Below are 104,924 nucleotides of genomic sequence, written 5' to 3' on the forward strand. Positions count from 1 at the left end.
AAAGATCGCAATTTAGAAGGTGGACCATAAAGACAAACTTTGTAATGAAAAGAGAACGGATAAAGTACAATTTTCCACTCATGCACGTACTTTTTTTTACTTTATTCATTTTTGTTTTCCTTACACCCACCTTTTTACACACTTCTCTTACTTTATTCATTTTTTTCTTCTTAAACCCACATTTTTATACATTTTTCTTAAGTTATCTATATTTTATTATGAAATAAAGTCTGTAATTTTTATTCAATCCACCTTCACGTACATATTATACTCGTTAACACTTTTACTTGCGTAGAATAGTATGACTAGCTAACCTGTTATTTACTTACGATGATGTAGGGAATTTCGATAAATTGATATGAATGAACAAAGGGGAAGACTACTTCGGTACAACAGAAACACGAAACACACAACTTCGTCCTTGTTGCAGAAACAACATTCTATCGAATTCAGAAGTACTGGCTTACGGGTCCTAAAGCCGGAACCATCAAACTATTTATCCAACTTGCTGGACGGACGGGCAATATTAACCGGAATTCAAACGGAGAGTTTTGGATATCGCAGAATCCGGCAAAGCCTATTAGAGTTAGCGAAGACGGAGTTATTCTATAAATATTAGATGCTAATTCTATTGTTTTTTTTTGACAATAGCCCAGTTCTATTGTTGATGCTAGTGATGTTACCGAACACTAGTGGAAAATGACTCATTTGCATCGCACATTTAAGGTCATTTGCGTCGCACATTGCGCGACGCAAAAGGTCGCGACGCAAATGACTCTCATTTGCCACGCACATTAGCTTAATGTGCGTGGCAAATGACATTTTGGCGCCAAAAAAAATAAGCCATTTGCGTCGCACATTAAGCTAATGTGCGACGCAAATGACTTTGAATTTTGTAAAAAAAATAGGTTTCATTATATATATATATATATATATATATATATATATATATATATATATATATATATATATATATATATATATATATATATATATATATATATATATATATATATATTAAAATGAAACCTATTATATAGTAAAATGGACAACTCATATTATTAAATAGAACCACATCGAATCAGTAAGACTTACAATACAAAAGCTTGAAATATCTACAACAATATATTCCATCTAACGGTATCTCTTGACACCCAACAAAAAAAATAAAAAAAAAAATTAGCTGCTGACATTTTTGCTCAATAAGGCCTCAGTTGACAACAACCTGCAAATAGCAAATAGCAAAATGCTGAACAGGCTTGGATATTTACAATTTTACATGTCTTCTCCTTCAACAAGGCATCAAGTATAAGAAGTCCGATGCAAATTATTGAGTAAGGAGTTTAAGATGTTCCTAAATAAACATGAATATTTGTTTCGGGACATCCAAAAGCAAATACTGCAAATATGAAGCAGGACACGTTGTATAGCAGAGACACCCAGGCTACAGAGGCTACGAGATTAACAACAAGATGTATCCGACAAAAGTTAATTAACCACATTTTCAGCAAGGCAACGAGCAACAGAGCAAAAATGTGAGTTCTGAATACGACACACCAGTACGTTTTAGAGATGGAAAAGGCTTCCAAGTAGTTGAAAGTAGCACCAAACACTTGTAACAGACACAATATATTCTTTTGGGGAACAGGCAAACCGCCACATATGGCTGTCTTAACTCATTCGATACAAGAATAACTGTATAATCACCTTGACTCATACTCTAGTGTTAAGTGTTAACAGAATAACTGATCTATGCAAGAACCTAGAATCAAAATTAATAACTTCAACAAGAAAGCAATCATGTAACCATATGGGCAAACTGAAAATAAAAGACAAAAAGAAAAGTAGATTGTCAATTCAACCTTAGTCCTCCGACTTCCTCAGAAAGATAATGTCAAAAATCACAAAGTCCTGGAATAATCAGCTGCAGCTCCTAGAATGGAAAGAAGAGCAGCCATCCCAGCAATCTCCTTCTTGCTACGAGTCCCAACAGCAATAGCAGCTCCAACTATAGCACCTGCACCTGCAGCATTAACCTGCACAAGAAGACCTACTCAATTCGTATTGGATCAAGGGTCTCCAACTATAGTTACTAATCACAAGATAGCAATGGCTAATTACATGATTCAGTACATGTTTATGGGTTTCATACTCAGCTGCAACAAATGCAAACACCTGCAGCAAAAATTACAGAAGCGCTCAGTCAATAGCCATGCTTTTGTGCGGAAAATTAAATACTTCTTATTTACTGACAGAAATATCAACCAGCATCAATTGTAGTACCACTAAACAAAATGATATAAAACCATAATGTGAAAGAAAGGGCTTCAAACACTTGGACAATTAAAATGCAGCCCTAAGCAAGAGGTCACGCTACAGTAACTTTCCCAACAGGATCATACGCATTAAAGGAGAACTGAGAATAATCTGTAGGGAACAAAAATACCTAATCCGATTTCAAAGACCAGTATATAAGCACACATTACTTAAAATGTAATCTAGTAACTTCACATAATCGGCATTCCTCTCCATATTCAACATTTCTAGCACCTTGAGCTTACTTAATAAGCACACCGGTATTGGATTTTTGACATTGGTTCTATTGTCATTGCAGTCATCCATGATTAGATGGGTCAGGTTACGGAAGATTGAACCAACATCAACATCCAAGCAATTAAGTGCTTTGAAGAAACTAAGAGCATTCGACAATTGAAGAGACTCAACACTAGAAATCCCTTGAAGAAGTGGTGGTATTTCTCTAACTAAGCCAATCTGAGAGTAGATAAAATCCCAAATGGAAAGATCAGCCTTAACCAATCTACTTGGACACTTGACAAAGCAATAATCTCCGAGGAAACCATCTAGCGTAATGTGTTCTAGCATAGGTGCATCAATTAGCAATTGAATTAAGAGGAATTTCTCAACCCAATAATTTCTCTCTTAATTCTTATTTAATTCTCTAAATATTAACCCTAAATTACATATTACCAACAAATTAACTACCCTTTATCAATCCAAACCCCCCTTTTCTCCTTTGAATCCAATTGCACAAAAATCAGCAGTTCAGAGGAACCAAATTACGAAAATACATGAGTAATTACATGAAATAAATCAATCAGGTTAATCTAATTAAAAGATGAAGAAATTACCTTGTGCCCATCTTCTAAGAGGATGCGAGGGAGGGCGAGAGGTTATGGGTTGTCGAGCAAGGCTGCACAAGCCAGGAAAGCGCGCGGGATCGCGCAAGTGTTGCGGGGGATGCTTCGTGGTTACCCTGCTTCGTGCTGGTGGCTGGCTGGGGTGCTGGGGCCGCTGACGAACAGAGATGAAAGAGCAGGCCGGTGGTCGACGGTGAGGGTATAAGCGATTACGCCGGCGCTGCAAGGGTTGATTGGCTGGGTTTTGCGTCACCGCCCAATTGATTTGGGGGTTTTCTGGTGCTGGATTTTGTTTTTTCAATCCCGCACTATCCCTTTTGGGGTTTTTTGGTTTTATATTTCGAGATCGAGATGAAGATAGGTTGGTTAGAGGAGATTTCAGATGAAGTCGCCGTCGAAAATGGAGTTTCTAAGAAGAGGATGAGAGAGAAAGTGAGGAGCTGAGCGGCGAATTAATGTAGGGTTCTATCATATCTGAAATAATGTTGGAGGAATATGGCAGGCCCTGCGTCGCACATTTGTTAATCTGCGAGGCAAATGACTTTGGGATGCTCCCAGAGTCATTTGCCTCGCAGATTAACAAATGTGCGACGCACTTGATTGAGTCATTTGCCTCGCAGCTTTGTTAATCTGCGACGCAAATGACTTTGGGGGCATCCTAGAGTCATTTGCCTCGCAGTTTAACAAAGTTGCGATGTAAATGACTAAATTTTATTCTAAAATTTGTCATTTGCGTCACATGTTCAGAATGGCGTGGCAAATGCGGGGATGCAAATAAGCGTTTTTCTACTAGTGGAATTCCATTATAATTTTTGTGTAGGTTCGGTTATTCAAGCTTGGGTGATGATAAAGGTAGCAAGTTGCCACAACATTTAGTTGTCGCAATCTTACATGTTAAAGTTTAATCGGTACATATAGGCGTCACCTAAGCTTTGTATCATCAGAATATTTTTACTATCAATGCAATATTTTTACTATGAAAATATGTAAATAAGGTAGTCGATATAAAGAAGGAAACAAATTAGAATATTAAGATTTTCCTACCTTTTTTAGAAACATGTATAATAGATTATATAAGTTAAATATTTTAATTTTCTGATTTAAATCATGACATATAAGCATGTCATATCATCATTGTGATACGAATTAAAAGTCGCATGTTGCGACCTTTATCATTTTCGTTCAAGGTTATATGATCCACACTAGTTAATTTTATTATTTGGTAAGTTGAATTCTGGTGAAGTATTTGTAATAAGTTGAAAATTTTCTTATTCAAAGTCATGTTACTTCTAAAATTGTAAATTTTGAGTAAGTGGACCATTTAGATATTTATATGGGTATAAACTATAAAGGGGATAAATATTAGACAAATGAAGAAAGATTTCTTAAGGGGCTAATAAAAAATAACAACTCAATAACATCAAGAACCGAGGGAGTACTAAATTTCTTTCAAAATTTTGAAAATTATCTAATGCTCTAGAGAAAAATGGATTTTGTTTTATTCGTTTTCTTTGAAATTTTTTTATTTTTAATTATTTATCTTATGTACAAAAATACGTATAAAATCTGTTATTTGCACACACAAAATCAGTAAAATCTGCTAATGTACATTTTGCACCAAAAATATGACTTATGTTTTAGTTTTTCGAACCCTTAACACATATTTCCTGGCAACGCCACTGATAATACTTCTCAGTTTTAAGTATTGAAATGCATTATATTAAAATAGTAGAAACCACAAAATATTTGTTTAACGTTGCAAATTGCAACAATATTCATTTGGATTATCATTGTAATGTAGGTTAAAAAATATTTTCATACATTTCAATATTATAGGAGTATCTATCGCATACACCATATTCAGTTGCGCGTGACAAAGACGTCATACGGAGTTTGGCGGATGTACTATGTACCCTCTCACATTTTTCCTTTACATATGATCAGGAGAAAATGTGATGGAGATCACTAATGGGCGTAAAAATACTCTTGGATGCAAGGTATATCCACTCAGGCCTGTGTACCTAATAATTTTCAATTATATATTCACTTATTTAGGGAGGATATAGTACGTAACAGTTTTCAAGAGTATCTCGTCTTAGTTTTCAATGAAGCAACAAATTAAGGTAGAAGTCTCCATGTGAATATGGTATATCCGTATATATTCTTAACCTTATAGTCTACGTGCACTTTTATGAGATCACCATGGTCTTCAAGAGCAGTTTTCTGAATAACAGAAATGTATTCAAACCAAGAAACAAAGATTAGGAACACATGCACCTTTGTTAAGGACTATTATACACTGGTGTTCCGGTGTTGTAAAGATGGAAACAATGGGCTTCTAATGAAGGCCCTTTCGTGTGTGTTGAAGATCTTGCTTGATTGAATGAGTTGAGTCCGAATTCACCTGCACAAGAGCAAAGTCACTAGCCTCGGGGGTGTTTCCGAGGAAAGCCCCTCCGATGCCTAAGTAAGAACGATGCTCGGATTCTAGAGAGAAGTTCTCTAGAAGAGTAGTCTTAAGGCGATAAATTGGACGTACCTTGAGATGTGAGCCTTGGCGGCCTATTTATAGTGTTTGCATAATAAATGCCCATAGGTCATTTATTGCTATTGGGCCTTGGGCCTTAATGGATGGCTAACTAGCCATTGGTAGGTTTGATGCTGTTGTTTAGAGCCATTGGGCTTTGGACTTAGTGGCCCAATTGAGAATCAATTGGGAGCCCAAACAACATGCCCCCCAGACCCGGTCCATTTAGAATTAAATGGGTGGGTTTCCAGTTGTCAGAAGTCCAAAAGTTCCCTCTCTTTTTTGAAAAGGGATGATTTGCATTGATGACAAGTGTTGGGATTTGCATTGTGTCGTGGAGATCGTGGGTTGAAAAGAAGTTGATACGCTTCCCTTTTCTATAAATACTGGGCGCTAAATTTCCTTCAAACTTTACTTTCTCTCTCTTTTCGACAAACTTCCTCTCTTTTTCCGGCGATCGCGGTTTTCGAGTTTCTTCAGATCTACGAAATTCAGCCAGCTTTAGACTTCGGGAACTTGTGTCGTTCGTTTTTTCGGCGAATTCCGCTTCGGAAAAAGGTAATTTGTTTCTGAATTCTCCTTACTTCTTCGTTCTTTCTTCTACTCCTCAATCTAAACCCTATACCGAGAATTCGCGACCATGGCAAAGAATAAGGGCAAAAGTAAGTTCGTCGTTGGCTCCTCTAGTGAGAGGGAGGATGTGCCTTCGGGAAGGGTACAGAAAACTTCAAGGGGTTGGCCTTCGGAGAGGCCGGTGGAGAAACATTCGACTGGTTGGGACGCTTCCAAAGATGGTGCTGTTGGCGGGTCTGGCGTGTCTGAACGCGCTACTTCTGGTAAGAAAGCTGGTTCTTCGGGTGTACGCCGTCCTTACCCTGAGTTTCCAGTTCATTGGACTGAAGCTGATCCGAAGGGCAAGTATGCCCCGATCTTGCATGAGACCACCAAGATCGATGGTCCGTTGGAGAAATCGGTCAGTGGTGACTGGTTAGTGGAGGCGAAGCTGGGGAACTACCATCGGAGGGCCGAGGAGCTATACGGAATCCAGCACGCCTTGGGGTACTGGTGTGAACTTCCCGATCAGGAGCGTCCTCGGGTGACTCATCCGCCGAGGGGGTTCATCTCTGTGTACACTCATCACTTGGAGAACGGTCTCCGCTTTCCCTTGGATCCGTTCATTTCCGAGCTCCTGGTGTCGTACAACATCAGTTTGGCCCAACTTACACCCAAGTCTATGAGGCACATCATCGGATTTAGATGGGTGTGCGACTTCGTTAACTTTCCCTGCTCTGTCTCCGTTTTTCGGGATCTCCACGATCTGTCTTTCAACCATGCTTCCAAGGGTGATGGGTATGGTTGGTGGACCATCATCAACAAAAAGTCCCGAAGGAGAGGGGAGCCGAACTATATTACGGCATACCCTTACCTTAGCTCTGACCATAAATGGAAGACGGAGTGGTTGCTTGTTCGCGTGCCGACGGATCCGAAGCACCCCAATTTTTATCTCCCTCCAAAGTGGTTTGTGACTCTTGATCCTGACATGGGGGGCGTGGCTGCTCCGGATCGGAACCATCAACACTACGTGGATCTCCTCCAGTGGTTCTTGGCTCGGGAGGATAATTATAAACTGCTGTCTAGCTGGCTCCCGAACCTTAACTACATCTTGCGGGAGGACATTCTTGCTGTCGCCGGTCTCAGCAGGATTTTTGACAGGGGTAAGTGTCTTTCGGCTGGGACCGTGTTTCAGTGAGTTTGTCCTCCTCTTTTTCCCTTCGTTTTACTGATTCGTTTTGTACTTTGTTTTTGCAGAGTACGGCTTTAGCTGCCTTAATCCTGAAATTTTGGGCATTTCTCTGGATCTGAAAACTATTCACGACTCGGCTCCTGATTACAAGTTCGGGAAAGAGAATCCTCGTAATCCTCGCCTGAAGGATTACGTGTTGTCTCCTTCGGGTGTTGCTCGGATATCCGAAGTTCGAGCTGATCCGTGGGATTCTGCCTCCTCTCCCGAAGCTGTTCCAGTGAAGGTCGTGCTTCCTGTTTTGAGGACAACTTCGGATCCGGTGAGTGTTTCTATCGGCTCGGTTTTTGTTTGTCTTTTCTTTCTCTTTGGTTGTCCGTCGGCTAACGTCTTGGTCCTGGACCATCTTTCTAGGGTCCTGGGACTGACGCTGTGCCGCGTGCCGTTCCTTCGGTTTCATCCCCGGCTCGGATAGATATCTCTTTATCTAGGAACCGGGTACTTCGCCTTTTTCCTTTATTTTCCTTTATCTTCTTCTGAATTTACTGATCCTTTGTCTCCTTTTCTTAGGATCAAAGAAAAAGGAAGGGTAGCACTCTTCTGAAGTCTTCTGCGCATCTGAAGAAGGCGAAGGTTTCTCAGTCCTCGGAGAAGGTATTTGCTCTGACTTAGGACCTTTCTTGTAGTCCGAAAGGATTTTCTTTTCCGAAGCTGATCTTTGAACGCTTGTTTGGTAGGAAACGGCTTCGGAAGACATGCCTCCTCCTAAGAACCTTCTTCACTTCATGCCCTTGCCAGGGCAGAAGTTAAAGAGCGTGGTGGTTGCGGAACTACCACCCGTGGATCAACCGCTGGCCGAGGAAGATACCATCCCTTCTCCGCTGAAGCCGTCTACTGCTTTAGGGATCGAGGTCCAGGATATCACCAAGGTGGTGGAGGCGATTGAAAACGACTCTGTTCCTGGCTCGGATGTCCCTATCGTGGCCGAGGAGAAGAAGGAATCTGCTGGCGTTCCTCTCGAAAGAGAAAGAAGTCCAGATAAGGAGATGGTGGATCTCACAGGCCCCGATGTTGAGATTCCCGAGGCTGAGAAGGATGTTCTCTCTTCTGAAGAGGAGCAGCCCGAACAGGGTCTGACGAGAAAAAGGCGTCATTCAACTTTGGGGTCTACTTCGACTTCGGCCCTGGACAGGTTGATCCATGCTGACCCTTGCTCGGATGTTCCGCTGAAACGGATCCCCAAGGAAGTAAGGGAGGCGATGGCTCGGTTTGCTAGGGCTCCGGTTTTGGGAGAGAATCCCCTGGCTCATGTGGGATCTTTAGTGGGTCCCGAAGCTGCTCGGGAGAATCTTCTTTGGGCCAATCCGCAGTGGAGGGTGTTAGGTTATGATACATATGACATTACATAGATCATGCGGAAACAACCATTAACCCAGGACAACATATTATTTACACATAATCATATAGCATAATTTAGATGCATACTCTTTGTTGCGTGCCCTCCCTAGCTGCGCCCGAACCGAACAAGAACAAGTCTTTAGGACTCCAAGTGTCGTCCCTCCGTAGATAGTCCACAGCACGTCCGGATCCGCCTTAAGATTGACCAACTAGAATCGCCCTTAAGGTACTAGAAAATTTCGGCACTTTTATGAGCAAGATGTGTGTTTTAATTTTCTCTCAAAAAACTCACTTTTGAATACTTTGAAACTTGTTATAAATTGTGAGCCCTAGCCTCATATTTATAGGGGTATGGAAAGGGAATCGAAATCCTATTCAGATACAAATTAATTAAACCTAGAATCCTACAAGAACTCTAATTTAATTAATTTATCAAATAGAATTAGGAATTTAATCATTAACCGAACTCTGCATGTTTTAGAAAACGTGCACGAACACAAACACTTGCACACACACGCACGGCAGCCACGATGGGCCCCCATGCGTGCGCGCGAGCAGCAGCCCACGCAGCGCCCGCGCGCGCTGCGCGCTGCGCGTGCTGTGCGCGCTGTGCGCGCTGCGCGTGCTGTGCGCGCTGCGCAGCCTACTGGGCCTGGCCTTGCGCTGGGCCTGGCGTGGCTGTTTGTGCGGCGCGCTTGGCTTGCTGGGCGATGGCCTGGCTTCGTGCTGGGCCTCGTCCGGCAGGCCTCGTCCGATGCTTATTCGTACGATGCGCTTCCGATTAAATTTTCCGATTCCGGAATTCATTTCCGATACGAACAATATTTAATATTTCCGATTCCGGAATTAATTTCCGTTTCGAACAAATATTTAATATTTCCGTTTCCGGAATTATTTTCCGATTCCGGTAATATTTCCGATTCTGACAATATTTCCGTTTCCGGCAATATTTCCGATTCTGGCAATATTTCCATTTCCGATAATATTTTCCGATACGTACCATGTTTCCGTTTCTGGCAACATCTACGACTTGGATAATATTTATATTTCCGATACGATCCATATTTCCGTTTCCGGCAATATCATCGTTTCCGGAGTATTCATTTCTTGCCTGTGACGATCTTAGCTCCCACTGAAACCAAGATCCGTCGGTTCCGAATATTCATAGATGGAGTATTTAATGCCATTAAATACTTGATCCGTTTACGTACTATTTGTGTGACCCTACGGGTTCAGTCAAGAGTAAGCTGTGGATTAATATCATTAATTCCACTTGAACTGAAGCGGCCTCTAGCTAGGCATTCAGCTCACTTGATCTCACTGAATTATTAACTTGTTAATTAATACTGAACCGCATTTATTAGACTTAACATAGAATGCATACTTGGACCAAGGGCATTATTTCCTTCAGTCTCCCACTTGTCCTTAGGGACAAGTGTGCATTTCCTAATTCCTTTGTCGCTCGATGCTTGCTCTTGAACATAAGGTAAGAGTTGTCATCCTTATTACGTCCAGAGGTGTTCCTCGGTTTCAGAGTTCAACTGATCAAATAAACAGATAATCATAGCCTATGATTCATCCGAGCACGGCCATGCATTTCACAGTTTCTAGCTCTCCGAGTGGCCTTGTTCAACTTTTAAGCATCTCATCCCGATTTATGGGAGGACAATCCTAATCTTGCGATCTTGAGATTAGACTTCGTTTGATAGGTGATTACCTGAGCGTTGCCTTTATAGCCTCCTTTTACGGTGCGACGGTTGGTCAACGTCAAAGCAACCAGTTCTCAAACAAGTAATCTCAAATCACTCAGGTATTGAGGATTTAGTGTCTAATAATTTAATGAAATTTACTTATGACAGACTTTCATCTCTTACAGTAAAGTTTCATAGGTCTTGTCCGATACTAGTCTTCCCAAAGTAAGTATCTATGCAAATGATTATGACATTGCCATGTCCACATAGTTCAAGAAACAGAACTACTAGTCATCTTGCATTCTAATCGTCTAACGTTTTCTATGCGTCCAATTTTATAGAAAACTCCGATTAGGGACCATTTTCAACCTTTGACATTCAAGTTCACTTGATAGACATTTCTTAGTCACAGGACTGGTCCTGACAGTCTATCTTGAATATATCGTCAAATTGAAGGGACTCATCATTTAATAAACCATAAATTAAATGGAAAAATGAATTCATTTCATTTATTGTGAATGATTAACCAATAATGTTTTACAAAGATTTAAACTCTAAAACTTTAAAACATTAAACAGAGACATCAAAGCCATTCTCCAATATGCTTGATTCCCATAGCTGCAGTGTGCGAGTTGTGCTTCGCCTGCGGCAGAGGTTTAGTTAATGGATCTGATATGTTGTCATCAGTTCCAATTTTGCTTATCTCGACTTCTTTTCTTTCAACGAACTCTCGTAGAAGGTGAAATCTACGAAGTACATGCTTGACTCTCTGGTGGTGTCTAGGCTCTTTTGCCTGTGCAATAGCTCCGTTATTATCACAATACAGGGCTATTGGTCCTTTAATGGAGGGGACTACACCAAGTTCTCCTGTGAACTTCCTTAGCCATATAGCTTCCTTTGCTGCTTCATGTGCAGCAATGTACTCCGCTTCAGTTGTAGAATCCGCAATGGTGCTTTGCTTAGCACTTTTCCAGCTTACTGCTCCTCCGTTGAGGCAGAAGACAAACCCAGACTGTGATCTAAAATCATCTTTGTCGGTTTGGAAACTTGCGTCCGTATAGCCTTTAACAATTAATTCATCATCTCCACCATAGACCAGGAAGTCATCTTTGTGCCTTTTCAGGTACTTCAGAATATTCTTGGCAGCAGTCCAATGCGCCTCTCCTGGGTCTGACTGGTATCTGCTCGTAGCACTGAGTGCGTACGCAACATCCGGGCGTGTACATATCATAGCATACATTATTGAACCAATCAATGATGCATATGGAATCCCATTCATTCGTCTACGCTCATCAAGTGTTTTTGGGCACTGAGTCTTGCTTAGAGTCATTCCATGAGACATGGGTAGGTAGCCTCGCTTGGAGTCCGCCATCTTGAACCTATCAAGCACCTTATTGATATAAGTGCTTTGACTAAGTCCAATCATCTTTTTAGATCTATCTCTGTAAATCTTGATGCCCAATATGTACTGTGCTTCTCCTAGATCCTTCATCGAAAAATATTTCCCAAGCCAAATCTTGACAGAGTTTAACATAGGAATGTCATTTCCGATAAGCAATATGTCGTCGACATATAATACTAGGAAAGCAATTTTGATCCCACTTACCTTCTTGTATACACAAGATTCGTCTGCGTTCTTGATGAAACCAAAGTCACTGACTGCTTCATCAAAACGTATATTCCAGCTCCTGGATGCCTGCTTCAATCCGTAGATTGACTTCTTTAGCTTGCATACCTTTTTAGCATTCTTTGGATCCTCAAAACCTTCAGGCTGTGTCATAAACACAGTTTCTGTTAAAACGCCGTTTAAGAAAGCAGTTTTGACATCCATCTGCCATATTTCGTAATCGTAATATGCAGCGATTGCTAACATTATTCGAATAGACTTTAGCATTGCAACTGGTGAAAAGGTTTCATCGTAATCCACACCGTGGACTTGCCTGTTAACCTTTTGCGACCAATCTAGCTTTGAAAACTTCAAGTTTCCCATCCTTGTCCTTTTTCAGTTTGAAAACCCATTTGCTTCCAATGGCTTGGTAGCCATCTGGCAAATCGACCAAATCCCATACTTGGTTTTCAGACATGGAGTCTAATTCAGATTGCATGGCTTCTTGCCACTGCTTGGAGCTAGGGCTCGTCATAGCTTGCTTGTAAGTCGCAGGTTCATCACTTTCAAGTAATAGAACGTCATAGCTCTCGTTCGTCAAAATACCTAAGTATCTTTCCGGTTGAGATCTATATCTTTGCGATCTACGCGGGGTAACATTTCTAGATTGACCATGATTCTCACCAGATTCTTCTAAAGATCTCTGAGTTTCATCCTGAATGTCATCTTGAGCATTCTCTAGAGTTTGTTGTTCGACTCGAATTTCTTCGAGGTCTACTTTTCTCCCACTTGTCATTTTGGAAATGTGATCCTTCTCCAAAAAGACACCATCTCGAGCAACAAACACTTTGTTCTCAGATGTATTGTAGAAGTAATACCCCTTTGTTTCCTTTGGATAGCCCACAAGGATACATTTGTCAGATTTTGGATGAAGTTTGTCTGAAATTAATCGTTTGACGTATACTTCACATCCCCAAATCTTAAGAAAAGACACATTTGGAGGCTTTCCAAACCATAATTCGTATGGAGTCTTTTCGACAGCTTTAGACGGAGCTCTATTTATAGTGAGTGCAGCTGTATTTAGTGCATGTCCCCAAAATTCTAATGGAAGTTCGGCCTGACCCATCATTGACCTGACCATGTCTAGCAAGGTTCTGTTCCTCCGTTCTGACACACCGTTCCATTGTGGTGTTCCAGGAGGAGTCAATTCTGATAGAATTCCACATTCTTTCAGATGGTCATCAAATTCATAGCTCAGATATTCACCGCCTCTATCAGACCGCAGTGCCTTAATCTTCTTGCCTAATTGATTCTCTACTTCACTCTGAAATTCCTTGAATTTGTCAAAGGATTCAGACTTATGCTTCATTAGGTAGACATAACCATACCTATTGAAGTCATCAGTGAAAGTGATAAAGTAGCTGAAACCACCTCTAGCATTTGTACTCATTGGTCCACATACATCTGTATGGATTAAACCCAATAGTTCATTTGCTCTTTCTCCAACTTTAGAGAAAGGTTGCTTTGTCATTTTGCCAAGTAAACATGATTCGCATTTACCATAATCCTCTAAGTCAAATGGTTCTAGAATTCCTTCCCTTTGAAGTCTTTCTAAGCGTTTCAAGTTTATATGGCCTAATCGACAATGCCACAGATAGGTGAGATCTGAATCATCCTTTTTTGGCCTTTTTGGTATTTATGTTATATACTTGTTTGTCGTGATCTAATAAATAAAGTCCATTGACTAATCTAGCAGATCCATAAAACATCTCTTTAAAATAAAACGAACAACTATTGTCTTTTATTAAAAAGGAAAATCCCTTAGCATCTAAGCAAGAAACTGAAATGATGTTTTTAGTAAGACTTGGAACATGGAAACATTCTTCCAGTTCCAAAACTAGCCCGGAGGGCAACGACAAATAGTAAGTTCCTACAGCTAATGCAGCAATCCGTGCTCCATTTCCCACTCGTAGGTCGACTTCACCCTTGCTTAACTTTCTACTTCTTCTTAGTCCCTGTGGATTGGAACATAAGTGTGAGCCACAACCTGTATCTAATACCCAAGAAGTTGAATTAGCAAGTATACAGTCTATAACGAAAATACCTGAAGATGGAACGACTGTTCCGTTCTTCTGATCTTCCTTTAGCTTCAAGCAATCTCTCTTCCAATGCCCCTTCTTCTTGCAGTAGAAGCATTCGGATTCAGAAGTGGGTTGACTGACCTTCCTCTTTGCAGATTTTGCGCCAGTTTGCTTAGTTGGGCTGGCCTTGTTGCCACCTTTCTTAGCATTCCTCTTCTTTCCAGATTTCTTGAACTTGCCCCCACGCACCATAAGCACATCCTGCTTATCACTTTTGAGCGTCTTTTCAGCGGTCTTCAGCATACCGTGAAGCTCAGTGAGCGTTTTGTCCAGACTATTCATACTGTAGTTCAGTTTGAACTGATCATACCCGCTATGAAGAGAATGTAGGATGGTGTCTATAGCCATTTCCTGAGAAAATTGATGATCCAGCCGACTCATATTCTCAATGAGTCCAATCATTTTGAGAACATGTGGACTTACGGGCTCGCCTTTCTTAAGCTTGGTCTCAAGAATTTGCCTATGAGTCTCGAATCTTTCGACTCGAGCCAGATCTTGGAACATGTTCTTCAACTCACTGATGATTGTGAAAGCATCTGAGTTGATGAACGTTTTCTGCAGATCCGCACTCATGGTGGCGAGCATTAGACATTTCACATCCTTGTTGGCATCAATCCAACGATTGAGGGCTGCCTGAGTGACCCCGTCGCCTGCAGCTTCGGGCATCGCCTCATCCAGGACATACTCCTTTTCTTCCTGCATAAGAACTATTTGCAAGTTCCTTTGCCAGTCAAGGAAGTTTTTCCCGTTCAACTTCTCCTTTTCGAGAATTGATCGAATGTTGAATGAATTGTTGTTTGCCATATTAAAAACTACAATTGAAAAGAATAAACAAATAAATAACCATTCACAGTTTCTCTTAATAAACTTAAATTCTAGCATACATGCATAATTCAATGTTTATTAAGCATTTTATTCAAGTTATGTGTTCCGGCAGGTGTGAATAAAATGATTCCAAGATCCTAAAATCATTGAAGAACTAAGCACAGTTTGTCGACTTAATCCTAGAACATCTTAGGTAAGCAAAAGCCTTTTGCTAATAGTCTAGAAACTATTCTTGGTTGATAGGCACGTCTAAGAACTTATTAGGTAAACCTATCGAATTTGCCACGACATAAAAGGACTCCTTACTTATATCGTTGAGTTTCACCAAAACTAACATGTACTCACAATTATTTCTGTACCTTGCCCCTTTAGGACCAATAAGTAACACCTCGCTGAGCGAAAACTATTACTAGATTGATGTAAAGGATATCCAAGCAAGTGTATATTTTGGCATGGCACCTTTTAACTCAATTTTTAAGTTTGGAACTTAAGGCTCTTACTATGTTGGTTAGATTTTAAGTGAACTAAAATCCTTAATCATGCAACATAATCAAGCTTTTGATCTCATGCATTTTAAGACATATTTAAAACAATAAATAACTTAAAACATGCATAAGATAAATGTGATCTAGTATGGCCCGACTTCATCTTGAAGCTTTGACTTCAAAGTCCGTCTTGAAAATCTCCGTGGGAGGCACCATTTTCTTCAAATAGGATAAGCTATAACTAATTACAACTATTTGATGGTTCGCAGACCATATTTGAATTGAAAAATAACTTTGGTACTTTAGACCAATTACATTCAAATTAATGGTACGCAGACCATATTTTCTATCCTATTTGGGCCATACTAGTCACTTCATAACCTGCAAAACAGTACATATACAATATATACCATTCACCCATTCATTATCATGAATGGCCCACATAGCTGGTTAGTAAAACACATTATGCATCACGTAAACATTTGCAGCAATTAATCAAGGGAACCAATAATCTACCAATTATTCAGTCCTTATTAATTCTAATCAAGTTGTTTTAACCTTAAGGATTTGTAGACCTAATCAAGAGTTTATGACTAAAAAGCGCTCCCACTTAAACCAATAAATTCATATGCTTTACTAATTTTAAACATAAAAATGTATTTCTAGTCTAACCGGAAACATACAAATTTAATTAAAATTTAAAGCTCATATAAATTTATAATTGAATCCAAAAAGTTTAATTTAATTTCAGTCGTATTTAAATTAATTCATGATTTTAATTTTAGTAAAATAATTAGAATAAATAACATTTATTATAATTACAATATTCAAAATTAAAATCCAAGAAAATAATTTAAATTATTAATTTTAAAATTAATTAAAATTACGTGAACTGGAATTTTCAAATTAAACATTCAAAACGATCTTTAATCGTAACGCAAACACCCTATGCGTTGCACGCCCATGGGCCGCACGCACACAGCCATTGCTGGCCATGTGCGCGCAGCCCATGCGCTCGTCGCATAGCTGCTGCATCCCCATCGCAAGCCTCCGCACGCATTGGTGCTCGCTGCGCGCGCGACATCGCTCGCTGGGCGCGCGACATCGCTCGCTGGGCGCGCGAGCCATCGCTCGCTGGGCGCGCGACATCGCTCGCTGGGCGCGCGACATCGCTCGCTGGGCGCGCGAGCAATGCTGGCTGTGCGCGCGAGTCCTCGCTCGTTGTGCGCGCGAGCAATGCTGGGCGCAGCGCTCGTGGCACGCGAGCTTGCGCTCGCTGCGCGCGAGGCTGCGCGCTCTTGTGCGAGGCAGCGCGCGTTGTGGCGCAGCTCGCTTGCTGCCCACACGCGACTGCCTTGGCTCGCCCTTCGCCCATGCCCATTCGTCCATTGCTCGTGGCACACGACACAAGGCAGGGCTGCTGCCTTGTGCTCGTGCACTACGCCCTTGCTCATTGCATTCGTGCCGCACGGGCGACGAGCTCCCTTGCTCGTCGTCGCATGCCCGCATTATACAACACCCCTTAAGGGTAACACGAAGCGTCCATTGCTTCGTGCGTGCAAGTTTTATGAACGAATCGCATAAAAAATTTAAAATTTATATTTAAAATTAATGACAAATTAATAAATAATATTAATTTCATAATTTAGGGCGAAAAATCGAAAATTTATTATCCAATTGATTTCCGATTGTTATGGATTCAAGTCTAGGTCATAAAAATTTAAAATTTATCATAAATTTACAATTTTTATGGTGGTTTTTAATCATAGGTTTCTAATTAAATTACAATTAATTATGAAAATCAAATTAATTCTAAATTATTCTAATTTTCAACAAATTAATCATAATTACAAATTAGATTGCATAATTAACAAGACTAGGCATTCAAACTTGTTAAACATATGCAGTAGGTCAATCAAAAATTCAAGATTTATCAACAAGAATCGCAAATATTTAATTTAACATCTTAAATTTACGAAATTTTGCATTCGAAAAACTAAAACCTTCGAAAAGTCATAGTTAGGCTTCGAATTTGAGAATTCTGGGTTCGGCAGGAAAATACCTTTTTTGTCAAAATTTTAGAATGCCTTTTACATGCGGAATTGACACAAAAATCACTCAATTCGGATGAGTAACGAAGAAACTGCCGAAAAACTGCGTACGTATAATTAAATAAACGCAATTTGCAATTAATTAACAATTACGAAAATTAATCACCCCTTTTAATTCTTGCAAATTTGTAATATTTAACCATGTTCATGCAATTTAGATTATGAAAATAATAAGGGGCTCGTGATACCACTGTTAGGTTATGATACATATGACATTACATAGATCATGCGGAAACAACCATTAACCCAGGACAACATATTATTTACACATAATCATATAGCATAATTTAGATGCATACTCTTTGTTGCGTGCCCTCCCTAGCTGCGCCCGAACCGAACAAGAACAAGTCTTTAGGACTCCAAGTGTCGTCCCTCCGTAGATAGTCCACAGCACGTCCGGATCCGCCTTAAGATTGACCAACTAGAATCGCCCTTAAGGTACTAGAAAATTTCGGCACTTTTATGAGCAAGATGTGTGTTTTAATTTTCTCTCAAAAAACTCACTTTTGAATACTTTGAAACTTGTTATAAATTGTGAGCCCTAGCCTCATATTTATAGGGGTATGGAAAGGGAATCGAAATCCTATTCAGATACAAATTAATTAAACCTAGAATCCTACAAGAACTCTAATTTAATTAATTTATCAAATAGAATTAGGAATTTAATCATTAACCGAACTCTGCATGTTTTAGGAAACGTGCACGAACACAAACACTTGCACACACACGCACGGCAGCCACGATGGGCCCCCATGCGTGCGCGCGAGCAGCAGCCCACGCAGCGCCCGCGCGCGCTGCGCGTGCTGTGCGCGCTGTGCGCGCTGCGCGTGCTGTGCGCGCTGTGCGCGCTGCGCAGCCTACTGGGCCTGGCCTTGCGCTGGGCCTGGCGTGGCTGTTTGTGCGGCGCGCTTGGCTTGCTGGGCGATGGCCTGGCTTCGTGCTGGGCCTCGTCCGGCAGGCCTCGTCCGATGCTTATTCGTACGATGCGCTTCCGATTAAATTTTCCGATTCCGGAATTCATTTCCGATACGAACAATATTTAATATTTCCGATTCCGGAATTAATTTCCGTTTCGAACAAATATTTAATATTTCCGTTTCCGGAATTATTTTCCGATTCCGGTAATATTTCCGATTCTGACAATATTTCCGTTTCCGGCAATATTTCCGATTCTGGCAATATTTCCATTTCCGATAATATTTTCCGATACGTACCATGTTTCCGTTTCTGGCAACATCTACGACTTGGATAATATTTATATTTCCGATACGATCCATATTTCCGTTTCCGGCAATATCATCGTTTCCGGAGTATTCATTTCTTGCCTGTGACGATCTTAGCTCCCACTGAAACCAAGATCCGTCGGTTCCGAATATTCATAGATGGAGTATTTAATGCCATTAAATACTTGATCCGTTTACGTACTATTTGTGTGACCCTACGGGTTCAGTCAAGAGTAAGCTGTGGATTAATATCATTAATTCCACTTGAACTGAAGCGGCCTCTAGCTAGGCATTCAGCTCACTTGATCTCACTGAATTATTAACTTGTTAATTAATACTGAACCGCATTTATTAGACTTAACATAGAATGCATACTTGGACCAAGGGCATTATTTCCTTCAGAGGGTTCCTGGAGCTGAAGAGAGGAATCCGGCTATGATGGCCCAGTACTACCTGAATGAGGTAAGTGTTGGATTGCTCTTTGATTTGTGTCTTTGTCTTATGTTTTTCCTACTCTTTCTCATCTTTCTTTCGCTCCCAGGCTGTTTTCTGGTCCTCGTTCGCTTCCGAGTGTAGCTCGGTTGAGGAGAGACAATTGAGGAGATATCAGGAGGCTTATGCTCGTGATATTCCTATCTTGGACCAGAAGGCTGGGCAGCTCCTCTCAGAGCTTGTGGAAGTCAAGCAGTTGTACCTTAAGTACAGTCGCGAGGCTAGAGCTACCGCTGAGCAGATCGGGGCCGAGGTTGGTAAGCTTACCTTCCGAGTCGAAGAGGATGCTGAAAAAATAGCTTCCTTCGACAAGCTGAAGCCGAACGCCAAGCTGCTCTTGCAGTGGCTCTGGCCCAGAAGGCGGATTCCGAAGGTGACACTACTGCCGGGGGTTCTTCGAAGGATGCTCCCCTAGGGGCTGCTCCTGAGACTCCCAAGAGTTAGGGATTAGGGCAGTCGTCTTCTTCAGAGTCGGTCGGTTCCAGTTGAGGACTTCCGAATGTGTGCTTGCCTTTCCCCCTTTTGCCTCGGCGCTGCGTTGTACTTGTTTCTTTTTGCTTTTTAGTACTTCGGTAGGCCGTTATTATCTGTTGATGGCTGCCGATTTTAACTGTTTCATTTTCTTTTCAATTTTTGAGGGTCCTCGGGTGTGTCCCGAGTTGGTTTGATGTATTTGTACTTCCCCCGAATATTGAATAAAAAATGAATGTTCGTTACTTGGCTGTCTCTTTTCAAAAAAAAAATTTGTGCTTTCCGAAGTTTTAAGTCTGCCTTTGAACTTGTAACTCTCGAGCTTTTCTTTGTGGACTTGCTGAGGGATCCTTTGACCTGTAGATCTACTAAGAGACTTTTCAGTTTTGCGAGTTCTTCAAATCCGTAGATCTGCTAAGAGACTCTTTAATTTTGCGAGTTCTTCAAATCCGTAGATCTGCTAAGAGACTCTTTAATTTTGCGAGTTCTTCAAATCCGTAGATCTGCTAAGAGACTCTTTAATCTTGCGAGTTCTTCAAATCTGTAGATCTGCTAAGAGACTCTTTAGTCTTGCGAGTTCTTCAAATCCGTAGATCTGCTAAGAGACTCTTTAATTTCCAGACTCTTCAAATCCGTCGATCTGCTCAAAGGTCTGAATTGTTCTTCCGATCTCTTATGGTTCGGAAACCTGGGCAAGAGATCGCTAGTCTGCCTCTTAGTTATGACTTTGGCGATCCGTGGATCTGAGCCGAAGTTTTATAACTTGATTCGAGCGACTGTTTGTTGCGAACAAGGTTTATCTGGGTATCGCGAATCCGAGGATTCTGGACGATTTCCCGAAGTGTATAATTTGGTCATTTCTTGCATTTTATCAAGGAATGGGCAAAGTCAACCTGCTTTTAGTCTCGGATTGATCAGATCCGAGGCTGCATGTATATATAAAAGGACAATGAATTTGAAATATAGAGATAGGTTTAATGAAACACATGGCGCCAAACGGCTTTCCTCTTCTCATTAAACAACTTACTTGGTTTACAGACAGAGATCATACAAAATACTTCTTGAGAACATCGGTATTCCAATGGTTCTTCAAGATTGTTCCATCTAACTGTTTCAGCATAAACGTGCCTGGCCTTTTTTCGGAATGGATGATGTATGGTCCTTCCCAGGTGGCTGAGAGTTTGCCATGGATCCGTCCTTTCTGAACCGAGGCGGTGTTTCTGAGTACTAGATCGCCGACTTTTAGGGGTCTGGCGTTGACTCTTCGATTGTAATGCTTGTTGACCCTCTGCAAATAAGCTGCGTTGAGTGTCCTTGCATCGTTCCGAGCTTCATCTAGTAGGTCGAGAGCTTCAGACAGAAGTTGGTTGTTGCTTTCTCCTTGGAGTCCATCATACCTGTTGTATGCCTGGATCCTCAAGCTTTCTGTTCCGATTTCCACAAGGATGACAGCCTCGGATCCGTATACAAGGTGGAACGGTGTTTGCCCAGTAGCTTCTTTCTCGGTGGTCCGAAGGGACCATAACGTTCCGGGTAGCTCTTCCAGCCACTTGTTTTTGTCATCCTCGACTCTTTTCTTGAGTGCGTTGAGGATGAGTTTGTTTGCAGCTTCAGCTTGCCCGTTGCTTTGTGGGTGGCAAACTACCGAGTAAGCTAGGTGTATGCCGAACTGTTTGCACCATTTTTGCAGCGGGGTGTTGTCGAACTGTTTCCCGTGGTCGAAGACCATCAGTCTTGGTATGCCGAACCTTGTGATGATGTTCTGCCATATGAACTTGCGGACCTGAGGTTCGGTGATGGAGGAGACAGCTTCGGCTTCGATCCATTTGCTAAAATAGTCTACTCCTACAACCAACCACTTTTTCTGGTTCGTAGCTGAGGGGAAGGGACCAATGATGTTTAACCCCCACTGTGCGAATGGTAAGGGATATAGTGTTGATTGTAAGGTTTGAGCTGGTTGATGGATAGCTGGTGCGAACTTTTGGCATTTCTCGCATTTCCTTGCCATCTTCTTTGCCTCGGAAACCATAGTGGACCACCAGTATCCGGCCCGAAGGGCTTTGTGTGCCAATGTCCTGCCTCCGATGTGGTTTCCGCATATTCCGAGGTGGATTTCTCTTAGGATATAGTCAGCGTCTGCTGGACTCACACATTTTAGCAGTGGAGTGGAGAATGATTTCCTCATGAGCTCTCCTTCGGCGTCGATGATGAACCACTTGTTGAATCTTTTCAGCTTTCTCGCCTGTAGCTTATCTTCGGGAAGTTCTCCCCTTTCTTTGTATGCAATTACTGCGTCCATCCAGCTGGGTTCGGTACGTAAACTGCATACTGTGGGGAGTGGCAAGTCAATGCTTCTCTCTTTGTGAACTTCCACGTGGACCGACCTGTTTAGGTCGATGAGTGTTGAGCTTGCGAGCTTTGACAATGCGTCTGCTTGCGTGTTTTGTCCTCGGGGGATGAGAATGACTTCAAAGGATCTTAACTTTGACGTTAAGGATTTAATTTTCGCTAAGTAAGCTGTCATGCTGGGCCACTTGGCCTCATATTCCCCTCGGATCTGGTTGGCTACAAGCTGGGAATCAGTTTTGAGGCAAACATGCTCGGCCTCCAGGGATAAGCAAAGCTCTATCCCTGCGATTGCGGCCTCATATTCGGCCTCTTTGTTAGTTGCTTTGAATCCGAACTTCAATGCATACTCTATGCTTTTCCCCGTTGGGGGGATTAATACAACTCCTGCTCCTGAGCCGTTTACTGTGGAAGATCCGTCAGTGAAGACCTCCCAAGTGCTTTTCGTATCATCCAACATTTCTTGGTATGAGCACTCGGCCAAGAAGTCTGCCAACGCCTGTGCCTTGATGGCGGTCCTCGGCTGATATTTGATGCCGAACTCTGATAGTTCGAAGGCCCAGGCGGCCAATCTTCCTGACCTCTCTATTTTGTCGAGTACTTTCTCGAGTGGTTGGTCGGTCAGTACTGTGATCTGATGGGAGTCGAAGTATGGCCTCAGTTTTCGTGCAGCTACCACCACTGCATATGCAACTTTCTCGATGAGCGGGTACCGAGTTTCGGCGCCTGTGAGTGTTCGGCTGGTGAAGTAGATTGGCTGTTGCTTCTTCTCTTCTTCCCGAAGAAGCACTGCGCTGACGGTTCCAGGGCTGACTGCGACATATAGATACAGGGTTTCCCCCTCCTTTGGTCTGGCCAGTGTCGGCAGTTGAGCTAGGTGGGCTCTGAGTTGCTGAAAAGCCTCTTTTTGCTCCTGCTCCCATATCAGCTCGGGGTCCACCTTCCTCGGGACCCCCTTTTTCTTGACTGGTTCTGCTTCTCCCCCGAGGAGGCTCTTTGGTTTTAGTGCTTTGAAGAAAGGGGCTCCCTTGTCCGAGGCTTTTGATATGAACCTTGTTAGCGCGGCTAACCTGCCGGTTAGCCTCTGCACGTCTCTCTTGGTCCTCGGCTCGGGTAGATCCAACGCTGCTTGGACTTTGTCCGGGTTCGCATCGATTCCTCTTTCGCTCACCATGAATCCGAGGAACTTCCCTGACTTCACCCCGAAGACACATTTTTTTGGGTTCAGCTTCATGCTGTATTTCCTCAGATTTCCGAAGGTCTCTGCCAAGTCTTTGACATGGTCTTCCTCCTTAATGCTTTTTACGATGGAGTCATCCACATAGACCTCGACGTTCCTCCCTTTCTGGTCGGTGAAGACGTGATCAACTAGCCTCTGGTAGGTAGCGCCGGCATTTTTCAAGCCGAAGGGCATCATTTTGTAGTTGAACACTCCTGCGCTCGTGATGAATGCTGTCTTCGCCCTGTCGTCGGGGTGCATGAACACTTGATGGTAACCTGAAAAGGCATCCATGAAGCTGAGCAGTGCATGGCCGCTGGTGGAGTCAACCAATTGATCTATCCTCGGCGGGGGATAGCAGTCTTTGGGGCAGGCTCGGTACAGATCTGTGAAATCCACGCACATTCGCCAAGAGCCGTTTGCTTTCTTGACCATCACCACATTGGCCAACCATTTTGGGTAGATGCATGGCTCGATGAATCCGGCTTCCTGCAACTTTTTTACCTCTTCGGCGATGGCTCTGTTTTTCTCCGAGGAGTAATTCCTCTTCTTTTGTTTGATTGGCCGAGCTTCAGCGTTGACGTCCAGCTTGTGACAAATCAGCTTCGGATTTATCCCTGGCATATCTGCTGCTGACCATGCGAAAATGTCTTTGTGATCCCTGAGCAGTTGGATCAAATCAATTCGGAGCCCCGAGCTTAGGCTCTTGCCTATTCGGACGCTCCTGTCTGAACCATTCTAGAGGAAGATATCCTCCATTTCTTGATCTGGTTCGGGAGATAGAGTTTCGGGACGGGCATCGACCTCTGCGGGAGATAAGCTGCTCGTGCCTGCCTTTCTCCTTTTTGCCTCGTTCTCCTCTCCTGGAGCATCTTTCTCCGCCTCGGAACCGTCTCCTAATTTGGGCTTTCGGACGGCGGTGTGGCAGGTTCTTCTTGCAACCTCTTGATCACCTCTAATTCGTTCGGCGAATCCTGCGTCCGAGACGTATATCATCAGCTGATGGTATGTGGAGGGGACTGCTTGCATCTTGTGAATCATGGTTCTTCCCATGATTACGTTGTATACGGAGTCGCAGTCCATCACCAAAAATTCGTCCCGAAGGGTTTTTGCTGCTTGGCCTTCGCCCACTGTGACTGGTAGGGTGATCTTTCCTCGAGGGATAGCTGCGGATCCGTTGAATCCGATCAGGGGGTAACTGACTTTCGTCAATGCTTCCTCTGACTCCTCGAGGATCAGTTGCTCGAAGCAGTTTCTGAAGATGATATTGACGGCACTTCCTCCGTCGACCAACACTCGGTGTACGTTGTGGTTATTGAGGTCCATGGAAATGACTAAATTTGTTGACCCACAGGGTTTTGATGATGACAGGCAAACTTAACTAATAAATTTTTAAGTTTCTATGCTAAGAAAACCAGGAGTTCCAGAGCAGGAACAAGAGAAGGCCAAAGCATGTAGACTTGGACAATCAGAGAAACTGATCAAGCAGGCATAAATAAGTTCCTGATGGGAACATGGTTCGAGAAGTTCCAGAGGTGGAACAACCAACATGCGGAGCAGCATGGAACATGAAGACAGGAAATAAGAGTTTATTTTCTAGGATTCATGTAAGTATGTAGTAGCGTGAAAGGTAATGGAACAAGGTGTCAAAAGGAACTCGTGGAACTTAGAGTCAAAAGCATCTAAGAGTCAGTGAATATGTTGCATATTATTATCGTAATCTGTAGGGATTTATTTAGAGTTTTGTTTCTTAATAAATCTCTACTTGGTTAAGAGTTTTAGATAATATGCACTAGTTATTTTAGGATAAGATTTAGTTTTAAATAAAAGATAAGTTTTAAATTAAATCAACTTTAATTAGGATTCTGATTTTAATTTCATCTTTTATTTATTTTTATCTTACCTGCTTTTGGAAAATAAAGAGTCAAAATTTAAAATACGTATAATGAGTTTGTGAGTGTTGGAACTTGTAATGCAAGTTCCTGCACGAACGAAATCTCATGTATTTATTTCACGTTTATGAAAAGGTTTTCAGTAAAATATTTTTGCATAAGAAAATAAATAAAAAGTGAGTTTTGGAAAAATATCTCCTGGATTATGTTTTGATAAAACGTTGCTTTTTCTCCAAGTATTTATTTTCTTTTTATTTCCTATTTTTACTCTAACTGTTTTACTGTAAACGTGGTATAAGTTGTGCCCAAGACTTTGACTGCTTTCTCCCCAAGTTTCTCCCCAACTAACTGATCATGGGTAAGTGCCTAGAAGTTAGGAAACTTACTGTTAGTGGAGGAATTAGTGGGATTATGGTTAAGTCTTGTACACGCTATAAATAGAGGCTTATATCTTCATTCCAAAGTGTCTGACTTGTGTCATTCCATAAGGGTTGGCTGTGGAATAATGTTATAGAAGAATATGTTTTTCATTCCACATTTTTGAGTCAGTTCCTACGAGTTCCAAGTTCTTACGAGTGACATGTTCCCCATTGGTTTTTCACGTGCTACATTCTAGAGGGATACTAATCAATTATCAATCATCAATATTTTGAGAGTTGGTCAAGGGTTGAGTGAACTCTTGTAATGGGGAATTGGTCAAGGGTTTGAGTGAATTCTTGTATCAAGTTTTGGGCTGGAACTTGAGTGAGTTCCTGATGTGTATGGGGCAGGAACGTGAGTGAGTTCCTGATATGTATTTGGGTAGGCTTTGAGTGAAGTCTATGAGAGAGAAGCAGAGAGGCTTTGAGTGAAGTCTAAGAGTCAAGAGAGACTTTTAGGGAAGTCAGTGAGAGCGTAGTTGTTTGAGGGAACAACTATTGGGAACTTGAGTTCGTAGAGGAACTCAAGTAATGGCCAAGTTTCTTATAGGATTGTAACTGAGTTGTTGCCCTATAGTGAAAAGAGTTTGAGTTGAAATCCCTAGTGGGTCGAGGTTTTCTTTCCAGTTGGGCCCTGGAAAGTTTCCTCGTAAAATCTCTCTTGCATTGTTTCTCTACTTGCTTATGTTCTTTATAATTCCGCAAAAATTGGCTAGCAAGTTCCATATTACAATTCACCCCCCCTCTTGTAGTGTTCCATCCAAATAACGATTGGTATCAGAGCCGGAACTCGCTGATAAGCAGGCAACCCTACTGAGTTAAGTTCCTGGAAGGAGGAACAATTACAAGAAACTTGACGAAAGGAACTCGATCCTACACATTCAAAGGAACAAGGCAGATCTGACTTTTATTGTTGAATAGAAGTCAGTCAAGGTGTAACAGGCGATCTTCTAAGGTAAATATCTATTCCTAGAGACCTTCTTTGTGTGCATACATTAATTTATTGCGTGTTCTTTGCATTGTTTCTAATGGAACTTCTGTTTTGTTTTGATTTAAAATTAAATTTGAAAAATCTAAAATCTATATTTAATAAATGATTTTTCAATTTTTTTTTTAAACTTCAGTACATTAAAATTATGTCAAGGAAACGTATTTTGAAAAATGCATATTTGTGGAACTCGGAGTTTTTAATTTTTAGGCAACAAAATATGCTACTTATTTTTTTTCTGCCTAAGAACTATTATTTTATATGCTTCATGAATATATTGAATATCATTTATATGAAGGCTTATTGTATCTTGGTAGTAGTTGTTGTGTTGATTATTTTCTTAACAGTTACTACTAACAAGAAGGGACCCAAATCTGTTGGGTTCCCTTGACAAAGAAATTGGTACAGGAACAAACAAAGATGCACATTAATATGTCAGAGTTCCTATGAATATAAGTTCCACATTGAGGAACTCACTGGATCACTGTTGACCCACGAGTTACACTTAGTAACTCATGAGGGTGTGACATTATTAAAGATACATTACATCAGCACCCCACTTCGGAACAAGGATCAAAATCCGAAGAGGAACTTCTAGATAAAGGAACTCATTCCAGCACCATTCCAAGGAACAGATAAAGGCTGCAACTAAAAGATCCTTAATGATATATTTAAGGTAAACATCTAATTTTTGAGATCTTTATATGCATACGCTATTTATTTAACTCAAGTTCCTGACAACGTTTTATGAAAATTATTCAAATGTATTTTGAATTTGTTTAATCGATTTTGGATCTTCTCAAATATGTTTTTGTGAGACAAATTTCAGATTCTAAAATTGATTTTACATTTATGCATTATTTGTTTAATAAGAATGGTTCAAGGAACAAGACAAAGGAACAATGCATATAGCCACTCTTGGAACTTGGTTTCCCTGCGAAGGGAACTTTATTCTTTGGGCTACATAATCTAATGTGATATCATTTATTGTCCAAAGAACGATTTTTCCATGTATTATGAGTATATTGAATATTTATTACATGTATGCATGTTGAATCTTAGATCCAGCAGTTTAAGATAATCATTTTCTAAGATGCTAATGCTAAAAAGAAAGGAACTGAAACCATGTCAGGTTACCAAGACCATTAACTGTTTACAGGTCTGTTAGTTTACAATTTTTGTATACTTTAATCTTCTAAATTATGCTACTTAAATATATTTACTACTAATGCATGATTATGGAACGTAGTAGAAGAGAAATGATTTTTACAGGTTTATAACTCATGATTGAGTGTGTGTATGAAGTAAAGGAACAACATCAGAATTACACCAAGGAAAAATGAGTTGGAAATCCATTAGATTCGTTGGAATAGTGAAGAGGAACTCAGGCTCGGAACTTGGAACTTCAGATGTAAACTAGTTCCAGTTCCACCAGCATGTAAGTTCCTTCCAAATATGATGGGTCATATCAACGAATCAACTCACATGCACTATATAATGGGAAGTCACTTTGAACATCTCAAAGGAACTCAATCATGTGAAATGCTAGTAAGGTTGTTCCCTCATTTTACTTGTGTTAATTAATGTTGATTTTTTTTTTATAAACCTGTTTCTCTTAAATTATTGTGCAAACTAACCTTATTTGTGTTATAGGTTTTGTTTTGGAATTTAATATGTATAAAATGCATAATAATAAGTTTCATTGATCAAAGGAACTCTTCCTAAGTTCTGGTGAAACAATCAGCAAACTCAAGGTTACAGTAACTTGATAAATGGTGCATAAACTATTTGATAGCAAATTTTTGGTGTCAAAGTTTTTCATGTACAAGTTCTTGGTTCTTGTTAACCTAAGTTCCATGGAACAAAATATATGTTTCATGTTTCTTTCGTGAAGTAACTTTTTCAGGAACATCATATTTTGTTATTATGTTTGAGTATATATATATTTATTTTAGACCAACCTGCTAATCATAACTTTGCACAAAAGTACTACACTTGAGTGTTATTTTTTCCCAGATTACTCATATTAAAATAACTCAAGATGGAGAATGGTCATGAAGACCATAGGAACATGTTCTAGCTTACTTGTAACATGAAAAATGAGGTGGCTACAACTAAGGGGGAACAACTCGTTATATCTCGACAATGATTGTTCTATGAAAGAAAATTCACTATTATCGTTTGGTTGCTACCTACAGTGGAAACTTATGACTTTTGACAGTTAAGGTAAGATTGGTTCCAAATGAAAAGTTGGTAAGTCAAGTTCCTGTTCCATTGTGAATTTTTATTGTCGAGTAATTAATGCACATTTGTTTAGAGTTTCCAAAATTATGTTTTCTCTGGTAATTTTAAAAATAAATTACATCATCAGTAATAAATGTCATAGTTGAAGGGAATCAAAGAGGGAACACATACTTTGTGGATCACAATTTGGTTCCTAACAATAATTTGATATTTCTAGGGGTTATTGAAGATGATCCAGAGTTTACAACAAATATAAAAATGTGCGTTGAAATAAGTGAATATATTACTTGCGATTGAAACTAACATGACTATTCCCAGCAACAGGTTAAAGTTTATTTCAATATTGAACTCGCAAGTTCCTGTAGAACTAATCGAGTTTCTAATGATAAAATATGTCACTATTAAAAGCAACAATAGCCAGCTACATAAGCTCATGTCGAGGAACTTCAAACTAAGGTTCAAGTTCCAGTTCATGAAGCTGAAGATCAACTCGATCAATCAATATCATGCAACAAGTTCCATGACTGCTCTAGTAGTAGAGAAATTGCCAGATTCATTTATCGAGTTCCTGTGTGCACTACAACATTCATTCAATCAATTTATCAATGACATCGACAAAGGAACTCAGAGAAGGTTGGTTCTTGAAAGGAACAACCAGTCAGAAAGGTATTGATTTTTAGGAGACTCTTTCTCCAGTAGCTTGTTTATAAGGTAATTATATATAATCCTATGTTGTTGCACATATGGGACGTAGGTTGTTCCAAACAGAAGATGACTTCTTTTTTTCTTATAAAGAACAATGTCAAGTTCCTTCTTGAAAACTGATTTTAAAATTAACATATTTTGTTTTCAAGAGAAACTGATTTATTAGTGATATATATACATAAATGTTGAACCTAACGAATTGTTTTATAAGGTTTCATTATCATAAGTGTTTATATGAACATGATGAAAGAACATAACAACCACTCTCTTAATTTCTATAAAAATTAAATAGAGAGTGATATTTGAGATGATCAAATGACAAAAGCATGTCAAGGAACTTCTGAAGAATGATTGACAATATTCGATTACACATGAATGTTTCCATAAGATGTGAGGGCATCAAGATGGTGGAACTAGCACTCTAGGAACTCGAACATAAAGTCATCAAAATCAGTCCAGCACTTCAAAGAAATCATATACATGGTGAAAATTTATATAAGGTAAATTTTTCTTATTCATATCATAGCATGTTTTAATGCGTTATATTGTTAACTTATTAATACAAGTGTACAAGTTTTGCAATGCATTATGTGAATATGCTTTCTTTATGATTTCATCTACTCATGGACTGTTTGGAGGATCAAGACTTAGTGAAGCATGACATGAGCATAACATAGTCTTTAACAAGAGTTTTGTTGATTTGGAACGCATACACATATTTAAATAAGGTACTTATGTATGCTTAAAGTAAATGTGTCACACTTATATTTTGTGCTGTAAAAGGAAAACGCATTATAGCTTATTTTTCCAAAGAATTATTCTTCATGCATCATGAATTTTCTTTAAAAATCCTTCATATGAATGCATGTTATAATTTGGTTGTTGTACGTATTTATCACTGATTATATATTCTTTGGTACAACTAACAAATCTTTGTGTAAGTACTTTACTAAACTCATAAAGTAATATGAGCGCAAGAATGCAGAGACGCATCACACTCCCATAGGAACACGAGCAAGACTAGATGAAGGTTCCTAAGGGATGATTGTGAGCCATACACAAAGCTTCAGAGGTATGATTGTTAAATTGTCCAATATTTAACCGCTAATAGACCAAATATTGCCATATCCATAGGTCTAAGCGAGAGGTTCCAATCAAATCTCCGAAAGTCGCATTTTACCATCCTATAACTCTTGATCAGAAGCACGAGAAAATGTGGCTGGAACTCAGTATATTCAAGCTGGATATATTTTCCTTGAAGTTCCCCAAATATGGCAAAACTGTAAGTATTTAGCTTTTGGTAAAATTAATCCCACGCAATTCTTGTGTGTGAACATAGATTAGAATTGTACATTGTGAAGGACTCTCCTAATTTCTCGTATTTTGGTTCATAATTACTTGTGCTAACTGATGAAAATGTAAAAAGAAGAGTCATAAGCCATGTTGTTTTGTGTGTTCCTATTACTAGTACGACAAGCAATTTTTTATATTTTTTCTTTTGATTCAATCTTCGTTTATTCTTTTTCCTTTACAATTTTTCGTATTTGCTTAATGAAAGGACTCCTTGCCGATCTCAATTTTCCTCAAGGATGTTCCATCTTTTGTTAAGTTACACCCAATAAAATAAAATTTTATCTTTTAAATGTTTCAATCTATCATAAACACCTAAAACACTTAAAATCTCTTTCACCTATATCCTAAAAGACTTATGCACCAATTAAGTTTTGTTCCTCACAAAAATGTTTCCCAATATTCTCTTACCATATCAACCTATTAGAAACCACAAAAGCCAAATCAATACCACACGTTGATTTATTTTTTCTCTTCAAAAACATTCTCAAAAATTCATCACTATACAAAAACCCTCTACAAAATATTCCTCCTTTGTCACTAAATCGATGCAGCAACAACTGAGGGGGAACTAATGAGGAAGGTGATTAATAGAGCGTTAATGTACATTTTGAAAAAAAAAAAAAAAAAGGGAGATGAAAAAAAAAAAAAAAAAAAAAAAAGGAGACAAAAGAAATCGAAAAAAAAAGAGGGGAATAAAAGGAGAGATATGTGAAAATAGAAAGAGAAGGGATCATAAGTTCCTACAAGCATTTCAAGTTTTCAAGTTGAAATGCAAATGAAGCTGTCTATACCTTAAAGAATTATCTCAAAAATTATGTAGTTCCTTCAAGATTCACATGGGAACTTACACCATAAATGTAAGTTCCTACAAAAATTGAATCAAGGAACTATCAAAAAGCTTCAAAGAATTTATACGTACTGCTAAAGAAGAATAGAAGAAAGAAAGGAACAACGGTGTATTTTATGGCGAGGATCTTCAGTTGAAAGTCCGTAAAGAAGGAGACATGCAGATAAACAAGTGACAAAGGAATACATTCATTAAAATCATGAGCCATGCCTAACCTTTACCTCATAAATTGCCTATCCCTGCAAAATACAAATTGATGGTGTTTATGTATTTTGAAATAATTTTTCATTATTTTTATTTTGCTTTTCTGTTTTTTTTGGGTGAACTTATTTCTTTCTTTTCTGCTTGTTGCTAAGGAACATTGGCTTATGATAATTTCTTTTCACTTTGAATTCTATTCGCTTGAGTATGATTGTCTAAACAGTACAACATTGAGGGAGATATTTTGCTTTGTCTCTGATTCTGACTAACCATTCTCGTTAGTATGGTGCTGTGATGGGATTAAATTAATACTATTAGCTAAACCTTTTTGATGATGCCAAAAGGGGGAAAAGAAAGGCAAACATTGAAGGCGAAATATTTTGAGTTCCTAGTCTCAAATATCTGCTTTTCTCAAGTATGTTACAACTATGTATATTCTTTTAACTCTTGTAAATATTTTGTTTTAAGATTTCTATGCATGTTGGATTTATTTTCTCTATTAAGTTTGCTTGGTTTGTCATCACCAAAAAGGGGGAATTTGTTGACTGTTGACCCACAGGGTTTTGATGATGACAGGCAAACTTAACTAATAAATGTTTAAGTTTCTATGCTAAGAAAATCAGGAGTTCCAGAGCAGGAACAAGAGAAGGCAAAAGCATGTAGACTCGGACAATCAGAGAAACTGATCAAGCAGGCATAAATAAGTTCCTGATGGGAACATGGTTCGAGAAGTTCCAGAGGTGGAACAACCAACATGCGGAGCAGCATGGAACATGAAGACAGGAAATAAGAGTTTATTTTCTAGGATTCATGTAAGTATGTAGTAGCGTGAAAGGTAATGGAACAAGGTGTCAAAAGGAACTCGTGGAACTTAGAGTCAAAAGCATCTAAGAGTCAGTGAATATGTTGCATATTATTATCGTAATCTGTAGGGATTTATTTAGAGTTTTGTTTCTTAATAAATCTCTACTTGGTTAAGAGTTTTAGATAATATGCACTAGTTATTTTAGGATAAGATTTAGTTTTAAATAAAAGATAAGTTTTAAATTAAATCAACTTTAATTAGGATTCTGATTTTAATTTCATCTTTTATTTATTTTTATCTTACCTGCTTTTGGAAAATAAAGAGTCAAAATTTAAAATACGTATAATGAGTTTGTGAGTGTTGGAACTTGTAATGCAAGTTCCTGCACGAACGAAATCTCATGTATTTATTTCACGTTTATGAAAAGGTTTTCAGTAAAATATTTTTGCATAAGAAAATAAATAAAAAGTGAGTTTTGGAAAAATATCTCCTGGATTATGTTTTGATAAAACGTTGCTTTTTCTCCAAGTATTTATTTTCTTTTTATTTCCTATTTTTACTCTAACTGTTTTACTGTAAACGTGGTATAAGTTGTGCCCAAGACTTTGACTGCTTTCTCCCCAAGTTTCTCCCCAACTAACTGATCATGGGTAAGTGCCTAGAAGTTAGGAAACTTACTGTTAGTGGAGGAATTAGTGGGATTATGGTTAAGTCTTGTACACGCTATAAATAGAGGCTTATATCTTCATTCCAAAGTGTCTGACTTGTGTCATTCCATAAGGGTTGGCTGTGGAATAATGTTATAGAAGAATATGTTTTTCATTCCACATTTTTGAGTCAGTTCCTACGAGTTCCAAGTTCCTACGAGTGACATGTTCCCCATTGGTTTTTCACGTGCTACATTCTAGAGGGATACTAATCAATTATCAATCATCAATATTTTGAGAGTTGGTCAAGGGTTGAGTGAACTCTTGTAATGGGGAATTGGTCAAGGGTTTGAGTGAATTCTTGTATCAAGTTTTGGGCTGGAACTTGAGTGAGTTCCTGATGTGTATGGGGCAGGAACGTGAGTGAGTTCCTGATATGTATTTGGGTAGGCTTTGAGTGAAGTCTATGAGAGAGAAGCAGAGAGGCTTTGAGTGAAGTCTAAGAGTCAAGAGAGACTTCTAGGGAAGTCAGTGAGAGCGTAGTTGTTTGAGGGAACAACTATTGGGAACTTGAGTTCGTAGAGGAACTCAAGTAATGGCCAAGTTTCTTATAGGATTGTAACTGAGTTGTTGCCCTATAGTGAAAAGAGTTTGAGTTGAAATCCCTAGTGGGTCGAGGTTTTCTTTCCAGTTGGGCCCTGGAAAGTTTCCTCGTAAAATTTCTCTTGCATTGTTTCTCTACTTGCTTATGTTCTTTATAATTCCGCAAAAATTGGCTAGCAAGTTCCATATTACAATTCACCCCCCCTCTTGTAGTGTTCCATCCAAATAACAATCGTCATGTTTGTACTGGACTCCGAAGTAATCATCGGCAGTGAAGGTCATGTTCGGGGGGCGTGGTTGGTTGTCTCCCACTGCGCTGAAGTTGACTCGATAGGTGAGAGCTCTTAGGTGTTTCTTGCTGGCCTGGCCAGACTTCTGTCCCCCGAACACCACTAGGATGTCATTCTTCTTGTGCCCTGTTGCTTCGTAGACCCTTTTCTGGGGTTGCTCGTGTTGTTTGCCACTTGCGGCTTTTTCCTTTTCTTCCCTTCGGTCTAACAAGTATTGCTTCAGATAACCTCGGCGAACGAGGTCCTCAATGTTGTCTTTCAGCGAGTTGCATTCTTCGGTGTGGTGACCGAAGTCATCATGAAACTCGCACCATTTGTTCTTGTTTCTCCGAGCTGGGTTGGACTTGAGCTTCCCAGGTAGTTTCCACTTTTCATCGTTTCTGTTGAGGCTAAAGATTTCCTTTCAGGGCAGAGTTAGTGGAGCGTAGTTAGCGTACTTGGGTTGAAGTTCACCCCTTCTCCCGTCTTTCTTCGGGCTCATTTCTCTAACTCCTACTTTCTCCTTCCCTTTCCTCGAGCTGCCCTCGGGCTTGCTCTGGACATTTTTCGTGTCTCTCGGATCCGACGATCCTTTCAACCTTGCAGCAGCTTTGTTGAACTCTTCGGTTCTGATGAATGCATCAGCCATTTGGAGCACGTCGGCTATTTTGGAGGGGTTTTTCATCGAGAGCTTGTCACGGAATTTCCCTTCCTGGAGCGCGTGCTTCAAGGCAAAGATGGCCACGTCTGGCTGCAAGTTTGATATGTTTGTTGATTCCTTCATGAATCTGGCCATGAATTCTCTTAGACTTTCGTCTCTTTCTTGTTGGATTGAGGTCGGTTCTGCTGTGGTTCGCTCGGGGCGATTGTTGCTCACGAACTGTGTGCAGAATCTCTTTTTCAGCTTCTTCCAGCTTTTGATCGATCCCTTCGGCAGCGATCTAAACCACTCTCCCCCCACTCCGGTTAGCGTGGTTGGGAAATATTTACACCAACATGCTTCGGAGTAGGGGCTCAAGAACATTTGATGTTCGTAGGAGATGACATGATCCCTCGGATCTGTGATTCCGCTATATGTCAGGTGTGCTGGCAGCCTCACCTTCGGAATTTCTTCCATGAGCAGCTCGTCCGAGAAAGGGGATGACGTGGGAGTCATGATTCTTTTCCCGAGTCTAGCCCTGATGCCTTCGTTCGCCGAGGTTCTGTGATTAGAACGTTCGGGCGTACGATGGGGGCTAGGGGTTCGATCATGCCTCCTGTCTCTTCTTCTTTCTCGGCTACTGACCTCGGGTCGTTCGCCAGATCTGCTTGATTCGCCTACCCCGAGTCTCGTATGGATCGAAGGTCTTAACCTTGAGTGGACCGAGGGCCTCAACCTGCTGAGCACCGAGCTTCGGATCCGAGTGTTATGAGTAGTCGATTCGCTTTGGAGAGCTGTTGGAGTAGGCGATGGTCTTGCAAACCAGTCTGGTTGTTGTTGTGCCCTTTTTTGGGTGTCCCACGTGTGTTCCTGTCAAGGGAGGGAGCTCTCGTTCGGGTCTGGACACCTCTACACTGGGCGGCTCGTTCAGCCTTCGCCTGGTCCTCCTCTCCTCTCTGCGGTCTTTTGCCAATCCTTGCTGCTTCTCGTTGAAGAGGAAGTTTTGCATGATGGTCATGGCCGCAGTGAGCTCTTCCCTAGTTGGAATCGGAGGTCCTGCGTTTGTGGCGGTCGTAGCTCTGCTTGGCTGTGACCTCGCCACCGATTGAGGGTGCTCCTCCTCGTCAGATTCCGAATCTGACCGCACTATCATATCGTCATCATTGTTGTTGACAACATCATTAACCATTTTGCAGAAAGAGGTGGTTAATGTCTTTCAAAGGCTTTGAAGTGTTCTTCCCCACAGACGGCGCCAAATTGTTCCGGTGTTGTAAAGATGGAAACAATGGGCTTCTAATGAAGGCCCTTTCGTGTGTGTTGAAGATCTTGCTTGATTGAATGAGTTGAGTCCGAATTCACCTGCACAAGAGCAAAGTCACTAGCCTCGGGGGTGTTTCCGAGGAAAGCCCCTCCGATGCCTAAGTAAGAACGATGCTCGGATTCTAGAGAGAAGTTCTCTAGAAGAGTAGTCTTAAGGCGATAAATTGGACGTACCTTGAGGTGTGAGCCTTGACGGCCTATTTATAGTGTTTGCGTAATAAATGCCCATAGGTCATTTATTGCTATTGGGCCTTGGGCCTTAATGGATGGCTGACTAGCCATTGGTAGGTTTGATGCTGTTGTTTAGAGCCATTGGGCTTTGGACTTAGTGGCCCAATTGAGAATCAATTGGGAGCCCAAACAACTGGTTTAATAGATATTTGTTTTAATTTGTGGGATGATTTACTAGCTCTGTACCTGATTAATTCTATACTAAATTCAATAATGAGAAAGCTAATTAAGTTAGTTGATTACAGAGTTTAGCTACGTGGGAATAATATACATAGTATATGATTTCAGATTCCTCACTCGATATTCTCAAAGTCTAGATGAAGTCTATTGATGGAGGGAGGTTGAAGATAGGTTAATGTTTATGTTTTCTAGTTTAGTTAAGTTGTAATAAGGAAACTTGTAATGTTTTTGGCATGTAGCAATCTCTATAATTGCAGACTTAGAAAATAAAGTATAATTCTAATAGAGGAGAAAAATTGCAATTGAACATTTAGAAAATCTAGATGATTATGAAAGTTTTAAAGAGGTTTGTTCTAATTGGAGATCTGCAACAAAGGACACCCAACTCCCTTGGTTGATGTTAGCCGACTCTCCAACCACTTCTTACCGCAGATTTCACAGCCTTACTAAGCGCATGTGCCGGAAATTCGATCTACCGGAACGAGATAAAGATGACGAAGACGATCACCGGCGTTATTTCTCATCAATGGGGTGTGTGATTTCTGCAAGTAGACGAAACCGAAACATCAATCTATTCGATCCTTTTTCCGGTAGATCTATCAAGTTACCAAGTGTAAAACTCGATTCGCTGAATGATATCGATGAGTTTAATCCGTGGGATGACGATACGTATCGTGTGAGCTTTATCAGATTCATATTGTCGGCAAGGCCATCGGAATCGGCATCGTGCGACGACGAGTTTGAAATAGCGATGGTGTACGACAAAACCCAAAGATTGGCCTTCTGGAGAAGTGGCCAACTAAATTGGATGAAACCCGATGTAGACTTACCTTGGGTGTTCGACCTCTGTTTTTTCAAAGGACAATTCTATTCAATTGATCATCAAGCAAAAGTCATGGCATTCGGGAGTGACGTCACATTAGTTGCTGACTTGATGGATCAAGGTCTTATACTGACGCATTCTAGGAATAGGTATATAGTCCCCATAGACAACAAACTAGTGTTCATTGACAGAATTTTCAAACATCTTGATGAAGATCCAGGGTTTGATGAAAATTCAGTGTATACATATGCGACTCATAGGTTTGATGTGTATGAATTAAATGTTGATGATGGAAAAGCCAAACGGATCGAGAGTATAGGAAATCGGGCTATATTCGTTGGTCATGGATCTACTTTCGTTGTTGAAGCTGATGACGATGTGGTACAATTACAAACATCTTCTTCATCATCAAATAAACGTGGTTGCAAGTCTAATTGTATTTATTTTACGGATGACTTGTACGAGACTTATTATTGTCACAAAAAGGAGGAGGAGGTGATATGGGAATTTATAGTTTGACACAAAGAAACGTCATTGATACATTTTATCAAGGTCCATCACAATTTGATATTGTAAATCCACCCATATGGGTGGAACTCCCTCGTCGTTAGAGATTTGTTTTATCATTGATACTCCATCCGTCACAGATTAGTTGTTACACTTTTCTTTTTCATCCGTTCCATATTAGTTGTTACACTTCTAAATAAGGAATGACCCCATAATTATTATATTGTCTCTCTTCCCACTAATTTTGTTTTTGTCCCCACTCTCTCATTCAATTAAAAAAAATACCCCACTAACTCTTATCACATCTACTTTTTCAATAAAATAACAATTGATAAACAAATAACTATTTATCAGCTAAAACTTTGTGCAAAGGTAAGTGTAACGACTATTCTGGGACGGGGGGAGTAATAATAGTTTGATCAAACATAAGAGAAAAATAAGTTGGAACTTGACAATTCAGGAATAATAATCTAGTCAGAGTACAGATTTAAATTGACATAATTGGTTATCTGGATTTCAAATTCAATTCTGTTAAAACAGAAAAAATCAGACAATTTGAGGAAACAAATTCAGTGACAAATCAGACAATTGAATGAGCCTAGAGTACAACCTTTATATCATCCTATTTGATGGAAGCAGGAAATCACATTCTATTGATCTGTCTTTAGAACATTGTTCCAACAGAAACAGTTAATCTAGTTGCCTGTTACCTTCCTTAGATTGACACCCCTACAATCAAAGCTTAATATACTAGATTTTGTATCACTTCTTTTTCATGAATCTTCACCATTGTCCAAGTTCAATCACACATGAATGAAGCTTAGATTGTCTGCAAAATCATACTGTAACACCGAACAGTTCTACTGCTTGAGAATATTAATTATACCAGCAAATAATTCTGTCAAAATTACTGAAAGATGGAAAAACATAATGATGAAAAAACCTCAGAATGAATAATTTTTATTCCTTGTGATCCTGAATAACAAATGAATAGACATATTTCCTGAATAAACGACTACAAAGAATATCATCATATTACACAAAAGAATCGAAGAATAAACATGTGTTTCATACAGTCTAAGCTAGAACCAATATGTATGTCCTATAACACGAAATCTGTATCCAAAAAATTGCTAAACTGAAGAACTAAATCTTGGCTGAATCCCAAAAAAAAAAAAGAATTTTATCTGCATCAAAGAATCAAAGAATTCCTCTACTTCACCTACAAAGAATTCGATTTCCTATACTCTTTGCAAAATCCATCATCAATCAAATTGGCTGAGAAAAACTGGAAGAACTCCCTGCAGCATCAACAGAACCCCATAATGAAACAGTATACAAAGGCTGATCCATCCATCTCAAAGTAATACCTTCATCCCCTTGTTCTTCCACATTATACCCTTCATTTGAGTACATCTTCAACAACATCCGACTCTGAAACACCTCACTCTCATCATCCCTTCTCATAATACCCCGAAACCCTTCTTGTTCCATTTTCCTTTTCCAATTCCCAAACTTCTCATGCCTTTCAATCCTGTCACTCCCTTCACAAGCAACAATGTTCCTAATCTCGCGCCCAAACATCTCCTCGATCTTCACCCTTGCTGGAATGTCGAAAGGAAGGGTTGAATCAATGGAATCAAATACAGCTGAATAGTATCTTAGTGAGTTACAAACCCTCATCTCCAAGTTGGGTTCATTGTGTTCAGCTTCTTGTTCAGCCATAACCAAAGCTGTTGGGTTAGTACTTCGGATTAAACCCATGAAATCTCTAAATGCACCATTATTAGCATCATATAAAGTCTTATGTAGCTGAAATATGCAGTTTACAGCTACACTTTCACCTTCCTTTACATGTAACATCCATAGCCTAACATCCTCCAAACGATCAACAACAGGGTGGAATTCAAATGGCAGATTGAATGCTTCAGCAAAGTTAGCCAACCTATCACCTGTCTCAACCAACTCTTGCTTTGACTCCCCTATCCCGGTTAGCCTAACATGACTAGGAGGGTTAGCCCTGGTGGCTAAGCTTTGGAAAAAGCTAGCCCATTGTAACCCTTGCTTGATGTCAAAATCAATGATATGAACTTTATCTTTCCCTTCAAAGGCTCTTAAAAGCATCTCATTTGCAGTAAAATGGATGAACTTTGGGATTGGACTAATCTGGTTTAATAGCCTGAATGCAGCTGCACCGGATTCATCATCGAAACGATCGAGTTCCCTTGGAACACTTATGTGGAATATCCGAGGCCATAGCCTTGTCACTCTTAAGGCTAAAGCTTCAGTGAAGTAAGCTGTTAGACGGCTAATAGTGGATGGGCTTCTTGGTGAAGCTTGCTCACCTAACTTGGCTATGAAATGGTTAATTGCAGGAATGTTTCTGGTTTGAATAGCTTCCACACAACTCATAAGAAAGCTCACTAGCTCGAACCCTTGCTGCTCGGTTTGATCATTGGTGTTGTGGGTTCGAACCAACCTTGAACCATCACCAGGGTTAGGGTTAGGGTTCATAGACCCATTTCCAAATTGACCATACTCAGGAACGTTCAAGCTATGACTGTCAGAAGAAGAACTTGACCCTGATGTTGTTGTTGTTGTTGTTGTAACAGCTCCATGATGACTAGGTTCACCTTCAATTTCACCACCATATTCTGTAATCCAAGGATTGTGCGACAACGGCGGCAATGGCGGCGGAGAAACCACATCAGTTGGACCACCAAAGCAAACCCTTTCTTCTTCCCCAGAACAGGAGATTGAAAATGGAAGTTGAGGGAAATTAACAATCCCAAACCCTGGTTGCTGCATCCAGAAACCTTCAGATTCACCGAAATCAAACCTGCTTCTCTTCCTTTTAGACCCTTCTTCATCTTCATCCTCGTCATCACCATCATCATCATCGTCCCTGAAAGACCTTCTCTTCAAGCTCTTACCTTTCTCCCGCCAAAACTCAGCCTTGATCTCCCTCCTCCCCTCCGGCGACGGCGGCGGCAACTTGATAGTCTGCTTCAATGTCGGCTTCTCCAAAGAAAGTCCCACCACAGGTGCTCGAATCGACTGCGGCCGAGTGACTGATACTTCTTTTCTTGGAAAGTTGCAGGGTAAATCCAATCTCTGTGTGCTCATTGAAGGTAATGGATAATGACAAGCTTGAAACTGTGCTGATGCTTCACTCCTCAATCTATGCCTTGGTGACAACAATGATGATGAACACCCAGCCAACATTCTTCTCAACTAATAACCCCCCACACTTCTTCTTCTTCTTCTTCCCAGATCTTTGTCTTTTTTATACTCTGTTTTTCTCTCACACACTCTGTTTTCTGGTCTGATGATAATCCTCTGTTCTAAAATCTCAAAGAATGCACACAAACAAACACTATGCAGTGTAATAATAACAATAATATACTTATTTGTGCACTATGTGATTTTTGTAGGTGAGTGTGTGCGATTTCGATTAAAAAAAACAATTAAACCGGAATCCGATGAGAAAAATCGAGTGAATTGTGAATTGTGGTGTGTGTCTCTACAAAATATAATAATAATTAAATGTAGTTTATGTTCAATTATGAATGAATCAATGAATTTTGACTAACTACAAATAATAATAAAGAATCAATCTAGAGCTATAACATATGAACACACAAAAATAATCAATCTAATTTAGGAAAAAATCAAAGAAATCATCGGATTCCAAGAATATCAACAGTGTGAAAAACTCATTTGAAAAATCTTTGAATTGCGAATTGAATTGAAGAAAGAATGGGAGTAAAGAAACATACTTGATCATCAAAATCGAAGCGGAATTCCCGAAGAACAGAGGAAGAAGAAGAAGCGAATTCCATAGCAGCAGCAACAACAAAATCAACCCCACAAAATTTTCAACAAAGAAACAACATTCCCAACCTAAGATAAACAAAAACAACCTCAATTAACCCAAAAAAAAACCATGAAACATAGCAACCCCCTGTTTTTATATACTGAAATTAGGGAAAACCAAGAATAAAGATAGAAACTTTATCACACTTACTCACTCTGTTTTCTACACTGAACCTCCTACTTCCATAGCTGTCCCTATCAAAAGCTACTTTGTTGACCGTAATTTGGGGTTGCTTTTAAGTGGGAATAGGGAGTGTTTATGGACGTATGATTAAAATCAGACGGTTGAAATGGGGTTGGGATGTTACCGTTGAAAGATGTCGATGAAATATGACCGTTGAGAAGGAAGAAGGGAAGTAGAGTGTGTAACCGTACAGTTGGAGGTTGGTTCTACTTTTATGGGAGTTTGTTGTTAAACATATATGTTTTCACGAGGATCGCACGTGCTTGTCTCACTATGATTACCCGCCCGTGTGTAATGTGACCGTTGGATTATCCTTTGGTTTCTTACGTCTTTTCTTTTTTGCCTAGGTAATTGTTTATTTTTTAATTTTATTTTAACTTTTGACCTTTTGAGGGTTATTATTCTTAATTGATTGTGGAGAATTTTCTTTTTGCGGAAAAAATTTGGTGTGTAGTGTATCTCTATATTGTGTTTAATCGAGATGAGTGACACTTAAGGTATAAAAAAATTGTTTCCCAATCATAGATTAATAGTTGTGTTTTTTAAGGTACAAGTGGCAAAAAATTAAAAAAATGGATCAATCTATTATATACTTGTATGAGTTGTGATCACACGGGAATAAAAAAATTAGATGTAATTGTTGTAATGAAAAATTTCATTATGAATAAGCAATGAATTTTGAATTTGTTTCTTTCAAGTTATTTTATAACTTATTTCATACAAAATAAGTTCATTTTCAGATAATTTCATACAAAGATATTTTTTCAAATTTAATACATTTTGTTGCAGACAAAATAAATTTAGATAAAATGATAAAATAAAAAATAATTCTAGTCATAAGAAATTGATTAAACAAAGTTGCTTTGACAGACGATGAAATACAAAATAATACTCTATACTTTTCTCATGAAAATACTTCATTTTTCTTATAGTGGCAAACATTTCATATTTTTGTTATACTTCCTCTATTCCTTAAATATTACACCGTAGTTACTTTACGCTTTTCAACACCTACTTTGACTCTTGATATCTTATATTATGTATAAGTAAAAATCATAAAATTTAATACTCCGTATTTAGTAAATATACGATACGAATATAACAAGATCTCACATAGCTGCAATTTCTTTTAGTTATGAATCACAAAAGACTATCAAAGGTCTAGTGTGAATAGTATAAAAAACAACATGGTGCGATATTTATAGAACGAATGAATTATGTTAGTTGATATAGGTTGTTTTTGTTGTAGTTAGTGGAATTCCGATATTGTCTATTCAAAAATGTAAATAGAAATTCCCATTTTATGACTTTAAAATGTATATGATACTCCCTCTGTCTCTTATGATTGTTTCACACCTTAACTTTCACTTAATTAAGGCTTGAAGAGAATTGTGCTCAAATTAGGCATTTTGTGGGGACCACTATTCATGAGAGGTGGGAAAGAGAGCAAGTGAAAACACATGGATTTGCAAGTAGGAAAACATGGATCTGCAAGGGGGGTAAACATGTAAACTCAAAGGGTCAAAAGGCATACAAGTAAATTTATTTCAAAGGAAGTGAGAAAATTAATACTTCATTGAAAATTTTAAAATGACAAATGGTTCTGCTTAAAAGCGTTTCATGTAATGTGGGACAAGACTATAATAAAAGTGTTGTCAATAACTCAGGAGAAAGGGTGAAATTTTAAAATGTTGTCAAGTTGAAAATTTGCGTTATATTAACATTAAAAGCTTTTTAAAATTTAAGAGAGTACGTAAAAGAATATTGGGTATTTTTAGGTACATATCAAACACCTTAGGATTTAGCTTTGTACGAAATACATGTAAAGAGATGAGTCAAATTCAACCGGATATTACCAAACCACAACTCCAATTTAGGTTACCCGATGGGCCGGCCCTTTACGGAGAACAGGCTGAAAAGAACGAAGCGATTATCATCTCGCTCATGGACATGTTGTAACTTGTAAGGCCATAATTTCATAAACCCAAGCAATTAAAAACACGAACCTAATGCCCATGAACATGATTTTCCATTTCCAACTCCTTCGAACACACGGGAGTTATCGTACTAGAAAAGCTAGTCGGAAAACCCAAAATACAAACTTAAATGTCCATGTAGTTTATATATATTTCTAATAAATACTGGATGGGATTGGTTGGATGTGTGAATTTCTACAAGTTTAGAGTGCAATTTCTACAAGTTTTGAGTGTTTCAAATTAACTCCATAAACAACGCTTCTTGCTTGCTTGTCAGGCCAAGCTCGTTTAAGCTCAAGTTGCACTCTCCGTTGCTGAATGCTTTGCGAGGGTATGGCCTTACCTGTCAATGCCATACAGCATAGTTGAAATGAGATTCATGAATAGATCAAATTTGCTACAGAATAAAGCAAGAACTCAAGAAAAGTTGACAAGGCCAACATTGTTACAACTTGCATATTTTAGAAGTTTCCCAATTGTAATTACCAGAAAAGATATACTTGTACTAATTGAAGAGAAAAATTGAATAAATCGAGCTCCCACCTCTCAAAATATTGATTGAGCTTCGATTTGGGGAAAAAAAGAAGAAGAATAGAAACAGTGTGAATGATACAAGTACTGAAGTAGAGAATTACCAATCTATAGGTGCCAGGTCTGACTGCTTTCCCAATATCAATGAAGTCGAAGAGAGACTGCAGGATCAACGATCAGTTAGCTATCACTAGATTATAAGTGGTCAATCATATCCTAACAGAAGCAACTATTTACAGGATATACCTGCAATTTATCAGACTTAAGAAACCGGCGGCCACGTCGACTGCCATCAGGCATTCTAACAAGAAGAGTTACAGTATTCTCATTATCCAAAGGTGGTTCTTCGGGAAGGGAAGCTTCTTTGGCAGCCAGTTGCCTCTCAAGTTCCTAGAACAAGAAAAACTTCTCAATGGTCGGGAAATTATGATATTCCAGGAGTAAAACTGACAAGTGATATACATAATTTGCAATATGCTAATCTCCAACATAAATCAATTATATCAAACTACTTTTCACCATCGTCCAGAATTGTTAAGAAAAAACATGGATGGAAAGAAATATTAAAAAAAGAACTACAACCATAAAAGAAAATCAATTGCATTACGTACTCTTTTTCTTTAAACATAGTAAAGAAGTATAAGATGAAAAACAAAAGGGAAACTGGACAGTAGAAAAAGAGTACAAGTGAGAAAACTAGAACCACACACAAAAGCACATAAGTTCTTTAAAATGACACCCATGGAGTTGTATACACACAACGGCAACCAATGAAACTACCCTTAGCCATACAGGCTGGATAGCGTAGTAAGATTTTTGGCTAACAAAGAGCATTAGGAATTAATTAACCATTAGGAATTAAATGGAGAAAAGTAAGTTCAATATTGTGCTCTGAATTAATAGCTTAAACAAAGACCATTATTATTAAGTTGTTAGTTGCTTGAACAAGAAGATAGTTAGTTACTTAGGAAAGAATCTCTACAAATAAAGCAAATCAGAGAGAGGGAATGTATGTATGAATGTTGAAATTGTGGAAAGTAATTGGAGGTTGTAGCTGGGGCTCTCAAAATATTGGTAATTGGTGACTATTCACCTTGAACCTTGATTAGCATTAATACAGTTATGTCTTGCTTGTTCTTCCCTAATCCTTTTCTTCCTCCTTTAATCTCTCTTTATGCTTTACTAGGTTCACTATTAGTAAAGGAAAGGAAGGGGGAAAAAAGGAAGAGAAGGAAAGGGAAAAGGATTTTATTTCCAATTTGGTTTAACAGAAGACAATGAAGGGAGAAAGGAAACGTAATTGACACCTTTTTAATTTTCTCTTTCCTCTCAAATTCCTCCAATTTCGTGAGGAGAGGAAAGTGAACATTTTGTAAAGGAGCTTTCCTCTCATTTTTATTCCTTTCCTGTCAAATTCCATGTCATTTATCAAACCAAACATGGGAACATACTAAAACCACCCCTTTCTTTTCTTTTCCTCTCAAATCCCTTCAACAAAACAAACCGTTAATTCTCTGTTTTGTCACTAATCTGTAACCAGAGCTGGTTCATAGCACATAGGCCCTTTTCTTCCTAATACAACCTTGCCGTAAAGGAACACATGAAACAACAAATTTCTAGTGGTTGTTTGGTTGAATTAATATTTCCTTAAAAAGTGTCATTCCCGTGTAATTTCATTTCCTAGTAAGTGCAAAATGTTGTTTGGTTCAACAAGAGGAGTACACCTTCTGACAGGAAGTTCCACATACATGGTAGGGGGGTGGGCGGGGGTTGTCTAGGCAAACAACTTCATCCATTCTGTGGGAAGTAGAGCATTCTAGGAAGTATCAACCAACACAATATTTCACTTCAAAAAAAAATTCTACCTTTCCATATTTTAGATGTCAAACACTCAAACCAAACAAGGGCACCTAGTATATCTTGTTGCTGTCAATAGTCTAAATACTAGGAAGGTATGGAAGCACAAGACCAAATCTTACAGACAATAATAGGTTGCTTGTAAAAACAGAAGAAAAATAGAATAACAAAAGGCCAAAAACACCTTTCTTCAAAAGAAGAAAAAAAGGGAACAATCATGACATGCGGATTACCTGGAGAAGATTAAAGAGAAGTCATGCTATGTACAAACTGGTTTACTACAGAACAATAAAGTTCTATTAACATTCCCACTAAAACCGACCCGACCTAACCAGGACGAAATCAAAAACAATTGAAATGGATTAGTTTCCTACAACAAGTTAATTATCGATAGACCTTAAATTGTCCCGAGCCGACCCATGAACCCAAATTCTTCTTGCCTGAATATGACCAGCACCTGAATGAACTCAACCTAAAAGTCTCATCACCCAAATTTGACCCGACCCTGAATGGACCAGACCATACCCAGCCCAAATGGACCTGTTTTCCACCTCTATGCATAGGTTCAGTCAAACAGTAAATGTGTTTTTGAATTGTCACCTCTCGGCGAATGTATACAGGAAGCCTTTTTAAAAATAAAATAAAAACTCACCATTTTTCAGCACCCAAAATAAATTTATGATGGTTTACAAACTAATACGAAGCTACAATATTGTATCCTCTAATCCGTAAGTTCTATAATTAATTACACTATTGTATGAACCCGACCCGCCAACCCCAACATAAAACACAAGTATCTGTATCTTGCACAAACTTGTTTGTTAGTGACTTAATGTAATGATCAAACTTGCGTACAACAGACCTTGAAGAGAAAAACAGATAGGAGCTCAACATCAAATAGAGAATCATTTACCATAAAGTAGGGACATGAATGGTCTAAAAGGGTTAGTACAAAACAGAAGAATAACACCACTTGTTGAGAGAATAACACGATTTTTTAAGACGAAGAATTTGCAAATTTACCTGTTCCTCCTCTAATTTCCTCCGCGATTCTTCCTCCTTTTGCCTCTGCTCTTCCAGTGCCGCTTCCCTAGCTGCTTTTTCTTCCTCCACTGCCCTCATTTCCCTTTCCCTATCAGCTTCTAATGCAGCATGGTACTCATCATCCTGCATGCACCAAGGGAAAGTAGTATGAAATTACAAAAAAAGAAAAAAAAGAAAAATAAAAAGCCAACATCATTAAATTTGAAGACTCAAATCCCATACCTGCTGTTCCCGAATTGCACGCTGGGCAACAAGGCCAGGTGAAGGAGAACGAGGCATTCTCCATTGTGTATCAAATCCAGCGTGCATCATCTGATGTGGAGCATATGGGACACGAAATCCACTCTCGGGGATTCCACCGAACATAGCAGCCTCGAGCATAACTGCTTCGTCATGTTCCACAGAGGAGATACCGCCCCACTACAAGAAAGGGTTCAATAATTCATGAGGGGGAAAACAGCTTTGAACTTCCACAAATTTCATATGAAAAAAAAAGGTCAAGTCGATATCTCCTATTTCCAATTTTCTAGAATAATTGTATTCATGAAATACACATTGTAATGTGTGAAGGGACAGTATTACCTCGTCAGAAGGAAAAGCATTTCCATTGGGATGTGTCTCACTAGCAACAGTTGGTTGTGGAGGATTCAGAGTAGGATTAACTTCTGATTCTTCTACTTCTGTGTGAGTCGCTGAAGCAGAAGACCTACGCCTTGACCTATTCCGGACCAGCGGTTGTTCATCCATATCATCTGCTTCATCTTGGAAGGATGAACTCCCTGCTTCTTTCTTATGGTGAGTTGAAGAGGGCTTATCAGAAGAACCAACATCTTGCCTTCAAGGTCAAGAAAGAAATGGACAAAGATCGGATTACAATTTATAAAGAGAAAATTATTCTTTTCTAGTCCACTTCGGAAGAGGGGTAAATCATAAATATTGAGCGGTGAGGACACTAACTCAGCTCTAAATAACACTGAAGAGATGTACTAAAGTATGTAAAGACAAAATATTAGCCACAGAAAGAGCTACGATAGGCTGTAGTCAAAGACAAGGTATACTGAATCATGACCTGGCTTCATTGCATATGACAGCCTAGTCCAAAAGGTTCATGTAAATTAATGAATTGGTATAAAATATACCAAACTAGTGAGAATTATTTATCCTTTCTATATGTGCAAGAAAGGTCACCCAACCCAAAACCTACTCCACTTAGCGTAGGAGGAGTGCAATGGAAAAGGATGTAAAGGGAAAAAAAAAACTACTACCAAAGCCCACAAGATCCGGGAAAGGATGGGAAAATAAACCCCAGTAACATATAGCCATTGACCTACCTTAATTCTCAACAAATAGTAGCACACAGAATACCACTATAAAATACTTCGTATTACATGTACAACCCAAGTGTCACCACTTTTCTATCAAACAAGTAAACAACTATATCTTTTAAGTTAAAAACTACTTGATGCCTTGATTGACTGAAAGGTGATAATGATCTGAGCCACGAGCTACTTGAATTCGGCTCATCCAAGGGTTGGTCAAAACTCGACCAGAAGATTTTATGATTAGAGCACCAGGCTGATAGCATTTGGAATATTTACTTTAATTTATGGATGGAAGAACCATAAAATTACCACGGTGTTAATTTTTTTAATTTTAGCATCAAGTTACAGTGCAAAAGATTTCAATAATAGATTAAAAAAAAAAGTTAAAAGTCAAACCTATTCGAAATTGAAGACGAGTTCAAGTCAAACCATTACCCGAGTCGCTCAATTATCACTCTATATATACCCCAGTCATAGCAATAGTGAAAGTAAAACTTATCAAGGGATTTAGTTATCTCAAGGTGAGACTTAGGTTCAGGCGTTCAGCTCCATTTCAGGGTTACAGTCGGAGCTAATGCCGAGTAGCTTATTACACTATAAAACTATCAGTCGTTAACTTGCGTATCCCTTTTATTAGAAAAAGGTCAATTCCATTTTCCTGGGACAAAATTAAGTTGTTTAGCATCAGATCAGATTTTGTTGAAGTACCGATTATTCAGATCAGATAATCAGGTATACATTAGTTTTTCCAGATGTATTTATCAATAGTCACCAAGAAAACCATAACTAACTGCACCTACTAATATATATACCTTCTATTTGGTTCGCCTACTATCCCTAGCTCTTCCACCTCGAGAGGCCCGTTAGCAACTGAACCAGAAGCTCCAGCATTGAGACTTACCTGTCTTTGTAGAATTTCCTGTTCTGCTGTCTACATTGAGATTTACAAGATAGTATCACCAAATGTCAACAGCTGTAAACAAATTTACAAGAACAACAAAGGCAAAAATCATAGATCATTAACCTTCAAAGATAAGGAAACCGCGTGTTCAAGCTCGGCCTCATCTCGCTGAGGTGGCCCCTGGTGCAGGCCAACATCATCCAACCCCTATAAAATAAATAATTGTTATCCCGATACTGAAATTACGTAAGACTAGTAAACAGCATAAATTAACAGAAAAGTCCAAAGTTGAAAAGGATTACAGGGCCAACTTGATTCGTCTGGAGTTCAGCATCTTTCTTGGAAGCCTCGATGGCAGCTCGAATCATTTCTTCCTCTATGTCATTTGACGCATCATCCGGCAAATCATCAAATTGAGGTGCACTAGGTCTGGAGTTATTCCTACTACCTCCAAAGTTCCCTGGGATTATGTCATCATCATCATCAACAATGACAGTTCCACGTATTTGAGGTCCCTCTGCATCAATAGAGTCTGTGACATCCTCAATCCTGGGACCATGACCAGAAGGAGCAGCTAAACTGTCACCCCCGCCTATGACTTCTATGGGAATTTCCCTAACTTCTCTTGGCTGTGTCACAATTGGGGCACGTCCCATGAGCTCAGAGCTGGTATCGAATAAATTCCTAGTATCAAATAGGCTCCTCCCAAAGGCTGGATCAAGGACAGAGAAAGGATTCCCCCCTCTGGTAGCAGATAATAGTGATGTAGGACCACGAGGCTCTATTACTGGCGGTTCATCTATATCCATGAGATCATTTGGTGTGGCAGTACCAGTAATAGGGGCATCCTGCAATCTAGATGTTTGAAGAGGAAATGCAATTACACTTTCAATCATTAGTTAGAAACGAAAGCCAAAGGTGCTATTAGTAACCTATATTTAAATATAACGGGAAGCTCTACAAGAGGACAACCCATAGTAGATACTAGACAACGATTAGGAAAGATGGTCATGGAAAGAGCAAGGGGTAGCAAGAACTTACACATTTCTATCTCCCTCACTAAAATGTGCATTAACAGCTTCATTGAGATTTCCACCGAATTCCTGCGCAAATACAGAAATATGCTATAAAATCTAACGAAGAAAAGCACACAGCTGCACAAACATCCGAAGTTATACAAGCAAAAAAGACTGCAACTACATATTAAAATATTGAACCTACCTTTAAAGCACAAGATAAGTAGCACAGAGCAACTCAAACATTAACAAGAACGAAGAGAACTGTGCATAACAGGTTTAACACTTACATAAAAGACTTGATAATTCATAAAGCAACATAATCCTGATGATACATTTATATCTGAGGGATTAACATGGATGTCCTTGGTAAACAGGGAGAGATGGAAGAAGACAGTCTATTTCAAACGTCCAAAGCAACAAACAAATGGCCTTGAGATTAGGAGCAAATAAAATAGCCTCTCTGTGAAGAACCTAAAATACTCCCTCGGTCCTTCATTTCATCAGGTAAGGGCGTATGGCATATTCTCCTTAACTTTTACTCTTGACAATTTATCACAAACTTTCAACTTTTCCAGTAACATCTAAATAAGATAAAATCCTTCCAGCTGATCCTCTTCCGGCACAAGTACATTACCACACACATGATCTCAACATATAATAACCATAGCTGGTCCAGGGCCAAGAACTGAAAGCCTAAACTAAATGGCACTGCATTCTTTAGTGCACTGCATTCTTTAGTGTTAAACAGGAAACTTTCAACTTATCAAGAACTTGATTGAGCTTAGTCTTCAAGGACTACACTCAATTCAAGTAAAAGCTTGTGGTGCATTTCTCTGTAGCGCATTTTCTTAACACGGAATAAAATCCATCATATTTGGAGAGGATAAACTGCAACTAATAGAATTGTCTTCTCAGTTACTCTTAACATCCTTAAATTTGAGGAACCACCAAACAACAATCAACACAAAACACAACCTCACAAAAAATCCACTCCTTGAGACCATGCAAAAGACGAGCTCAAATGATGAATTTAATAACAGATGCATAGAAGCACGGTATAAACTCGCTAGCTATATAATTACTATGCTAACTGAAGTACTGAACTACACAAATGGAAAGACGAGGCAAAAAAAATGCCAACAGGCGTACAAAAGAAACCGCCCATTGGTAAAATCACCTTCATTTCCACTTGATCAATAGCACTAAACAAAATTATCATCAATTAATCAAACAAAACAAACCCCACAAGGATTGAATCAAGTCAATTGCAAACAATTGTCAATGCCATCCGAATTTAGCTGAAACATATAAACTTCCCATAAATGAATCGGACTAACAGCACATTAGCAAAATACAAATAATACCCATCAAACTAATCACAATAATTGATCAGAAAATACCCTTCTCTTCGATTGTTCAATCCATATAACAAATACCCAGAATTTAACAAAGAAAACAAAGAAAATAAGAAAGAAAGTAAACCCTAATTAACCCAACTCAAAAGGCGAAACAAAAATAAAACCCAAATTCGATTACGTAAAGTAAATTAATACCTTAAGCCTTTGCGTAGCCACAGGCTCAGGTGCGCCGGTGATGCTCATAAAAGTCTCAATTGCTTCCCGATTGACAGTCGCCATTGTGAGTTTTCAGGAATAATTTCAACTTGTTAGAAGGGGATTCAGAGATTTTTGTATAATTTGGTAAATATTTTGAGTCTAGAATTATTGTGGGCTAATATATATTGGGGTTATAGAACTATGGTTAGCGGTGGAGATGAAAATGGAGTATTGTTTGACACAGAATTCTCTCAAATCTTCTACACTTGGGAGATTGGGAATGGACAAAGAATGCCTTGCAATACAAGTAGACTATTTTTGTTGTAAACTATGACAAGCAAAGGACCCAAAAGGAAAAACCACTTTGGCCTTTGTGTTTGCTTGTGTGTGAAAAATACAACCATGTTGATTTTGGTGGTGTAAAGCATCATAAGCATGTTAGTAATTGTTTACCATTAGACCTTAGTAAAATCATCACATTCACAGTATAAACGTACGTGAGAGTGGATGGCTTGAAAGTTAAAACTAACTTGAACAGAAATAGACTCGATCTAAAGTTGACTCGTACCCGAAACTAAATGACCTGAAACAGATCTGAACTGAATTGACTAGACATAATCAAATTTAGTATTCTCATGGATTAGTTCGCACAATAAGTTAATTTTAATTAACTTGTACCTGAAGGAAAACTCTTGTTACCCGAACTTGTCCTAAATCGTATAGACCCGACTCGTACTTGGTATGTAGTTCATTTGCTAGCTCTATTTACAACAATGCACTAAAATAGTTTTACTATTACTATGTATTAAAGGGCTAGAAAGTAGTTCTAACTTTCAAATCAATCATTTGAACAAAATGAAAGGTAAACCACAACTAAAATAGAGATTAAAAAAACATAAAAGATTTTGAGAACTGAAGTCTTAACATTGGAACTGAAATCATAACCGTTAATGAAAAAGTTTAGTATTGTATAAGTTTATTGATACTAGGGGTGAGCAAGACCGAGTACCTGAACAAAATTCAAAAAACCATATCTGGAACGAAAATCGATTGAAAGATAACCCTTACCAATTTGAAACGGAGGCGATGGGCATACGTACCGAGTACCGGTCATTTCACTTAATTATGGAATTTATGTATTTTTTTATAGAGTATTAATATTTGGGCCAATTTGTAGTTTTTACATCTAATTCAAACTTTGCTCGAATATTGTTTTTATTGAGCTAAATAAACACTTTTTTGGTAAAAAAATACAAATAACTAATCATATTTACATAACCGAGCACTTAACCGGACCCGGTTCCAAAAAGTGGGGAATCAGAAGCTCGTCAAAAAAATGGGAACTGGAAAACGTTACAAAAAGTTGGGGATCGGAATAGGCTTAACCCGATTCCTAGTTATTATTATTATTATTTATTATTATTATTATTATTGTTGTTGTTATTTTCTTTTTATTAATTTATACTCTTTTGTGTTATTGGAAAAAGCTTTGATAATTTTACAAGATTGACCACCAAATCTAAAGAGAAAAACCTAATCAAAACTCGAAACACGAAAATTTTGATCCAACCCAAAAAATCCGATATAACCGGAAAATCTGATTCGTATGAACAGATCACATACGGGCCGATCTGATATTGATCCAAAATCCTGACCCGAATCAAACCCGACCCAATTATAAAAATACGAAGTAACCCAAAATCCAAATGAACCCAACACATACACAAAGCCGATCCGAAAGGAAAATAACCCAAATGATCCGATCCTACCCGAGTGGACTTAATCAGACTACAATCCAAACGACCCGTTTACCCAGTCTAAATTTACCGAGTAACACAAGTACGGAACGGTACAACACTGACGGTCATAAGGTAAGATTTTGTAATCGGAGTCAGGGACATTAAAAAGAAAAAAGAAAAACTGTGTATCCCTTCTCGCCGGAGACGAACTGATCGCTGCTCCACGACATAAAAAACACCGTGCAATTCCAGATCCATTTCAACTCGTCGACGACTCGACGGAAGAGAGAGAGATGGGAGAAGAAGACAGCACAAAATCATCGACAAAGACGAAGGAGGTAACGAGATTCTGGGAATGGGCAATTGCAGCAATCATCTTCAGACTTGTACTCATCTACTTCTTCCCAGATATCCTCTCTCAGTTAGCCTCCCGACCCGAAGTCTCCACCCCTGTCACTTCCCTCCGCCGCCGTAATTCTCACTCTTCTCTACCTATAGTTGAAATCCCACTTAGTTTGCAAGTTTAATTGCTAACCCTTTTTTATTCTATGATTGAATTTTTGGCAGTTGCTGAGGGCTACTGGTTGAAGAAGCAGGCATCAATTTCCCCTTATGCTGGTTTGTTTCGAGAAAATTCATATTTTCAAATTTGTTTTTGTGGGTGTCATTGGTTTTGAACTTGGGTTTGCTTATTTTGTAAAAAAATTCTTCATTTTGGGGATTTTTGCAGGATCTATGTACCACGGGTCTCCTTTGCTGCTCTCAGTGCTTGGTCCTTTAACTGTTAGAAAGTAATAACTGATGAATTTATGTTGTGTTGGTGATTGTGAGTACTATTTTAATTGAATTGTTGCTAAACCTATGTTTTGTTGCAATTTTTGTAGCATTGATGGTCAGCCAAGCCACATTTTGTGCAGGTAAATCTTCCCTTCAACGCGTTCTGTGTTAGTGGAGTTCCATTTTTTATTGTTAGGCTAGTAGTGGATTTCATGATATCGATTGGAAGATTTTAGAGTTAGCTCTTTGTTTGTTGGTACTGCTAAGTGCTTGTTGGCAACACTTTTTTTTATGAGTTAGGTGTGGCATTTGTCTAAACCATCGTATCTAATGTCTAAAACTATGTATGAATTTACTAGGACGACTTTGTGCGGGTTGTGTACTTGTATCCCATCATCTCGTCCCCCACATTACTCCGTTCCTTCCAAATGGCTGGCTATCATGTGAAATTATACTGTGATTTATTATTTAATTAGTAAATGGAGACATAGTTTTGTAGGTACCCAAGATGTTTATTTTCCAATGAAGGGATTATTAGTTAATGCACATTGTGGAGATTTACATTATGTTTGGATTGGAAAATTTGGAGAGAAAGTGAGGGATGCATTTCCCCTTATTTCGATAAGACATAGGCAAAGGGGAGAGAATTGGATGGATTCATTTTCTTTCCCCTTTTAATTAATCAAACCCCTATATTGTTGGAAGTATCTGGAAAGAAAATGGAAGCTCAGTCTTCCCCTCCCTTTCTCTTCCCTTCTTTCCCGTCTCTTTACTTACCCCCCGCAAATGCCAACCAAACAAAGTGTTATTCTGAATACCGGTTGGGACTATAAAATTACATAGGATTCTGCAAAGTTTTGCTCAACCTAATTTTTGAGGCCTACTGTCTGTTGATTCACTGTTTCGTCTTTTGCCACTTTCTTCTCCATTATTTCCTTGAATTTTGGTTTTGAAGTTTTTGTCAAGGGTTTGTTTGCTTTCTACTTTGGTGAAGCACTGGGATCAATGTGTTCTTGTATGTTGAATTCATGCTTTTGAATTGCGTAGATATCTTTTACATTTTTTTATCAGCCAAATATTCAACCGAAATATAGAAAAAAGAATCTTCATGGTCAATATCAACGCTTGGATATAGTCTGCTTTTTGTGATTGCAGATTTGATTGCTGCATTGCTTCTCCGAGCAACTGGTCAGAAGCTTCAATCAGCATATTGCCAGAGTTTGAAAGCACTAGGCGTTGAAAAAATATTGGGAGGCTCAGGTAATTTGCAATGTCAAAGAATTTCATCTTTTTTAAATAATCTAGAAAACATAAAAGACTAAAATTGTCCATTATATATATAAGTTTTTGGAAATTGACCCCTTAAAGAATAATCATGAGAAATAGCATATGTATAATTCAACTATGCCAATAATATATGTGTATGTATCTTAAAGTAAAAGTGAAACTTCTTTATTAGAAGAGTTATGCATATGCTTGAAAATATGGTTTTGTAGGGAAATGCACTAGGTCTTTTAATTATGGATATATTTAATCAAGTTCAAGGTATTTGATTGGTTTAGATCTTGTTGTATCAATTAAATCATGTTAGGGCCCTAATCCTTTTAGATTTTATAATGCGTGGGTTATTCATCACAATTAAGGATCGGGTTTCGGAAGTATGGAAATAAATCTTGTTTTGGAGAGGTATAGGGGTTTTAAAGATGCGAAAGTTTAAAATTGTTTATGATCGCTTATGTTAGGACTTTAGAGGTGTTTGGTGATAATATGGTGAGGATAAGAGATCTTATTCAAGGTATTGTTGACACTGATAAGGCAAGAGAGTGATGGTCTTCTAACCAGCGAGTTGGAACTCCAAAGAGAATCTAAAAAATGAGATAGAAATGTGTTGCTTAAAGAAAATAGAAGTCGATGTCAGAAATGAAACAGTAGCTGGAAAAAAAGGGGGTTAGTTGGTCGAATTTGTTTTGAAGGTTGTTTATGGGAGGAGAAGTTTTATTTTGAAAAGGTTGAAGTTGAGAGCATGGAACTCATCAGGGGTCAAGATGTTTGTGGTGAGGAGATTTCTTCTTTTATTAATCACCTTTTCTAGGAAGAGGAGGTTGATGGTCTTTCTACTAATGGGTTGAATTGGATTTTATGAGCATGACTGTTTGGCTGTAGAGGGAGTTTGAAGTTGATGAGCTCAAGAGGGATCCTTTAATATGAAGCCCGATGACTGATGAGTTGGGTTGCTGTTAACAATGACTTGTTTGAGGTGTTTTATGAGTATTTTTTATTTTTATACTTTATGATTGGAGTGGTTTAGGGTTTAGGGACTAAGGCTTTGTTGTTGTTGTATGATTGGAGTGGTTTGTAAGAGTATGAACTCTTGTTTCTAAGAAGGAAAGGTTTATTTAGGTACGTTAAAGGTTTTGAGTCTACTCACTTGTGTTTATGAAAGATTTTGGATAAGGTTGTCGCAACCAGTTGTCTTACTTAGCCCATTTTTTTTTTGTAACAAAAGGCTCTTTGTGGGAGACAGACAAAGTTTGGATGCAGCTTTGATGGCTGGTGAGATGGTGGACGAATTGTCGTAGACGTGGGCAATTTTTAGGCTCGTGGTAGGATTTCTTGGAAGTTTTAGGATATGGTGATGTTGAATAAAGGTTTTGATCTCAGGCGGAGGGGATTGATTTGTGGGTATGTATTTTATTTTCAGTGAATGGGAGACCCAAGAGGTAGTGGCATGTGATCCTCTTTCACCTTTCTGTTTCCTTTGGTGGTAGATGTCTTGAGTAGGGTGCTTTTTAGGGAGGGAGGGAGAGGTGGGGGTGGAGGAGTTGGGCTTCTTAGTTTGTTATCTTACAGGCTGGTAAGAGGTGGTGGTGTCTCAGATGGCAGTTTGTTGATATTGTTGTCCTTTTCTTTTCTGATACTGGTTTTAAAATATTCTGACCCTCCAAGTTTTCGTGCTATGCTGCGGTCTTAAGGTTAGCTTGTCCTACTATAGCCTAGTGTTTTGGATAGGTACTCCTCACTGGCTGGTTGTATCAAGGGGGGTGGTGGTGGAGGGTTGACTCTCAGAGTAGTAGCAGAGATATAAATTAGAAAGTTGGACAGGTGGAAGACAGTCAGAGTGCTTATTTTTCTTTTCGGAGTTGTAATTCTCTCATTCAAACTTTTCTTTTTAATCCTCACCCTTTTTAAGATTCAGGTGGGTGTTGCTAGAAGACTGCAAAGGCTTATGAGGGATTTTTTGTGTGCTAAGGGGTAGGTGAGGACTGAGGAGAGGGCTTACTTCTCTTTAGGAGTAGTAATACTCTTGCTCTCGTGAGATGGAAGTGTGTTGACCTAAGGAGGAGGGTGGACTGGTGTTTGGTTATTTGGTACCGAGAAGGCGAGAAGGATCTCTTTAGTGGGTGGTTTTTGGTTATTTGGCACCGAGACGGATCTCTTTAGTGGGTGGTTTTTGGTTATTTGGTACCGAGAAGGATCTCTTTAGTGGGGAACTGATTGTGGCGTTTCCTGATGGAGCCTGGTTCTCTTCTGCACATAATGATACCGGGGTGACAAAATGATTGCGATGTATTAACAGGGTCTTGATTCCTGAGTCCTGACACTTGCTCTAGGAGGATCATTTCACAGTTCTCTTCTCTTTGTTTCCCTTGGTCAGTTATATGGTGGATATGGAGAGCACAGTGCTTTTGGGAATATTTATGGGAAGGGGAGCAGCCATTTAGTATCACTTTTCCCTCTTAGCTTAGATTGTCCCTGCATCTTACTCTTATTTCTTTCTTTTGGGTGAGGAATTGTGACAAATTTTCTTATTTTTTTTTTTTATTAGAGGGAGCCTCATTTTGACAGTTGAGAGAGCTAACTAACTTGTTGGGTATCCTAGATTCTTCCTCCTCTGATTCCAGGATAGGAGAGTGTAAAATTGTGGCTGGCATATTTTCAGGATCTTTTTCCTGTCTCTCTTTTTATAAACATCTTCTGGATACACTTACTCATCATTTTCCGCACTCAGTACTTTCATTTAGATGGCTAAGGTTCCGAAGCCGGTAAAAAGATTCTACTGTGGAGAACTCAATACGCGTGATAATCTACAGAGATCTTACAAGGCTATCACCTACAAAAAGTCAAAAAGCATCCTGCCATAGAATCTTATGCCCTTTCCTCCAACCAAACTTCCAGGTTGGTAGAGGTTGTTTAGTATTGTTGGGAGTCATAGGATGGTTCATTCTACTTTCTAGCGCATTTGCACATTCATTATATGAAGTTTGGTTGGAGGAAAGGGCATAAGATTCTATGGCAGGATGCTTTTTGTAGGTGATTTGTGTGCAGAGGAATGACAGGAGATTTTGCGGTTGGAGTTTTCATTGAATACTTTATGGGTGCGACTTCCAAAGGTTTTTTTTTTTTTTGGCTTCTTTTAGGGCTCACGCTCATAGAATCTCCACGACGTGTCCCTTTGAGATGTTTTGTGTGATTCTGGTTTTTCTTGTCTGTGCCTTGATTTGTGGTGGACTGCTAGAGTTCTGGTCCTCCTCTTTTGTATCTTCACATTCCCTATTGAATGAATATTGTTTTTCTACATATACTCACAATAAGAAAATTTACTCTCGTCTCTTGTCAGTATCTTTCTCTGAATTAAACTTCACTGCTCCTAGTAATGGTTTTAAATTCCATATGTGTTATTCTTATTTTCATATCTGATGTTTGTCATTGGGTATTCTGATATAGATTTTCCATGTAGGCATGTGACCGATATCATCGTCTGAAGCTCTTAATATATACTGTACACATTGACACAAAAGTACGTAGTACAATTTTAATCGGCGCTATCAGCGACTCAGCGTTAAACACGAACACATAATGTGCCCACGCACAAACACATAACGCGCCCACGCACAAACACACACACACAATAACACAAGTTGTCCCATTCAGTTTGTGTTATGGAGAGGGATGAGTGATACAATTTTTATACTTTATATTATGGTGAAGCCATGTTGATTTTTTAGGGGCGGGAACAGCCATCGCAATAATTATATCTGGGCTGCATTTAGTTTTCTCAGCAAAAATTTATTCTGAGTTCAAAAGAGTGTATCAGGAGAGTAGAATTCTGTGTAGCAGTCTAGAGCAATCGGAAAAGCAAGTGGATCTAGCACTTCATTGCCGTACCCCATGGGGTAAAGAAGGGCTTCAAGGACAGAACAAGAGAGTATATGAGCTAGTTGCCACCACGAGGAGTTCAGAGATGAGAAACACCTTGAAAACAGTGCAAATATGATCTTCCAAAATTTATTGTGGACTTTGGCTAGCTATGAACATTTAATCTTCTTTAAATTCTTTGGGGCAAAGCACTTGTTGAGCTGTCATGCAATAACTTGCTATTTAGCTTTAAGAGATAGACAAGAAAGAGAGGATTTGATTCTGGTGATGGCTAAAACATCTGGTGGTTATATTATTACAGGTGGTGACAAACCTTGTTGTGGAGTCAGTCATGGAGGAAAATAATAGGGCAAGATAGTAGAAGTGGAGGCTTGGGTTGCAAACGGGCAAATGAAATGCTGAAAGCATTTGGATCTATGTATAAAAAGTTCTTATGAATTTATGTATTCGGACAACCTAGTTTGATATGATCTTGATTGAGCCTGGACACGACATGTAATGCCTTTAAACTTAGTTAGGGTATTAAGCTTCTCTTGTCTTTCCTTAGTTACAATCCTTTGCACAAGTACACAAAGTGATGCCGTGACGTAACTGACGTTTCTGAAATTTAGGTAAGCTTGTGAGTAAGATAAATGTAGTTCAGTCAATGTAACTTTTGATCTAGTTAGAGGATGTGGATAAAGAGTATGCAAGTAATTTGCAACCATGTTAGTCCGTATCCCAAGTGTTGTGCTGAAAACAATTGAGCAGCTTGTCTACATTGCATGTGATCTCCTATGTTGATGAGTTGTTTTGTTTCCTGAATAGATTGATACTGTACAGTGAAGAAAGGGGCAAACGGTAGGGGGGGGGAGTTGGGGTGGATTCCATTTCAACGCTAGTATAGTTGTAGAAAGTAGAGATTATAATCTGAGTTATAGTGACTGTGGTTGACCGTACTTTTCTTTTTTCCCTATGTGATGAATCCATTGGATCGTTTGAAAAGGGGAATGTTGTTAGTTTGTTACATTGGTTTTATATTAATTAGACAGGAATCAAGGATGGACTGCATGACCTTACTAAGTTATTGTTTGTCTTGTGATGACTGGCCATCGGTGAAAAAATATGTATTCTTTTCTTTGTCTAATTATGACAAGCCCGTAGGATATAACTTGCTGGTCAGGCAAAATTCACCATGCAGAAATTAGGTCTGCCTCATCCCTATTAAGTACATTAGGCTTACCTGATTCAAAATATGGGGTTGTCACTTGTTTGGTCCTTTCCCCTAGGAGTCAGTTGTAGCCGAGGAGGAATAAAACCCCAAAGGCACAAACCATACTTATTTTCGTTTGCTTGCGTGTAAAGTTCTCTTTATCTTTATCTGCCCTCACATTGATTTACCCTTGTAAGCAGTGGACTAATAAAATGTAAACTTGTTTTTGTTTCAGAATTTTACGCCTCTGGGGACATTTCAGCTCTATTTTACCTGTGGAATCCTTTGACGATCCTTACATGCATGGGATCATCGACATCTCCCATTGAAAACTTTCTTGTGATTTTGTCTATTTATGGAGCATGTAAACGTAAGACGCCAACCATTTTTTCCTATATAAATTGCTCCTCTCTTGGTTCTTTCTTGTCCATAGTTTGTTATATTCGTCCTGAAGCCAAGGACCTCGAATGTTTTCTGATAAATACATGATTTGACAGAGTTGCCATTTCTGAAAACTTATCCACATGTGAGTTGCTGTAAGCTTGTGCTTCTAAATCCTCCTTGCGGCTTCATAAATACACAAGTCTGTGTTCAGGTGTTAGATTCATCCATTTATGCAAATTTGCATGCTTTTTGTTCAAAATGAAATGTCGAGTGTTCACACAGATGTAGGACTGGTCAAGTATCTAAATGGGTACCCAGAGTAAAAGGAAGAATTTTAACATAGTTGGCCATTGACTAAACTTTTGTTTGCCTTTTGCTAGGCTCTGTGCTACACCTCTTTCCTCTTTTCCGTATTATCTTTATTACTTATGTCAATTATAGGATCTCTACTAGACAGCTAATTTTGTCAAAATCTTCAAATTTTGGTTTTCATCTATGCATAGTATTTTTTTGCATCAATTTCTCGACGTCTCCATTAGTGTTTAACATCTTGAAATAAACCGATGCAGGTTTGATACCTCTGGCAGCTGTTGGATGGGTATTGGCTACTCATATATCACTTTATCCAGCAGTTCTGCTTATACCGGTATTATCTGTTTCTTTGACATTGGCTAGTCTGCTATCATCATATGAAAAGCAATCGTCTTTCTCTTCTATTGGGATTTCTATTCAAACTTTCAAATGAATGGGCAATTGGGCATATATGTGTTCTAGGTGATCCTCTTGCTCGGCTATGGTCCAGATGCACCTCCAAAGAAATTGTTTTTGCAAAAGATTTCCAGAGAGACTGCAAAGGATTCTAGTGATAGTAGTTTGCAGCATGTGAAACCAATCACTGGTTCGGCATTACCTTCTTTTTCATGGCGACCAGTTATCTTATTCCTATTATGGGCGTCAGCTTGGTCAATTTATATTCTGGTTCTGTGTGGAATCTCTGTCAGACAGAATGGTGGTTTACAAGAGATGTTTAAGAGGTAGCTAGAAGCAAATGTTTTTCCTTTCATTAAGAGTAAATAAATACTCTCTTTTCCATTACTAGGATGTGGCCAAAAGAATCCTCTTCATATTTTTATGGAAAAGCCTGTATACATGTGTCTCCCATCTTACGATTGTTTCCTAATTAAATTGACAATAATGTTGTTTGTCAAGAAAAAAGGCCCTAGAATATTTTTGGGTCCTAATTTGTCCGAACTGAAAGTGAAATGCGTAGATTTGATGCAAAAAGACCAAGTAGGTTGAGCATGCTGCTTGAGATCAATATTAATAATTTGACTTGTCCAAGTATCTGCATTGCAGTGGTGACTCTCTTTGATATGGGGAAGAAGTATGTAATGATTGCCATCCTTACCGATTTCATATATTCACATTTGATGTCCCAACTCCGAAGTGTCTATTATCTTACTATGTGTTTAAAGCTATTCCTATTTCCCCCCTCTAATCTTGGTCTTCTTGCAAAGTTGACTTGGGCGAACTCTGCCGAACAATGGGAATAATGTTGAACTTTTCATTTATCTTCAACTGTATCTTGATGCAATGTGTTGGGTAGCCACATTATGGTTTAACTTGTTTGAGTGTTTTCTGCAGGACCTATGGATTTATTTTGACAGTGGAGGATTTGTCTCCAAATATAGGTGTTTTATGGTGAGTGACGAACAATAAACTCGGGAGAAACGGGGCACTTTTCAGCTGACTTCTTAGTCTTCGTGTGACTAATCTGTTTGTTGTGCTAACTATAGGTACTTCTTCGCAGAAGTTTTTGATTTTTTCAGAAACTTTTTCCTGATAGTGATCCACATGAACATTCTCTTCATGATATTGCCATTGGCCATACGGATGAAACATCGGCCTTGTTTCTTGGCTTTTGTCTATGTTGCCATCTGTTCAATGCTGAAGACTTACCCGTCAGTAAGTACCCCTATCTTTAAATACTTTTATTTTTAAGCATTGCAGTTAATTAGGCTGAATGGTAAACCAAAATAATGAGTTTTTCTGGCTGAAGTGCTGAACGGAAAACAGTAAATTCTTATTAACCAATACTCTGGAATGAAGTTGGTCTTTTGAAACTGAAGGTTCGACCTGTCTAAAATGGATCATACTATATTTGTTCACCTATCCTTGAAAAAGGAGAATATGGTGGAGAAAAAGAGGTAAAGACAAGCTTGGAATGTCTAACCTTACCGGGGAATAACAAAGAATGACTCCAGAATTATTATATTTCTGTTGATCAGATATTTGTTCAGACATGTTATTTCCCTATATTGTGCTGTGTACCTAATGTATCCTTGTCTGGTTCCTTTGTTGTTTGATATTGTTCAGGTTGCAGATTCTGCTTTGTACCTTGGTTTGTTTGGCTTGTTTATCAATCAGTTAGCAGGCAAGTCCGTAGAGTTGTTCATTATTCTTTTATAATTATAACTTCATATAAGTGGACATGGAACGATAATTTTGTTGCTGTTTTGCAGATATGCATTTCTCTTTTGTCCTCTTCTGTGGGTATATTGGTGTTAATCTCCTGAGTCCTGTTATGCACAATCTTTGGATATGGAGGGTATGCTGTTATTTACCTCATTTTCTTGGCTACCTTAGTGAGTGTGTAGTTTTGTTCTCACTGGATTGTTCTTCCTACAGGGAACTGGGAATGCCAATTTCTACTATGCAACTGCTATAGCTTATGCTGCCCTCCAGGTTTGATTTCTTTGATTAGGACACTTCTGATATTCAATTTAAGGATTGTCGACGTGTGTGACATTTTTCTTTAATGTAAATTCGATTTTGTGCCCAAGGCTTTTGACAACTGGTGGGATACCCCTGTGGTTTACGTCTATTTTACAACGTTGCATAGAATTAGTTTTTGTCAAACGATGAGATTTCAATCATATCTTGAATTTCCGAATGAAATTCAATTGCTGAAGCTAAAATACCCTTCTTGTGCCAAATCCCTCCAAAAGGAATATTCTTTAACCATCAGCTGGTTCCCATTTTAGGGTGAATTCAATGCAGTTAATAAGCCGAACTTAACTGCAACTGCAAGCTCTTGTTATAATTGGATCAAGATGACCGGGATATATGTACATTTGTCAAAAACCTTGTTACCAGATAGAACTTTGGGACACCACATGGAAGATCCCATCAAGTTTTTTTTATCCTTGCCCGATTTAATATGTATTTGAGGTTTCTGTTAAAAAAAATGTGTTTGAAAGAGTCGCAGATGTGAATTAGACTCTATTGAACATGGTGAACCAGACAGAATATTTTGAGTCGGGACACTGTAGAAAGCCCATCAATCTTGTCTAATTCAGTTGAAAACTTATTTATACTCGAGAAAGTTACTATGTAAAACATATTAGATTCAATTTTTCAGCCCTAATTTTTTTTTGTCTGGTTGATGTTTTAAACTTGGTTTTAAAAACACGCCGCAAGACACATATACGTGCTAGCCTCAGCTCCTCGAGCAACCCTTGTTGCACCCAAGAAAATCAGGCGCACGAGGCACATGCCTTTGGAGGCTCATTTCTTCATTCTTCTTTTGTGTTTGCTTCTTCCTCCCATCCCCCCTCCCTCTAATTTTCTTACTCCTTGAATAAACATCCTCTTTTAAATATAACGTGATAAATAATACATTTCCCAAAAATTAAAGTCAAAATTATCTCGAACGTTTTTCGGCTTTTCGCAAGATAGTGGATCCTTGTGCACGATTTATGTACCTTCGCCTTGTGCCTCATGCATCAGCACTTAGTTTTTAATTGTAAGGTGTTAGGCTGTGTTCTATTCGGCTGATTTTGTATGAACTTATCTTAACTTATCTTAGCCTATTTTTTCTGAACATCTGGAAAAAAAAACCTAATTTGTCCAAAATAGACTTATTTGTGAGTGAGATTGTCTGAACCTGTTCTATTTTAACTTATTATTTTGTCAGAAATAAATCAAGCAAACAAGGCCTAAGGAAAGATATGTGGTTGTATTTGATCGTGTTTAAATGTCGCAACTTTATCATACAGCTACTAATGTGTTTACCCTAACGTTCTACTCCTAGTTCTTGAATCTTTTGAACTGCTTGCTTATTAAGTTTAGTTTTGTTTGACTTGCATGATTAGTTGCTTAAACTGGTTTGGCAATGACTTATGTAGGCAGGGCCTTGTCTTTGGGTTTAGTTTCGAAAGGAATAATAGGAAATGAGTTGGAAGAGCTTGCAACCTAGAGCTGTTCTTATACAGTTATTCACCTACCTTTTTCACGTGATTTGAATTTCTTATCGCTAGTTAAGTTAGTCTCTTTGGGATACTAGCTTACACGATTACTCATGAGAAATAGTTCTCTTGTCACTTTACTACCTTCGTTTTCCTATCTTAACAGTCTACTCATGTTATTGGTAATGCATTAATACTTGCATCTTGATGTTATGTTACGGAAACAATCACTTTCCATTCGAGCCAACCCCCACTGTGAAATGTCCTTGTTCCTTTATGTCTACATGATAGTACCTAGCTATCCTGAATATTCTAGAAGGATTCTAAACGTCTTGTCTGATCGTTGTTTCAGATCATTTTGGTGGTGGATAGTGCAAGTGCAATGCTTAACCATGACAGACGGTTAAGGAAGTTGACTACTGCATAGACTTGAGTTTCAAAGTCATTCGGCTGTGTCTTTCCAACTTCACCGAATGGTATTCCTCAAAGGTAGCTGCTGTACAGAGCTCAAAAGTAATGTTCACCGTCTTTCATCATCAGGCGAAGGTTCCAAAAGAAAAGCACGCCTTTGAAAAATTTCGGAAACAGCCCATCTTGGTAGTTTGCATAGCTAGCCATTTACGCGGAGGGATCTTTGTTGTAACGTTGTGAATTTAAGTAAGTTACAATAGTTTCCACAGATTTGTATTTTACGGCCTTCACTGTCAAGATCCAATATCAGTTAGTAAAGAAAATGATTGTTATTTTATTCAAATAATCAATATGTAATGTTTTGATTTGATGAACAAAACTTATGAACACTCATCACAAATTTAAATCTACTATTGCTTTAAAATTTGTGGATCCTGGAAACGGGTTCGACTGTAGACAGCTTGCCAATAAGCTTAATCTTGTGCAGCTGATACATAACAAAAGCAGCAAACACATGAAGGCACACATCTTGATCAGCTCGACCTGACTGAACCAAGCTCAAATAGCATGCGAACATTTTGATGCACAATACTAACCATCTTATGTGTTAAGTGGTGTCTTGGTATTTTCAAGACTCAATTTCACGCTTTTCTATTACCGGATTTTCACAAGATAGTCTAACCTAGACCTGGTTATTGGACAATGTTATAAATGAAGGACCTTTTAGGCTTGTATGTTGATTTTTATGACAATTTGATGTTTGAATAATGAGAAGAAATAATTAAAGAAATTAAAAACACACACAAAGATTTAAGGTGGTTCACTCTTCAATGAGCTACATCCACCATAGGGGAGGGTTTGGAGCTTGTATTACTCTTCAATGGAGAAAGGATTACAAAGAGGAATTCTCAAAGGTGAAGAAGAGAGAATTCTATGTATGCTTAGATCTAGGGTTTCAACCTCACTTGTGTTTCTCTCTCTTAATTATGAAAATCTCATTACATTTGATATTTATAGTGTTAGACATCAAACCAATCTAAGGGACAAGAAAAGGCCACGTCGATTGTACCTTGCGGAGAAGAAAACAGATTACCCGCAGAGTTCGGTCGAACCTTTAAAGGGTTCGGCCGAACCAAGGTCAGGTTCGCCGAACTTACCAAAAAAGTTCGGGCGAACCTCCAAAATCATAGCTACTGATCTCTTCAGGTTCGGCCGAACATTCTAAGAGTTCGGCCGAACTTCCAGCAGGTTCGGCCGAACCTCCAGCAGGTTCGGCCGAACTTCCCCTGCTGCATGACAGCTTCTCGTAAAATGGTCATAACTCCCTCATTTCTCATCCAAAATGAGCTTATGACCAGAAGTTGGAAAGCTATTGAGCCAAGCTTTCACCTCCAACTTGAATCAACTCAATCTAATGAGTAGATCATGAGATATGTCCATTTGAAGTCAGACCTTCCACTATAACACCTTAACATCCTTCAAGGAAGATTCGAGGCACACATAACAGACAAGATAGCCTAATATCGTCAAGGTTAGGGTCAAGTTAATAGGGTTTTTATTGGACAAGGTTTTTATTGGTCAGGGTTCATATATCGTCAAATTTATAAAAACAATTTTTAAAACTAAAAAGTTAATGACATACTCCCCAAAAAATTATGTGTATAACTTCGTTTCACTTTTATTCACATACGTGATACGACTCATTTTTTCATTTTTTCTATTTTGTTTATTGACCCAACTACTATCGGCCAATTATTGACCCGCCCATTATTAACCCGCTGAAAATGACCCTTCATTACCCAACCAACTTTTGGCCCGCACCGACCCGCACAACAACCAGCTCTAGTCTATCCTTATGTCCATTAATGGTTTTCTAATTACATTTTCTCCTCACATGATGTGCACAATGAGAAAATATAAGAGGGTTTAAAGTGCACCCGGATGCACCTTAGACTCTTAGAGGGGTGGTTCTACTTCTCCTATCATATAGTTTCCCTCTTGACTAGAGCTGTCAAAAACTGACCCGACCTGAAAACCCGACCTGAACCGACCGAACCCGTAACCGACCATGACCCGAAATTACGGTTAAACAGGTAACCCGAAACCCGACCCGAAAAAACCGATAACCGATTTTAACCCGATGTTGTAACACCCGAACCCGAACCCGACACCCGACCCGAAAATGACCGGTAACCGAACTGACCCGACCGAACAATGACCCGAACCCGATTCGATACCAGACCCGATGTCAACCCGAAACCGATTGTAACTCGATGAAACCTGCTATTGACTCTAAAATAAGTTTTAAAAAAAAAATTAGAGTATAAAATAATTAAAATGTATAGGTTAATTATCAGACCCGAGTTTGACCCGTCCCTGAGAGTGACCCGACCTGAATTCCATTTGATCTGATTATTATCCGATCCAAACTAAGACTCGAACCCGAAAATAACTATGTTGCAAACCGACTTAAACTCGACTCGATAAGACCCGAACCCGAAATTATCTGCTACAAACCGACTTAAACCCGACCCGATAAGACCCGATATCAAACCTGACCGAAATGTGACCCGACCCGAACCCGGGATAGGAAAAAACCCGATATGACCCGACCTGAAGTCGACCCGACCGAACCTGAACTCAACCCAAATGGAATATTGACCCGACACGACCCGACCTGATCATGACCCGAGACCCGAGATGACCCGACCCAAACCCGACCCGATGACCTGTTTTGACATCTCTACTCTTGACTTAGCAAGAAAGTGTCTTTAACCGCTCTCCATAGTTCCATGTCATGTGTCTTCAATGTAGGAAACATGCATTACATTGTTAATTAGCTACCATAATTAGTACACCAATGGTAATTAACTGGGCTGCATTACGCTTACAGTCAGCAATTATTAAATTGATAATCCAGCTGTAACGTTTTAAGTGGTCGGCTAAGTAGCTAATTAATCGTTGTTAATAGTATGTTTTAGGCTTTAAGCACAAGCTAACAGATCGAGGTGCATGTTTCCTAGGCGTCGTGATTCATCACATAATGATATATTACTATAATTTAGGTCATGCATGACCTAATACTTTCAACAAGTTTCAGCTTAAGTTACTTATTGCTTTGTGTAGGGGTTTTTATTAAAAAAAATTATCGACTTGAATAGTTAAAATTTTACACTACTTGGTCGGTAGATTATTCAAACGATATAACGACCATTAATAAGAACAATACATATACCTGATGTCTTGGCCTAATAATTAACGTTGAATATATGTGTATGAATGTATGAGAGGTTGTAGATTCGAATCCCTTTAGTAAGAACTAAGAACAGTAAGTAGTGTTCACAGTTTTTACAGTCAAGTTTCAAAACGGGACTAAAACCAAAAACGATCCATGTGAACTTATTGTGAAGTGCGAACTTGCAAAGCAACTTATTGATGCATACGAGTATATATATTTTTATAATACTAGTTAAAAGCACGTGCGCTGCACGTGTGGCTCGACGTATATTTATAATTTTACTACCATTTTTTAATGTTAGTCGTTTTTTTATTATTATTATTGAGTTATTCATTTTTATTAGTCCCTTTTGGAATCTTTCATTATTTATCTAGCATTTATTCCCTTTATACCCTTATAAATATCCAAAGACACACTTGTTTACTCTGAAGTAAGCTTTTATCTTAAACCCCACAATTATTTCTCTATTCTAAACACATGGCCACATGAGTCATATATTAGGAAAAATTGATTCCAAAAATACAACCTTTAAGCGATCTGCTTAAAAAGGGTCGACCTTATGTTTATCTAAGAATAACACAACCTTTTGGACCTATCTTCCTTCAAAAGGCTCCCTTCTAAAATAACTTGCTAAAATAGGAAATATTCTATAATATTTTTTTTTAATCCTCTTGTTAATTATATAAAGAAAAAATGTTTAATTTGTGAGGTTGATTTTCATATTACCTATTGTAGCAAATCATTTACGAGGGAACCCTTTAAAAGAAGACAGGTCTAAAAGGTTGTGTTATTCTTAGTTAAACATAAAGTCGGACCTTTTTAAGAAGATCGCTTAAAGGTTGTATTTTTAGAATCAATTTTTCCTATATTCTATTGAAATTCATGTGATAATTGTACTTTTGTTGGATTGTTTTGGATTCCAAAAGGACTAACATTCAAGAATGGAAGGAGTATTCATATTAATTAAGTACTCCATATAACATAAAAGACATTATTTCTTAATTGTTTTCATCAAACAAAAATTTATCATTCTTATTTGCAAGTTTATAAGTGTATATCTCTATCTCTATAAAAAGCAGCGTGAAGATGTTTAGCTTTACAAAAAATAATAATTATATACTTCGTTTCTTATTAAATGTATAGACAACTTTACAGGGTTAATTGGTGGTCAGCGTGTGCAGTCCAATTGAGACAAGTAATTTGGGACAAAGAGAGTACATTACACTTTCTACTGTACTCCTCGGCCACATGGATATATGCAACGACACTAAGTGTCTAGAAGCATTAAGGTCTAGCAAACCTATAATACAAAATATTATTAAAAAAAAAAAGAAAAAAAAAAGAAAAAAAAAGAGTTGTAGTTAATATGCTAAGAAAGGGCAAATTTGGAAAGAAAAATTACGACAAAGCAACCCTCTTTGGGCTTTTTAATATAGAATAGATTCTTAAGATGGAGTCCCATAATTTACTCATTTTGTTGAAAAACATATACCCATGGTCTAAAATTGACCAACATTAACTGGAGTATTATTTAATGGGATTAATTACTGGATTACCCATCAAGTGAACAGTCGTGATATATATTTCAATCACAAATCCTATCAATTTTAAACAACCCAAAATTTCAAAATATAATGTTCTGATAATGGAATTAGAACTTTATTGGGGCCGATTCGATCTTCTCTGCTTTATGTGCAAATTATAGCATGCACAATAAAGGAGTTGACTAGCATGAGTAGCATTGGGGTGATTTGAAGACCCCTCCGTTGCTTAGGTCAGTTAATGTTGGTTGTTCTATAACATATGTTTATTATAATGAAAATTGGATCACGTACCTTTGGCAATAAATAAGAATCACGTGACTTATCGTCTTAATTAGAGCGACTGACAATATACTGATTAGGCCAGATTAACTGAGGATGCTTAATTTTAAATAGCCTTTTAAGATAGATTCCAGGAAGGGTGTTCTACCAATATGCCGATAGTGCATCCGTTACAAATGCTACTCCTTATAAAACACTAAAAACATTAGGCAAATTTGTCAAAAAACTACCTTCTAAAATTGAGCTTTTGTCAAAAACTACCTTATAAAAAAAAACATTGTAATTAACTACGAGTATCTTATAAAAGTTTTTGTGTTACCTTTTTCCGAACTATGATTGATCTCAAACTTCCGGGATTGATTTTGCCATGTGCATCTTACGTGTCATTTATTTTCCCCTTTTCCCGTTAGATACCACGTGCAATTAGACCTGATCAAACGCCGGGTCGGGCCGGGCCTGGGCATAAAAACCAGCCAGGTATGTCGAGCCGGGCCAAGATTCGGGCCAAAAAATTGTGCCCAAATCCGCTATTTGGGTATAAAATACCGGGCTTTTCGGGCCATTCTCGGACCAGGTCGGGCCGGGTCTGAAAACTGGGCCGGAAAATTCTGCCCAAACCCGCAAAAATTCGGAGCCGAGCTCGTCTTGATCAGGTCTACGTGCAATACATCTAATAAAGTCAATCCCAGAATCTAGAATCAACAAAATTCTACAATAGGTAGTATTTTACAACATTTTTTTTATAAGGTAATTTTTTCACAAAAACTCAATTTCATAAGGTAGTTTTTGACAAATTTACTAAAACATTAATCCAAACTACTATTCCGTACGTAATTTGTTAGCTTAGTTAGTTACAGTTTCATTGTGCCGTTAAGTATAAAGTCAAATTCCTCTATCTATGCCAATGTGACTCAACTGTTTAATTATACTCCGTAATTCCTTGTACACCAATAAAATATGCTCTTAGAGTTTCTAAATCCAGATGGATTGACCAAAGTGATATTGCCAAAAAAAAGTTTCTATAAGGTAAGAGAGTCAGGTTAGTCCACCGGGAAGCTGCAAACTTAACTCATCCTTACGGAATAATAAGGGAAAGGGAGGCGTCAAAAGACGAAAATGAAACCGGCATAGAAATACAAGAACTTATCTTTGCTGTTAAGAAGTCCGCCGCTTAATTAACCTCTTGAAAATAATACGTCAATACTAAGTACTCCGTATTAAACATTTGTTTTTTCACTCGATGCTTCTGAACACTATGTTCTCCGTTTTTTTTTGAAGTTGTAAATGTAATTGTGAGGACTTGGAACAGTGTTAGGGTTGGATTTCCTTCGCGATAAGATGTTGACTGTATCCTGCACAATGAAATAGTTAACTAGCCTCGGGGATGATCCGAGAATTCCCCATCCGATGCTTAAATCAGATTATGCCGACTGCTCTGTAATAAATGCTTATCAGAATGACTGGGTGAGATTACGTACCTTTCACATTAAATAAGGGTCCATATATATAGACGGGCGACCCGTACGAATTGTATGGATCTTTACCCATCAGTCCTTGAACCATCTAATTTGGATATGTCTCATTTCTGCCGGCAAGGTTATGCCGACTGTAGATAACTTGGCCGAAATACCGACTAAAACGTTGTTCCTCTGTATTTGGTTATCATTGTTTGATGAGTCACATTAGCTCTATTGACCTACAGGTAGCCGGTAGGACTTCCCGTACATTAATGTTTTTTTTTTTTGCCCAATTACCGTTGTAACTCTTGTGACTACGGGAAGTATAAAGGTAGTTAACTAGAAGCACAATTGTACGTCCAACCGCACAGGTCATATTTATTGATAATTTGTCATTATGTCCAAATTTTAAGCCTTCAAAATTTCAGCTTTGACCTTTTTTAATATTTGCATTGCACGTATGTCCCCTTAATTAACTCAAGCTAACCACGGTTGTCTCTGTAAACTACTAATTAATCTTTACGCTCTTTTTCATATAATTGAAAATTATTAAGAAACAACTTTGTGGACAAAGCTTAGAATTGAAACCCCCTTAATTGATTAATCTTAAGGTGTATTTGTTGCCACGTTCATGCATCTCTAACCTCTTCTTCTTCTAATGACCGCCTTATTTTTAAAATCGAAAAGTGATTACTTTCTCTAAGAAATTAATCCTAAATTAGTTTTCACATTATTCAATTTCTCACTAAACAATTAGACTATTACATTGTTAAATAGGAGTAGAAAGAAAAATAAAAACATTTCTTATTTAAACCTATTTTATTGTTTTCATAAACCTATACCCCGTACTAATGGCGTTTTAGTCTAGTAGTTAAGACTGAAAGTCTTGTGTACAATAAATCTCACGTCTGAATTACCCCACCCCCATTTATAATTTATAGTGTCCTTTTAACTCATTCACAAAAAAAAAAAAAAAAAAACTCATACCCCGTACTTCTTTACTCAATATTGTCTTTCATGAAAATACGATTTTTTTTAAAAATTTTGAATTACATCTACATGGTATATATATTTAATTTACAGCATTAAATAACAATCGGTTCTTTCCCGAGCACGATGATCATGATGATCTCAACTTGTACAGGATCTAATTAGTGGTTTTTTGTTTAATTTTATACTTATTAGTTATTACATCACAGTCGAAGAACTTACTTTAATTTAGAACCCTATTTTTTGTTCCTAAATATTGACAATGATAGAACCAAACCCTAATCCTTGAGTTTACTTACTAGCATCAAACTAAAATTAAAGAATTGAAAAACTTGTAATACTCTATTTTAAGTATCCACTTAAATTAAACTTGCACTCCTTTTATGGGTCTAAAATCTAATGTTTCCTCTAATCTTAAATAATTATCGCTTTAATCAACTTCCTCTGTTACTAGATAATTACCTTGATGAAACTAAATAAACCTTCAAATTGTTCATACTTGTATGTACTTTAGTACTTCCATTCATGAATGTGAATCTTAAAAACTGATAATACCCAATGTGGTGGCAAACACATGGTACACTTGCACCAAAATTGTACTCTTAGTTTCATCATAATTATTGGTGTACTGCATTTCAATCATGCACATATTGAAATTCTCTTCCTTTTTAAATTTTGGGGTTTTATTGGGAATGAACAAACATCATACTCTAACTCTCACAATATAAATAATGGAGACATTATGCATGTTCACTTGAATTTTACTTATTGAAGTTTATTTTTCTTGAATGTAAACTAGCGGCTAGCCCTAATTTTTCACAAACTGCATTAACGTATGTTCTAAACATACTTTTCCTGATATTGGCGAAAAAATAGGGTGAGAAGAATAAAATTAAGTCATCATACAAGTATTTGCTAACATAATTTGAGACATTAGCACATTACTGTGTTATCCAAGTGGATTCGGATCATTTCATATGTTCAAGCCCTCTCAATTTGATTAATTTTAAGAGGAGATATAGTGGCTAGATTTGGGAGCCAGTATAATTTAATTATAAACTTGGTGGCTATCAAATTAGAGATGTTGTGATTATAGTAGTCTTAATTACATGCTTGAAGAATCTGTGAGAGGCCATAATTTTCAACTCTTGCAAGATTCCATGCATTTTGATTATCCAAGTTGGTGCGTGTGTAAACCATAATTAACTATAAGTTTATGAGCTATGCAATGACCTAATATCTAATGGACATACTTCGTATATATTAATATAATTGAAAGTGTTAAAAACATTTTCAGATTGAATGTGAATATCCTAGCTAGTGCCTATTTCAGATATTAGGTATTCGATCTAAAATTGTTAAGAGTATAATTTACATGTGAGCATTAGATCGATTAGGTATCTTATATTGAAGAAATATAGAGAGATTGACTAACATATAAGATTGACGTGCTACTCCATCTAATACCAATTGGTTTACCAAAATTGCATTTCCGGTCGGATATCTGATATGTGCTCAACTCTACTTTTTTTCCCCCAGATTTACTATTTCTTAAACGATTCCGGCAAAAGTGCTACTCCTGAAACACGCCCCTATTTATCAAAATTCACAATCTACCGTAAACGTCACGAATCATTATTTCTTTTATTCCGAATCATCAATAAATAGTCAACTGAATTGGCAATTTTGTTGTTCATGACTAATCGCTAATTAAATTGGTTCATTGGTTTGCAGTGTGATCTCAAGTTTCAACACCAGAAACACAACCGTTAAGGTATGTCATATTACATATTTTCCTTTTGCAAAAAAAGTTTATACTAATAACAATATAATAAGATCCATGTAGTAACTCAGAACCATTAACCAAACCCTTGCTTAATTTACAAAACATTGAGAACTTGAGAAGTCAAACGTAGAATAATGTTCTCTTAGTTATCTCATCATTAGTACCAAAAATCATTGTTTTTTTTTTATTGTAATCTTCTACTCCGAATATAGAAAGTAGTAAGGGAACTAACACATACTCCGTATCATCTACTCATCTAGTTACCGATGAGGTTTTGGCCTAGTATAGTAGTGTTCAAGGCTGAGGATTTGTGTACGATAGATCTCAGGCAGGGGTGTCAATTCTCAATCCGACCCAGTAAAATCGATGGATTTGTCCGACCTTTTAGAATCCGAATCGTTTAGAACCCGCGAGCTAAGATCCAAAATCCGATTCGGTCCAATTATATTTAACCCGAATCCGACCCAACCCGTTAATATTAATCCGATTAAGATCCGAATCCTATATAACATACCGATCCGTGACAAATCGAATCCGTTTAATCCGAACCGAAGCGATCCGAAACCTGTTTATGATCCGATCCGTTTGAACCCAAATCCGTTCCAACCCGAGAAAAATCCGTATAAACCAATCCGTTTGTAATCCGTGACCCGTTTCAACCCATGACCCGTTTCATCCGAACCGTTTCAACCCATGACCCGTTTAATCCAAACCAATTTCAATCAGAATCCATTTATCCCAAACCGTTCACGACCCATAAGAGAACATTAATTATATTGCACTATCAATTAGGCGGATGTAGTATTAAACTAAGTTATGTACTACGTAGTATATACTCAATAACTTATATTACTGATCTTAAATTCTTATTACTTTTAAAAGTTAGTTATCGCTTTCGTCCCCTAATTAAGTCATCGACATTATAATTATATAATTCGGAACCAAATGGACCCGACTCGGATTCCAACCCGCTACCGAATAACCCGATCCGATAATAATCCGAACCGATATGAAATTGAATCTTATGTTACCCAACTAATTCCGTTTCAATCCGGCCCGTGTTAGTCCGTTACCCGATTAATCCGATCCGATATGAATTCGAACTCGTTATAGTCCGTCTAAACCCGTTAACAATCCTTGATGTTCCAATCCGATCCGATCTGATCCGACCCAACTACAATCCGACCCGTTTACAACCCGATCCGATATGAACCTGTGCATAAAAAATCCGACCCGACCCGATCCGTTAAGTTTTCAATCCGATCGACCCGTTAACCAAATTAATCTGTTCCAATCCGATCCATTTCAACCCGAATCCGATGAGACCCAAACCAGATCCGTTGATCCGATTTGACACCCCTAATCTCAGGTTCTAATCCCCATTATTCCCCTTGTGGCTTATTTGCTCCCAAAAAAAAATCTAGTTGGCTTTGAAATTGCATCAAAAATTTAGTTGGCTTCGAGAGTATAGGTCTATTGCTTTACTCTCACATCCAATAGGGAAAACAAAGGAGGACGTGCTAATGCAGCTGGGTAATGGTCCATGCCTCTACGGGAATCAATTTTGGCACTTCAAAACTTGACTTTGGGACTTTCGAGTACATAAACTATATGCTACTCAAAAGAGGAGCGTCAAAATCAATTTCCGCCTCCACAGTGTATCCTTATAAACAAATTGCTATTACAAAATATAGTTAAATACTCTATACAAGTAAAGTGACATTTTATAGAGAGATACCATACCACACACGGTAACATAGGTAACATGGGTCATATTTAATGTGATTGAATGATGAAAGATGCCAACAAAAACTAACTTTACAAGTTCATACTTAGCATTTAAGTACAATTTAGTAATGGTTTTGACTAAAAAACCTGTCAGTGAGTCAGTCAGTCAGCATACCTTGCATTCTAAGAATCACAGAAACCCACATACTGGTTAGCACATGTTAATGAGTTGTAGGCCTAACTTGGATTTTATTCTAATAGGTATATATGTATCAAGCTACTATATATATATGTCTAACATATAGTACCCCAGTCTTAAGCAAGATGCACGAGAACAACAATGATAACGCGTCTTTTAAAACCAAAAAAACAAAAAACAAAAACATATAAGAATCGACAAGATAACCAACACTGCTAATCCACTCAGCTGCTCGATCAAATTCAAATTCAAAAGCTATGACAGCAGCAAATGCCTAATATCTCAAACAAAGGTATCAATCTAGTTTTCCTTAGCAGCGAAATCTGAGGAATATCAGAATTCAGAAAGGCCTTTGCCTTACAAATAAATTTTCAAGAGATTGATGAAGATGAGACCTTTGCACCTCATTATCAACCATTACAATGAAATATATTGTATCCCTCGATGCCTTATGCTCTTACCTATCACCTAAGAGATGAAACATAAGGAATTACGTTGTAAACAAGATGACGATAAAATGTAATGATGATTAAGAAGGGCTAAACCATGGTCAGGGAGTAAATTACCATCCTTTTGTTTTTCCATAAATGTCCCCCTATTTGGTTAGGTTACACCTATTTTGACCTCATATTATCTCATAAACATTTTTAAATCCCCCTCCAGATGTATTACAGTTCACCTTATGTATGATATACTAACAGTAATGAAAGCATAAAGCATTTAGTCCAAGTGTCCAACCTTATATGCAGGCTCTTCCTTGTATCGTTGTTGATGTGATCGACATAATACCAAACTGCATAAATTAAATCTCATTATCTATTACGATTCTTATCTAGAACGGGGTAAATCAAATTTTTCAAGCAGTAGGTAATGAAGATGCATGCTCCTGGTGACAAATTAAACTAAACCCGGCTACCAATATAGCCTAACTACTATATGAAAATGTAGACTATGAGCAACTAGGTTTAAAATAAAACAAGAACTAAAACAACAGGATCTAATGGTAGTTGCTTCCATATCTTAAAGATGCATATCAGATCATAACATTGACATTCTACAAACATATTTGCAGACTTTAAAAAAATCCAAGATAAGATCTCATTCTTATGGAAACTATCATAGATAATTCGGGCAGTTAGCAATGAGGATGGGAATAAATCATATCAAATACAGAAACAAGTTCAGGAATTAATATAACAGATAATCTTTGGCAAGATCCAGTTGCATAACATATCTCTTTTTACACTTTTAACATTGTCAACCCGAAGAAAAAGTCCTCGACTTGTGATTCGGCTAAAACTCGTAAAGAAAGGTCATAATTCAGCCTCGTGCTTCTTATCATGTTTTATGCCGTCATAAATGTTATGCACACACATATACAATCATAAGGACATTAGCACGTAGCGCGAGTAGATTCAAAAGAGAGGAAGAGGAAGCATCCAGTAGGCTTCATCATCATGCTAGGCTTTAAAGAGAGTATTATAAGAAGCCGTTGACAGCGGAATGAAGAGTGGAAGCAATATCCTTTTTAAAACCCAAGTTATTCTTCTCTTCTTTATTTTAAACAATCTCCAACTACTTCTTACAAGTAACAACTGTTACTAACATACAGCTTTTCAGCAAATTCCGCAATACCATAGAAAAATGATTACTACTAATTATCTTACTATTATTTTCCTCCAACTAGTTTGCAAGTCATCCTCTCTCTACAAACTATTTAAGTAACTTCAGTTAGTAATGTTAAGATGCATGTATACCACTTTCTGCTCCTATTTGTCTTCCAATAACGCCTTCAATTAACATCTGATTAACTTTGTCATCCCAAATTGTATCTCATATAATCCCCAATTCCACATTAACTATCCAATCATCATCCTTTAATCAACAATCAAATGTTTCCGCTTGTTGTTAGCCTCATAGCGGTAGTCATCATATGCATCACACATTGGCTATACAGATGGTGGAACCCAAAATGCAATGGGGAACTTCCACCAGGTTCAATGGGTTGGCCACTCCTCGGTGAAACTCTTCAATTCTTTGCCCCAAATACTACATTCGACATTTCTCCCTTTGTCAAACAGCGGATGAAAAGGTAAACCATTATTCTTATTTAAATTTATCAACCATACATGCTACACCCATCTATATTATAATCTTAACATCCATGTCAAAACATGTTGTAATCAAAATAAGGGACGGTGGGAGTAACAACCTTCAAAGTGTAACCATGTCAGTTTTTCAGTTCTATGAATCTCTAATTCAACAATGCACATACTTTGGATATTTTCAGATTTGGGCCAGTATTTAAAACCAGTCTAGTGGGAAGACCAATTATAGTCTCAGCTGATCCAGAGCTTAATTATATAATCTTTCAACAAGAAGGAAAAACATTTCAAAGCTGGTATCCAGACACATTTACAGAAATTTTTGGGAAGGAAAATGTTGGGTCCTTACACGGATTCATGTACAAGTACCTTAAAACCATGGTGTTGAGTCTTTTTGGTACAGAAAGCCTAAAGAAGATGCTACCTGAAGTTGAAGATACAGTGCTTAAACGGCTGAATCAGTGGTCTAAACAGGATACAGTGGAGATAAAAGATGCAACAGCTAGTGTAAGCAGTCTGAATTTCAGCTATCAATGTTCAAGATATGATCCAATGCAAGTATCCAAGTCCAAACTACTTACGTGTTAGTTTTCATAACAATTTCTGTGCAGATGATTTTCAATCTGACAGCCAAAAAGCTAATTAGTCATGATGCTGAAACCTCTTCAGAAAATCTAAGGGAGAATTTTGTTGCTTTCATTAAGGGATTAATCTCCTTCCCTTTGGACATTCCTGGTACAGCATACCACGAATGTTTACAGGTAAATTATAAATGATCCCTTATCCAAACATGTCTTAGTTTTTTCATACATGAATGTATAGTGACAAAATGCAAAATTTGTGGCCACAGGGAAGAAAGAAGGCAATGAAGATGCTGAAAAATATGCTACAAGAGAGAAGAATGATGCCCAGAAAACAGAACACCGACTTTTATGATTATGTCTTAGTGGAACTGGCAAAGGAGGAAACACTACTAACAGAGGGAATTGCTTTGGACTTGATGTTTGTGCTTCTCTTTGCTAGCTTTGAGACAACCTCCTTGGCTTTAACCGTAGCCTTAAAATATCTCTCAGATTATCCTCTGGTGCTACAAAAACTAACGGTAAATAACCTTGAGGCAAAAAAAATGTCTAAATTATCCATATTCACTATTGCATGTTCTATTTGATCGAAATCATACTGACACCGTACCAAATTGACAGGAAGAGCATGAGGCGATTTTAAAGAAGCGTGAAAATCCTGATTCTCACCTTACATGGAGTGAATACAAATCAATGACATTCACTTTTCAGGTTCGTTAAGAATGCCTCCACACAAAACAAATTCATTGATGATCCTTCTTAAAATAGTGTTGATTAACTAACCAGTTTGAATTGCAGTTTATCAATGAAACAGTTAGGCTGGCAAATATAGTTCCAGGAATATTTAGAAAAGCATTGAAAGATGTCAGCTACAAGGGTATGCATCTGCCATCATTACAAAACTTATGGACTTAAAGTGTTTTATGTCAATGTTATGTTTATACTCAAATGCATACCTTAACATAGAATTTTGATTGATGTAGGTTACACCATTCCAGCTGGTTGGGGTGTCATGGTCTGTCCTCCAGCTGTACACTTAAACCCTGCTAAATATGAAAATCCCCTTGACTTTAATCCATCGAGATGGGAGGTATGTATCAAACTTTCTTATTTCTGTCATTCACGAGAGGAAAAAAGATGGGAGGAAAAAACTTTGGTTAGATTACTTTATTAAAATACAAAAAAATAAACATGAAATTTATTTGTGTATAGGGAGGAGAAATAAATGGTGCATCCAAACATTTCATGGCTTTCGGTGGAGGCATGAGATTTTGTGTTGGGACAGATTTTACCAAGGTGCAAATGGCTGTATTTCTACACTGCTTGGTTACAAAATACAGGTAGAAGCTCACTTTCAAAAATTAACATGCATATTAAATAAAAAGGGAAGATTTAACTTATTTTCTTCAACCTCAGGTGGAATCCAGTAAAAGGAGGGAACATAGTTCGGACCCCTGGCTTACAGTTTCCAGATGGATTTCATGTTCAGTTGTCTGAGAAAAGGTCAACAGAAACATAAACTATCAATTGATTCTGCTCCAGAAATATAGTGTTACAAGTGACTTGAGCCGCAATAAGGAAACACATCAATACAAACATAACAGGAGAGGAGAACAAATATTTACAGTTTCTCCACCAAACAAGAGCAAACCGTGAATAGCTTTCTTGTAATCGTCATAGCTTTTGTATACATTGTCTATTTTTTACCCCTCATCTTCTCGTCAATATGTGAAAGCACATATGATTTGGGGAAAATCGGGTTAGATGTCTTACAGCATGTAAAATCATTATTGAATTCATGTCACCTCTCATGTTGCAAATGTATAAAACATCAATACCAAAATACAAATATCCCTAGCATTATACTATAGTCTCTGCCAATTATTATGATCGAGCTACTAGATTAACTCAATGAAAGAACTGGAAACCGTACAGAACTACAGATAGTATACAACTGAACATAAAGCACCATAGTAATATGATTATATTTAAACCCCTTCCTTTATGTTCAGTTATACATTGAAGCAAACCACAAATTAGAAGCAAAGCTATACATTGACAAGCCTTCATTAAAATAAATAAGGCATTTTCTGTATAGAAATTGAAGAAAAAAATGTACTTTTGTGTTGAACTTGACCCATATAATTCCTGTTATTCATAGAACTATAAGGAACACGTATATCCATCATTCTATCAGTACATCAATTTTTCAGGTTGGATAGTACTTCAATTGTGAGTTGACTAAAATCAGATTCAAGAGTCACCAAATCACGATATAGAGACTTGTTGATTATTCAAATACCAAATTGTGGTTGTCACTTGTCATCCCCTAGACTACATTCAACCCATGTCCTTCTAAGAATGGTTATCTTCAAATAAGCTAGCCATTTGCCGGTATACCTACCTAAAAGAAGTTTTTGTCATAGTTGATTCTCGGGGTAAACCAGACAAATGTTAGACGTTAATCCTTCCAGATTTTTCATAAAGATTAAATAAATACTCCGTGTCCCTAACGAATTTACGACTTCTCCTAACTTTTCTTAACATTTACAAAATACCAGCATAGAGTAAAGCCATCTCTAAGTTCCAAAATACCTATCTCCTATACTTTATTTTGGAACTTAGAGATAGGAAATAAATGTTCTAACCATATTATTGAATGTCTATTATACACATGACTACATGAGTGTATGTAAAGAGACTAAATCTGCTTATTTTATCATTAGAGCTCTCCAAATAAGCAAGTGAGCAAACAATATTAGCCTTGGGTATACCTAGAGTTGTGTATGCCCAAGTGTCTGATACGAATTGCACATAGCATATAATGGGGGTGTTTGGTTGAGAGATGATTGGAAGAGAGGTTCGAACCCAAAAGACTAATTTGGAAAAGGCTATTTGTGGGAGCTTTGTAAAAGAGAGATTTGTAAATTTAGTGATGAAATGACTATTCTATCCTAATGTTAGGTAAATTCCTTTTCCTAGATTCTAAATTAGTACTCTCACTTTGTCCCATCTTGTTGCCCCATAGTCAAAATTCATTTTATTAAGAATTGGTTTTAAAATGTGCATATGAGTCGATAAAGTGGTCCCATGAGGGGAGAGATAGAGAGTGAGCAAGTGAGAAAACTTTTCATTTAAAGTATGGAGCAATTTCAAATGAACACCTCAAAGAGGAATATGGGAAAAACAAAAAGGGACGCATGGAGTAATACCATATCCTATTGGTTATTCTAACTAATAAAGTGTCATTCAGCTAAAAACTACTCGCATTTACCAAACATTTTTACACAAACAATTACTAAAACAAGATGGTACAACCAACTAAAAGCAATGGAGTACTTTGTAACAACTAAAGGCTAAACTCAAATGAGGAAATCTATGTCAAAAGCGGTTAACGTCCAAAATGGACGCAAGTGACTCTAATTTGGTACCGATTAATTTAGTATTGGTACTTATTATTGTGTTATTTGTCTACCAATACTAATTAGAGACTAATACACTACTAATTAGTACCAATAAGAGTCACTTGTGTACTTGTGTTATTGGCACTGAAATATCCTTTGTTGATACTAAAATAGCCATATTGGGTAACTTGTATCCAATTTGGGCACAAGCGACAGACATTTAGAAACCCTCAACCTCAAATTGCTAAACAGAGCCAAAGTCTCTCCAACTCCAATAATCAGTCAAAATCGACTTTCGAAGTTAGAATGTGCTAATTGGACAATGTCTCTAATGCAGGCATGCAGCTTATTATAAATTTATTAAACATTAGTTTATAAATTAAAAATTAAACAACAAAAAATAGCTTAACATGCATAATTACATACAAAATTACAAATATACAATTCAATTCCAATTCCATGCCAAATCGAAAAAAATCACATTCTCGGCATGTGGAAAAAATAGTTTATTAGGTTTGAAATTGCGCGGAGTTCAGAATTAGAAAATTCCAAAGAGCAGAAAAATGTATTGAGGTAAAATCAAATGGTGTCAGATTCTTTTTTATTAATTTTCTAATTCTGGAGAAGTAATTTGAGCGAGTACCTGAGATTTGATAGAGAAACCGTTGATATGATGAAGCTCTATTCGTCGGATTTGCTCATTTGCCCTCTCTCTCATGGAGTGATACCAATGTGCTCTTGTTTTAACCGCCGCCAAAATTTTCAACTCCAGTGCAAGAAAAACACAAACATGGGTCCTCCAAAGTCCGATTCCAGAAACCGATTTATGATTTTGTTCTTTTTGTTGTACAGATTCACAATAAACGGAAGGCAAATGATACACGGAGTATTCCTTTGTGTGGATGTCAAATAGTACATTTTGTTACTCCTTATTTTGAAAAACTGGAAATAAAAAATTGATAATGAACGTGGGAGAAATAATATGATGCAAGTTTATACTTAATGTGTCAATTCCACAAACTTTTCACCCTTAAGGCCTAAATGTTTTTTTTGGTGCGAATGGCCACAGGGCCAGGGATGAAATAGATCTCAGAATCACCTTGAACCAAGATAAAAACTCTAACTAACTGAGCTATTCATCACTCTCCTTAAAGGTCCAAATGTAGTCCTACACATTCCACACATCTTATAAACCTCTATCCAATTAGAGATTTTGTAATATAAACCCCATATAAATTGGAGGTTTTATCGTATAAACCGGCCTCCATTTAACTTGGAGGTTTTATCATCGGTTAAACGGTCATTTCAGTTAGTGATTTATATTTGAAACGGAAAAAGAAAAAAAAAATTGCACATATTTGCTACAAGGACTATAGACTGAGAATTAAAATAAAATGGAGAGTATTTCGGAAATTTTAACATCTTCTAACATTTTAACCGGGAATCGCTCAAAAATTCCCTAATTTTTTATTTACTAAATATTGATACTCCGTACTTAAAAAGCTTATTACCAATTATCGGCGTAAATTTGATCTTGTATTAATCGTTATCATAATGTCGTTAACATTCTAGTAATTGTATATATATTTATTAAAGAAAATATTTTAACAAAAATAGAATTAGTAGTGTTGCAGTTCATCCTAGATGGTAATAATCCGGGCGTTGTTATAATACGGAGTAGATATTTCCGGACAATGGTACAATAGATTTTTCTCACAAATTTCAATACAAATACTTCGTACATACAAAATATTTTCTAATTGTATCCGGTGGAAATGTGGAATGCACTATTTTTTTTTATTAGCATGGACATTGATGTACGATATTTCTAACTTTATTTGTATCTTTTCTAATTCTGCGTATCGCCTACCATAATTTTAGACCGCACATAACGGCATGACGCTATCATCTTTTGATGTTACTTTTGAATTTTTTCCATCCATATATTAATAACAAACTCACTATTTCAGTCATGATTTTCGATTATTCGATGAACGTACAATGATAGTACCACTTCTTAATGTGCTACACTACAAAAATCCTTCCCTACTTCCTCCTACTCCTTCGCAATTGTTGCTACGTATGTGCTGGAGTGTATATTTTGTCTTCCCATAGTTTTCAAATTAAATGCATTTCTAATTTTCTATCTGCCTACGGCTACATCTACCAAAATAGATTCATGATTTATGTGATTTCCCCACCAACCTTGGCTTATTGTGTAAAATTCTGTCAAAGCCGTATGTACAATAATTCTCTAAAACTTAAATCAATATGAGACCGAGTATGATAATATTGTTAACCGTGTAAGGGCATCATCAAGATCCAAATACTAATAAGAAAGAGGTCGATCGATCGGTTCGAGTACACGGCTGAACCAACAATAAATAAACTGTTAGTTCGAGTCCATTTCAATTATTATTATTTTGGTAAAAGTCGATTTCAATTATTATTATTGTTTTGCTGATAGTTGATTTCAATTAATACATTGTAGTATGCTATTATGGAAATATTTACATAATTCAATTAGTTAGGCTCTATTTGGTTCAACTGCATTTGCACTTATTTTTGTTGAAAAACTTATTTGTATGCGTAAATTATTTGACAAAACTTATTTTTGTTGAATTAAACTCATTTAAACTTATACTAACATATTTCCCTCAAAAAAAGAAACTTATACTAACATATCTAAAGATTTATATTTGTTGAACTATTAAAGTAAGTCAAAATAAGATGAAACTCTGATAAGGTAGGTGCGTTCTATTCACCTAATTTTCACTTATTTTATCTGAACTTAACTGAACTTATCAAAACTTATTTTAGTTAGAAATTGTACTTAATTGGTCAACCTTTATTTTTCCTGATCTTATCTTATCTGAACTTATCTTAACTTAACTGAAATTATCTAAACTTATTTTTTCTGAAATAAGTGGAAATAAGGTGAACAGAACATGGCCTAAATTTGAACGTTACCTTAAAGAAGGGTAGATTTGAATGTTTATTTAGGGAGGGAATGCAAAAGGAAAGTAATAAAACCAAAAAGTAAAGCAACCAAATATACAAGTCACAAAATCTTGTTTTAATTTTGGGTAAGTTATGAAATCTTAAAATTTCGCCCACAATTTGTTGATGAATAACACACACGTCATTTGCAAAGTTTCCCTCCCATGCCGGTCTTTGACAGGTGGTAAACTAATGCCACCTCAAACCGTCATACGTCCTCCAATCACTATAAACTGTTACGAACCCAACTGCAAAAAATTCAACACTCATTTCATTTCTACTTGAAATAAATAAATAATCAACAAAATACTGTATATTATAATCAATCCCAATTCCAAATCCAAATCCAAATCCCAATCCCAATCCCAAGGCAAGCGATGTGGATTCGATCAGTTTAAATAAGCAACAACGCCATCAAGTTTGAATTTCATTAGTAGCGTGCGTAGCAATAATGAAAACCTGGGAGAGCAGGAAAGCGAAAGAGAAGAAGAGGTCCGATTCAGACGAGTCGGAAATGCCGAGTTGGGGGCGAGTTGTAATAAAAAGGTTGATGAAATTGGAAGCAAATCAAGCGAGTTTGAAAGAGAAATTGGACGAGTTGGCGGAGGAAGTGAGAGGATCAAACAACAAATATTCAAGTAGGAGTAGTAGTAGTAGTGAGGAGAAAGCAGAGTGGGTATGGGGTCCTACTTTTACAGGCAATTTCGATAATGCTTATGGTCGTGTTTTGCAGTTGCTGGGCCATGCTGTCCATGTTACTTCACTTTCTTCTGGGGATATCATTTTCTGGTTAGTACTCTTTTTAACATCTCTATTTACCAACATGGTCCAATCTTGATACTTCTTCCTTCCCTAATATTAGACAATAGTGCATAGTTAAAAGTTGTTCTATTAAAAATTGAGTATTACTCCTCCCGTACCATAATACTCGCACCGTTTTTTTTTCTTTTTTTGGTCGTCCCATAATACCTGCAAGTTACATTGCTTCTATATAAATGAATTTTTTTACCAATATTATATTATTTCTCATATTTACCTACTAGCCCTCATACCATGTATAAAAAATCATTTAAAAATTCACACCCTCACCCCCATCCCTTACCCATTTCCCACTAACTATATAAAAAAATATCTCACTATCAACTAACACACATTAAATTAATAAGTCAATTCAAGTATCTTAAATTTCGCACCCTCAAACACGCACAAAAGTTATGAATATGGATATACGTTTTCGTGTTAATGTCCGATTCAACCCGGCCCGAATTTTGACCACCACTCGAATACGCCATTTACAAATGTTGCCGCCTTTGGTAGTTTCATTTTCCATCCTTAAAAGCATCACGTTTGATTGCTTCATTGCTTGCTTGCTTTTGAGGTAGCGCGTGCCAAATGGCGATCCCTCATTGGCTCCCTGTTCCAAACAATTTATTTAGTACAACTTGATGTACTTCTCAAATAAAATAACATTAATTTCGTACGCCTCTCTATTTTCTTTTCTCAACTCATCCAACAAGCAACTTGCAATTTTTTTTTATTAAAAATAAAAATAAAAAGTCGCAATTTTCCAAATTGCAAAATTAAGAAAATACCTCATTATGCGCAGAAATTCCACAGAAATTACAAAACCACCGCCACCACCGGCTAAAAATCTCCGGCGAGTTCAGTTAATAAAATGGGTGCCGATGAGTCTAACCCGGTTCTACTCAGAATCCTTGTTAACCGATGCGCCGAGTTGGAGGCGGGTCAAACGAGTCTCAGATCAAAGCTACACGAAGTCACTCAGGAAAATGAAAACCACCCTAGTAATAATAATACTCCGGTTAATATGACGTCATTCCCCGGCGGGATAACGTTTTCTGGAAACTTTAGTAGTGGCACTCCGTTCAGTCGCGTGCTTCAGTCGATTCACCATGCTGTTCACGTGACTTCTCCTTCCTCCGGGGAGATCATTTACTGGTATTTGGATTGATTTTCCATTTTTCAAATTTTATGGGGTTTTCCTAATATTTATTTTTAGTTTTGTCAGATAAATTTTGGTTTGGATAATGGTTATAGAACAGTAAAATATGTTTTATGTGGGTATTGGAATTTACTTGTATTTCTAAATTTGGGTATTTTGTTCATTTAGGTAATTTCCATTTATAGAGTGATTAGATGATGCAGAAATTGTTGGTTTGAAATTTCTTGATTTGACAAACATGGGAGCTTTTGTAATTGTGTTGTATCTTTATGTGCGTTGTTCATTGTTTATTGGATAAGGTTTATGATCTTTAATTCATTAATTGGTGTGTCGAAAATGGAAAACCGTATAAAGAAGGATTAATACAAGGGTGAGAATTCTGAGAAGCAATAGTCTTGTAGTCAACGACTTGGATTTGAGTTAGAAGTTGGCTTTCAGCTAAGCTTCAACTATTTGTATCTTTGTGGAAACTGATGAATGTCATACTCAGTCGAAAGCTAATTGGGATCGCTTTCTCCACTTTCGATTGTACTTTATCACCAAAAAAAATTAGCATAAATTCGCGAGAGGCTGTGTGTTATGACATGATTTAGAACATAAGGTTTTGGACAATTTTGAGGGATGCTAGTTATACTACCCGAAAATAGAATTAAATTGACATATTGCATTTGTAGTCTTTGGCATTGCATATGCCTATGTCCTGTGAAAAAGGTATGGTGTTGTGCTACTTGATGTTTTTGGAATAGGGGCACAAACTCAAGTTATGCAATCAAAGGTGTTTACATATATGTAAATTGTTTAGACAAACACTTCAAGTCTTTGAAAGTTTTGATGCTTTGATAAATTCTTGTCATATAGATCTGCAATTAATAATGTGTTTCAGGAACCGTGCTGCAGAGAAACTTTATGGATGGAAGGACTCTGAAGCAACAGGGAGACCTTTTTGGGAGCTAATTATTGAAGATGAATATGTTCCATACATGGAGAAAATCAGGGAGAAGTTGCGCTTTGGCCAATCATGGTCAGGTCAGTTCCCTTTTAAGAAGAGGTTCGGTGAAACTTTTATGGCGTTAGTGACTGAGAACCCGTTATATGAGGATGGTGAGCTAATTGGTGTTGTCACTGTTTCAAGTGATGCGGCTGTTTTTAATAGTATAAGAAATCAACCTAGGGCACCACGGGATAATATGAAAAGGATTCAGTGGCAACAAAGGCCACAGATTGCATCAGTGCCACAGATGGCTTCTTCTATTTCTGATCTGGTGCTTATATGTTACCGCAACATATCCCTTTTCTTCATTCCTTGTTTCTTCCTGTTCCAGTTGCTGAAAAAGTGATGATGTGACTGATCAGGCCTCGAAGGTCCTTGGACGAATGCGTGGAGATGACACCTTCAAGGACGGAGAAGGATTTGTTTCGGACGCTGAAGTTGTGAATCGACATAAGCAGGAAGCTAATGTGTGCTTACTTAACTTGTCAATATCCTATGACTGGAAGATATTTATGATTTTGTGCTAAGCTTTTAGGGGTGATTCTTGCTTGCAGATAGCTAATAATATAGGTGAAGGCAAGAGTTCTCATACAGAGGAATCCGTGATGGCTCAACCTGCAAAAATGGTACATTCCCACCCCGCCCCACCTTTTTTTATTATTATTTTATTATTGTTATTATTCTTGGTGCATGTCTCAGAAATTTTCAGTGTTTCTGAAGACAACTACGACAACTTCTTTTCTACTGATACACTGAACAATATAAACATAGCAAATATCTAGGGGGTGCACAACATGCACTTTTCATAAATGATTGTGCCTCGGTCACTTGGCCGTTGTTCTTTGCTAAAATCATACTTATGCTTTGAGTATAACTTCCTTTATGCTTGCTTTGATGAATAAGTTAGCTGAGGATTTCCTGTGTGGTATCGAAATATATGTTGCTCTCTATTATTTCTCAAAGCTCCTTTAGTGATGAATGATTTTATAGGGAAGTTGTTGAGGGGTACAATTATAGTCTTACTGGACTGTGCTTCAATTTGGACTTTGTAGAGGAATAATCTCCATGTATCATTAAAAAATACTTCGTATTTGAATAGTTCAATGAATTTCTGTTTGTAATGATTTAGTGGACTATAATTCGAATACTAATCTTTATGAGTACAACTGTACAAGCTAGTATTTCACCTAGGTACTATGAGTTTTCTTATTAGTAGCCTATGCTGCAGGCAGCAAAGTTTTTGGCGAGATTCCGAAAGAAGAGTAGTGGTGACAGTGCCCAAACAAGTGATGAAATCCCTGTACAAAGTGGCCTATGGAAAAAACCCAATGATGAACTATGCTCTACTAGAGGTTGGAATGATACATCAGATAATCCTGCTTGTGATGTCAGACATTTCCTGTTACCTGGTAATGCACACATGAATGGAAACTTGAAGTTCTAAGTTTTGAGAAAGGCTACTTCACTTGGAGTGTGCCATGAATATTCTAAGGAGCCTAATCAACCAAATTTGTTGTGCCAGCATTAGGCTTGCATGTGAATGATAAAGTTGCCGACCTGGAAAAACTTAAAGCCGCAGAAGTAGAAGATGCTGCTGAACGACAAGTAGGAGAAAAAGCTTCTTCGTGCTCAGGGGATAACTTATCGGGAATTCCTGGTAACTCTTCAAGCAAAGGTGCCAGTGAGTCAAGTTCAATGGTTGATTCTGATATTCTATGGGAGGAACTACTGTTGGGTGAGGAAGTTGGTCAAGGTAACTGGATGACTTCAATATTTCAACATAATTTATCTTTTTACATCTCATCTATGTCCTTTATGGTGGTATAATAGTTCAGATTTGTGCTGAATTGTTATTGTTAATAGACCTGTGCGTCATTTTTACATTAGTATTCACTTGCAGTTCCTTTGTTCAGGTTCTTATGCTGCTGTATATCATGGACTTTGGAATGGATCGGTAAGTTCTTATTCAATTCTAAGAATGTGAATCTCAAACTAGTGGGCTGATAGAAGAAACAAGGGCTCTTCCATGAATAAGAACTGATTTCTTACGCATGTTACACAGGATGTTGCTATCAAAGTTTTCTTTGGGAAAGATTACAATGAGGGGACTCTACTGGATTACAAAAAGGAGGTGAGCTGAGTTTGGATTTTAACCTTTCCTTAATCATTAGTGGAAACAAGTTCTCAATTTTATAATATAAACTGCAGATTGGTATAATGAGGAAATTGAGGCATCCAAATGTCTTGCTCTTCATGGGAGCATGTTATTCCCGGGAACGGCTTGCTATTGTCACGGAGTTTCTTCCAAGGTAATATTGAAATGTTAAATTATGCAGCTACTTTTTTGTCCCCTGTCCGTCCCCCTTTTAACTGCCTTTTGTCATGAATCTTACGAAGTATTTAAAATAAAGCTTGGTGCTTTGGGAAAATGTGATTTTACTTGGATGAAAGCAATGTTGAAATGTGTAAATCGTTACTACAGGATTACAGCTTTAACCTTTAAGTTGCCACTCCCTTGATATTACATTCATATTTCTTGTGCTGTAAAATATTCAAGAGACATTCTACTTACATTCAAATTTGTTAATAGGGGAAGTCTTTTCAAGATTCTGCACAGAAGCAATCAAATTTTGGATCTCAAACGGCGTTTAAGGATGGCCCTTGATGTTGTATGATTTTTCCCAGATTACACATTAGATTTATGTTGCTCATTCAGCTTGAGAGGTGTGTCTCACACATTTTGCGTGGCTGCAGGCAAGGGGCATGAATTATTTGCATCGCAGAAATCCTCCTATTGTTCATCGGGACTTAAAATCTTCGAACTTGCTGGTTGATAAGAACTGGGGCGTGAAGGTATCCATTGCTAGTTGATTTTTTTTTCTTCCTTCTATTCTAGTGAAATTTAAACGTTGAAGAGTGGCCCATACTAAAGCTCCTTTTTTTAGGTCGGCGACTTTGGATTATCAAAGTTGAAGCATGCAACTTTCTTGACAGCAAAGTCTGGAGGAGGAACCGTGAGATTTTTAATCAAGTGAACATTTAGCTCCATGTCAAGTTGTCCGCTATGAACATTTGCTGTATAATAGGATTGGGTGGTTATATTTAGTGCAATTATTTTTATATGTTGCTGTAGCTCACTATCTTATTTTGTTGTTACTAATTCCTCTATAATCATCGTGCAGCCTCAATGGATGGCACCAGAAATCCTGCGGAATGACCCCTCCAATGAAAAGTAACTTCTTGATTCCTGGAAATTTCTGTTTTTATTTATTAGGGTATATGCTTGTTGGAAAGGACTACCTTAACACCTATACATGTTTGATTCATTATATTCCGTATCTTCAAAACAGTCAACAACTCAATGGAAATAAATTTCTTTTTAACATCTGAGACATAGTTGTTTTACATGATTAGCTAACCTTGTTTCAAACGATTTCTCACTTTAATTACAAGAGCAGTCATCTTTCTTTTCTCAGCATGCTACAACACCACTACACAAGCATGCTATAGCGAGTCTCTGCATCCTTAACCTCGTGATTCCTCTCCGGTTGTTTGGGTGTTGATTTAAAATGTTGATCTCATTTTGGAACTGGAAAGAGATAAATTCTGATGGTTTATGGTGCTAGGTGATGCAAAGTACTATTTATGAGTTTTGCAACCAATATATTGTGCTTTTTCCCTGTTTCCTCTAATATTTTCTGGCCGAACACTTATCGAATACGTATATATTCACTGAAGGATTTTCTTGCTGCTTACTTTCGACAGGTCAGATGTGTTCAGTTTTGGTGTCATCCTATGGGAACTGGTAACTATGAAAATCCCTTGGGATGGTCTAAATGCTTTGCAGGTTCTTGCTCTCTTGCTCTCTCTTTTTTTCCGTTTCTTTCCTATGCTTTTGTTTCTGTATGAATTGAAGAAGTTGTAATAAATGCAATCACTATAAAAATATTTAGTTGTTTCTTTGAACTTTGTCTGTTTCCATTTGGAAAGGTTGTTGGAGTAGTAGGATTCATGGATAGAAGGTTAGATTTACCGGAAGGCCTTGATCCTCACATTTCATCCATCATAAAGGAATGCTGGATAAGGTAAAATTCCCCTCTTTTCAAGTGATTTTGCTCTCCTAAATAAGATATTGTTTGGCCGTTCCCTTCAAGTACGGATTAATGGAAATAACTAAATGAGGAGTTTTGATCAATTTTGATCCCAAAAGATAAGTTCCAATCTATAACAACATTGATCAGTAAAGAAAAAAATTAGTAACTGCCTAATACTTCTTCCTGCTTTTACTTGACCTAGTTTACTTTTGACTGTCTTTACTCTTTAGTGATTAAATCAATCTTTGAGGGAAAAAAAACTTTTTCTCAATGTAATGTTGTTAGATTCATCTTAATGTAATTTTTTCAAAATAACAACTTTTTCTAATTATTGACAATTAAAGATATCATAGTAGTTAGACATCAGCAAACGCGACAAATAGGCAGCAAGTGAAAAAGAACACAGAGGAAGTATTTGAAAAACGCTAGTGAATCAACAAAATTCAGATTTCACAAAATAACAGTAGAAATAACAAGTTTTATCATAAAATTTGTTTTTATTGGTAAAACCCAGTTAAGTTCAGAAATTTTTTCAATAATACTGATGGTTTTTTGCAATAAACAATGAGCAGCAAGCCGGAACAGCGTCCATCATTCGAAGACATTATACCAAGAATGATCAGTATACTTCAAAGTATGCCGACAACAACAACTCCTACTGTTCGGAAAAGATTACCTTTACCATCATAGGAATATACAACATGTTGCAACATAAAAGAGCAATACAACAGAGTTCAAGAGGAATATATCTTGTTAAATGCTGTTGTTGAGGTATGTTTTAGTTGATGGCTTATTGGCATGATTAGGGTGCTAATTCATACTGATAAATGTGCTTAAAGTGGAGTATCACATTGCTGCAGTGTGCAAAATACAGCTTGCTACATGCCTACAACTAAATGTGCCAATATATAGCAGAAATAGTCCTAGTCCTAGATTCAGCTACATTTGTGATAAGGTTATAACATAATTCACAGGGGATAACAAGGTCTATTCTGTTCCCCTTATTTTTTTTTGTTTATATTTTTGGGGATTAAGGTAGTACGGTGTGTAGTCCCCTTGTTACAGTGTATAATTAGTCGATTGTTTAGTTAAAATATTAGCCTTCACAATTGTTTTGGAAGAAATTTTCCTTATTTTGCTCTTGAAATTGTGATTATGGATTAGTAAGAAATTATTCTCACAAGGCATTTAAAAGTGATTTATCGCATCGTATCATTCCTTGTCTTGTACGTGCCTTGGGATGCTTTTTTCAAAAAAATGTGGTCCGAGCATGGTTAGTTCCAACCCAGTGCATCTTTTATGGTAAGATCTGGAAATGGGCTAGTCCAACACACGGGCTACCTGAGCCTTGATAAGAATGTGGTTCGGTATGACACGTGAGGCAGAGCGATGTGTCACGTGCTGACTATTTCCAAGCCTTATGCACCCTGCCTACTAGCGTCACAGTCCCGTTGGATCACTAGTCAAGGCACTTCACCCCTTTAGCTATGCTAAGTGTGCTACGAAAATGGCTAAGTAAGGAAACTTTGTAAGCAAGAGAGTTTGGAAAGGTTTTTCTATTGCTTAAGAATGAATACACTTGTGTTGGCTGAATGTACAAATGAATGGGCAAGCCTATATATAGGCTCCCAAGTGCCTAGAGACTTCCTACTCTAGAACATTCCACACTACTCTTACAAAGAATACCCTACACTATTCTAGAATGTTCCCACCTCCAAAGGGAACCCTCTATACATGGAGGTCTCTAGAATCCTCTCCCTAATCTGTACAGCAAGGTTCTAGACCCTTCCCATCTAGAACCATCATCATCCAAGCAAGCTACACACTTCCGGACCCATCTAGAAGCTTCTGGTGCACTCTCGTGCATAGCTGCTGCAAATCGGGCCCATCCGGGCCTCAAACCCAAAATCTGGCCCAACCATTGTCTTCATTGGGCCAAAATACTTTGGGCCCCCAAGTTTCAGCCCATTTGGATATCGTTTGGTCCCCAAACGACCCATTATTACGTTACTGTCGTGTGGGTGTTCACTGGGGATACATGGCTGATTCAATATATTCCTCTATAGGGGGTGGGTGTTGCTCATGCTAGCAGTGCCCAGGCACACTCCTGCGGCCATCCTTGCTGCCTAGCGCCCAGTGCCAGCGCCCATGTCCCATGCACACGATGCACCCCCGATGCATCAACGACCCACACGACCCACACACCGATGGAACACCATGTTGTCCGGTGGTGCACCACGACCTTGCCGCCACATGCGATGGTGTGGGAGGCCATCCGTGACAGATGGGTCATGAAGCATGGACATAATTTTTGGCTTGAGCACGGCGAGTTGGGCCGCATGTCTGTGTACTTATTTTTTAAGTTATTACAAAGTTACAAAAAATCTTAAAATTAATAAGGTAACCCGCTACCTTGGTACGACTCGACCCTATAGAGTAGTGCATTGGTAGAGCCAACAAGCGTGATGGTTGAGCGCTGCAAGAAATAAGTTCGGCATGACACGACCCCATTGTAAACTCGTTTTGGCATGGGAGGCACAGTGATGAGCCATGGCACAAGTACATTATTTAGAAATTTGGCTTGAGTATAACAGGTCCGTTCATACATTGGCACACTCATTATTTAAGCAATTAACAAAAACTCTTGAAAATTTTAAGGGTGTTTGATGTGGCCTGTCACATACTCCGTACTCAATTACTCACAGTACTACCCAAGCCGACACTTGAGCCTCGAGTATGGGTCTCAATTATAGAACGAATGCAACACGATGTAACTTTTACTTGGCCCGTTTCAGGCATGACCTGTAATGACGCGACGACACACACGAGTCTATACGTCTTAGCACAATGCCACGTGCCCAGTGTAGGAGAGGGGGTCCTAAACATTTTTATTTTTATTTTTATTTTTATTTTTTTCCTTAATGGGAAATCCTAAACAAATTCTAAAACAAGGTCAAACGTCGGCAGGTAGATGGATAGAATTTGTAGTTAGCGAAATTAGGGGAACATGAACAACATCAACTTTCGAGGGTCATTTCAATGAAAACCATTATCCATGTTTGAGAAATTGAAATGACAAATTGACAAGTCTCATTCTTTCTCTTCTTGTGAATTTTCGTTTACTTTTAATTATTTATTGTTTAGAGTTCTCAAATTTTGAAAAATACAAGAATAAATAAGCATCCCTAATATTTAATGTAGCTAATCACCTCTGTAAAGCTAAAGTGGGCATGCAAAACTAGTAAGACGATCAAATTCAATGCTCAATGACATTTTTTGTAAGATGGAGTAGCCATGGAGGTACTCCGTAGTAGCAAGCCATTAACTTATGTTCACATTTAAACATGTGTGTTTTAAAAAGCTCACGGATTACGTTTAGTTTATAAACACGTTTAATTAGTTTGTGACGCATGACCAACCTCGTGTCACGTCTTGCTACTTTCTTTTAAAATCTCGATTAGGGCACAATTGTACAAGCAACACTAGTTTAATCACTTAATCATTATACATGTCTTTGTGCATCATGTCACAATGTTCTTACCTCATATTCCGTACGGGTTAGGATTTTCTTATACGCCAAAAATTTAAAAGCAAATAGGGAGTACGTACGCTTCTAAAAAGTAAAAACATTTATTGTACTCCATGGCTCCATGCTTACTCCCTCCGTCCTGGAATACTTAAAACGCTTTCCTTATCGGGCCGTCCCGGATTACTTGGAACGCTTCTAAAAATGACTTTACATAATATTTCATTATTTTCTCACCTTACCTAACCTACTACCCCAAATAAACATTAAAAAATTCATGACCCCCCACACACATCTCACTATCTATATTAAAAAAATATCCCACTACTAACTACCTTTCAATTAAATAAGAAGTTAATTATAATGAATTAAACTCCGTGTCGGTCAAACGGTTTCAAGTAATTCGGGACGGAGGGAGTATTTGTTTGAAGGAACATGCATCTTTTTGTAGGAGCACTTTTTCTTGTAAAAGGCGCAAACCCGTCATAGAGAGACTAGAGTAATCGTAGGCTTGAGAATCTAGTAGAGCATCATTATTCATTAGTGTTGTCTTAGATGTGTAGTAGCCTAGCTAGTAGGTCTGGAAAATGACAAACACATTTTTTAAAAAGTTGATAAAAAGAAAAGAAATTGAGTAAAAAGTGCAAAGAGTAAAGAGTAAACAAAAAAAACAAAGAGAATCACGGGGAAAGTGTTAAAGAAGAAGAAGCTGAATCATCATCATCATATATCATATTGTTTTGCTCTGTTTAGAAATGCAGAATTCAGATATTGGTAATAGCTTAAGGCTCAACTGCTGGAAACTAAAACTGATCTTTATGGGAAAAAGAGTAAAAAGGAATATGACAATTAGATTGATTGGTCGTAAAGTTTTGTCATTTATATAACCGAGGATGGACATTGCGTTTTCGCATGGCCCTAACTAAGTACGGAGTAGCTGCTTACATACAGTGATACACTGATACACTGATACAGCTACAAGCCCTACCATTCCTGCAACATTATAGTAATATTCAACTCTCTAAATCTAGTCTAAGATTACGACTTACCGCCTTATCAGTTTTCGCCTTTCTTTTGGATTTTTTAGGAATCGTTTTTTTCAATTCATTCTTCGGTTCTGTCAAATGACCAACTCAACCAAAAGCTTAAGCTGATGGTTAAAGTCCCAAGATTAGTTTTATACTCTATCACGCCCCCTCACATGAAACCCCTTTGGGCTTGAAGTGTGGATGCAGCATAGGCCTCCTCATACCTAGCGCAGAATATTCCACTTTAAAAGGAGGGGTGGATGAGATTCGAACCCGTGACCTTTGCGTCACGTTGGCTCTGATACCATGTCAAAGGACCAACTCAACCAAAAGCTTAAGCTGATGGTTAAAGCCCCAAGATTAGTTTTATACTCTATCAGGTTCTCCTCTCTTCGATCACATGATTAGGTCCGGTTTGATTTTTTAGTTTCTGATATGTTTTGGGCTGATTCTTCTTAGTTTAGTCTTAAAGATGGCAGTGGGCCGGGACGGCCCGAAGCCCGGCACGAAAAAGCCCCCCACGAGCACGAAAAAACACGGCCGACACAGGCACGAAGCCGTGGGCCGTGGGCCTGGCCCGTGCCTTAAATTTTTTGGAAAAAGCACGATAAGGCACGGCACGACTCAACCCGGCACGACAAAGCACGCTAAATTTAGTAAAATTAACCTTAGGCACGACGGCCCGGCCCGGCCTGGCAAAGCCCGTTGGCTTGGGCCGGGTCTGGGCCTTTTTTAACTTTTCGGCCCGACACAGCACGAAACAACGTGTGCCTAGTATGGGCCCGACCCGGTTAGGCCCACGACCTGTGGGCTCGACCAGACGCCTGGCCCGGCCCGGCCCACGGCCATCTTTATTTAGTCTTGTTTGAATATTTTTGGCTAGTTTTTTTACTCTTCTTTTTGGTCTACTCCCGTTGTCCCAAATTATTTGCCATACTTGACGGGACACGCTTAACAATACACAATTTTGATACTATTAAAACGGATTTCAACAATATATTACTCCCTCTATTCCTAATTGTTTGCTCCATGCAATAATAGTGTTTTATTAAGATTTGTTTGTGTGGAATTGAGAAAAGACAAAACTAATGACCCAAATGTATTTTGTAAGATAGGAATGTTGTGGTCCTTTGAGCTTTTATGGTAATGGGTCAATCTTTTAGGGACGACCTAAAATGGCAAACAGTGCAAACAAAAAAGGGACAGAGGGTGTGTTCTCTTTAACTGGACTTGAACTTATTTGAACTGAACTTTTCTGAACTTATACTATCTCCGTCTCTTTTCGCTCTTTACATTTTGTATTTTGCATGCGTTTTAACGACTAATTGATGTGCATTGAGATTCCTCTATTTTTAATTTTATTTTTTAAATAAGGCAAATTACGTTTATTTATAATGTTTTCACTTTATCAAAAATCTGATATTGGGAAAATGAGAAAAATTAATGTCTCAATAGAAAAATGTGAGAGATTAAATGACCCAACGAATTTAATTAGTTAAAATAATTATTGGACACAAATTTTGATAGAATATTAAAGCATTTATGTGATGATATAAAAGAAAATGTAAAGAACATTGCGGGACACCCAAAAAAAACGTAAAGAACAAAAAGAGACGGGGGAGTACGTAAAAACTTATAGGACCTTATAAGATCTTATTAAATCTTACTAGACTTTATTTAAAGCTTATTAGATTATTGCTAAACTTTTAACCGTTATAATATTGACAATAATTGATTGCAAATATCAATGAATGTAAATTAATAAAGCAATTATTATTTATTTCTTATATTAGTAATTATATTTTTATGTTATTATTAATAATTATTATTATTATTCGACCAATTAGTAAACAAATATTTGTGATTAACTCTTTAATAAACTTTCTTATACTCTGTAATGGAACTTTGTCACGGATGAAAAGACAACTCTTTGATACTCTCTACGAGTATTTCACTTAATGTATTGATGTATAGAAGTAATATTATGATTACTGAAAATGATAACTTTCAATGAATGTATTGATGTAGAGAATTAATATTATCATTATTTCCGTCTCACTAAAATAAAACGTTCATCAAACTGTGATTTACACGTAATTTTAAAAGTGGTTATTATGTTTTTTCTCTTATAGTTATATTGATGGTAATTAATAATAGCATGTTAATTAATACTTATGTGTCATTGATAATTATTATCATCACTTAGTAACCATAAATTATTTTATTAATAGTAATATAAATATGATTTATTTAATATAACAACCCAAATAATCATAATATTACATATTTTATTTAAGATCTTATTGGAACTTGTAGGAACTTATAGTACCTTAAAGAATTTATTTTTAACTTATAGGACCTGAAAATAAGGTCTTATAAGTTGAAAAGAAAAATGCCAGGGGGAGTATATACTACTCTCTTTGTCCCTAAAAGATTGCCCCATATACCACAAGTGAATGTCTATTTATTTGCCCAATACCTTATTTGGTTTTATAGTCTCCACATGTTTCTCCTCGCACACAATTGTTTAATCTAACTAGACAAATCTACCTACCAATTTGTTTTTGAGTATAGTCAATTCTTAATAAAGTGAACAAAAACATTGTTTAGGGAGAGGAGTAACATTTATTTTCATATACTATAAATAAAACATGGCCAAAGTGAATAGTGTAAATAGTGTAAAAAGTAAATATTGTGCAAATATTTTGGTATGGAGAGAGTATTATGAAGTAAGAAATAAGAATAAAGTGGAGAGAACAAAACCTTACTCTTGTTCTCTTCACCTAATATGGTCTGATCTAATTTCTCTAGTTTCTAATATGGGCCGATTTCTCTAATTTCTGATCTGGTCTGAATCATTTCTATGAATGCTCTTTTCTTTTTTGGTCTGGTCTAATAGTAATAAAAATAAAATGGAGAGAACAAAACCTTATGCTACTCCATTTTTGTGTCGGTATAATTTTATTGAAATTAACTTATATGGAATATGGACTTATTTTTGTTGAAAATAACTTATTTATGTTCTCCTTAGAAATTTTAGGTTATGAATCGTCAACCTCATACGAAGTACTCCATATTTAAAAAATAGGGATTTAACTATTTCACTATATTAACTTACATATTATCTTTTCAAAAGAAAATACATTAAACTACTAAAGTTATGAATTTCATATACGTATAGTATAAAGTAGTACTCCGTAATAACCATATAAGTCGATAATCCATGTGAAAACCCGAGGAATAGCCCAAACCCAATAACTACTTTATCGATTCTTTTTTATTTGCTCCATTCACCATTTTAATTAATCCCCAAAAAATTATCCTTTTATTATAAATACTTATAGAAACTACAATTTTACTCTCACATAATATACATTTGCTCATACTATCTTTGTCTGTTCTAAATTTCACTGAGTAAACACTTTAATAATGCACTTTGGTGAGGACGGGGAAGTAGTTAGAGATGATAAAATAGTTTATACATCCACTTGGTGTTAGGAGATTTAGGTCGGCAAAGAACTCACTATAGCAATTAGATTAAGAGATTTAGGACATGATTTATGAATTATTATGATTCATAAATCAACTTGGTGAAAACTGTAAAGCCAAAATCCCTTTTCATAAAATGATTAGCTTTTTTGAAGTTTTTTTTGGAGATTTGTGTTGCCATGGCCCATGGCCCGACCCTCCATTTTCTTAATAACAAATTAACAATTGCTAAATTGCTAACTACTCCAAAATTTGCTTAAAATGATTGGAGCTCTTTTTTATAATAATGTAAGAGATGTTTTCAAAGGTCTTGTGTGTAGATGATCTATAAATAAATTTACAATCGGTCTTGCGCGCAACAGGTGTACGTTAATATTAACGTACACCAATATTTCACACGTGCGAAATTTATCACGAAAAAACTCAAATTTGCACGCATTGTCTCAATGGTTAACAACACAGTCATGCTCACTTTCTCTCTCTTCTCATCACCCCAAACACCAGACAATCAAGCTTTTACAAAAATGGCGGCATTTCATCTCACTCCTCTTCACTCTGCTTCGATTCTCTCTCCTCCAGAGGTTCCTCTCTCTCCGGAAACTCTCTTTGCTGTCAAAACCCTCGTTTCTCCGCCAACTTCACCTCGTCTTCTCCGATTAGACGCCGTAGAGCCAGATCTCTTCTCTGCATCCATCTCCTGCATCTGTTAATTCTTCAGGTCATTATCTTTACTCTTACCTCTTTGCAATGGTTAATTTCTCATTTGTTGGAATTGCAATTGAAATTCTAATAATATTTGTGTTCATATTTTTGCTGGGTTGATTTTCAATTTATTGTTGGCTAGTCTTATGCAATTCGATTTTTCGTACTCGTTTTATGTTATTTATTATTGAAGATTTTATAATAAAAACTTACGAATTTTTCTGGGTTGTATTTTAAGTGTTGATTTATGGGTTAAATCGCTAAATGCCATGAGAAATTGAGAAATAGGAGGTTTCGAGCTTGGTTTTGTTAGGTGGGATTATATATGTTGATTGATATTGCTAAATTGCATTGAGGATTCTGGAAAGTAGTTGTGAGACACTAATTGAGCAAAAAGATGCACTTGTATGGGCTTATTTGAGAATCAAAAGTGCTGTGAACATAAAGAACATGAAGGTGTGAGCTTGTTTTGGAGGTCGGTTTTTCGAGGTTACTTTTTAGGTATAATCGGAGCTGGACTGCTGTAAGAAGTGCAAACAGAAGTTTGCTCACATAAATGTTAATTGGGGTGATTTCATGTACTAGCTTTGATGGAATCAGCTATATATATTGTGCAGTTTCAATAGAAGTTTATTTGGAGATTGTGTGACATTGCGATACACAGATTACATATGGTAGTTGCACCTCTCTTTTTTCTTTCTAATGCTGCCCAAGTTGATGTTAAGGACCAACTAGAATCCATATATCTTATGAGGATTGAGCGTGATAGGGGAAGCTTCCATAGCGCACAAAAGACAGAAAAAGAGTCCAAACATATGAGCATCGAGTTCTTCTGCCCTGCGTTGTCCGTAAGAAAACTTCTATTTATGCTGATGCCAAAGGGGGAAGGTTTTGCTGCTGTATCCTTGTGGCCAGCTGCTCCCCTTATGCCTCTTCCACCTGATCACATTAAAACAACCTGTAAACTGTTGTTTTTTCCCCTCTCAGTACTATCATGGTTCTGCTCATAATTGGGCAGAGTATATGTAAAAAAAAAATTAAATGAAACATGCCAGACATTAAACTTTATGGGTGATAGATGATCCTTGAAGCAGTATTGCCAAATGGGTATGTTAGATGCATTCTTAAAACTAGCAACATCGGTTTATGAGAAACTACAACACTTACCAATTACCATATAATTTTAAGCGGGGAATTGGGGTTAGTATGGATGGGAAAAAAATAGCTGCCATATATTTCAACAAAAACTAACTCTACCAGAAAGGCCAACTGATATGATCTTAGAATATCTTGTGAAAGGATCTGTCATCTTTCTTTGAAGCAACCTTAGACTAGCTTATGCAGTTATCCCTGATCCTGTGTGTTTTTATTTTTGTAAGCCTATTAGCTCAACTGGTCGAGCACCATGCAACTTGCGCGGAGATGTAGGTTCAAATCCTACATAGGCTATTGGTTTTTTTTAAAATGTAAGTCGGCATTTTGGGTAACTTTTACCAATTTAGGGATGACATTAATTATATTGTTAGTCATTTCTCGGTATATCAAAACACAACCCAATAGTATGTAGGCTATATGGGACTTGAACCCACACCATGTACATAATTAAATGCACATTGCTCTACCATTTGAGCTAATAGCCTAAGTGTTCAAACATTTGCATACTAAGTAGACTGGTACAAAACTTTTCTTAACTTTTAACGATTTCCATAACTTTAACCTATAAAACTACAACTTTAGCACAGAAAAGTACAATGTGTAAAATAAAAAGAATGCATGACTCACATTAGCTGAAGAAAGGTAAATATATAAAAGTCAGACTTTTAACAGTTAAAGTTAAGTTATTAAAAGTAAAAGTTAGGTTTGAGATGACGGAAGACTGTCTTAACTTTTAGAACAATTTTCATAACTTTAACCTACAACGCTACAACTTTAATACGAAAACTACAACGTATGGAATAAAACAGATTGCATGACTCACATTAGCCGAAGAAATGTAGAAATATAAAAGTCAGACTTTTAGCAGTTAAAGTTAAGTTATTAAAAGTAAAAGTTAGGTTTGAGATGGCGGAAGACTGTCTTAACTTTTAGAACAATTTTCATAACTTTAACCTACAATACTACAACTTTAACACGAAAACTACAACGTTTGGAATAAAACAGATTGCATGACTCACATTAGCCGAATAAAGGTAGAAATATAAAGCCAGACATTTAGCAGTTAAAGTTAAGTTATTAAAAGTAAAAGTTAGGTTTGAGATGACGGAAGCCTGTTTTAACTTTTAGAACAATTTCTTTAATTTTTACCTACAGAACTACAACTTTAACACAGAAAACTACAATGTCTGCAATAAATAGATTGGATGATTCACAATAGCTGAAGAAAGGTAGAAATATAAAAGTCAGATTTTTAGTAGTTAAAGTTAAGTTATTAAAAGTAAAAGTTAGGTTTGAGATGACGGAAGACTGTCTTAACTTTTAGAACAATTTCTATAACCTTAACCTACAAAATCACAACTTTAACACATAAATTACAAAGTGT

The 104,924-nt window shown here is 37.6% G+C and overlaps 5 protein-coding genes and 1 long non-coding RNA gene across 18 annotated transcripts; 3 read left to right on the forward strand and 3 right to left on the reverse strand.

The window, feature by feature from the left end:
• Positions 1-39,039: 39,039 nt before the first annotated feature.
• Positions 39,040-42,315, reverse strand: LOC110802104 (scarecrow-like protein 28). 2 transcript variants are annotated; one of them, XM_022007530.2, is made up of 2 exons: positions 42,140-42,315; positions 39,040-42,011 (listed from the first exon to the last, which is right to left on the reverse strand). In XM_022007530.2, exon 2 carries the CDS (start codon positions 41,331-41,333, stop codon positions 39,378-39,380), a length of 1,956 nt encoding a protein of 651 aa, XP_021863222.1. In that variant the 5' UTR covers positions 41,334-42,011; positions 42,140-42,315; the 3' UTR covers positions 39,040-39,377. The 2 variants fall into 2 exon arrangements, with proteins under 2 accessions (XP_021863222.1, XP_021863221.1); XM_022007529.2 differs by having other exon boundaries at positions 42,136-42,315.
• Positions 42,316-44,160: 1,845 nt separating this feature from the next.
• On the reverse strand, positions 44,161-52,756 carry LOC110802088 (plant UBX domain-containing protein 8). Its single transcript, XM_022007506.2, has 11 exons — positions 52,372-52,756; positions 50,841-50,902; positions 50,102-50,654; positions 49,923-50,006; positions 49,711-49,829; positions 48,159-48,411; positions 47,799-47,996; positions 47,556-47,699; positions 44,922-45,065; positions 44,780-44,836; positions 44,161-44,487 (listed from the first exon to the last, which is right to left on the reverse strand). Exons 1-11 carry the CDS (start codon positions 52,453-52,455, stop codon positions 44,380-44,382), a joined length of 1,806 nt encoding a protein of 601 aa, XP_021863198.1. The 5' UTR covers positions 52,456-52,756; the 3' UTR covers positions 44,161-44,379.
• Positions 52,757-54,240: 1,484 nt separating this feature from the next.
• Positions 54,241-66,705, forward strand: LOC110802097 (uncharacterized). 2 transcript variants are annotated; one of them, XM_022007520.2, is made up of 14 exons: positions 54,241-54,584; positions 54,681-54,731; positions 54,844-54,904; positions 54,998-55,030; positions 56,026-56,150; positions 61,475-61,609; positions 62,193-62,269; positions 62,398-62,657; positions 63,268-63,324; positions 63,420-63,588; positions 64,000-64,057; positions 64,146-64,231; positions 64,312-64,368; positions 66,223-66,705. In XM_022007520.2, exons 1-14 carry the CDS (start codon positions 54,407-54,409, stop codon positions 66,295-66,297), a joined length of 1,422 nt encoding a protein of 473 aa, XP_021863212.1. In that variant the 5' UTR covers positions 54,241-54,406; the 3' UTR covers positions 66,298-66,705. The 2 variants fall into 2 exon arrangements, with proteins under 2 accessions (XP_021863212.1, XP_021863214.1); XM_022007522.2 differs by having other exon boundaries at positions 54,555-54,584; positions 56,046-56,150.
• A 10,864-nt stretch (positions 66,706-77,569) lies between these two features.
• On the reverse strand, positions 77,570-84,539 carry LOC110802125 (uncharacterized). The gene is made up of 4 exons (XR_002537078.2): positions 84,236-84,539; positions 81,145-81,301; positions 78,241-78,295; positions 77,570-77,970 (listed from the first exon to the last, which is right to left on the reverse strand). It is a non-coding gene; the product is annotated as an uncharacterized lncRNA (long non-coding RNA).
• Positions 79,395-81,846, forward strand: LOC110802124 (cytochrome P450 87A3). The gene is made up of 9 exons (XM_022007554.2): positions 79,395-79,594; positions 79,793-80,114; positions 80,219-80,368; positions 80,458-80,709; positions 80,810-80,899; positions 80,987-81,065; positions 81,172-81,278; positions 81,401-81,528; positions 81,605-81,846. The coding sequence occupies exons 1-9, from the start codon at positions 79,395-79,397 to the stop codon at positions 81,705-81,707; spliced, it is 1,431 nt and encodes a 476-aa protein (XP_021863246.2). The 3' UTR covers positions 81,708-81,846.
• A 2,238-nt stretch (positions 84,540-86,777) lies between the features above and the next one.
• LOC110802094 (probable serine/threonine-protein kinase SIS8) lies at positions 86,778-94,787 on the forward strand. 11 transcript variants are annotated; one of them, XR_008923001.1, is made up of 17 exons: positions 86,834-87,381; positions 89,439-89,817; positions 89,909-90,013; positions 90,101-90,172; positions 90,775-90,955; positions 91,069-91,299; positions 91,460-91,500; positions 91,609-91,677; positions 91,755-91,855; positions 92,137-92,215; positions 92,301-92,399; positions 92,492-92,560; positions 92,729-92,778; positions 93,312-93,393; positions 93,537-93,631; positions 94,213-94,411; positions 94,501-94,787. XR_008923001.1 is itself a non-coding variant. In XM_056831009.1 (16 exons), the coding sequence occupies exons 1-16, from the start codon at positions 87,044-87,046 to the stop codon at positions 94,328-94,330; spliced, it is 2,103 nt and encodes a 700-aa protein (XP_056686987.1). In that variant the 5' UTR covers positions 86,796-87,043; the 3' UTR covers positions 94,331-94,787. The 11 variants fall into 11 exon arrangements, 7 of the variants coding, with proteins under 7 accessions (XP_056686988.1, XP_056686989.1, XP_056686990.1 ...); XR_008923002.1 differs by lacking the exons at positions 94,213-94,411; positions 94,501-94,787 and adding an exon at positions 93,023-93,172 and having other exon boundaries at positions 86,778-87,381; positions 92,492-92,577; positions 93,537-93,574; XR_008923003.1 differs by lacking the exons at positions 94,213-94,411; positions 94,501-94,787 and adding an exon at positions 93,023-93,172 and having other exon boundaries at positions 86,785-87,381; positions 93,537-93,572.
• Positions 94,788-104,924: the final 10,137 nt, after the last annotated feature.

The sequence above is a fragment of the Spinacia oleracea genome, chromosome 6 (assembly GCF_020520425.1).
Source record: "Spinacia oleracea cultivar Varoflay chromosome 6, BTI_SOV_V1, whole genome shotgun sequence".
Lineage (NCBI taxonomy): Eukaryota > Viridiplantae > Streptophyta > Magnoliopsida > Caryophyllales > Amaranthaceae > Spinacia > Spinacia oleracea.

Coding starts and splice junctions, on each gene's coding strand:
- LOC110802088 (XM_022007506.2), bottom strand. CDS start 52,455: ATGGCGACTGTCAATCGGGAAGCAATTGAGACTTTTATGAGCATCACC. Junction 50,007..50,101: donor AGACGAATCAAGTTGGCCCT/GTAATCCTTTTC, acceptor TTTATTTTATAG/GGGTTGGATGATGTTGGCCT. Junction 47,997..48,158: donor ATGCTTTTCCTTCTGACGAG/GTAATACTGTCC, acceptor CCTTTCTTGTAG/TGGGGCGGTATCTCCTCTGT.
- LOC110802094 (XM_056831008.1), top strand. CDS start 87,044: ATGAAAACCTGGGAGAGCAGGAAAGCGAAAGAGAAGAAGAGGTCCGAT. Junction 89,818..89,908: donor CTTCTTCTATTTCTGATCTG/GTGCTTATATGT, acceptor GTGACTGATCAG/GCCTCGAAGGTCCTTGGACG. Junction 92,561..92,728: donor CAAAGTCTGGAGGAGGAACC/GTGAGATTTTTA, acceptor ATCATCGTGCAG/CCTCAATGGATGGCACCAGA.
- LOC110802097 (XM_022007520.2), top strand. CDS start 54,407: ATGGGAGAAGAAGACAGCACAAAATCATCGACAAAGACGAAGGAGGTA. Junction 56,151..61,474: donor AAAAATATTGGGAGGCTCAG/GTAATTTGCAAT, acceptor TTTTTGTTTCAG/AATTTTACGCCTCTGGGGAC. Junction 62,270..62,397: donor CAGCAGTTCTGCTTATACCG/GTATTATCTGTT, acceptor TATGTGTTCTAG/GTGATCCTCTTGCTCGGCTA.
- LOC110802104 (XM_022007530.2), bottom strand. CDS start 41,333: ATGTTGGCTGGGTGTTCATCATCATTGTTGTCACCAAGGCATAGATTG.
- LOC110802124 (XM_022007554.2), top strand. CDS start 79,395: ATGTTTCCGCTTGTTGTTAGCCTCATAGCGGTAGTCATCATATGCATC. Junction 79,595..79,792: donor GTCAAACAGCGGATGAAAAG/GTAAACCATTAT, acceptor GGATATTTTCAG/ATTTGGGCCAGTATTTAAAA. Junction 80,369..80,457: donor CATACCACGAATGTTTACAG/GTAAATTATAAA, acceptor TTGTGGCCACAG/GGAAGAAAGAAGGCAATGAA.